General features: G+C 35.6%; 3 protein-coding genes across 3 annotated transcripts; all 3 read left to right on the top strand.

Annotated features, from left to right (window-relative positions):
* Positions 1-19,488: 19,488 nt before the first annotated feature.
* On the top strand, positions 19,489-71,278 carry Smp_106110 (hypothetical protein). The gene is made up of 7 exons (XM_018799189.1): positions 19,489-19,567; positions 41,609-41,733; positions 48,979-49,048; positions 55,612-55,682; positions 58,845-59,057; positions 63,804-63,866; positions 71,024-71,278. The coding sequence occupies exons 1-7, from the start codon at positions 19,555-19,557 to the stop codon at positions 71,069-71,071; spliced, it is 603 nt and encodes a 200-aa protein (XP_018651002.1). The 5' UTR covers positions 19,489-19,554; the 3' UTR covers positions 71,072-71,278.
* A 16,514-nt stretch (positions 71,279-87,792) lies between these two features.
* Smp_181460 (hypothetical protein) lies at positions 87,793-97,313 on the top strand (the record flags this gene model as incomplete). The annotated part of the gene is made up of 7 exons (XM_018799190.1): positions 87,793-87,889; positions 87,923-88,060; positions 88,170-88,377; positions 89,685-89,953; positions 94,354-94,681; positions 96,548-96,716; positions 97,155-97,313. The coding sequence occupies 7 exons, from the start codon at positions 87,793-87,795 to the stop codon at positions 97,311-97,313; spliced, it is 1,368 nt and encodes a 455-aa protein (XP_018651003.1).
* A 3,744-nt stretch (positions 97,314-101,057) lies between these two features.
* Positions 101,058-101,234, top strand: Smp_202060 (uncharacterized protein; the record flags this gene model as incomplete). Its single annotated transcript, XM_018799191.1, has 1 exon — positions 101,058-101,234. The coding sequence occupies one exon, from the start codon at positions 101,058-101,060 to the stop codon at positions 101,232-101,234; it is 177 nt and encodes a 58-aa protein (XP_018651004.1).
* Between the last annotated feature and the right edge of the window lie 22,411 nt (positions 101,235-123,645).

Consider the following 123,645-nt stretch of genomic DNA (forward strand, 5'->3'; position numbering starts at 1 on the left):
TCACTATCAAGTTAATGAAAACAAAAAATCCTTCATTTATTCTACTTTTCGTTTATCGTTTTTTATTTAGGCGATGTGAATTCCAGTCATATGACTATCATATGATATTGTTGTATTCATTTTTATTAGAATTATATTTATGTACTGGCTAATTCAAATCACATTTGGCGCCTACCATTAAACTAGTGAAATTAACAATTTACAAATAAAATTAAGACTTACATTACTTGTTTTTGTTGAAATTTTAATGCAGATGTTAAATGAACGATGAAAGAGACAGTTAGGGTCAAAGAATAAGACGTACTCCTGAATTCGCATATATATCCTACATTGAAGTCATTGGTAAGCATATTATTTAGAAAAGTACCGTGCACTGATTTTCAAGACTTAGAATTGATTATCAGAGTAGAACAAATTCAGTGGACAAAATATTTACAACCTAGGTAAAGTTGTACACCAGTTTCCTTTCTATGTACATTCGACAGTCGTAAAGAAAATGTTCTCAACCGAGTATATTTGATTAATGTCGTAGTTTCTCAGACTGTTAGCTATAAAATCAACTACCAGAATGATTGTAAGATGGTAGCTGTAATCATAATACTATTATCAGTTTTGAGGTTTTTTAGTCAAGAACTATAATATTATCTGATGTACTGGTGGAAAAATATATTGGCATACCAGTTAACTTACGTTTCAAACGTGTTGGTATTCACAACGTTTGATTAGTGGCATAAGCTGCAGAAAACTCGTACTCGCTAATGAAAATCGTGGAGCTCTTTCAACGCAATTATGAAGACGAGTATGATAGATTGGAATCTATTGTACATCGAAAACAAATCAAAACTATCTAAATACAATGATTTATGTGTGTTTTGTCACACAACTTGATAGTCAGATTCGCATAAATGAAACTGGGTATTACTTGACATGATAAGTTACCAATAACTTAGTATGTGAACTTAGGTTTACGATATCATAAACGGTTATAATGAACAAATAGGAATTATTTACTCCTTCGTAAAATGTGATTACATATTATATCAAATGGGAGAAAATAAATGTTCTATATCACACTCCAATTAAATAAGACCTTGTTTATTATATTATTTAACCAGGATGTTCATAGAATAAATACTCTCCATAAAGTCTGAAAACATGGTTAATCACTATGATAAAGAAAAGTGAGTTGGACCACTGACAAAACCTGATATTTTTAAAAATAAAAAAACATCGTTTTTTGAACATTGTTAACAACAGTTAACTTTACACGAACAATACTTTCTTTTTAGTTTTATATGTGTAACACTGGATCACAATCCCGGAGCTATCAATATCATAGATTTCATCTTCGATCAGGAGAGAGAATTAAACTTAGTAGAATAAATTCTCACACAAATACTGACCAACTTTGAAATGTTTTTGTTTAAACTATTACAAGAACCGTCGAAAAGTGAGAATATCCGTTGGGATTAGGAGAACATAACGATGAATTATGTTGGTAGGAAATCGATAACTTGATAAAAATTAGAATAGGTCTTTTGTATGAAAAATAATCGTTTTGTGAATACCTATCCTTCTAGAATTCAAAAACGTAGTAGATATTAATAATACTAATAATTGGTACATTAATAAACAAGTAAAAAGGTAAGTTCAAATATATTGTTATTTAGACAGTGTCAATCTGCGGTTGTTGATTTAATGGATCGAAACTAAGGGCTTTATATACATTCGGTCCCTGAGTGATAAAGTTGAATAAGACAAAGATAATTAGATTTATGAAACGAAATGAATTCTTTTCATTTCACAGTCTTCATTAACTGACTACGATATAAAAATATAAAGTGATTAGGGTAGCTATAAACAAAAATTTTAAATTGAGTTAAATGGTTAAATTGAATCAAAAATTATAAAATGAGTAAGAAGACACAAAGTGTGATATGTAAGCACTATGATTCGGATTATGGTTGTGTAAATTCTTGTTTTAATTGTAATAAACTTTTATTTAACAGAATAGATAAATTATATCAACGTTTCAATGTTTTTATTAGTTGGATAGTAGGTTTAGCACCTATCTTTGGGTTAAGTATACGACTTGAATCAGGATCAAGTCTAGATAAATCCAGGGCACTCTTTAACTATTCATTCAAAAACAGTTAAGATAAAATTGTCAGTAAAAGTGAAATCAGCTGAAGAACCATTGGAGAAAAGAAGGAATAAAGAAAACATCCCATAATGGTTTTAAATTACTGACGGATAAGTACAAACAACAGTACGCTTAATCGAACCTACGAGCTTCATATTTTATCAAGCATTCTATTTCAATAAGTTATTAAGTTGGAATTCGACGTTTTGCCTTTTCAGCGTTCGTCAACTTATGATGTAATAACTTCCAGCTGGAAACCATGACTTGTGAAATCAATCGTGTTGGGAATAAGATAAAAGAAATAATCATTAATATTGGAAGACAATTGTAATGTATTACAAACTGGAAGCAGTCCAAAATAACATAAAAGCTTGGTTTTGTCGTGTTATCTGTAAAACGTTAAGGTCTGGTAATGACAAAAGTTACTTTCAAGATATACAGTTCTCTGCAAAACATTTCAGTAGTTTTGTTTTATGTTCGATACATTAATTGCTAATGCTTTACGGAGCGACCGATTTATCAATGATCTGAGAGTTAATATGTTCGACAGGACAAAATTCAGAAGTCAAAATCTAAAAGTTAAAACTCTTAGTTACTTCATAATGTAACCCAATAGTAAAATCATCTAGTTCTTCATGATTTACATTTGTCGAGGAGGATTTTATTGAATATCAATGTCATTTTAAGTTACTATCAGTAATATGATGTAATTTGTAAGCACATAAAAAACTACCCATATCGAATACGGATAAGTTAGTAATGGTTAATTTAACTGCAACGATAACCAACTATCTCTCGATATCAAGCAAACCTTATAAAAGTTCGTTTATTCAAAAAACCAGTGTAACATCGGTTGCTTTTTCGGATAGTATAGTATGTAGATCAAAGCTAATCCACATAAAATTATCGGTCTCTCAATGAGTGGAATGAAATGTTGAATGTATTTGTCAAGAATATTTGGACCTGGTTCTTCTAATTGATCAAAACTACTTAAAAAAAACAGTAAGTCCTATATTTAGATTTCGTGTGTTGACCACGCAGATAAATTATGTGTTATACTTGCGTATATGATACCAGTTTTAATTACATCCAAATCATTTAATCAAGATCTCGCCAATAGAATATGTTTTTTAACCTGTAGAATGATTAAAAACTTGACACATAAAGTTGAAATTAATCTTTCTCATAATTAGAATTCAATATCTATATATACCATGTCTCAAATATTACGTTTCTTTAAATCAGGGTTGAAAGACTCAATTGTGTCCAAGCAAGTTTGCACATGGACGAGCTATTTAAATGTTTTAATATAAGAAAGTTTCAATTTTCATTAAATCGATTTGTAAAGTATAATAACCATTGAGTCCTGGTCAGCAATATAATATAGATAATCCTATCAAAATTATTAAAATTGATCACACTATTAAATCGATATTATTTAGAATGTTATTTCTAATCATTATGAATAGGTTTAGATTGACATTATGAATGGATCAATGTTGGACCACTATTAAAAACCTGAAGGCATTGGACAGCCGTTCCGTCCTAGTATGGGACTTCTCAGCAGTGGGCATTCACGATCCCACTCACGGGGCCCGAACCCCGGACTTTCGGTCTCACGCGCGAACGCTTAACCTCTAGACCACTGATCTGGCCGGCATTCAATTGTGTTAATGTTTAACTTCAACCATTCTACGAAATTGCGCCACTGTCCACCATTGTCTTCAGTGCGTAACTGCCTCACAACAGATCCTGCCTGCTGGATCGTGGATGACCACTGTTTAGGAGTTCCGTACTAGAACGAAATGTCCTTCCAGTACTTTCAGGTTTTCAATGGTGGTCTAGCTTAAATCGACTCATGAATTCAACCATTAAAATCATTACGATCTCCTTAAACCCCCATTCTGATAATCCTTAACTAATATCAAATGAGGTAATAAAGAAAATTAAAGGGATAAGAGTGTAAGCAATGAGTGAATGCAGGTGAAGTAAGATGAAAAAAACTGGGTTAATGTTATTAATATCCTTTAATTCCCTATAAAACAAAATGTGATTTAATCTCTATTGTTAAAATTTATAATCGATTATATAAATTAAGATATGGAAATTACCATTAAGGACATTACTTATCTATTCTAGATTTATTTTGCTTGTGAAGTGACTTTTTTTAATTAATTACAAATTTTGCATAGAAATAGTGTACAGTTTGTAATATTGAACAAAATCTTTCAAAGAACACATTATGTTTTTCTCCATAGACATTATATATCTATATTAGCATTATTCACTACATATTTCCATAGGGGTCTAGCTTCAATTGACTCATGATTTCAACTATATAAAACACTAATTACCCAAATATTTATACCCACCACATAAAACGTTTTTTCATATTTCAAAGAGGGTAAAAATAAGTGTGATATTTTGCTGGATTATCACTTACCACTTTTTGTTTTGTCAATACTAAAAATAAAGATTTTTGATTGACTTTCTCCAAGTTTCTATTCACACTATAATAGGAGTAATGAACCGTCCATATAATTAAAACACTTAGATGACCTAATATATACCATTACACTAACAGTAAACATAAACCATCCCTATAAAATAAAATGATTTTGAACTTTATAGAAAATTCATAGTACTGTAGTGTGGTCTACTTATATCCATATAAGTAGTATGTGGTGATGGTCAGACATAGAATGTATTTTGGTAGAAGACCGATAAGGAAAGAACTGAAATGAAGCATAATTGGTAGGAAAATGCATGAACAATGGAATTAGAGAAGATGAACTGATATTTACAGAAGGAACAGTGAAAATTGAGACGATTGGTTGTTATTTTGCAAATTAACTATCTGCTGTATGGTTATCAGAATTTAGTGAGATAGTCTGTAATTTGTGTCTAAATACATTCGAATGTACCCACTCCTGTTCTCATGCACTACAGTACAATATCGAAATTTTTTATTTTTAAAATAAACTTAAAACCATAATAAATAATGCATTTTAGTAGAAATATTAAAGTTATAAAGTTACTTACTAACGCCTGTTACCACTCGTGGAGGAGCACATGCCGCACACCAGTATTCTCCATCCAACCCTGTTCTGGGCAATCCTTTTCAGCCCTTTCCAGTTGTTATTCAACCTTTTCATATCTGCTTCTATTTCCCGACGTAATGTGTTCTTTGATCTTCCTCTTTTCCCCTTCCCTTGCAGATTCCAAGTTAGGGCTTGCCTCGTGATGCAGTTTAAAAGTCAGAAATTTAAGAAACAATAATTGTAATTACATTTAAACAAGAAATTTACTTCAGTGAATCTACATAACAGTTAACAACTATTCATATTACTCATGATAATTATGTAATCATGTTGTTCAGTTCTTATAATAAAAGTGAATAATTCGCCTATAAATATAATTATATATATTTTCAATAACTAGAAGTTCAAACGTGCATTCATTGTTCGCATCTCATGCTTTCTTTGTTTACTTAGTAACAATTATCCGAATGAGTATCATATCATTTACTAGTAAATATGAAATCTAGATACCTATAAACATGACAATACCTTACAATTTATTGATCACCGACTAGTGACAAATGTCATGTTTGTCTTGTCTTTTAGTGCTGATTGGTTTTTACTTAACAAGTTGCAATGTCATCACTTATCTGAGTGATTCTACATCACTTACATTATGTTGAAATGTCAGGTGGTAGGAGGTGGTTATTGGGATACCCTGGATACTAGTTTAGTATTAGTTAGAACTTGTTAACGAGATGCACCTGTAATCCTGGGGGGGGACTGATCTTTTTCGTGGGATTCGAACCAGTCGCTTAGCTTCACAGTGTGAGGAGTTCCCACTGAGTGGGCTTGAATAGCACTATGATCATCAGTTTCCATAAAACTATAGGTACGGCTTGATGACGAGTGCTACATAGCATGTAACTAAGGTACCAGGTTTCCAGTCAACTACCTTCAACCGCCTAATAACACAACGAAACTTTATACTATTCAGAGGTTTATAAAATGTGAATAATATTATATTTAATTGAACAAGAGTATTTTTCTATAGCAGACAGCGAATTCCTAATAACGCACAAAATTGGAAAACCCCTCCTTATGGTAATTTATAAAAAAATAGGGATAATATTAAATGAAATTAGTTTTTATTGCATACTGACTAATCGTCTTTTGCTTAACACTAAAACAATGAGCGCTTATTTGAAATGTGTTTTGTTTAAAGTACTTTTGGGTTTCTGATTTGTTTGATAAAATATGCCGCAGACCGTTATGTATATATTGCTATGGTATTCAGGTTCTGGGAAATATAGTTCAGTTGCTACTAGTAATAGATAATATTCACTATTATGTTAGATTTATGTACAATGATAATAAAACTATGGTGAGAAATTAATTTCACACAATGTACAACACGTTTCCATACCAATATAATCTATAATGGAATAAAGAAACCCATTGATCTCAAATTCTACTAATACCATAATAATACCATATTAAAACACCAAAAAAGAACAGGTGAATCCTAAATTGGAAATAAAATTCCTTTAATGAATGAAATATTCAGACTCATTTTGAGTCAATTAAACACTTATAGTTTCATAAAACACAACAATTAAACTATAGTAATTTTTTGTTTGTAATAGTTTATTTATTAAACTATGATTTCATAATAATCTCTTTTTATTGAAAAACCGAGTTGCCCTAGTTACTTAATATAAGCCTATTTATTCGATAGTTACATAAACTTCAAAGATTTGATTGGATTAATAATTTACCCATGAAACTAAATAGATTTTAAAATGATATAATCAATATTATATAGTTGAAATCATGAGTCAATTGAAGATAGAACACCATGGAAAACCAGGAAGCACTGGACGACCGTTTCGTCCTATTGTGGGACTCCTCAGCAGTGCGCAGTCACGATCCCGCCTCGCGAGATTCCAACCCAGGACCTATCAGTCTGGCGCACGAGCTCTTAACCACTAGACCACTGAGCCGGCATCCGACGATGTTAATGTCTAACTTCAACCAATCCACGAAATGGAGCAACCATTCACCAATGTCTTCAGTGAGTTGATATCTCCCAACAGACCTGGTTGACCTGCACTGGTCACTGCTTCTCACTAGAACTTCAGGTTTTCCATGGTGGTCTAGCTTCAATTGACTAATAATTTCAACCATATAAAATTACTAAAATCTCCACAAAATCCCCTTCTGATATAATCAATAATTAAACGTTTAATTATATAAAGTTGTATATAATTAAGAAAATAATGCCAAATAATTTCTAAACAAAATATTCATACAGAATTATACAAATTGTATTTAATTATTAGATAACAAGCAACTGAACAACAATAATCTAAATGTAGATCCTAAATTTACATCTTGCATTCGTAATACTTATCGTTTTAATTTAAAGCATTTTTCTAAAGATGGCTCGTTGGTAAAATCAAGGAAGCCTCAAGAAGCCCAGAAACAGCCGAAGACATTCCATCCAATCACCACAAGAGGAACATTTTAGAATATCGACGTGCCTCTTCTCTATTGGATGAATAAGAAGGACCCCCTATGTGCCTATTGGCTGTCCCAAATGATGATTTACTTTCAACCAAAAACTATAAATACATGAAATTTTAGTACTATATTTGAAATTGTTTGGAATAACATTCCTACCTACTAGTCTTCTGTCTTCTCATTTGCGACTTGGGAGGGTCCTACCGTTCCAGTGCTCAAGTTATACGCGACATACTAAGAGTCTAAGTTCAAGATATAACAATTTTTAACTCATTTACAAAATTATAAAAATGTGTACTACCAGAAACAATTCTAAAACAAACATTTCTTCAACAACAAGAAAAGAAAAAAACTCTATTGTTTGCAGAACTACCTTGGATATTCTTATTTACATTCACTAATAATTAAAATTTCATTTTAAACCCATTTTAAATTTTTATCCTATTTGTTTAAATTTGAATACTTGTCTTTTCCAACTTTCTTATCCACGTATTTTATTATTATTGCTGTTGTTGTTGTTGTTTTGTTCGTGTTTATTAGTTTTTTGTAAAATTATATATTCTCATTGTGGAGACACTTTGGGATTGAAAAATGTTATTTTTGTAAAAACAAACAAACAAACAACCAAACGATTAGGATACTTATTGGTAAGATTACAGATTAAGTATTTTGTTTCCTAGATGAATAATATTAAAGATATTAAAGATCCGAAAAAACAAACAACAAACAGATGAAAGATGAAAAAACTTATTTGTATACATCGTTCTGATTGGCTAGACTGAAATTGTTGATGATACAATCAATAAATCTGGTAAAGATGCTTATTTATTTAAATGACAAGAGATAAATGGATTTGTATTATTACTTCCATATTAACCGGGAGTTACTGAGATATCATAAATATAAGTTTCATAGATATTAGATAATCATTACGAATTTCGATAAACTGATTGTATGTTGCCTAAAATAGGTTGGGTAGAGTTCTCTGTGATGTATAGTATGATGATCAGAACTGTAGTCCATAAATCTTTGAATTACATCTACAGAATATGAAAATCAAAATGCATACCACATTCATCTTATGATCTTTCCTCTCAAAATCTATTAGTTCCATTACTAGTCAATTCATTGTTACCTCTAACAAGTAGATCGTCTGAATGACATCACAATTGTAATGATAAAACACTCAATGCTTTATAATCCATATTATCGATTAAATTTACTTACTTGAAACTATTTATGCTAATTAAAAAGTAGGGGTTTCGCAACAGATCATATTTATTCAGATTGTGAGCAGTTTTTCTTTTGATTGGTAGCCTCTGAATAATTCAATTTAAAATAGCTAAATGATAAAAATCTATACAGTCTCATACTAGGATGAAACGGCCGTCCAGTGCTTTCAAATTTTCAATGATAGTCTAACTTAGATCAACTGGTGATTTTAACAATGAAAATACTACAATCTCCACAAATTCCCATACTGATAAAAATCTAGTTAACATTTGTTTAAGATTTTTGAACATGGATTATTTGTGGCTTTACGCATTAGTAAAAAACATGAACATGAATAGTTGACCTTTCAATTACTTACTTACTTACGCCTGTTACCCCTCGTGGAGGAGAATAGGTCGCACACCAGCATTCTCCATTCAATCCTGTTCTGGGCAATCCTTTCCAGTTCTTTCCAGTTGCTACTCATCCTTTTCATATCTGCTTCAATCTCCCGGCGTAATGTGTTCTGTGGCCTTCCTCTTTTCCCCTTCCCTTCAGGATTCCAAGTTAGGGATTGCTTCGTGATGCAGTTTGGTGATTTCATTAATGTATGTCCGATCCACTTCCAACTTCTTTTCCTAATTTCCTCTTCAGTTGGAAGTTGGTTTGTCTTCTCCCATTAAACGCTGTTGCTGATAGTATCCGGTCAGTGGGTGTTGAGTATTTTGCGTAAACAATTGTTTATAAATGCTTGTGCCTTTCTTACGATGGATGTAGTAGTTCTCCACGTTTCAGATCCGTACAGTAGGACTGTCTTGACGTTCGTATTGAAGATTCTCACTTTGAAGTTAGTTGACAGCTGTTTTGAGTTTCATATGTTCTTCAGTTGTAGGAATGCCGCCCTTGCTTTGCCAATCCTCGCCTTTACTTCTGCATCCGATCCTCCTTGTCCATCAATGATGCTTCCCAGGTACATGAATGTTTCCACCTCTTCCAGAGTTTCGCCATCAAGTGTGATTGGGTTGGTGTTCTCTGTGTTATATTTGAGAATCTTGCTTTTTGCTTTGTGTATGTTGAGGCCTGTTGATTCAGAGGCTGCTACTACATTTGTTGTCTTTGTTTATATTTGTTCGTGTGTGTGAGATAGGAGGGCCAAGTCATCTGCGAAGTCCAAATCATCGAATTGATTCTGAGATATCCATTGTATTCCGTGCTTCCCCTCAGATATCAAGGTCTTCATAATCCAGCCAATCGCCAGAAGAAAGAGGAAGAGGGAGGGTAGACGGCCTTGTCTGCCTCCTGTCCTTACTGGAAATGAATTTGTCAGCTGTCCTCCATGCACCACTTTGCACTGTAGTCCATCGTATGAGTTCCGTATAATGTTGAAAATCTTCTGAGGAACTCCATAGTGTCGAAGAAGTTTCCATAATGTTCTCCCGTCCACACTGTCAAACGCCTTCTCATAGTCAACGAAGTTGATGTATAGTGATTGATTGTTCCATGATGATCCGTAGTGTCGCAATTTGGAATCCAGTCTGTTGATCTCGAAGCTGGGCGTCTACTGCGTCTTTCATCCGATTCAGCAGCACTCTGTTAAAAACTTTTCCTGGTACTGATAACAAACTGATGCCTCTGTAGTTCTCACATTTGCTCAGATCTCCTTTCTTTGGTATCTTGATGAGATATCCTTCTTTCCAGTCCGTTGGCTTTTGTTCCTCTTCCCAAATCTTCTTGAATAGAAGGTGAAGCATGTTTGCAGTTACTTCAATGTCTGACTTCAGGGCTTCTGCTGGTATATTGTCAGGTCCTGCCGCCTTCCCACTTTTGATTTGTCTGATGGCCATCTTGACTTCTTCGATCGTTGGTGGAGTGACATCTATAGGAAGGTCAGTGTGTGCTGCTTCGATGTCCGGTGGATTCAATGGGGCTGGTCTATTCGGAAGTTCCTCGAAGTATTCTGTCCATCTTCTTCTCTGTTCTTGAATCTCCGTGATTGTCTTTTCTTCTTTGTCCTTGACTGGTCTCTCCGGTTTACTATATCTCCCTGCTAGTTTCTTCGTTGTATCATATAGTTGTCTCATATTCCCTTCTCTTGCAGCTTTTTCCGCCGCCGTTGCTAGTTCTCCCATGTATTTCTGTTTGTCAGCTTTAATCCTTTTCTTTACTTGCTTGTTTCTTCTGCGTACTCTACTTGCGCCTTGACTTTCTCTGCTCGTGTTCGGCTGTTGTTGATTGCTGTCTTCTTGTTCTTCCTTTCTTCAATCTTGCCCAGGGTCCCCATAGAGATCCATTCCTTACTGTGATGCTTCTTGCGACCCAGAATCTCCTGACACGTTGAAGCTAATGCTTCCTTGATCCCTTTCCAGTTGTCCTCCATCGTAGTTTCTTCTTCTTTCAGTAGATCCTGTAGAGCTTGGAACCTGTTGTTGAGAGTTATCTTGAATTCGTTGAGTTTGTCTGTATCTCGAAGGAAGGCTGTATTGAACCTTTGCAGGGCTGTTTGTCCAGTTGTCCAGTGTTTCTTTAGCTTCAGTCTCATCTTGGCCACAACCAGGTGGTGATCTGAAGCTATGTCAGCTCCTCTCCGGGTTCTCACATCTCCCATTGATCTTCGGAATTTTTTGTTGATACAGATGTGATCTATCTGGTTCTCTGTGGTGTGGTCCGGTGAGATCCATGTAGCTTTGTGTATGCGCTTGTGTGGGAATAATGTGCTGCCTATAACCAATTTGTTGAATGTACATAGGTTTGCAAGTCTCTCACCATTTTCATTTCCTTCTCCTAGTCCATGTCATCCAATTATATCTTCATATCCTGAGTTGTCCACTCCGACTTTAGCATTTAGATCTCCCATCAGGATGGTGAGGTCCTTCCGTGAACACTTAGCTATGATTGATTGCAGCCTCGAGTAAAACAGATCTTTATCATCGTCGTTGCTATCATTGGTGAGTGCATAATATTGGATAACATTCATTGTGATCCCCTTCTTATTTGTTTTGAATGATGCTTTGATAATTCTGGATCCATGAGATTCCTATCCTACAAGTGCATTTTCGTGCTTCTCTGGATAGTATTAGAGCAACTCCCTGAGTATGTGGAGCAATTTCCTCTTCGCGACCGGAGTACAGAAGCATCTCTCCCGTACCTAGCCTTTGTTGTCCAGCTTGTGTCCAATGGGTTTCGCTGATTCCGAGTACTGCCAATTTGTATCTCCTCAATTCCATTGCTATTTGACTGGTCTTTCCTGTCTCCCACATTGTCCGGACTTTCCATATACCTATAAAGTGTTGCTGTGGTTGTTAGAAGGGGCATCGGCCTCGTGACTTCTGAAGAATCTCGGCCTTCATCATGAGACGTCATAATTATTCCTTCAACTTCCAGGGCAGAATTTAAATGGTTTGAAATATTTTTTCTGGTTAACGTTTTTTTAGCGAGTTAGTTTTTCTACGGGATGAGTCGCTAACCTGGTGCCCAACTCTCCTCCTTTACCCGGACTTGGGATCGGCAGTAACTCCAGAAGAGCCACAGGCGGAGTTCGATCTGTCAATGGTTTTATAAATTCAGTGGCACTAATAAGAAATCATTTTGAGCGAATTTATAATAATTTCTTAAATCACTGCTTTTCACAATGATTATATTTTTGCATAGGTTTCTTGACAAGTCCAAATACATAACACTTTGGACAAGATAAAAATTTGTTTTATTGAGATTATTTTTACTAAACTTAATACATAGTGCCAATGTGAAGTCTTTGCTTCTTCATACCCAGACTTGTTCAGTTAATGAGTACCAATGGAAGGTTACATTACTTATATGTTCTCAGTAGTTTAAAGTAGAATTGGTAAATAAATGTTGAATTAACTCCGCATGACATGCATCTAGACACTCGTAGCGGTTGTAAAATTATAAATAACTTGCCTGGGAATATTTTTCACGTTGTTTCAGGTCGTTTATACATCACATTCTCACTTCATTACAGTTTCAAAGTGAGTAAGTTATAGTGAAAAAGAAAGGTGTTTTTCTAACTGATCATATGATGCAAAATCATAGAAAGTTACATTGAGGACTAACTGAACATCGATGTTAAATAGAGAAAAGATACTAGGGAAAATTTAGATCGAAATTTTAATTGATTGTAAGAAAAACGTCTTTTCCATATTTATAAAGTGTACTCTATAAGATGTAAAGAAGAGGATAGAATACGAGACCTATTTTCTATTCATTACTATTATAATAACAATATGAAATGGACTATAATCTACATAAAGAGTTGACCTATAACTATTGAGATAAACCAGAAATAACTATTTTTTCAAGCAGTAAAAAGTATCCAATTACTATTTATTTCAAAGTATTTAATGTATTTTCTTCTTTAAATTCTAAACTAGCAAGTTATGTAGTTTTCTAATTTTTTATACATTTAATATGTATGGCTTTTTTTCAGTATTAAGTTCCTGAATTGTTTTTATTTGTCCTGTCTTTTAGAGGAGTATGAATGACTTTCCAATGTGTTTTTTTGGAAGGTCAAATATCAGTTAGTGAGATACCGTTATCACTTTTGTCAATGTAAGTTTCATAGCCAACATAATTATTGTGAGCAAAGGTGGATAGTGGCTAGCAGTGGAATCCAGGACGCGCGTTTCGTCCTATTTGGGACTCGTCAGCTGGATGTATCTGCATCTCAGCATAATTATTGTTCTTTATAAGTTAAACAAACCAAATCAAAATCCTTAAAAAGCTGCCTATTAGCTGATACAAGTCAGAAACAGATAAGATGAATAAGATACTCTAATATTTATAAATTATGTACTATTGAAAATGTGATTCAGTACCATGAAGAAATGTTGACATGAAGTAAGCTATATTACTGCCAACATCAAGGTATATAAATTCTCATCACAAAATTGGAAATAAAAAAAGAAATATAGGGTTTTTTAGGGGGGGGGTAACAATTAAGTGTGTACTATATTCTGAACTTGATGCTTATTAATTTTGAAACCAACATATTATGACAAAAGAAATGAATAGTGAATAGTTACAAATAAAAGAAACACAAAACAAACAAGCAAACAATGGAAATTGTTATCCATTCAAATATCTTCAAGTTTACATAAATTCTGTTTGATAAATACTTGTGATTGACTTCACTTTGTTTTTTAACTACCTTTTCAAGACGTTGTTTTGTTCAGTAAAAATAGTAGCAAACATCTTGATTAATAGATAAATGGCTTTGCGAATAAGATACTTTTTATGTTTATCCATATTTTATATAGTTGAGATCATGAGTCAATTGAAGATAGAACACCATGGAAAACCAGGAAGCACTGGACGACCGTTTCATCCTATTGTGGGACTCCTCAGTAGTGCGCATTCACGATCCCACCTCGCGAGATTCGAACTCAGGTCCTATCAGTCTAGCGCGATAGCGCTTAACCATTAGACTAGTGAACTGGCATCCAACGGTGTTAATATCTAACTTCAGCCAATCCATGAAATTGAGCAACCATTCACCAATGTCTTCAGTGAGTTGATATTTTCCTACAGACCTGGTTGAACTCCTCTGGTTACTGCTTCTCACTAGAACTCCAGGAAATACCTCATGGAGCCAGTCACTAGTGAGCATATGATCATTATCAGAAGGGGGTTTTGTGGAGATTTTAGTAATTTTATATAGTCGGGATCATGATTCAATGGAAGCTAGATTGGTAAGTCAAATATGTTATAGTTACTTTTGAATATTTCGTATGAACCATTTATTGACTTATTGAACTTATGAAATCAAATATTCATACAATTTTTCTGTAAATTATCATAAAAAACACATGTTGAAAATAAATTTATTCTTTTCTGATTTATACCGTTATAGCGCCTCACGTACAATTGAGTTTGTTCATATCTAATTTGGTTAAGCCCTTTTATTAACTTGTTTGATAGACAGTCATTCGTACAATAACAACTTATCTATACCATTTATACCTTTTTTATTGTTGTGTTTGTATGAACACGTATGCTTGAGCATTGCTTACCCCCAACTCACATATTCATTCTGCTAACATTAGTGTTAGTCGCTTAATTGATTCGACGATTAATTCATTTTCCTAGGTATATATGTATGTATATTTTAATTCTAACGATTCGACTCACTCGCTTTCTCTTCGGCGCTCGCATATCATTTTTGCTTCGTATGCCTATGGTTTCTGTGATTTGTGTATGTCGCGATAATAAATGTAATCAACGCTTCGTATTCGTCTTTTGATACACCGTTGGGGGCGTTATCTAGTAACGGTTATCAAGACGAGTAGTATACGAAGTTTAAGAATTATATCGAATATTGACCACCACACTATTATCAAAAATATATCATTCACATTTATACAATCTAAATACCTGTCAATAAATGTTGTTTCAAAATTTTCATAATGCGATAATGTTAGGATAAGATTTGAACATGAGATCATGGATTCAAGGTTGTCTAGTTGAAACCTTTTGATCTTACAAGTGTATTTATTTAGGTTTCAGATGTTGGTACAATTGACCAGTCACTGATTTACTTAAAACAAAAGAAGGAGAATTCAAAATCTGATCAGGGAATTTCCAATAATATTGTATTATTTTTATGTCAGTCAGACTATTCTGTAATTAATATATTTATAAATGTTTAGTACACTAAAGTCTATATTAAGCTATTTATATCCTATTCGAAAGGAATTTGTAATGTAACGCCTAATGTCATACTATAACGTATATCAAACCATGCAGTTAAATCAACTCGTTTGAAATAGGATTAATTTCCTCCCTAATTTCTGTCAACTTTCTCGTAACTGGACGGATGAAGGTTAGTGAATATTAACAATGGCGAATACGTGTTCACCAATTAGACTTAAGCGTATATGAGACGTCTCTACTCTTTACTATTATATACGTAAATTGAAGTCTTCCAAATATTACAGTTTGTCCTTGTGAATATATTAAACAATCCTGCCATTTGACTTGATTGATAAAGATACATATTTGTTGTATTACTACTTATATAGATGCTAACAGGCATAATCAGAAATATTTGATTAAGATAGACATTATGTGAAATCAAAATCCTATTCAGCGTTTACAAATACAAATATCTATGAAAGACTAGCTGTTTGAAAATGATATAACTTAGTATGACCGATAAGCTTATTTAAAAATAATATTTATGTTCTGATATATGAATGGATATTGAGTAATTTAAGAATAAGTTTAATAAGCGAGATATTTATAGCTTTGTGAGGAAAAAATTTTTCGGACCGTTTTGTTATATCCCATGGAGATTTATAAATGGTAACTTTGAGAACAATTTATGGAGCAATATGATATGTATATTTCCTACTGTATATTTATTAAATAACTAAACTATTCATATCTATATCCCTCTTATTATAAGCTTTGTTTTGACCTATAAACTATTATTATACGATTTACCATTCTTGAGTTATCCTCAGTCTATTAATTACTGCCCCTACATTAACAGCCACATTTGGCTGAATCGTGTACAAATGTTTTTTCTATTTTATGGTACGATGTGGTCTGTTTGGTTTGTATATAGACCAAGCGTGTTTGATGCAGATGCTGTCATTGGTGTTCTGAACTTAACTGGCTGGGCTAGGCAGAAAGCAGGACTGATATGTACTCAAGACTGCTCATACGGATTTTGTGTATCATTGGGTGATTAATAAACTCACTCCTCTCTCATTGGCGGGAATCAGCACGTTTATATATATATATCAACTGGGCAAGAACGCACTCAATCGATATAACACGTTTTTATCCATATATCAGCTAGAGATCTGTCGAGATTAGCAGTCAGGTGTTTTAATGTCCGTCGTTAGAGTGTCGAGATATAAACTTGAAGGTTTACTACAAAAATTTGTCTGCACCTAAGATTCCGGTTTAAATTCATCTATCATCCCCATAATTCTTAAAGTTTTATCCGTTACATGTTATGTTTAATATGATTTTGCTTGTTCAACTCGCTTCAATTAAGTAGTGACTAGCTAGTGGTGTATTATTCATGAAAAATTGAATGAAAATCATTTCATTCATGTTCATTCCTTGTCCTAATCATCTCATCTAATTCATTAAAATAATAAACACATTTTGTGATATCCCAATGAGTAAGAATTCTGTATTTCTGAAGTTTCATAACTTAACGTAAGTCATTTCTTCAGAGTATATAAATAAGTGACCAAAATAAAAATTAACACAAGTATACTCTGAAGACATGACTTACATAAAGTCACGAAACATCAGAAATACAAAGTTCTACTCATTAAGATATCATCAGTCAGTCAGTCAGCTACAACGTAGGACCAAGCACATATATGCATCGGTCCAAGTTGCCATATCTCGTCAGCACAACAAGATGAACACCGGATTCATAGAAATAGTTAATTTAGTGGTGGTAGTATATAAAAGATAGGTTGTATGTAAGAATATAGTATAGGAAGGAAGACAGATATGAAGCAATTTTAATCTTAAGGATTAAGGGAAGGTAAAGAGTGTATAGATTCATGAATTAAAGCTAATTAATATACTTTTTTTAATCATACTCAATTTTTGAATAATGAACTTTGATTATTGATGCAGAATTTGGCATAATTCCCAAATGAATTTAAATTATTAAATAATTTACTGATTAACTGGAATAAGAATAAAAAATAATTTACATTTTTAAGTTCACATATCACTCCCAGGGCAGAGTTTAAATGGTTTGAATAATTTTTTTATGGTTGGCGTTTTTTTAGCGAGTTGGTTTTCTACGGGATGCGGTCGCTAACCCCATGCCCAACCCTCCTCCTTTACCCGGGCTTGGGACCGTCAGTAGCCCCCGGAGGAGCTACGGACGGAGTTACATATGACATAAAGTATTAGATAATTCAAAGCAAATTAACATAAAGCGAAATAAACTTTTCCAATAATTTTCATAGTTGAGATCATGAGTTGATTGAAGCTAGAACACCATGAAAAACCTGGAAGTACTGGACGGCCAACTCGTCCTGTTGTAAGACTCCTAAACAGTGCGTGTCCACGATCCCGCCTCACGAGATTCCAACCCAGGACCCACCAGTCTCGCGACAGAGCACTTTCTAATAATGATTATATGGTTAAGAAACTTTACTACTGCTTTAATCAAATCATTATTCTAATGGTATGTTTCATCAGATAATTTTGACGTTGATATATCAGAGTTTGGTTATTTTGACTCAAGGATTGCCTTCTAGGAACTTCATTGATATAGAAGGTAGTTCATATTTATTAACCAGTTATCTTTAAGTAATGTCTGCATGAAATGTATAGTTGATAAATAAGTAATTAAATTATCAACTAATATTTTAAAGGCGGTTATTTAAATCTTTTTTTCTAATGACAAAGTATCAATTTATCAGTAGCAAATAGATATTATTTATTTATTTAAACACATAAATATTGGCACAAAAGGGTACCAGATATATATGCGCAACACAAATCTCATTTGATTTGTATGATTGCTGTGATACTGTCCAGGTGCCCAAACTGAAGCAGGTGGTTTTCTTAAGGGGCCACACCCCGAGCCTTTGACCTGAAGATCTGATCCATATGGCAGCGGAGCATCGTGAGAAGATGAAGTTCCATGGTAGCCGGTGATCAACGGTTGGTTCATACGCCATTTTACCCTCAGGATACTGGAGCCCATGTGCACCATTGGTTTGAAATGAGGGTTTTCCAACTCCCCTAGGTGGACTCGTAGTGTCCACCAACCCGGTTAAAGCGCCTTACATTCGCTTTTCGTCCTCTCAATTTCGTAAACTACACCCCGCCACGAGAAGGCAGTGAGTAGGACTTCTCCGACAGAGGCTATATACGCGTGGCCGTATGAGAGCATTTTGAGAGGGAGAGCGAACTCTCCCCATTCTCTGCCGTAACTGGGCATTTGGGGGCTATATCTTATTAATTCCATTTTAAATTTCCTGTAGGAATTCTTTTCAAAATATATTAACTAGACAGAAGCAATCTACATTATATCTGGATATGATGACCAGTTGAATTAATATTTCGTAAAAAATCAATCAATATGGCTTATACTTATATTTCCTTATTTTCTATTAAGTTACCTAAAATTTCCCACTTTTCCAACTATTATTTTTCACTTTTGTCCACCCACTGTCAACAGGGCAGTCTACTTTTCTACTGAAATAAAAATTTCAATCATATGAAGTTTTCATATGACATCGAATACTATTGTGAATTTCTTTACCGTGGGAACATATTTATCATTATTATTAAAATTTCTTTTTGTTATTGAGATATAATCACTAAAAAACACTGGTTATAAACCATTATTTGATCGGACGAAGGTCTGTCCCCAATTATTGTAAACTAGTCGAATCAAATTATCAAGGTTAAATCACACATGGCCTTGAGATCTACCAATCAAAATACGGAGCCCAATTTTTCTCACCCTTTTACTGTAATATTTGCCTATCAGGTCAAACAGAGAACGTGACAAAATCTCTTTCCGAGAGTGGAGGGAAATAGATTTTTAAAATACTATCGGTGTAAATATCTACGACGTGTTTTTATGATCGAACGATTCAAGATTTTATACAAATTTCAAATACTGGGAATTAAATAAAAAAAATTATGAAAACAATGGGTAAGTCACATTTTGCAAATATTCAGTTTTTATTAAAAGTTCAATTTAAATAGTACTCTCAGAATTTATTAGTAGTAAATACTACTGAAACTGAGATCATTTATAAAAATTTTTGATAATCGTAGAACTTCAATACATGGATATCTGGGTAATCACTGTTGTTCGATAGGTGTATGTGTACAGTGGTTTCTTAGATGTGTTGTTTTCTATGAGCTTTATGAGTTATTGATAATACTACATTGTCTCATAGTTGATAATAATAATAATAATACTTATCAATAACACTAGCTACATCACAATATTAGGTTCTATTTAACTGTATTCGCAAATTTTTAGTACGATTTTGCTTCTAATCTAGAATAAATACAGATGAACTAATAAGTAATCAACGTGCCAGTTTAATCAAACTCACTATAAACAATAATCCAAGTATTTTTCTGACTGATATTATGATATATTTCTGTCAGTAAATATATATGGTTGAGAGTTTTTTGTCCTTTACTTTATTGAACACTTGAAGAAGATAATCAAATGTCTTATTAATAATTATATAATGATTAATAGAAATTTATTTACTTTGAAGAAATAACTTACATTAAATCGCATAACATCGAAAATACAATTTTCTACTCACTAGGTTATCTCAAAAATATACTGATAGATAAAACCAATGATAAGTAAATGTTAGATCATGAATTATATATAGTTGAAATCATGAGTCAATTGAAGCTAGACCACCATAGAAAACCTGAAAGTACTGGATGACCGTTTCATCCTATTGTGGGACTCCTTGGCAGTGCGCATCTACGACCCCGCCTCACGAGATTCGAATCCAGGACCTATCAGTCTCGCGCGCGAGCACACTGCTGAGGAGTTCCACAATAGGATGAAATGGCCATCCAGTGCTTCCAGGTTTTCCATGGTGGTCTAGCTTCAAATGACTCATGATTTAAAATATATAAAATTACTAAAATCTACACAAACCCCTTTCTGATAAGATCATCAATTAATCAAAAAGATCATTCATGAACATTCTTTTCTTTTTTATATGAATAAAATAAATTAGTTATTTGATAATATCTAACAAAGTTATAAATATCTGGTCAAATCATTTACGATTACAATTAGCTGTGGTTCGAATAACATAGTACTAACATTACATAGTTTACTAAGTTTCATTCAACCTACATGTGTTTAGTGTTAAATCCTAATTTACAAAGGATATATGTTTATAGTTAATTAAAACCATATTGAATACATAAGGGTATAGATCAAATGTATTTTTACCTTGTTAATAAGTATTGTTTTTTTACTATTCGTAGTTTTTTAGTTTGTGAATGAAATACTCGTGTTTTGTATAATATACCACAAGTACAAGGTTCTATGTTATTGTTTTTTATTAAGGAAAAAGGAAATTTTTGTCATTTTTATAGTTATTTTGTTCATATAATTAAGTGTATTATGTACAGGAAGCTAATACGTGATTCGTATCAATTAAACTGTGTATAATTTGAATGTAGTTGTTTACTTACTTACTTACTTACGCCTGTTACCCCCAATGAAGCATAGACTGCCTACCAGCATTCTCCAATCCACTCTGTCCTGGGCCTTCCTTTCTAGTTCTAACCAACTTTTGCTCATTCTTCTCATATCTGTCTCTATTTCTCGGCGTAATATGTTCTTTGATCTTCCTCTTCTCCTTTGACCTTCAGGATTCCATGTGAGGGTTTGCCTTGTGACACAGTTGGGTGATTTCTTCACAGCAAATAAATATAAGTAGGATCAAATATACACTATTTTAATTGATTGCTAATATACTATCAGTAATTTGTGAAAACATTTTCTTAAAATATGCCAATATTTGTTCTTCCTGTTTAAAAAAAAGTTAAATTCTATAGAAGAATAAAAGAAAAATCAATATTGATATTGACATTATTATTATTATTATTATTATCATTAATTATCACATTTCTATCGTCAAGGTCATATGGAGGGGGACACAAATTTTTCCTTCTTTATATTAACGTACGCAAATAAAAATACTTTTCCACAATGTATATAACATCTGAAAATTTCTAATCACTATGAGAAATATAACCAAATCCTAGAAATAGATGGTAATGACGTTTAAAAATCTAAGTGTATATTTTCACATTTAGATTGAATCAAATGAATTGTCAAGCTAATCATAATAATAATCTAGAAATTATATTACGTTTAACATAATGTTTTATCAGATATTGTACAAATATGTTCATGAGAGGATAAAGTTAGAAATTAAATCATTCCAGTTGAATAAGTACAAAGTTCAAAAGAATGAGAACATAGTGATATGATCATTCAAGGAGAAATAGCAGTTCGGATATTATTTTTGCAATAGTAATAATGCATAAAACATTCTGGTTTTGTAAACAATGACTGAAGTTTTATTTGGTGAAAAAGAAAGTGGTTTTCATTCTAAAGCATTCCTGCCTTACTTGGAAGTCATTTCTAATTAATTATAAACATTTATATAACTCATCGACATAATAAACTTATTATATAGTCTCTGATAGACGTTGAACCGAAACACTTTTAACAATGAACCAGTCTAATGGTGGGTTATTTTATAGACGTCACTTTGATCCGTGAGTTGAACAATCAGTAAACTTCAGGAATCATACTTAAAAAGTTCATTTACCTGTCAATTGTCTATAATAACAGATTACCATATTTAAAATTCAGAAAGTTACAAAATGAAAAAAGGTTATTACGATCTGAATCCTATTTCTGTCTCATAAGTATGTAACTAAAAAAATATAATTGTCACTTCATTCTTTTCGTATAGCCACGAATAGTTGCATGTACTTTAGTCACTAAACTGGTTGAAACTATATGGCGTTCAATAGTTAAACACAGCTGGGTGATACATAAAAAATGTTACATGTAAAGATTTTGAAACAAAACACAACAAATTAACGAACAACTTATTTAACTATCATTTAAACTCAACGTCTCCACTTTTTCCACATCGTATGACTCATATTTTCTTAATACACAAAGATGAACATCTGAGCATGAATAGAAAAGCTTTTAATATGAATGTGCTTATGAGGCGTTGTATGCTATTTGATAATATTAACCAACGTATGCTTACTAGTGACTGGCTTCAAGAAGTATTTCCTGGAGCTCTAGTGAGAAGCAGTAACCAGTGCAATTCAACCAAGTCTGTTGGAAGATATCAACTCAGTGAAGACATTGGTGAATGGTTGCTCAATTTCATGGATTGGTTGAAGTTAAACATTGGATGCCGGCCAGTTCAGTAGTCTAGTGGTTAAGCGCTCGCGCGCGAGACTGATAGATCCTGGGCTCGAATCTGGCGAGGCGGGATTAAGGATGTGCATTGCTGAGGAGTTCCACAATAGGATTAAACGGCCGTCAAGCAGTACTTCCAGGTTTTCCATGGTGTTCTAACTTCAATTGACTCATGATCTGAACTATCGAAATTTTAATTTTGATTGAGATCATGAACGGATTAATGTTAGGCCACCACTGAAAACGTGGAAGCACTAGACAGCCGTTTCATTATAGCATGGGACTTTGATGACTACCAAACATTTAATTTTCACGTATTGTACTTTCATACTTGTAAGAAGTACAAATTCTACTTTCATAGTCTATGATATTAAGTGATGACATATCACTTATCGATTTGACCTTTATTTACTATTACAATTTACTTTCATACAATATCAATAACATGATATCTTCTTGTAATTGATTTTTAATGCAATGACATTTCCTCTCCATATGATACAACACACTTTAGTTTCAGTGTAGGCCTTGAAAGAAGGTACACATCGAAAATAGATTATTCCCAACCATAATTTATTTCACATATTTCTATCAGAATTGAATATAATTACAATCATCAAATTACTTTTCCTTGTTGTTGTTGTTCTTGTCTTATTATATCTATAATAGAATGATATGAATTTAATTTATTAGTGTTGTAAGATATCTCGATGCATTGTGATAAGATTTTTTCTAATTAAAATTGATGAATGGCATAGAAACACAGATACATAGTGAAATTGCCCAGTGATTTTTTATAAGACTAAATTATATTGTCGACAATTTATGGCCAACGTATGTACACAAGCACATAAACCCAACCACTCAAGTATTAGCTCCTGACTTTAAGCATAGAAATCAGTTTAAGAATAAATAAAAAAACTTTAATAAGCAACCTAAATATGTTTAAATTTTCTACAAAATAGAATCGGACATTGCTTTATTTTTTCGGTCAATCATCAATAATCATTCATGTTTGATACTTTAAATTATTTTGTTCCAAAAATTTGCCATTTGTTTCTATGCTTCAAGTTAACTCATAATGATTTGCTTTAATTTTGATTAACTTCCGTTTTTTTGTTCCCTTATTTTCCTACTTCTGTCTTACGTACGTATGTTCTTGAAACTAATCTGAATAGAACTAGAAAATTATTATTATTTCCTTTTTTCTTGGATAAAGTTTTTCATATTTCCAAGGTAATAAATTGAATTAGAATAATTTTACTTACACAGAACTGTTTATTAGGAAATTGGTTAAAAATGGTAAAAAAATTATTTTCTATATCAGAAGGGGTTTTTGTGGAGATTTAGTAGATAGGTCTTGGGTTCGAATCTCGTGAGGCGAGGTCTTGGATGCGCACTGTTGATGAGTCCCACAATAGGACGAAACGGCCGTCCAGTGCTTCCAGGTTTTCCATGTTGGTCTAGCTTCAATGGGTTCACGCTTTCAACTATTTTCTATATCTTTTCTACTTACATTAATACAAGTTTCATTCATAGTTGATCAAATATAGTTTTTTGTTTTAATATAAACTAAGTCATATTCGATAAGATTTATCGATTTCAATGTTTTCAAAGAAAAAAAAAACTTTTTCTCAAGACTTCCGATTAAGAAACGTAATAGTAACAAAGATTTTATTGCTTCCTTCTGTGAAGTTAAAAGAACATGCTTTTAACATTATTATTTGAAATTTTTTAAAAATCAGAAAAAAAATCATTAACGAAACAATCTTTTTAGATTCAAGTTAATATCTCATACAGAGTAATTAAATCAAGCATAGTGTAGACAAGATTAGATTACCTTGAGATAAACGGTAATAATGTAATGAGGAAGTTCATTGCCTAAAATTAACTTTAATCAGGATCTATAGCTTTGAAATTACTTGTAATTTGCTAACAAAGTAGATTGGACAGTATCATATTAAAGTTAATGAATGTAAGTATAAGAAGTTTGTCAATATAGTTTGATTTGTAATTGGTTTAAAAAAAACTGAATTTACCCACGCAATCATGTTCTTATAAGTTCCTATGTTTGAAAGCAATTTCCAAAATCCAAATGAGACTTTTTGATCGTTAAACTTCAATCATATAGAGGGTTAGACGGATATCACTAACGGCCATGGATTATGGTCTGACCATTTCACCAAATGACTCAAGTAGGGAATCAGACTCTTTAGTAAGAAAGCAACAAGGTAGATGAGATTCGTAAAAGTTTTGTGCTCGGTCCGTGGAACGATTATAAGTGCGTACTGTATATTACTGGGATGAATCATCTATTCAGTTTTTCTGATTTTTAATTGTTGCTTAGCGAAAGTCAGTTTGAAGAACTTCCACGTTCACCATCGGCTTACCGGCATAACTCAGCTTTACTCCATTTCACTGCTTTGCGGATTTCTTTGCGATTATTCCTTATGACAGTGAACTAGACAACTATCATTACCATAATTCATAACGACTAATAATTTACAGGACGCGAAACGAAGTGATCAGAACACTTTCTTTCAACAAGCAAGAAAGCACAAAGAAAGAGATGAATGGATGAGTGTACATTAACAAGCAAGTGTGCATATATATCCGAATGATTAATTAGGGGATTACGCAACTAATATTTAAACCGATAAGAGACATAAATATGTAGGTTGATACATTCATTCTATCATGCATACTCTTTATAGAAGCATGAAAAAATGCACCAAAACATAGGTGACTTATTACAGAATAAAATAACAATATCTATCAAATAACTGAATTCAAGGGCTTAATTGACTTGAACATATATAAGCTTTTGTGAGGGTAAGGCTACTGTAACTCTTAACATTACAATTTATAACAAAAAACCATGACGGAAATTTCAGGATTCTTATCGACTCCATAACCGTACTACATCAAACATGTATTTGTAGACACCCGAATTTTCTACCGAAAATTGCTGTACTTTTATACATAAGGCGAAAACAACTAAACATAATCATTTTCTCATTCCTTTAAAAAGATACTTACCTAACCAAGGTAAACGTTTTACATGATTACAATTCCCCTTATATTACATAAGTCAAAAATCTAGTGACAGCACGATTGCACAATATGTAATTTACCATGAAATAAATAGATATCCATAAAGTTTTTGGTGAAGCTCCATGTGTAACATTAACGAAAAAATAATTCTTATCATACTAAAAATCAATATACTTACACTAATCAATAATAAAACGACCATTATTTATATTGATCCCCAATACCAAGATAATAATTATCATTGATATTGATAGGTTTTTTTGTTAAAGAAACAAAATTACTTATAATAGTTGCCTATTTTTCGATATCCATATCCATATTTGTTTGCTAGGATTTTTAGAAAACAATAATTATTATGTCTTATTTCTAGGATCATTTTTTTCTTCTCTATTTAAGGACATAAAATGACATATCTTATTAAAATAAACATGAAATTATGGTGGGGCTTTAAGTGCATCATAAATGGTTACTTTTTCACTATAGCTGTTAAGTTTCACATGAGAAACAGCTTAGTTGACACGGACAATAACAAATTGCCTCAAGTATAATATAATCAATTTTAAAATAGGCAGAATGAATACAATCCTGTTTGAGTTGTTTACCAGCATTTGGATGTTGCCTTGAATAATAGTTAACAACTGATGAAACCCAAAAGAGATTAAAACAAGGGTCTTACACTTCATCGCTAGTTACTGTTCTAATCATAGTCAAGGTAAAACCATGGAATAAAGAGCTATATACAAATAAATTTACCCTTATGAAACGAGAAGAGACGATAGCATTTAAAATGAAGACACTATTTATCCAGTGGGATCTATGATTATCATGTGAAACATTTTCTATGGATTGTTTATCATACTTCTTAGACTCCTTTTTGTTGGGAAGACCCAGAATACTCTTCAAAGCAAGCCCAGAGAGGCCCTGAAAACTCTGGGAAACATTTTGTCTAATCAGTATTGAACAGAAGTTTCTCAGAACCATCTAGAAAGCGAGTAGTCATATGTCACACTTCTGATTAGATGGTCATCTATCCTGCTACTATGTTTAACAGAGTTCCACAACCTTCCAGGAGCCCGAGGTCTCCTGAAATGTTATAAATACCCTCAATTTTCTGTACATAAACTAACCTTAGAGTAAAGCGTGCTTTGCACGTTTCCCGCCTTTTCTCTCTTGTTCAGGTTGTCGTGTAGATTTAGCCTGTGGTTATTAGATGAGCTCAGGGAACCGATTCAATCATTCAAACAGATTTATCACTTTTGATTGTTGATTCTTGTTCAATCTATAGTTTACATCAAGAACAATCCATAGTGAATAACAGTGGATAGAATCTTTGTTTTCACGGTACGAAAAAATCACAATTTGTGTTACTAAATGATGAAATTTAGTGGAACTGATTAGACACGCTGAATAATCTTTGTTCTTATTTGTTACCATGGTACTTGTCTAACTTAATTATACATCGCTTTTCCGGTTATGACGTCAACTAAGCATATAATTATACAAATGGCTAATTGCCCTGTATTTAAACGTCCATTACATTGAGCTATTTTTGATCTCTACTGACCATTATTTATACATATACTAATTCATAGAAATCCCCTTGATCTTATGATGAGTAGTTATTAGGTGTGTTGTGTATCTACTGAAATGTATTTGACGTTCAAATATCTGCTACTGGTTCATGATTATATCTAGGTCTTATCCATTGACTGATGCCTACATCATGTCATTCAGGTCTAAGTATTGTAGCCACGTTTAGGTTTAATTAATTATTGTAAAGTCACCAATTGGGGAATGTCCACCTGAATGAATATTGCATCTTCAAATAAGTGCTCTTTAACTCACTGTTTATATGGAAAATAAAAATCGATAAAAAGATTGGGATACTGAGGGTGAGTTTCATTTATTACATAAAATACATCCAAAACATACTACCGTATAAGATGGTGGCTGGAGGTGGTCACCAGGAAACCCTGGATCTGGGTTTCGTGCTACTTAGCACTCGTCAGCAAGGCGTACATGTAATCTTAAGGGAACTGGTGCTCCCGGACGGATTCGATCCCGTGTCACCCAGTTTCACAATCAAAGAGGTTACCACTGAGCTATGCGGGCCGCGATCGACAGCATTCGATCTACACTAAGAAGGACTTGACACACATGACATTGATCACCACCCAGTGATCAATCAATCGTGAATACTACCGTATCTTTGAGCTAAAACATCATCGAAATCGCGATATTCTAGAACATTGGTTATTATCTCTTATTATATTTCGTTTCTTATCATTAATCATATAAATAACCGAAAACCGACTTAATAAACCTTATTAAAAAGTTTAAGTCATTCACATTTGTTTAAAATTAAAATTTTATTCAATGAATTAAATAGTCTGATAAAAATTCATCAAGTTTAAATTTGTCAAAAATCAATATTGTATAGTTTTGTCTATCAGTCATCCAATTTGATCTCTAAAAAAAGCAAATGAATTGACCTTATACTTGTTGTGTGTCCCCTTACATATTGACTTAATAAATAGAAGAAAAAAAGAACGAAAATGGTTACAAAGGAGTTGTTAACTTGTTCAAGGAAAAGATTTTCAGATGAGAAACACTAATCGATTGAACCATGTAGCTAGAAATTAGTTTATTACATACGGTTCTCAACAGCTGGTCACAATCTTTTATACGTTAACGTTAAAATAAAAAACTATAACTCAGTAATGGAGAACTCCGCCTGTTATCCCACTAGGGGCTACTGCCGGTCCCAAGCCCAGATAAGGGGTGAGGGTTGGGCATGAGGTTAGCGACTTCATCCCATAGGAAACTAACTCGCTAAAAAACGCTAACCAGAAAAAATAATGGAAAACACAAAACAAACATTCGATATTCCATTATAATAAAAAGAATAAATATTTATAATGTTGCCAAAGGACAAGATAATTTATTAACTGAAATTCAACTCAACATAGCTGTTTCTTAGTGATGCGATTTAACGGATCATTGAATGAAACATCTACTTACAGTTAAACATTTATTTCTGAATAATATTTGATAAAATAGAGTCAAAACAATGAAAAGAATGAAACTGTTAACCATCACCTCTATAAATATACTCAATACTGGTTAATTAACTTTTCCTTAATCCTATATAGTTGGAATCATGAGTCAATTGAAGCTAGACCACCATGCAAAACCTGGAATCATTGCTTAACGGCCGTTTCGTCCTAATGTGGGACTCCTCAGCAGTGCGCATCCACAATCCTGCCTCACGAGATATCGAACCCTGGACCAATCAGTCTCGCGCGCGAGCGTTTAACCGATAGACCACCGAGCTGACCGGCATCCAACGGTGTTAATGTCTAACTTCAATCAATCCACGTATCCACCATTGTCTTCAGTGAGTTATTATCTCACAACAGACCTGGTTGAACTCTACTGGTTACTGCTTCGCACTAGAACTCCAGGGATTACCTCATGGAGCCAGCCTATCGGTTAAGTGCTCGCGCGCGAGACTAATAGGTCCTGGGTTCGAATCTCCTGAGGCGGGATCGTGGATGTGAACTGCTGAGGAGTCCCATAATAGGACGAAACGGCCGTCAAGCAGTGATTCCAGGTTTTGCATGGTGGTCTAGCTTCAATCGGCTCATGATTTCAGCTCTAAAATTACTAAGATCTCTACAAAACCTCCTTCTTTTCTCATAATACTTTACTAGTCTTTATCTTTTCTTAAAACAACAAACAATAAATTGAATATTAATTCATTACTTAAAAAAAGAAAGGAAATAACGAATAGCAAGAAAAAACAAAAGGATTAGAAACATTATTCACGATGAAACTAATATCGACAATAACAGTTTTAATAATATTTATCATTATGATACAAAGAGTACTTTGGATAAAATAATAAAAACATTAATCGTATTAGAACATAATAACTGACTTAAACAATTTATTAGTAATATAAGCAGTCAATTCAAAAAATGTGAAGATTAAAGTTTACGTTTCTACTCAGTTGATATCCATATAAAGATATTATATATGGTGATGAAGAGTTTGTCATTTTTACTGCCATTTCAAAAAGAAACATATTCATTATGTGGTAGAAGTAGACATTTTTGTACTAAATTGTTTTTTTCTGATTTCATATCTTCTTGTATGGAACTGTTGATTTCAGCAGAAATATTCTAAAGCGTTTGTTGTTCATGGCTAAAATTTAAACGTTTAATTAAATCAGTCATTAATATATCAGCAAAGTCATATTTGATCAGTTTTGTAGTATAATGAAGTATTTAAAATAGCTTCATACTAATGTTGAAGATATGCTATTGTTCTACAAGAAAGCTTAAAGATGAACTAAATGTTGACTTGGTGATGAGATATTGATTATGTTCATTCCAATTAACCTGATGTTATACAACAATTTGCTTTAATTAAGTTTGCTTTCTCTCCCTCTCACTCACTCACACATACACTCTCTATCTCTATTCATAAACTGTCAGTAATAAAAATAATACCTCTGTAATAATCTACGAATGTTCAATTTATTTGGAATTAATAATTCAAACTTAGGTAATAATAAATACAAACTCATAAACTGTGTTTGTTTAAAAGTATTATCATATATATATGGAATAATTTTCCTTTGGAAATTTTGATATAACTTAACAATACAAACATCTGACTTTTCAATGTGATATGTTGAAACAAATACAATAATTTCAAGTTGCCGCCTAAATTATAAATAGCCAATTTAACCGGCTAGTTGTCGTCAAATGGAAGAATATAGTGAGATGTTATTGTGTCAATAAATCCATATGATATGTGGCATATTCTTTCTAATAAAGTGAGTCTATCATATGCTTATGAATTATTTGACAGATTGTAGGTGACAGAAGTTTAGATTTTGAAGTTTTATGTATCCCCAAGCTTTATCATATCTAAAGATAGCAACGTTTGCAATTTCCGATTACTAAGTCGGTTAAATATCCACATTTCTCAACAAAAGTAATAAGAGTAGAAAAGGACAATAAAATAATTGAGATTTGAGATGTGTAAAGAAAGATATCAAGTATTGTATAAATATCCAGATTTCAGTCAAACGTTTACTGATAAAAAGAAATACACTCCATAATCACCTTAGTAGAATTCATAAAATGATTTTTTACAAATTCAACTTGAATATCTACCGTTACTCCTATTCCTTAAATAGTTAGTTTCTTCACATTAGATGACATACCTAACAAACTTATCAAAGTCATTACTATTTAGTTATGATTATTAACATTATGTGAGCGCGGAATGCTGATTACTCAATATACGTTACCTTGTAGTCCTCGTAATTTTTCTGCTGCTTGATATAGTGAAGATAATTTACGAGATTAGAAGTTAAAATGAATGCTATGACATTGCTCATAAGTATTCATAAGATAAAGAACTGCTTAACTGTGAATGTTTTTATTCTAATCTAGCTAATACCTTTTAATATTTAATAACTTGTATATTACTAATGTTATACTATTTGTGATTAATAGGCATATATATACATATATATATCAGCTTATTCAGTGAAAAGTTTAGATAATTAATTTAAGAATATCAGTACATTTCCTTGAAAGAGAGAAAGACATCATTAACACTATTTTTACAAACGTATCCTACTTTTAAACATTGAATACACTGTAATATCATTTCAGTCAGTATAGAATCAGTAGAATAATATCAATTTTCTTTCATTTCATTCAATGAAAACTGAATAACACTGGTTAATGTTCAGTTACAGAATTAATGAGTAGTTCTATAAAAATTCTAGTGAATAAACTCTAGATCATTGCATTTTGAAGTACTCATAAACTAGTATATTAATTCTTATATTTACTTCATTATTTTAAATGTACTTTGACTAAAGAATATATACTATAAAATCTAATTTATTTCGAAATTCTAAACTTGGTATCATTGTTACTATGTCAATTCATTAAGGAGGTTGTAGAACAACGTGTACGACTTTTAAATTTCTAAACATAAGAAGTAATAATTAATATATGTAATGTGCATGATGATATGATTACCATCAACGGTAGTTCACGTATTTCCTGAGTGTCTATGAGTTCAAGCCTATTGCAAAGATAGATTAATTAGGGGTTTCACTGAACAATGTTTATCAAGTGAATTTTAGTGTTGTAGTGAAAGTTTTTTTAACATTGTATGCCTAATGTTTGGTTGGCTGCTTATTTTTCTAGATCACTTATTCTTGGGCTATTCATCTATTGATAAGTGTCTCCTCTATCCTAGTTCCAATAAGCTTTAAGTAATCATAAATGTTATCTGCATTATTTATTAATGTATTTATTTATTTAAACACATAAATATTGGTACAATGGGGCACCAGATAAATATGCGCCTCACAAATCTCATTTGATTTGTATGAGGGCTGTGATACTGCCTAGGTGCCCAGACTGAAGTAGATGGTTTTCTCAGGGGGCCACACACCGAGCCTTTGACCCAAAGGTCTAATCCACAAGGCAGTGGAACATCGTAAGGAGATGCAGTTCCATGGTGGTCGGTGACCAACGATTGATTCGTACACCATTTGTTCCTTCAGGATACTGGAGTCCATGTACACCATTGGTTTGTAATCAGGGTTTCCTAACTCCCCTAGGTGAGCTCTCCGTGTCCACCAACCCGGTTAAAGCGCCTTACATTCGCTTTTCGTCCTCTCAATTTCGTAAACTACACCCCGCCAAGAGAAGGCAGTGAGTAGGAATTCCCTGGCAGAGGCTATATACGCGTGGCCATGTGAGAGCATTTCGAGAGGGAGGGTGGCCCTTACCAACTCTCAGCCATACCAAAGCATTTGGGGGCATTTATTAATGTGATTTTGATATGAGCTAAAACCCAAAATATTGAACAACTATATTAGAGAAATCGAAAACTTTCATGCATTATACGCCCTTGTTTATACGCTGGTAAAACAAGGCGTAAGTATGTTGAGCACTATACACTTTAACATATACAAATATTCTACAACAAATTAGTTAGTTACTATATATATATATATATATATATATCCTATAACAGTAAAATAGTCTGTAAAAACTAAAATCCATTCGTATATTTTGGTTTTGTTTTTTTCCTCTAAAAATTCACTACTGTAATAATAAATAAAGCGGTTAACATAAAAAAAATTTTTCATTCCTTTTTGTACAAAATTTAAAAATAAAGTAAAAAAAAGACGTATGTTATTCCCTTTAAAGAAAAACAAAACAAAATCAACCGATCATTTTTAAAAATAGCAACAGTTTCATTTTTATTTTCTAAATTTTCGCCATCTACAAACAAAAAAGAACAGAGATAAATGAACAAAAAGAAAAGGGGAGCAAAATTTAAAATACAGATTTCAATGATGTGCATACCTTTATTCTTTGTTGTTGATGTTTCTGTTTTGTTTCCTAGTTACTTTTTTTAAAGAATTTCTCTCAATTATTTATATATATACCGTCTATAAGATAAATTTGATTTCTTTTTAAATAAAAAGTTTTATCAAGAGTTCTCTGATGGAATAATTTTTCTTATAAGATTATACAAAATGACAGTTTGGATAGATTTTAAGAATGCTTTTAGAATCTATTGCTAAGTGGAATATTCTTTCTTAAAATTGGAAAATTTGAAGATCATTTTGTCTAACTAGAAAATGTAGCTAAATGATAGACTGGTTACTTTTAGACTGCTATTTTAGAATATTATGTTAATAATGGATTGCATTGTGGCTTAAACAAACTTTAATTTACTGTGTATGTAACATAAAACATTAATTTCCATTAAGTACTTTAAAAAAAATAACTCGAACGAAAACTTGATGACTTGTCTGTATGAAAAAGACTTCAGTATTTTATTGTGAAAAAGGAAATCATTAACAAAGTGAAATTTCATGTAGTTGAGATCATGAGTCAACTGAAGCTAGAACATCATGGAAAACCTGCATCACTGGACGGCCGCTTCGTCTTATGGTGGGAATCTTCAGCATTGCCTATGCACAATCCCGCCTCACAAGATTCGAACCCAGGACTAATCAGTCTCGCGCGCGAGCACTTAACCGATAGACCACTGAGCCGGCTGTCATCCATCGTGTTAGTGTCTAACTTCAACAAATCCACGAAATTGAGCAACCATTCACCAATATCATCAGTGAGTTACTATCTCCCAACAGATCTGGTTGAACTGCACTGGTTACTGCTTCTCACTAGAACTCCAGGAAATACCTCTTGAAGCCAGTCACTAGTAAGCATATGATCATTATCAGAATGGGGTTTTGTGGAGATTTTAGTAATTTTATGTAGTTGGGATCATGAGTCAACTGAAGGAAAACCTGGAAGCACTGGACGGCAGTTTCGTTCTATTTTGGGACTCCTCAGCAAAACTTCTAATCTTGTCTTAGTTATAAATAAAGTATTGTAATTTTTATCTTTCATTCCGTCTTCTGAAAATTTTACTATCGAGCACAGGACAATTATCATTGAGGGTTGTGAAGATTGTTGGATTTCATGGAAATCATGAACCGACTGAAGTTAAATCGTCTTTCGAAAACTAGTGACCAGCTTCGAGAGCAAGTTTCCGGAGTTCTAGTGAAGAGCGTGATCAGTAGAGCTAAGTCGTGTCGGATATGAGGCAGCTACCCGCCGAAGACAGTAGAAGATGGTTGCTCAATGTTGTGGATTAGTTGAAAATATACATTAACACTGTTAGATACTGACTCAGTGTTTTAGGGTTTGAGCGCCCGCGCACGAGGCTTAGGGTTCTGAGTTCGATTCTTCCGTGCAAGGTAGTGGATGCAAACTTCTGAGTAGTGCTATACTAGGAAGAAACGGCTGCTCAGTGCTTTCAGGTTTCTTTTGCTGGTCTAATACTGATCGGTTGATGATTTCAATGAAATTCATCAATCCCCACAACCCGTTACTGACAACTGTTGCGATATGATTTACAGAAAACTTTGCAAATTTACCATTTGAATAATTTTTTCTGTCTAATAAAAAAACATTCAACCTGAATTTATACATCATCATTCATATATACCGAGTGTTGTATTCTATTTTTCACTCATCTTAGTAAATGCAACCAGGCAAAAGTTTAAAACATAACAAAATTAGATCAGCTTTTATATGCTTGAAAATATCAGGGCTGATTTCCTGGATTTTTCGATGACTGACTTTTTGACTGTAAAGCTTAATATATGTTGTTTGTGCTAATTTATTCAATATCATTTGAATATTTATTGGCTTATATCGTTTTGAAAACAATACACTATACTACATTTCTCAAGTTAAATTTTAGATCTGTTGAAAAATACCTTACAGTTTCTAGTTCATCTGGTCGTAGAAAAATCAAATAACTACTTCTATTTAGAGTACTGTTTTCATAAAATAGATGTTTAAAGGTGACTATGTGAATCTTTTTTAATTAGTTAACCTAAAGAAAAACGTTCATTGTCCCGATGAACAATCGTAACCAGTGAAATTCAGTTAGATTAGGTGTAGAAAAGCTAGCATTATTGGCAGTGATTGTTAGCTTTGTGCTAGCACAAACTAACTAACTCTGTACATGTAAATCATCTGACCTCAAATTAAAGGTTTGGGCTTTCAACGATCTTCTTGAAGCTTGAAGGCCTTGAGTTTGATCTATGATTTGGTTTTAGACATACATTGTTGAATCATATACTATGACAAAATAGTGGACCAGTTTTATCAGATTCTCGATAATACATGTTAGCTAAAGCGCCGCCAGTGAATAATCGTATTGTGACACAATTATCTACATTTTTCATTTGAGTCAACTGGCGATATAGTTCAACTATCAGTTATTTTCGCCTGTAATATCTGTCTCACTTCCTACTTCATTGACTCCGTGCGTCAGAATTCTTATTATATGTTCAGAAAATGTATTTTACAACTATTCAGTTCACAGATTAGTGATTAGTTATTCAATTTTATTTCGTATGGAATTGTAGACAGGTACTAATAACAACTAATGAAGATGAAACACCTTTTCAGTTATTTCTAGTTTAAAATGGAATTCAACTTCTGATTCCTAATATTTACTTGGTAAAGCAACAAAGCTATTTACTGAATAACTTTTCGAGTTTTATACTTAGTTTAATGTAGATATACTTTTTAGATAGTACTTTTATGATGTCACAATAATGTCAGAAACTTGATCACATATAAACACCTTTACAAAAATATGTGTTTTGATAATCAAGGTCTTTAACTTCTTTGAATAATGATAGATCAAATGTACAACTAAATAATACAACAACAATATCAGCAGCTTAACCTAAATCTCTACAATGTATCTAATTAAAGTCGGTTGTTTTTCTTTTTTTTTGTCATTATGCACGCAATTAAAAAGAGTATAAATGAAATTAACCCATTTATTGTATAGAAATAATAATTTACCTATAGTATCGATTTCCTTTCAACAACAAAAAGAAAATGGTATACCTGAAAATAAGAATAGGAAATTGTCTTTGACTTAATCTTATGTATTTTTAAGGTCAGATTATAAACATCTTTACTTTATTTCTTTCTTCCTGTTTAATAGAACAATGAATAAATAAATAAATAGAAACTCATCTCATTGAAAGAATCTAGAGCAAATATTAAACCGATATATGATTGTTATGTTTACTGTCATCTTTTATTGTTTATTTTTTCTTTTTCTTTTTTGTTTTTGTTTTTAATGATTGATTGATTATAAATGTTGATTAAGTAGGTCGATATGTTTGTTACAAGAAAAGTCATATAGATTGATTAGGGTTATTAATGTCCTTTCCTTATTTCAACAAAAAAGAAAAAAAAAATCTACCATACTTAGTTTATGATCTAATCCTGTTATAAAATATAGAAAAAAAAATTTCATGCAAAACCTATATTGACCAATCAGAATATAGTAAAATAAGGTCAATATAATCTAGTATGAGTTAATGGAACTATGAAACATAACCGATGATTATTGTTTTCTTAGTTGAAAGCATGAGTCGATTGAAGCTAGACCAACATGGAAAACCTGGTAACACTGGAAGACCAACTCGTTTTATTATGGCAGTGCGCACCCACGAACTTGCCTCGCCAGATTCGAACTTAGGTCCAATCAGTCTCGCGCCAGAGCACTTAACCGATAGATAACTGAGCCTTCATTTAGTGGTGTTAATGTCTAACTTCAACCAATCCACGAAGTTGAATAACCGTTCACAAATTGTCTTCAGTGAGTTCCTATCTCACAATAGACCTGATTGAACTCCACTGGTCACTGTTTCTCACTAAATCTCCAGGAATTATCTCTTGAAGTCAGTCACTAGTGAGCATATGATTATAATCAGAGGGGGTTTTGTGGAGATTTAGTATTTTCTTAGTTAAAAGCATGTGTCAATTGAATCTAGACCACGGTTGTTCAACTTCATGAATTGGTTGAAGTTAGACATTAACACCATCGGATGCCGGCTCAGTGATCTATCGGTTAAATGCTCGCGCGCGAGACTGGTAGGTCCTGGGTTCGAATCTGGCGAGGCGAGGTCGTGGGTGCACACTGCTGAGGGGTCCCACAATAGGACGAAATGGCCGTCCAGTGCTTTCAGGTTTTCCATGGTGATCTAGCTTCAATTGACTCATGCTTTCAACTATGAAAATACTAAATCTCCACAAAACCCCTTCTGATTAATGTTTTGTTATATTTCATTGAGAATTATAAAAAATGATTCAATTTAAAGAAAGATTATATCAAGCACTGATTTTGCATATAGAATAACTAAAAATCAAGAAACAGTAAACTTTCATTTGTTCTAGATTTAATTATTCAAAAAAGTATGATTATAACCTTACTAGGAATTGAACTCATGATCTTAACATCATGAATGAATGATAATGATCTTAGATGATATATTTTGTAAATGAAAATCCATATAATGTTTACCTTCGAAACTGATGGTTTCGACAAATTTCCTTTCTCATTCTGGACTTGGTTCAAGATGAATTTCTCAAGTTCATTCTAAAACTGATCTGTAAAGCTAGAGTATTCCCGAAGTAATATATAACGTAAAAGGTTCTGAATGTGCGTGTTTATCTAAGATTGTTTTCTTTTGTCTAGTACATTTATTTGTGCAATTTACAAAAGTTATTTTTAAAAAAGGGAATAGACTAATAAATTAACTCTCTAACCAACGGATATCTACTTTTTTTTCACTACCACTATAACATGAACGCGTTTAAAACATCCAATTCATACTAATAAATTATGTTTTGTGTATTGACATCATTGTTGACTTTATCTTGTTTGATTATTTGAAGTTTTTTTCAAATGGATTACAGTGTATCAACCAAAACTTAATCGATTAAAACAAAAAAGAAACGTCCGATTAAATATTAGTTTTATCAATTAATTTTTGCTGGTAAGAGATTCTAATCATGTGATGTTTTTTTTAAGGATAGTAAAAATCCCTATTCAAGATGAGATTGTTCAGCTTATACAATACATGGCTTACAATTCTTTGGTTCACATATAGTTAGTACATTTATGACGCCTAGTAAATGCTAATTTTGCATAAATTGGGGTACTTTGATTTTGATAAACAAACGGAAAAAAGAAAACATTTTCCATTACTATAAGTAGAATTATCAGGGGTATATGTCGGGTAACAGTTAACAATATTTTTACACTAAACGTTCATTGATTGCCTGGATCCTGGAGAGATTGAATAGTACATAATCTAAAAATGAGTAACTGACAAACATCAGAGAAGTTATCTTAGCTATTTTAAACTCTAGGCTTTCTCTATAAAATTACACATTGGCGATAATGAGATAAGCTAACTTAAGTTATATATTTTAATTCAATGAATAGTCATCGCCTTATTCTGTACCGGATGTCTGACTGTAGAAAAATATTCTAATCACAAAATATAGAATGGTGTAATAAATCTTCTTTATTTATCCACTTAACTGATGAATATTCATCAAAATATATTTAAAAATGTGTCTCGACGCCGATTAACTGAAATTTGTCTTGATGAACTAATGCTTTTGACTAGTTTTATTCGTGAGATATGTTTTTTATAACACAATTTGTGAGATGCATAGGTTCTTGTTATATCTCGGAGAGAATTATGAATGGTAACTTTTGAGAACTATTTATGGGCAAATATTATACATATATTCTTAATTTATAACTATTTAGTAGCTAGATTATGTACATCTATACTCCTCTTATTAAAAGCTTTATTTTGACCCATAAACTATTATTAAACGACTTACCGTTCTGAGTTATGCCAAGTTAATTAATTATGGTCTCACACATTCACGGCCACATTTGGCTAAACCTTGTACAAATGTTTTCTATTTTATGGTGTGATGTGGTCTGTTTAGTTTGTAAATAAACCCAGTATGTTTGAAATACATGATTTATATCGCAGAGGCTGAGATTTGTGTTCTAGACTTAACAGGCAAGGCTAGGCAGAAAGAAAGCCCGATAAGGACTCTAGACTGATAGTATGGGTTTACGCATCATTGGTCTGATCGATTAATCACTGTTCTCTAATTGGCAGTATCATACGTTATATAATAATAGGGTACAAGGCCACAAGTCATAACAGTTCCAATATGATTAATACACGTTTCTTCAATGTGTAAATGTAGATAAACATGTACTAACCACTGAAGTGGCTCGGTTCAGTGTTCAGGAACTATCTTTGCAGTAGGTTGTAAGCTTATCATAAAAGGGCTTTATTATATGTGGTTCACATGCCTAACTATTCAGTGAAAACATATAATATGAAGACGTTTCTAAATACTTGTAAAGTAAAATCTAGGCAACTCAAAAGTATAAGTACGTTATCGGTGTAAGGATAACTACGTATTTAGAATAGTAAGATGAATTTCAATAATGATAACCGAGAATGTATGGAATGTTCTACGCTTCACATAACCTGTCATTAAGTGAACTCAAGACTTCGGACCAACCTAACAGAAAACGTCACATAACTCGGATCCAAAATCATTTAAGTGCTTTATTCAACATTTGATCTAAAATACTCTAGTTTGTAGCTGCTATTATAATTTCAATCAGAATCATTAATTTTACCCATTTACTAAGTTTATCTAATAAACTTTCAGCAAGAGTATATGATTATGTCTTCTTTGATGTAAGAATTGTTTTTTCTTTTCTTCTTTTTTGAATCAAATTCATAGCTAAACATCTTCATCTATTCTTAACAACTGTCTTTAATTCTTTTGAATTCTAACTAAATGTTTCGGCCTATAAAACATGATATATATACATATATAAAGATCATAAAATGATAAACAATATTGATAATTATTGTTTCTTTGTAATTAAATAATGTACAAATTTATTGATTATATATAACTAATGAGAAAACAGTGATTTGATGATAATGATCAAAACAGATTTAATAAAAGAAATTTGTAAAACCTTATTTAAGAAAAAAACTAATTTCTGAAAATATTTTTTCTTATTTATTTGTGAGAAAATCAATTTTCGGAAAATATATACATAAATAATTATAGTTTATATATATATATATATATATATATATATATATATATATATTATAACAGTTTACCGCGAGAGCGCCTAACCACTAGACTACTGAACTGGCAGGCATCCAACTGTGTTAATGTCTAACTTCAACCAATCCACAAAATTGAGCAATCATTCACAAATGTCTTCAGTGAGTTACTATCTCACAACAGACGTGGTTTGAACTCCACTGGTCACTGCTTCTCACTAGAACTCCTGGATTTACCTCTCTAAGTCAGTCACTAGTGAGCATATGATTATTATAATCAGAAGGGTTATTTGAGGAGATTTAGTATTTTCAAAGCATTATTATCAGGAAAGTACTGGAGTTATTAAGTTAAAATGTCCTATGATATATAGATATTCAGAAAATATATAAGAAACATGTGTAAAGAATAAACCACCGAGATATCCCTTATTTTAAAGCACAGAGTTCACAGAAAATCATAAAAGTGATCACAACATCGACGGTTAAGCTGAAGTTTCTGGTGGAAGGAATAATTTCTGGCTGAGATTTCTCAGATATCCGCAATCCATAATTGGAGATGTTGGAAGATATTGCTCTTTCTGAGTGTTCTTTCGTAGAATCAGAGATACTACAAATATTTTACTATCTCACCGTTAGTCCTTTAATGTTGCTTGAATTATATCGGTCAAATTAGTTTGGTTAGTGGTCTGAGGAATGCATCACCTTGGGCATTATTTTGAGATGTTAGGCCGTTGAAGAAAGCTACCAGGAGACCCTAAACTTTAGTTTTCTGACAGTTGGCGCTATTCAGCAAAGAGTACCTGCAATCGTGAAGAAATTGACCCTCTCTGATGTGTTCAACTTCAGGTCACTCAACTTCACATTATAAGACGTTATCACTGAGCTATTTTTGGTCGGAACAATAACGTCTCAGCATCAATTTTACTAAGAATGCAAACACTCCTTGCTGATGCATGCCAACTGATTCGAAACTTAGGTCTAGGCAATCCTGATGACTCTTATTAACTACTTAACAAGTGATAATATTTTGCTGCATAATCTTTCACAATAAATCATATATTTTAACTTTTTCTCAATCTTCCCTGTTTTATACGCTATATTAATTTTTCTCCATTTCATAGAAACAGACTATGAGGAACCAGAAAGTCATATTGTTCGACATAAACCTGTTGGTATTAAAACATTGTTAAGGAAAACAAGATTTTCAAGAAAAGAATTACAAATTATGTATCAAGGATTTAAACAAGTAAAATTTCTTTTTATATTTAATATTTATTATCTGAGATCTTACAAAGTTTTCACTTATTAAACTATTATGTTAGTGAAATTTAAGACATAACTTGAATAACTAAATCCTAAAATTAATAATTTAGTAGGGATCTTTCACTGATTCCTTGAATTAATGTAGCCACCAATAAATACAAGCCCCGTACAACGTACAAATACTCCTGTCATTGTGTTCGTTACCTCAGGTTGGACAACTCACCCAGTATTAGCTACTGCTTCTCAAGGTACAGTCCACTCGTCTATTTGGATGCTATATGAACTTGAAAGAAATCTAGTTTTACAGATTGTATATGGAAGTTTAGTTATAAAAGCACTAAACAAACCTTATAATCAACAATAAGTTTTCTTACTAAATTGAATATGAAATCACTGTCAAAGAATCATTACTGGTCAACATATTTTACTTGTTCAAAGAATGAAACACTACATTCAATCTCAACTAAAAACATTGGTATATTCAATAATAAAAGCATTAACAGCTTTATATCAAAGTATTCACAATATTCCATTTAGTCTTTTTGGATAATATTCAAGTTAGGAAAGAATAGTAGAGAAACAATCAGTTCTTCCTAAACAAAATGATTTACAAAATTGGTTGAACTTAACACCAATCAGTGTTCATTGGTGACAATTTAGTTATTTATTAAATGACCAACTTTCTACGTCTTAGATACAATCTACATAATTTCATACCAGAACTCAACTAACTAAATTACTGAGAAAGCTGAAAAAAATATCGTTTCATGGCAAACAATAAGCAGTTTTTTCATAGTTGAAATCATGAGTCAATTGAAGCTAGACCACCATGGAAAACCTGGAAGCACTGGAAGGCCGTTTCGTCCTATTATGGGACTCCTCAGCAGTGAGCACCCACGATCCCGCACCCGCGAGATCTCAACTATGTAAATATAGAAATATCCACAAAAACTCCTTCTGATCAATAAGCCGTTTGACGACAGTATATATATATATATATATATATATATACAAAAATTAACATGACCAAGAAAAGACGCTTCCACGGATAAAATTGTTAATCTATTGACTTTTGATAAACCAGATTTTTTGTAACCCTTATTTCATTCTAAATATAACCAATATAGACTGGCAGACATAACAATAAATCATCTTTGAATTTTATGAAATAAACAGAGTAGAATGTAAGAGAATGAGAAACTGTTTCAGCTTATTTAGTTGATTTAATAAAACGAAATAAAAGAGAATTCTCTACTTCTTCATTCTTATGCAAGGTTTACTGAGTAATTCAAACAAATAATGATTATCAATTGTAAGCAAACATGGATAGTGGCTAGCAGTGGAATCCAGAACGCGCGTTTCGTCCTATTTGGGACTCGTCAGCTGGATGTACCTGCATCTCAGAGTTGATGTTCACTCTGGGACTCAAACCCAGTACCCTCGCTTCAAACGCCATCGCGTTATCCACTCGGCCACTGAGTCCTGTTAGCCACTTGCTTGTGAGATGGAGTGAAGTTTAAATTCATTTAGTATTGTTTGTTTGAATCTTCCCAATTAAGGCTATATCGAGGCAATACGCACAGTATGCACATATGCCAATTAGAGACTGACCAGTTGCAGTCCTAAACATCGATGGGAAGATTCAAACAAACAATACTAAATGAATGATTATCAATGTTATAAATTCTGTTAGATATAGCTAATATGTAGAATAATGTACACAGATTTTAAACGCACGTAACTCTTAATATGCTTTAAGAAGGATATCTTATGTTCCATCATGATGACTACTTTTGAGTAACGAAGAATAGTCTATAAAGAATTCTACTACATTTTAGTCTAGCTAACTGTGCATTTTGAAAATGTCCATAATTTAATATGTTATGGACTCATCAGATAAATAGCATAAACAAATACCCATAGTTAAAATTAATTTTTCTTGCCCGATTTTTTTAAAAAACAACTTGTGGGAGTTGGTTTATACACGTTTACACTGAAATCTTTTCTGAAACTGATGCTCATTTCATATCGTTCACTTAAAAACTGAAACACTTGAGTTGACTCTAACTATTTAATGAAAGTTTTCTGAACAGAGATCGCTTCGTATACCATCGTATATATGGTAATTAAATCTATTTATTACTCATATAGATTAGAAATAATCATTTAGTTTTCATCAAAAAAGTAAAACTTAATTATCTGCAGCAAATATTTAGACTTGCAACCCTGAGACATCTTTCACTGATATTTAAAATCATTTTAAATGTACACTCAGTAATTTGTAACAGTTTTAAAAGCTAACGAATAATAGAAATAAATTTAAAAATTTCAATCCTCAAACCACCAGATTGATCGAAACATTACAAGTGTAATTTCACAGTGTTTATTGAAACATCGAAGACAAGATATTCAGCGAAGGAATTTCTTCAGCGAATTTGTTATTTAACTGCACATCTCTATATATGTGTATTAGCTCTCTAATCCAACACTACTGGTCGAGTTAAATCTTAAGGTGAACTGTAGACGCAATTAACAACTTCAAGTTGTGTTCATCTTGGTTTTTCTATTTTCCCAATTTTATTTGGCTTTTTCATATATATATTAAGACACCGTTCTCATCGTCCCACTAGGAGATTCTCTTATTGAATTAGAATAATATAGCTCTGTTTGCTGGAGACGCTGATAAAATGTTAAGTCTTCTGACCGCCTTACTCAACAATCCAAGCATATCTGCGGTGTATTTTTCCCTTCTAAGTGTCAAGTTTTGCTTCAAGAATGGTCTGTAACAGCTTCTTAATCAATGATAGAGGATGAAGAATTTGAGTAGGTCCATCACTTCACTTGTGTTGGAAGTATAATCAACCCTTATGAGTTGTTGTCTCAAAAAATCTGTAAACGGATTCAGAAATCCCGTTTACCTTTTGTCAACTTGTGTCACTTGTGGCATAGGTGAGATATCCATCTACCAAATGAAAATCGAGTCGACTGCTCAGCGGTTAGTCCATTCTATTTTGTGGCCGTGAAATATGGCTTTTAAAATTAGCAGATACTCGTAGGTTACTATGATTCAGTCATGGGTGTCTTGGATTCTTCGCTCATATTTGTTGGGACCATCTAGTTAGCAATTTCAAGGTTGAAGGCAGAATACCAGGTATGTTTGGCAAATATACTGACGAGGTAGTGAATCTTTATCAAGCATGATGACTGGGAAACTTATTACTTTTCCACATCCGCCGACGACCTCGATGCGTTGTGATAGCTGATGTATTAGGAGGTTAGGAGAAAGTTAGGAGTGATACAACGAAGATTGATACCAGTCCATAAAGACACTGAATGTTGAACTCATTCATATTGGTAGGTGTATACTACCTGTTTGGGATCTGCGTGATTATCGTAACAAATGGTTAGAGACTTTGAGAGGCATGGCTCTAAATCGATCGAAATTGAACAGATGCATTCACTCTTAATCTTCTCTTAGGTCTCAAGTTTCTGAGTTCCTAATAAAAAAACTTATTTCACAAATTTCTATTTTCTCTCATCATACTTTCAATCTTTTCTACTACCACTAGTACTGCTAGTTTCTCTACAATTCTAGGGTTTGTTTTGAGAATTTCATCTCACTGTGTTAATAGAGTGTAACAAACTGAACTGATATACATATGTACCAGGTTCTATATAGAGTATGATTGACTGACTGATCAATAAAAACCTAGTTTACATATTACCTTACTTACTTACATACTTACGCCTGTTACTCCCAATGGAGCATAGGCCGCCGACCAGCTTTCTCCAACCCACTCTGTCCTGGGCCTTCTTTTCCAGTTCTTTCCAGTTCTTGTTCATTCTTCTCATGTCTGTCTCTATTTCTCGGCGTAATGTGTTCTTTGGTCTTCCTCTTCTCCTTCGACCTTCAGGATTCCATGTGAGGGCTTGTCTTGTGACACAATTGAGTGATTTCCTCAAAGTGTGCCCAATCCACTTCCAGCGCTTCTTCCTGATTTCTTCCTCCGCTGGAATCTGGTTTGTTGTCTCCCACAGTATGTTGTTGCTGATAGTGTCTGGCCATCGGATCCGAAGTATCTTGCGTAGACAGCTGTTAATAAACACTTGTATCTTCTGGATAATGGCTTTCGTAGTTCTCCACGTCTCTGCCCCATACAGAAGAACTGTCTTGACATTTGTATTGAAAATTCTAACCTTGGTGTTGGTTGACAATTGTTTTGAGCTCCAGATGTTTTTCAGCTGTAGGTATGCTGCTCTTGCTTTGCCGATCCGCGCCCTCACATCTGCATCTGATCCACCGTGTTCATCAATGATGTTGCCCAGATATGTAAAGATTTCCACATCCTCCAAAGCTTCTCCGTCAAGTGTAATTGGATTGGTGCATATTGTATTGTATCGGAGAGTCTTGCTTTTCCCTTTGTTTACATTGAGACCTACTGCTGCTGAGGCTGCTGCTACACTGGTCGTTTTCTCCTGCATTTGTTGTTGCGTTTGTGATAGAAGAGCCAGATCATCTGCGAAATCTAAATCGTCAAGCTGCATCCTGCCTGTCCACTGTATCCCGTGCATTCCTCCAGATGTTGACGTCTTCATAATCCAGTCGATCACCAGGAGAAAGAGAAAGGGTGAGAGTAGGCAACCTTGCCTAACACCGGTCTTTACCTCGAACGAGTCGGTGAGTTGTCCTCCGTGGACGATTTGGCAGTTTAGTCCATCATAGGAGTTCCGTATGATGTTGACTATCTTCTCAGGCACGCTGTAGTGTCGAAGAAGCTTCCATAGTGTCGTCCTGTCCACGCTATCAAATGCCTTCTCGTAGTCGATGAAGTTGATGTACAGTGATGAATTCCATTCGATTGATTGTTCCACAATGATACGTAGAGTTGCGATTTGATCTGTGCACGATCTATCCTTACGAAATCCAGCTTGTTGATCTCGAAGTTGAGCGTCCACGGAATCCTTCATCCTGTTTAACAATACTCTGTTGAAGACTTTTCCTGGTATTGAGAGGAGAGTGATGCCCCTGTAGTTGTCGCACTTGCTCAGATCGCCTTTCTTTGGTATCTTGATGAGAAGTCCTTCTTTCCAGTCTGTTGGTACATGTTCTTCGTCCCAAATCTTACTGAAGAGGATGTGGAGTATCTTGGCAGTTGCTGTTACATTTGCTTTCAGTGCCTCTGCCGGGATGTTGTCTGGTCCCGCTGCTTTGCCACTCTTGACTTGTCTAATGGCCATGCTGATCTCTTCAATTGTTGGTGGGCCAATATCGATTGGGAGGTCTGTGGGTGCTGCTTCGATGTTGGGTGGGTTCAGTGGAGCTGGTCGATTCAAGAGTTCCTTGAAGTGTTCTACCCACCTGTTTCGTTGTTCTTCAATATCGTTGATTACTTTGCCTTCCTTGTTTTTCACTGGTCTTTCTGGTTGACGGTAATTTCCAGCAAGTTTCTTTGTTGTATCATACAGTTGTCTCATGTTTCCCTCTCTTGCAGCCTTTTCCGCTGTCATCGCTAAATCTTCCACATATTTACGTTTGTCGGTCCTGATGCTCCTCTTCACTTGCTTGTTTGTCTCTGTGTATTCGGCTTGTGCCTTGGCTTTTTCTGCTCTTGTTCGGCTGATATTGATTGCTACCTTCTTGTTCCTCCTTGCTTCAATTTTATCCAGTGCACAAACAGTGATCCATTCCTTGTGATGGTGCTTCTTTTGGCCCAGAACCTCCTGACATGTTGAAACGATTGCCTCCTTGATACCTTTCCAGCTGCTCTCTATGGTGGTTCCCTCTCCATTGAGTAGGTCATGAAAGGCCTCGAACCTGTTGCTGAGGGCTATGTTAAATTCGTTGAGTTTGTCAGCATCTCGAAGAAAGGCCGTGTTAAACTTTTGTGATGTTGTCCGCGCCGTTGTCCAGTGCTTCTTGAGTTTTAGTTTCATCTTGGCGACCAGCAAATGGTGATCGGATGCCATATCAGCTCCTCTTCTGGTTCTCACATCCTCCATCGTCCTCCTGAACTTTTTGTTGATGCAGACATGGTCGATTTGATTTTGTGTAGTGTGATCCGGTGAAATCCAAGTGGCCTTGTGTATGTTTTTGTGTGGGAATATGGTGCCACCTATGACCAGTTTATTGAAGGCACATAGGTTTGCAAATCTCTCACCGTTTTCGTTCCTTCCTCCCAGTCCATGTTGTCCCATGACGTCTTCGTATCCAGTGTTGTCCTTTCCAACCTTGGCATTGAAATCTCCTATCAGAATGGTCAGGTCCTTGGTTGGGCACTTCTCGAAGATTGACTGCAGCCTATCGTAGAATTGGTTCTTAGCGTCTTCATCGTAGTCGTTGGTCGGCGCATAGGATTGGATGATGTTCATTGTAATGCCCTCTCTCTTTGTTTTGAAGGAGGCTTTGATGATCCTCGGTCCATGAGATTCCCATCCTATAAGTGCATTTTGTGCTTTTCTAGACAGCATCAGTGCCACTCCTTGTGTATGTGGGGCATTTTCTTCTTCATGACCGGAGTATAACAGAAGTTCCCCTGAAGACAGTCGTTGTTGTCCAACCTGCGTCCAATGTGTTTCACTGATTCCAAGCACTTCCAGGTTGTATTTCCTCATTTCCGCAGAAATTTGGAAGACTCTGCCGGTCTCCCACATTGTCCGGACATTCCATGTACCTATAAAAATTGTCGCTGTGGTTGTAAGAAGGTGCATCGGCCTCATGACTTCCGAAGGAACTCGGCTTTCATCATGAGACGTCATTTTTCCTTCTACTCCCAGGGCAGAGTTTGAATGGTTTGAATGATTTTTTCTGATTAGCGTTTTTTTAGCGAGTTGATTTTCTACGGGATGGGGTCGCTAACCCCATGCCCAACCCTCCTCCTTTACCCGGGCTTGGGACCGGCAGTAGCCCCTGGGGGAGCTACAGGCGGAGTTTTACATATTACCTACCTTAGTGAAATTTCCATTGATAAAGTTAGTTATTAAACGTGACAAAGTTTTCTATTATGTCATTCATCTACAAAATGATAGAAATAATCATAATGAGAGACTGTATGCAATTGATTCAACGACTCACTTTAAACTAATAAAGAAGATTGATAGAATTGAAGTCATTGTATCTTATTTCCAGTCTCTCAAACAATGTTTTTAAAAGGAAAATTAAATATTTTCAATATTTTAAGCCATGTTTTTAAAAATTAGCTATTTCCTTCTCTCCTCTGTTGTTTTTTAGGAATGTCCAGCTGGTACACTTAACGAAGATTCATTTAAAGATATCTACTGTAAATTTTTCCCTCAAGGAGGTTAGTGATAGTTACGTGTTTTAAGGATGATAATGGTGTATAATTAAACAACGCTTTGATCATTTTTTTAAAATAATCCTAATAAAATCTAGCCAACAGATTTCAGCAACAGGATATGATTTTTAGATAAGCTATAGAGAAAAAGAATGGTTATATGTAACTTATTACCTTAATTTTAGCATCTAAACTCTGAAGTGCACTGTCCGTACATTCATTTGAAAATGTTATGAAGATGACAGTTTAATTTTCATGTACATATTTGTTTGCTTTACTTGATGAAATGAATCAAACTTGAATAATTCAAATAACTTATCGTGGAATAATTTAACGTGAAATTATTAAACAGTATGTAACATCTTATGGCCAAAACCCCGTATCAAACTGTTGTGTCTAGTACTATGTCAAGTCCATATATTTTATTCTAGCTGTCAGATAGATCGATTCACTCATTCCCCTTGACTCATATTTTGAGCTTAGCAATTATGTGCTTATTAACCGTGACTGCTTTTATATGTGCTTATGTGTTTGTTGCCTACCCTATTCATCACTTATATTCGGCTTATTTTTATCCGGATTTAAATATCGAGTCAAGTTTTATAGAATGAAGTTGGCGTGTTCGCCTTCCCCGACCTTCTTCTACGCTTGGTTTTCTCACTACTCATTCTTAATGTTTGTCTGAACAAATGAGTGCCTGAAATAAATTCATCAAATGTAACCTCTTATTTTGCTTCTTATTAAAGCTGTCACATAAACGGGGTTAGCCTATGTAATCTATCAAGTGAAATGGAAGATTTAGGTTCATAATTAATTCATTCGTTCTTTGAAAATGAAGTCAGATCAGTGGACCATCAAAAAAGTCTTCATTTGGATTGATAATCTGGAGTCAATAATCACAATGAAATAGAATACATCACCGAGCATAGTAGTTAAAAGTACAAGTTGATAGTAGGAAGACAGGTTTATATGTGTAGCTTTACACCTATCTGATATAAGAGAAATTTGGTTAGATGTCTCACTAGTAGAGAAAAAAAGATCTGTTCAGTAGATACTTTAAGTCAGGAGCTGGAATTTATCAATAACTCACTGACAGAGATCGGCTACCCTGGTGCGTTCATTAGGAAGTACAAGTATGGTACAAGAAAGAAGTCTGAGATTTCAACTGTTCGAAAGAAACCTTTATACATGAAACTGCGATTCAACGAGGATGCGACTAGCGATACTCTGAAAGATAGGTTATCGAAAGTAATTAGCAGGACATTCCATGCAGCCAATCTTGCGTTGACTTTCTCGAGTCGACTAGCGAAGTTTACTCAAACGAAGGAAAAGTTACCTGAGTTGTCCTCTTCTATGTGCATTTACAAGTTCAGCTGCTCGTGTGGAGATAGCTATATCGGGCGTACTACTAGGCGACTTAACCAACGAACGAATGAACAACTACTAGCATAGTTTTAGAAGGACCAGACAAAAACAATACACAATCTTGGCACATCTAATTGATAATGGTCATAATATAGATAAATCGAAATCATTTCGAGTGATCTATCGCATACCTCCATCATTTCCCAACGGAGTTCGTTCCCGTCTCCTTCGTATAGCTGAAGCCATAGGAATCCGTACATCTCACCCCAATTCATGTGTACGGAAGAAATTTGTAATCCCTCTATCCCTTCCGTGGCCGGACATAACAAATGACATTACTATTATTTTTTTTAAATTTTGTTGTCATTTGTTTGTAATTTTCCGCCTCTTTCCGTTTGTATTCTCCACTATCTAATTATTCACGTACTTCTTATTACGTAATGATTTTAATGTTTTGTGATGCCTATTCTGAGTCTATTTATCGACGTTTGACCTCCCATTTCCAATGATAAGACTTTTGTTATCGTAATTTAATATTCTCACTACTAACAATACGTCTGTTTTCCCACTATCAACTTGTACTTTTAACTACTATGCTCGATGACGTATTCTATTTCATTGTGATTATTGACTCAAATTGCCTTGATTTGTCTAATACTTTCGTATAAATATTCATATATATTAGAGTAAAGCCTGATGACGTTCTAGTTGAAAACAATCGTTCGCTTACATATACATGCAAGCGAACAATGTGTTGTTTTAATTTTCACAATGGAAATCTTTAATAGTTTAAAGTTCTAAAAGGTCAGTATCAGTTCAGCTGATGCATTGAACTGACTCGACATTATGCTGGCAGTTATGAAAAGCTTGTAAAATATTTGAATACAACCATTACTGCTCTACTCTTGCAAAACCTAGTTACCACAGATGGAAAATGTTTACGAATGATTCCTTGATATTTTTCGCTCCTGGTAGTGACACAGTGTGATCATTGTTGAGTCTTGTTATCATGCATTGTTATTCATTGTTATTCATGCATTCGGCATACGTGGTTAATTGGTTAGTAATCCTTTAATATATGACTTCACAGTGAATTCGATCTAGAGCACTGTCTCTGAAATAGAGCAGTGGAATAAAGGGTCTTTTTAATGTATTAGCATCCGTTGAATCATCATAAATAGTCTAGTGAAATTATTCATACATCTCAGAAATTTAAATTATTATCATACATAATAATAAATCAAAAGTCAGTGGGAACATGGCATTAATACGAAATTATTCACGATAACCATTCTACTTAGTGGCATTTTTAGAAATAAAGTTTCAAATATACACCTTATTTCTTTGTAATCTTTAGTTAAGTGCTACATTGAAATATCTGAAAGATGTATTCTAGATAATCATAATTAATATAAACACAACTATATAATTCAGTGCATATTCTGCAAATATTAACTTGTTGCTCAAACAGAACAGAGTTGATTGATTAGTTTACCAAACAACAAGATTATAGATACTGATTATTGATAAATAGTGACTCACTCTAAATCAACTACGAATAACCTAGTAACACTAAAACTATGTAGTACACTGTGAAAACAGCATTTTGATTCTGATCACACTCCACTTTCATATTTTGGGATTTCTTAACCTACAATTTGATATTTATTTGTAGTTTAACCAATTCAAGATGTATTATTAAAGTCTATGGAAACCGTTTATCATATGCGTCGTGATCTCTCAAATTATTCATATAATCGATATGAAATTACTCTCTTGATTGTTAAATACTCGAAAATGGTCATCAGATAGAAAACGAATTAAATTATAGTTGTTGAATATCAGACTTAATTACATAGCAAGAATCGTAGTTTAATTCTACTCTTTTATAGGACATATTATACATTCGTGTTACCAGTCTGTTGATAACGTTTTCTCTATTTTACCATACTACCATATTCAACATAAGCTTTCTTAGATGTAGATTGATTAGATCCTGAAATACATTTGCACAAGTTTTTTCAAAAGTATTTTATTTATTAAAATTAATCAAAACCAGATTCAATGTTTATTTCATAATTATAATTGATAAATACTTGGATAGTAAACACGTCTACCAATACTATTCATACTTGTTAATTAAAATAGTTTAATTCTACACAAGGAACTAGTGGTTTTGTGTTTGTATAAGCAAATGAACTGACTGTTATCCAGTGAAAGTTGAATCAACTGATTAAATTCATAGACGAAATGTATTTTAAAATGTTTTCATTCTTAAAAAACTTTCACATCTGTTTAATAAGATGTATGCTACACTGTCCTTTTTTAATTCAGTATTTCCGAAAACAACCAAGATGTTATGTAAGTATAACAGTATAATAGTTTTATCCAGCAGATCTAGCTGCTGTAAGATGGGTTAACAATAATGAGGACGAAGGAAAAAAAACTAAACAGATAAGTTGATACTTTTAAGTAAAGTTGGACGGTAGCTAACAGTGATATCCAGGATGCAAATATTCCAAAATAAGACTGATCAATTTCAGTCCTTACTATCAATGAAATGATTTAAACCATTACAAAAAATCATTCAATTGGATGCATTTAAATTTTTAAAGTCGTTTATCATTATATATATATGTATAACTAAAATTTACTGATCAGTATCCTTACTTGATCTAGTCTTTGATAAAATTAGTGATAGCTTAACTATCCGAAATGTTATTTATCTAAATACAATATCATACAACATTATCTTGATTATGAAACAAAACTTAATTTACATTATTTAGTTCAAATGATAATTATAAATAGGAGAAAACTACCGACTAAATATCTCCTGCTGATTACTCCCTACTGGTTAACACATGATATAAACAATCTGAGTAGCAGGAGATTAAAGTTATAAATTCTGATCATAAATTTACAGTAAATTCTGTGATTTTACAATGAAGAATGAATCGAAAAAGATCCTTTTTAAAATGTGAAAAACTATGTAATGAGAGGTGGGGTTTCATGATATTATCAACAAATTTTCCATTATTACAATGCAAATAAAGCAAGCTGATCGATAAATCTATGAAATGGCATGAAGTCGCTGAGTAATATTTGTTCACAATACCGTATAATTAATCGAAGCCGATGAGATTATGATTTACGAATGATCTTTAAGGGACGATGAAGTGACAACTCAACTAACTACTAGGGTCAAAAGAAGGTCAAAAATTAGTATAAGGAATTAGAATATTACGGTTTAGACTTAAAAGTTAGGGTTTGGAATTAGAATTAGCATTTTCGTCACAAAACTGACATCAACTACAATGCCGAAATGCTATTTTCCTATATCGATGAACGAGTTTCGCGCCGAAATACAAGACTTGCTAACCCTAATTTCACTGGTTCGTTCATAAATTATAGTCTCTCCATAGTTTTCTTATTTAATAAAATGACATGGACATATACAAAATATTTACATAAAATATACATAGTAACCTGTTATGTTGATTGAATGAAACCAGTATCTGGGTCACTCTCTAACCAATTAAGACCTGACTGTTAGGCCTAACTCCTGGGTATTGTATTGAATTATTTATCTTTTCGATTGCATGAACGTTAAATAAGTAATTTTAGCAGAACCTTCAAAGAATGAAGATGATTCAGTGGAGAAATTGTTTTCCCATCATATACAAATGTATTTGTAGATTGTTTTACAAAAGATAATTTATGATAAAATAGACGATTTAATTATTATACATGAAAATACCTACGAATACGATTGTACAACTTAAGAAAATGATATCAAATGTACATATACAGAAAACGATTAGTACCAGCTTTACAGAAAACACGTGACCTGCAATTTAGGTTCATTTTTAAGAACACTGAACTATTTTGTGTACGCTCAAGTAATAATGATATGTATGTATTGAAGATTTATGGTTAGAAATACTTGTACGGTTATTACAATTGATGTAAAATGATCATACCTTTGAAGAGAACTATAAACTTTATCTCAAGATGTCGATTGATGACGAAATTCAGTATATTTTGAATCCGTTCAAAGTTCTTAATTACTCATAAAACCAATGATTGCTAGAAAATTATATAAAATTAATAACTGGAGCTCAAGTTAATACTGTGGACTGAAATAATCATCTAACTATTATTTCATTGGTGGATGGTGCCGTTATGGTGGTGCAGTTATGTAATAACAACTTGTACTGCTAAGGATTACTTAGTAAACAAATTCGATTTAAAGTACCGATATTGATCCACAGTAAATAAATACATTACAAACAAAAACCCCTAATGAAACAATATTTATAAAGTAGTCGGTGGATACCTATCCAATATTTCATTACTATCGGTGGGAAAGGTGGTCAAGGTTTGATTCTGCTACTATGATTCACATTTCAGTGCTTATAAAGCAGCGTCATAACATTTACCACTAAAAATACAATTCTCATCGAATATAATAAATTTGTATTAATTTTTTTTGTTGATCAGAAAGGGTTTTGTGGAGATTTTAGTATTTTCATAGTTGAAATCACGAGTCAATTGAAGTAGGTCCTGGGTTCGAATCTCGCGAGCGCGGGATCGTGGATGAGCATCGCTGAGGAGCCCCATGATAGGACGAAACGGCCGTCCAGTGCTTCCAGGTTTTCCATGGTGGTCTACCTTCAATTGACTCATGATTTCAACTATTATTTTTTGTACTTCGTTTCAGTCAGTTATTTTATCAGAATCATCTGAAATCAAAGATGAGCATCTCTTGATATTCAGACTTTCTCATTTTAAAGAGAATAATTCCGACAAATTTTTAATTGACTTTGAAACTGATAACACTGAAGAAATGACGTAATTCACTAGACCATTATTTATTTATCGAAAGATTACACTTAATTGCTTACTCAATTTGGGTATTTGAGTTTTTTTTTTTTAAAAAAAAACAATACTTACATATTTACGTCAAGTATTCATACGGTTAATGGAAGATAATGATTGTATTCTAAATTAAATATAAGAAATTTCAATTCCCTTTTAAACATAGCAGTTACCGATATTCCTTTGATAATTGATGCAGACAGAAACCGAAATATCAGCTCTTTGTTGATATGGTAATATTCTAAATCTATATTTTATTAAAATATTACAGATTACATTTTGTTTCAACTGAATAATGATTTTTTGTTTGTTTTACATTTTAGATGCAACTGTATATGCTCAATTAGTATTCAGGTCATTTGATCAAGATCATAATGGAACTTTAACATTTGAAGTAAGTTGAATTCAATAAAACAGTTTGTCAATTAATTTATTGATCAGAACGGGTTTTGTGGAGATTTCAGTATTTTCATAGTTGAAATCATGAGTCAATTGAAGCTATACCACCATGGAAAACCTGGAAACACTGAACGAAACGGCCGTCAAGCAGTGCTTCCAGGTTTTCCATGGTGGTCTAGCTTCAATTGACTCATGATTTTAATTATGAAAAATAATTCATTGCCTCATTTAAATTTTGAAAATCATTAACGACTCATTAATAATTAGTAAATTCATTATTTTATTCCAAGATCGAGATTATTAATAATAGCAAAGGTATGTAATATCTCTTTGTTAACATGAAAGATTTCGATTTCTTAATCACTGATAACATTCGGGCATTTTGAATACATTACCTGACGTGTCTCAAATAAGACGAGATGTTCTCCTCGGATTCTACTGTTACCCATAATCTAAACATCATTAAACTCATTAACACAAGTAGATAGAAGCTCCGATAGCGTCGTTAAAAATGTTATCGCTTTCGCCCATTATTTGATACAATTACATAAGCGACTATTTCTGACACTCAAATATTTCTTCACATTAAAAAACTATCAATTTTAGAAACTTTGAAAATCCTTATTGTTCAAGTTAGACAGACACATAAGTGAACAGATATCGATTTCAGTTAAACCTTCATTATGCTTTCTTCTAAAAGTATTTAATACTGGTTTCCAAAAATGAAAATGACTAAGTTGTATAGGATAGTTTATGAGTGATTGACAACAACCAAATTGATTACGTAATGAAACTTCAAAACCTTAGCTACCATAAAAATATAAATGAGAAAACATGGAAAAGCTATTAATTAATCCAATCGAAGAGATAGGATTGTTAAGTATAAATGCATTAGAAACTCATTGTTATCGATTCCTCGTAAACTGCTTTATTTGATTTATTATTGACGTAAACTAGAGTAACTCCTAATAACAATTTCATTGTGATGTAGGATGTTCACTAAACTGTTTTGCTATAAATATCAAAAGCCAAGGTAGATTAACTGATCAGCTAACTAGTTGCAATTTTAACTAAAACGTATCTTAATTATTTATTTACGCCTGTTACTCCTCGTGGAGGAGCATAGACGGACCACCAACATTTTGCACCCAACTCTCTCCTGGGCAATCCTTTCCAGTTACTTCCAATTGTTATTCATCCTTCTCATGTCTGCTTCAAATTCTCGACGCAATGTGCTCTTTGGTCTTCCACTTTTCCGTTTCCCTTCAGGATTCCAAGTTAGGGCTTACCTTGTGAAGTAGTTTGATGATCTCCAAAATGTAGGTCTTACCCATCTCTATCATCTTTTCCTAATTTCCTATTGAGCTGGAAGCTGGTTTGTTCTCTTCGACAGTAGGCTTTTGTTGATACTATCCGATCAAAGGACATTGAGGATCATGTGTAGACAATTGTTTATAAATACTTGCACCTTTTTGGTGATGGTTGTGGAAGTTCTCCAAGTTTCAGCTCCATACAGTAGAACTGTCTTGACGTTCGTATTGAAGATTCTCACTTACATATGAGTTGACAGTTAGATTTCATACATTCTTCAACTGTAGGAATGCGATCCTTACTTGTCAATCCATACCTTCATGTCTGCATCGGATCGTCCCAGTTTATCGATGGTGAAAGTTTCCACATCTTCCAGAGTTTCTCAATCAAGTGGGATTGGGTTGGTGTTCTCTGTGTAGAAATTGAGGACCTTGCTTTTTCCCTCGTGTATGTTGAGGCCTACTTCTTTGGAGGCTGCTGCTACACTGCTTGTCTGGGACTGAATTTGCTGGTGTGTATAGGATAGAAAGGGCAGGTCGCTTGGGAAGTCCAACCTGTCCATTTTATTCTGTGCTTCCCCTTAGATGTGAAGGTCTTCATGATCCAGTCAACCACCAGAAAGGTAAACAGTAGGTAGAAATGTCTGACTCTTGTCCTCTCTTGGAAAACATCTGTGAGTTACCCTCCATGTACGACTTTGCAGTGTAGTCCATCGTATGAAGTCCGTATGATGTTGACGATTATTCGACCTTTACGAAGTCCAACCTGTTGATCTGGAAGCTGGACGTCTAGCGAGTCTTTCATTCCGTCCAATAATACTATGTTGAAAACGTTTCCTGCTACCGATAGTAGTGTGATGCCCCTGCAGTTCTCAAGCTTGCTGAGATCACTTGTCTTTTTCATCTTGATGTAGTATCCTTCTTTCCGGTCTGTTGAAACTTGTTCTTCTCCCCAACACTATCTGAATAGAATGTGGAGCATGTTCGCAGTTACTTTTATGTATGACTTCAGTGCTTCGGCTGGTATACCGTCTGGTCCAACTACTGCTTCCCCACTCTCGATTTGTCTGATGATCATCGTGATTTGTTCGATCGTTGGTGGAGCAGCATCTAAAGAAAGATTTGTGTGTGCTTCTTCGATAACTGGTTGGTTCAGTGAGTCTCATCAGTAGAAGATTTCTTCAAATTGTCCTATCTTCTTGTTCCTCTATTCCTGAATCTCAGTGATTGAGTTATCTTCTTTATTCTTGACTGGTCACTTTGGTTTGATAAATTTCCCTGCTAATTTTCTTGCTGGGTTATAAAATGTATCATCGGTTGAATAATAGCCTTCATGGAACTTTAATTTTCAGATTATTTTTGATATTTCATAAACTGGCAGTTAGACAAATCTTTAAATTGTGTGTTTTTTCATCATACTTTGAATGGACTATATATGGGTTTGAAACTACATACATCTGGTAACTTTAGACATTATTAACTCTGAAATTTAAAGAACGTGTCAGTTAGTGATTGCCCTTACTTAATAAATTTCTTTTCAAACTACTTTTCTAGTACGAATTAAAATCGTTTTTTTTAGAATCCTAATTATTTATTTTTATTAGTCATCATACGAATTTTCCAAAGAAATAATACCATACCTAAATTTTGTTTCAATCAAACTGAACAGGTATTGTCATTACAATAATTTTTGTACTCACATTGTAAACTACGGATTTAGAGTTCTGTATTTTATACAAGCTATTTTTAAAAAAAACTTTTGAAACTAAGATTTATTTACCAAGTATTTACTTAATCCTCATTATCCATCATATTGATCAATTTTCAATGTATACTTGTTTGTTTAGCAATATATCCAATGTTTATCGTGTTTAATGCATGGTACACAAAATGACAAATTACGCTGGGCATTTCGATTGTATGATATTAATGGTGATGGTTTTGTGACTAAAGGTGAAATGCTTAAAGTTGTCAATGCAATTTATGATTTATTGGGAAGAAATACAGAACCACCAATTAATGAGTCGACGACAGCTAATCATGTAGAAAGAGTATTTCAAGTGAGTTATGTTTTATGTTTTTTTTTATGGCTAAATTATTTTATAATTTTGTAAATGAATTATTTATTGTGTATTGAGCACTTGAAATGATAATGAAGCAGCTTTAATTTGTTTGGTTTTTCTAAGACTGGATGAATCTTCAGGACTGGCGTCTATACTCTTCAACTTAAGTATCTTAATAAAATTAGTCTTAATTGATCATTGATGGATATCTAGCTGTTTTGTAGCGAAGCAACAGTAATGACCTTACAAACACTATACTTCATTTCAAACTAATAGTCAGATAAAGTAAATGTCTATTTTTTAGATTTTATTCGTAGAATATCATTGGAATTGTTTAACATTATATGTGAATATGATTTCCTTTTCAAGATATAGGAGATTAATTTGTATGATGGATAGATATTCAGCTAGCCACTAAAATAAGTGGTCAAATATTTGTAAAAACACCCTTCAAAACAACAAATAAAAAAACAAACACTAACGAAAGTTCAGTAAATTCATCTAGGATCATTCACATACAAACCTAATAGTTAACTTAGCTCAGTAAGTCTGATAGAGATTATAGTCTTATTTCGCTAACGTATAAAAAATCTGAGTCCATGAAACAAATTAAAGTTTTATGATTTAACAGAATAATTTTCGACTGCTAAAATGACAGCAGAATGCTGATCACTAGATGATTGTCACTGATAGAGTAATGTATTTTAACAAGACTGAAGTATTGATTCATGATCCCGGATGATTTGAAATTAAGATAAGATCACTACCCAGAATAGGTTTTTCATGCAATAGAATCATATGCACACAAATAAAATTTTGAGATGAAAAAATAATCGAAAACTATGGAAAGTTGGAGAAAATCATCATGTAAGTCACTTACTCTCCAGTCAATTAAGGTCCGACTTTTAGACCCAATTCTTACCCATCGCATCACTGCTATTAATAAGTGAGTGTTGTTGAACCATCTATCATTATCACTATCGTTATTGGCTGAATAACAAGATAAATCAGTTTAATAAACAGCCATTAGGCAATAATAATTTGTCCACTTTAGGCTTCATGTGACAGATTTATTTTACGTGGTAGCAGTTATTCATAACTAACTAGGAACTAACATCACTGAAGTCTACATGACAAAACACATCAAGGTGATGCTAACCGATAAATGAGAAATTAAGTCGACAATTGTAAAAAGATTAAATAACGATTAAACAGATAAACAGATATTTACTGATCCAGCTTATATGTTCAAAAAACTTCAGTGATATGCATGAATTGTTTTATGACTACAGATAACACAACTTAACGAATTCCTGATTTTGAATCAGTACAAACTATGGAGGCAACTAAAATATCACTATGCTTTTCTCATAAAAACTAACCTAGCACAAAGTTAAAGATTCTCCTTTCGAAAAAGACTAACTAAGAATTACGTGTCTACTTCTGACCATTAAAACTCCAAGTTTTCTTTGAAAAATTATCACAACTTTTCATCATAAATCTTTTAGTGGTTAACTACCAGTGAAATTAAAACACGAAGTTCAGCGAAGGGATCTCTTTTCAACGAATTTATTATCAAGCTGTACAATCGTATATATATATATATATATATATATATATATATATATGAAAATGTTTTGTTTAAGTACTAATTCCAGTGAACTAAATTATAAGTTAAACATATTTTATGTCACTGATCAATGAGATATTTGTACACTAGAGAAATAATAAAAATCCAATTTTTTTAGAGAAAATTTTAAAGTTTACTTTTTATATAAGCAAAGATGGATGGTGACTAGCAGTGAAATCCAGAACGCACGTTTCGTACTAATGTGAGACTCTTCAGCTGGACATACCTTCATCTTAGAGTTGGGGTTCGCTCTGAGATTCAGGTACAACCAGCTGATGAGTCCCAAATAGGGCGAATAAATAAAAAATATTTTGATCTTAAAATGGACTATTAGTCTGATGAAAGCTTCAGTCTTACCAAACTATTCATTGTTCAAAGATTGTTAGCATCGAAATAAGAAATATACATATACAATAAAAGGATTTCATAAAAGCATTTTGTGAATAAATGATGTCACATGGTTTAACAACATAAAGTCAATAATTCAATTCAACTATGTTAACTGGTTCAGTGTTTAAATGTTTTTTTATGGAGAATTTTTAGATAACAGAACACTTAGTAGATTATCCATATAATTAGCTAGGCCAACATACCATTGTTATAAAGCCTGAACACCTATTCTATTTGGATAAAAATATAAAAACCGAAATATGAGATTTATTTCAAAGCACTGTAACGATAACAAGGAGGCCAAATTGACACTAAGAATTTACAAACTTGAAGTTATGAAATGTTCACGTGTCCGTTTGTTTACTTAGAGTATAATCAAGAGGTGAATCCATCCTTTCAATAAGTTGGTAATAATAGGAATAACAACAATTATCACTAGTTATCAGATAACATACAGAGATGTCAAACAACAACATCAGAAGATAGTGAAAATAAATTAAGCACCATGTTTCGAAAATCACTAAATCACTTAAAATAAAAAAAAACTTCCCAAAATTAGAATACATGAAGAAACTAAAAGTTGGAAGGAAAAGAGAGATACCATGATAGTTGAAATAACGAGCTAAGTATTGAAACCCTAGTATCACAAAAATGAGTGATTCGTTACAGGATTGAAACATTACCGGTCACGAAACAAAAAATGATAGCTCAATGCATCTCGCAATACTGTTTGTTTAAATAGTATTGTGGTAATCGATATTTGATATTATCCTTACACTTTGTATATTGTTCGTCCTGATAACCATTACTAGATAACGCCCCAAGGGTGTATACATCAGAAAGCGATTACGAAGTGTTGGTTACGTTTATTATTGAACCACGCACATATTGCCAAAATTACAGGCACGTTGAGCAAGCATGAAAGAGAGGTGCCGAAAAGCAAGCGAGTGAGTGATCGGGTTAATGAACATGATTCAGATGTACATATATATACATGGTGAAATGAAGGAATCATCGAATTAATTAAGCGACTAACACTAAAGTTAGCAGAATGAATATGTGAGTTGGGGGTAAGCAATGCTCATGCTTACATATTCATACAAGTGCAACAATAATAAATGTACGATAGTATAGATAGGTTTGTTACTGTACGAATGAGTTTGTCCGTTAAATAAGTTAACAAAAGGGCTTAACCAAATTAAGCCTGAACAAACTCAATTGTACGTGAGTTGCTATAGTATATTGCAAAACGCAAAAATAGACAAACTTAGATTAAAATATAAAGTAAATATACTCAGCATCACATAGAAATGGTGAGAAGTTATTTCATAACATTTTGGTAAATATTTTAATTCACACACTTTTTCGATCACAAATGAGAATGTATATACTACTTAAAAAAATATAAATTTTCATGTAACCAGTTTCTGAAATGATTGACAGCAATATTTTCAAATGTACTGTAATCTGCGAATAATTGAATAGTGGAAAGAAACTTTTTTTTCAGGAATATTCTTTGTCATTGCATGTTTGATCATATTTACAGTAAACAAGTATGTAACTAAGTCAAAACACGGAAAAATACAATTATACGGTAAAAATTGAAATCAACTTCGTCACCTTTGCTGAATGTAACATACTATTTATAGATAGTTAAAGTGCAATATTCATTGTAGACAAACTGATGCCTACAAATAGAGTTTAAAACGATTATCAGAAAGCATTGATCTTTACTGTTTTATCTGAGTCTGGAATTAAATTCTCACTGTTCAACTGGAAAATCCTTCCGTTGTTATAAACTACAATGTTCAAAAATCATTAGATAGGTCTAAACAACTGAATAAGTTAAGTGAAGTATATGTAAAATGAACTCACTGTTTGAATGTGATTTATCTTGTAATCATTATTACTAAGAACTAAATACGATAAGAATAACATGTACCATAATAATGTTAGAAAATAACGACCAAATTAAGGTATTTAGTTTTATAACACCTAAAAACTCCTATAGTAGTTAAATTTTGCTTACGTATGTGATCGGTACACAAAATGACACTGAAAGATCATCTTCAAACATGTTTCAATGAAGTTTGTTGAACGACTTCAGATATTAAACATTTCACATAGTTGTGAATTATACACTAGAGGTCTCTTGGATCATAATGAGTAGTGTTATTTTGCTTTAGACAATATTTGACAAATTCTATCTGTTGACATATGTAACTTGTCTAGGTAGTCCTGATTCAGCACATGTTGTAAAGATTTGAGAAACAATCGGTTATAGATTTTTAATTCAAATTACTTGTTGGATAGAAGTACTTATATTTTGTTCGAGGTAATTATTAGCTCCTAAGAGAAGTGTAGAGATTCAATGTTAATTCATACGTTTTAACCCTAGAATTTCATTTCTTCATTTTTCAAACTAGATTCTCTGTAGTTAGTTTAACGATCATTAAGGTTATTATTTTGCCTCCTTAACTATCCATTTTGTAAATTTTCTTTTCACTTTGTTAACAAATTGTGTATCCAATTGAATCAGTTCATATTTTTACAAAGGACTACGTTATTCATTTATCAACTGTCTTCATTTATTGTTCTTAAATAGTTTAATGTTTAAAATATATCTCTTAGTTTACATATGAAATAAGATCCCCTTCAACTGAAAGAAATAGTCACGGAAACAAACAAAAAAATAATTTTTCTTTTGTTTCATCTTTGAATAGCGATTAGATTTGAATCAAGATGGTGTGATAAGTTATGAAGAATTTTTACAAGCATGTACTTATGTAAGTTTGTATTCATTTTTTTTATTAACTTACATTTAATGGAATAGAATATTAGAAAAATGATTGATAATTTTAATTTTAAAAAAAATAAATGAATTATGTTTTTTTATCATTTTAATATTAGAAATTGATGAATATTATTTATTATCAGAATAGGGGGTTTTGTGAAGATTTTAATAGTTTTATATAGTTGAAATCATGAGACAATTGAAGCTAGACCACCATGGATGCGCACTGCTGAGGAGTCCTACAATAAGACGAAACGGCCGTCAAGCAGTGCTTCCAGGTTTTCCATGGTGGTCTAGCTTCAATTTACTCGTGACCTCAACTATATAGAATATTATTTATACTAGAAAGATAAATTAAACAAAATTGGTTACAAGTTGTCACAGCAACAATGAATTATATTCTGTTAAAAATTTCTTGTCAATATTCATAATTGTGTCTAGTTCTTTACAATAAACTAGAAAGTTTGTTTCGTTTTTTTAAATTAGATACAAGATAATAATTTTAACAGTAATAATTAGACTTAGAATATGCTTATGAAAATAATTCTATATCACTACAATATCATCATTATATAAGAACTTTCGTCAAAATTAGAGCGAACACTTTCAAAGTATTTGGGCGCCGAATTGATGTAAGACATTAAATAGGAAAAAGCTTGGACCAGATTTCCAGGCGAAACGTTGGATTTACTTCAAATTCATTCGCTGAGATTTTACAAATATGTTCTTTCTATTTAATATCATCATTAATTTATTCTAATTAATGATATATACACATTTAAATATGAAAGTTGAACGATTTTACTTGGTTTACCATTTAGCTAAAATAGCTATTTCATCTAAGATGAAATGGTCATCTTGAATTACACTGCTAGACACTCCCTATACAACTTGAATAAAAAAAGTTAATGGATAAATGGTAATATCTGCTAAGGATACTCATATCGCAATAGTGACTAAGTGATTAAAGTTCTGATCATAAACAACATGAAGTTTCAAACCCTCACAAATATTACTAAGATCTGTTATATAAACATTTTACAGCAGTAGGACTAAAAGAAAGACTTTCGTCTGTTACTGACAAATTTAATACTTAATTATAATATAAATGATATAGTGTAAGTATTTTTTAATCATTGTCATCTTTGTAATATTTCCGAACAATTTTCTGCCTATTTTATCGCTGAACTTTAAAATAATGCTTTACTTACTTATACTTCTAAGTTGTGCAATGTTACAGTTTATCTAAAATAACACTTCTAGGGCTACTACCTTTCCCAAACCTGAAAAAAAATAATTCAGCAGGAGGTTAGCAACCTCATCCCGTAGAACACACTTACTTACTTACTTACGCCTGTTACCCCTAATGGAGCATAGGCCGCCGACCACCATTCTCCAATCCACTCTGTCCTAAGCCTTCCTTTCTAGTTCTATCCAGTTGTTGTTCATTCTTCTCATGTCTGTCTCCATTTCTCGGTGTAATGTGTTCTTCGGTCTTCCTCTTCCCTTTTGGCCTTCAGGATTCCAAGTAAGGGCTTGTCTTGTGACGCAGTTGGGTGCTTTCTTCAATGCGTGTCCTATTCACTTCCAGCTCTTCATTCTGATTTCCTCCTCCGCTGAAATCTGGTTTGTTCTCTCCCACAGTAGGATGTTGCTGATAGTGTCTAGCCAACGGATCGGAAGTATTTTGCGTAGACAACTGTTAATAAACACTTGTTTCTTCTGGATGATGGCTTTCGTAGTTCCCCAAGTTTTCTCTTCATACAGTAGAACTATTTTGACATTTGTATTGAAAATTCTGATCTTCGTGTTGGTTGACAATTGTTTTGAGTTCCAGATGTTCTTCAATCGTAGATATGCAACTTTTGCTTTACCGATTCGCGTCTTCACATCTGCATCACATCCACCGTGTTCATCAATGATGCTGTCCAGATATGTAAAGGTTTTCACATCCTACGAAGCTTCTCCATCAAGTGTGATTAGATTGGTGCATGTTGTGTTGTATCGGAGAGTTTTGCTTTTCCCTTTCTTTATATTGACATCTAATGCTGCTGAGGCTGCTGCCACACTGTCCATCTTCTCCTGCATTTCTTGTTATGTGTGTGAGAGAAGAACCAGATCATCTGCGAAGTCTAAATCGTCCAGCTACATCCTACCTGTTCATTTTATCCCGTGCTTCCCTCCAGATTCTGACATCTTCATAATCCAGTCGATCACCAGGAGAAAGAGAAAGGGTGAGAGTTGGAAACCTTGCCTGACACCGGTCTTTACCTCAAACGAGTCTGTTAACTGTCCTCCATGCACGATTTTGCAGTTTAATCCATCATAGGAATTCCGTATGTTATTCACTATCTTCTCAGGCACGCCGTAGTGTTGAAGAAGCCTCCATAGTGTTGTCCTGTCCACGCTATCACTTGCTTTCTCGTAGTCAATGAAGTTGATGTAGAGTGATGAATTCCATCCAATGGATTGTTCCGCAATGATCCATGGAGTTGCGATTTGGTCTGTACACGATCGATCCTTACGGAATCCAGCCTGTTGATCTCGAATTTGGGCGTCTACGGAGTCCTTCATTCTGTTTAACAATACCCTGTTGAGGATTTTTTCTGGTATTGAGAGAAGAGTGATTCCTCTGTAGTTATCACACTTGCTAAGATTGCCCTTCTTTGGTATTTTGATCAGAAGTCCTTCTTTCCAGTCTGTTGGTACTTGTTCTTCATCCCAAATTCTACTGAAAAGAATGTGGAGTATCTTGGCAGTTGCTGCTACATCTGCTTTCAGTGCCTCTGATGGAATGTTGTCTTGTCCTGCTGCTTTGCCGCTCTTGATTTTTCTGATGGACATAGTGATCTCTTTAATTGTTGGTGGGCCAACAATAATCGGTAGGTCCGTGTTTGCTGCTTCGATGTTGGGTGTGTTCAGTGGAGCTGGTCGATTCAAGTGTACTTAAAGTGCTCTACCGACCTGCTCCGTTGTTCTTCAATGTTAGCTATTATTTCGACTTTCATAGTTTTCACTGGTCTTTCTGACTTACGGTAATTTCCAGCGAGCTTCTTTGTTGTATCATACAATTGTCTTATGTTTCCTTCTCTTACAGCTTTTTCCGCTGTCATTGCTTGATCTCCCACATATTTACGTTTGTCGGTTCTGATGCTCCTCTTCACTTACTTGTTTACTTCTGAGTATTCAGCTTGTGCCTTGACTTTCTTTGCTCTTGTTCGGCTGATATTGATTGCTGCTTTCTTGTATCTTATCCAATGTGCCGACAGTGATCCATTCCTCTGATGATCCTGGGTCCATGAGATTCCCATCCTACAAGTGCATTTTGCGCTTGTTTGGACAGCTTCATGGCAACTCCTTATGTATGTGGAGCATTTTCTTCTTCATGGCCAGAGTATAACAGTAGCTCTCCTGAAGCTAGTCTTTGTTGTCTAACCTGCGTCCAATGTGTTTCACTGATTCCAAGTACCTTCCGGTTGTATCTTTTCATTACTGCAGTAATTTGGATGGCTCTCCAGATCTCTCACATTGTACGAACATTCCATGTGCCTAAATAATGGTTTCTCTGGTTGTCAAAAGGGGCATCAACCTCGGCTTTCATCATGAGGCGTCAAAACTCTTTTAAATGAAGACCTTCTATCTCCCAGGGAAGAGTTTAAAAAGTTTGAATTATTTTTTCTGGTTAGCCTAACTTTTTAGAGAGTTAGTTTTCTACGAGATGAGGTCGCCCACAGATCACAAACTTGCTAAAAATCCCTCACCACAGAAAACAATGTAAACCATTTGAACTCTCTCCTGGAAGTTGGATGGTCTTTATTTAGGAGAGTTATGGCACCTCATGGCTAAGGGCAAGATTGTTAGGATGTCTTGAGGCCGAAGTCTCTTCAACAACCAAAACAATAGTTAACATAGATACATGGAATATCCGGAAAATGTAGGAAACTGTGAGGGTCAATAAAATAGCTACGGAAATGATGAGACGCAAGTCTACGGTTCTAAAAATAAGTGCAACCCTTTAAACCGAAGCTGGACAGAAAAGAAATAGATTCGGGATAGATACTGCTCTATTCTGGTCACGAAGAAGAAAGTTCTTCTCACACACAAGGAGTTGCACTATTGCTACCCAAAGAAGCACGGAATGCACTTATAAGATGGGAATCTCATGAAGAAGGAAAGGATCACGATGAAGGTTTTCCAGTGTTACGCGCCTACCGATGATATCAACGACGACGATGCAGATCAATTGTATGAGAGGCTGCAGTTGATCGTAGACAAGTGTTCAGAAAAGGACCTGACCATCCTAATGGGAGACCTAAACACCGAAATCGGAATGGACAACACCGGATATGAAAATATCATGTGACGACATGGACTGACAGAGAGAAAGGAACGAGAACGGAGAAAGATTCTCACATTCATATGTCTCCAACAAAATGGTTATAGGTGAAACTATGTTCCTCCACAAACGCGTAAGTGAATCGACCAGTCATCCAAGAAGCACACACAGATCTTTCTGTAGATGCTGCCCCAACAATGATCGAACAAATCACGATGATCATCTAACAAATCGAGAGTGGGGAAGCAGTAGTTGGACCAGACAATATACCAGCCGAAGCACTGAAGTCATACATAGAAGTGACTGCAAACATGTTCCACACTCTATTCAGAACGTATTGCAGAGAAGAACAAGTGCAAACAGACCGGAAAGAAGGATACTACATCAAGATGAAAAAGACAAGTGATCTCAGCAAGCTTGAGAACTACAGGGGCATCACACAACTATCGGTAGCAGGAAATATTTTCGACATAGTATTGTTGAAGACTTTGTAGACGCCCAGCTTCCAGATCAACAGGTTGAATTCCGTAAAGATTGGTTGCGCACAGACCAAATCGAGGGAATTTATTTAGTGGAGCCCATCACCGTACGTAAACTTCCCTGGCTATGAGTAAGCAACTGATAATATAAATAGAGGGACCTCATGAAATCTCATTCGACACTTCGGTATATCGGAGAGGACTATCGTTATCATACGGGATTCTTGCGGCGGACTACACTACGAAGTCGTTCATGAAGGTCGGCTGACAGTTGCATTGCAAGTGAAGACCGATGCCAGACATTGTTGCTTACTGTTCCCCTTTATCTTACTTTTGGTGGTTGACTAGTTTATGAAGATCGTAGCATCTCAAGGTAAACACGGAATACAATGGACAGCTTGGATGAAGATGATATTGCCCTTCTACCCCTACTATGGCAGTGAACAAACCAGCTTCCAGCTGAAGAGGAAATTGGGAAAAAATGCTGGGGACGAGTAGGATATACATTCCGTAAATCACCAGCCCTAACCTGGAATTCGAATGGCGAAAGGAAATGAGGATGACCAAGGAACACATTGCGTCGTGAATTGGAGACAGATATATATATATATATATATATATATATATATATTGGATAGGAGAGCCCAAGGCAGAGCTGGTTTCAGGATCCTGGTGTACGGTCAATACTTCTCCATGAGAGCCAAAGGCGTAATTAAGTAATTAGATGCTTATGGAATTAAAATACTCCTTTTTTGAGATTGAATGGTTCGCTTTTGTTAGGAGACTGCAACTTGAGAAGGTCCCGTGGCTCATTACTTCTGTACTTGACCCCAGAAATTTAAAATGAACTCAGACCGCTTAATTTTTTAAACTGCGTCAGTATTTCTATGCTTCATAACTTAAGTATAGTTTAGAACCTGATACATACACTTGTAAATAGCTTCTAAGTGACCGGGCAATGTTTCTTTGATGAAAGATAAAGATTTTCTGGAAGTTCTTTGACTGATCAGTGTAATCATGTTTTAGGGATCAACTGATTGTTTTCTTATAATCTAAATGTTTAGTTCGGCAAGATGAACATCCGAAGACTCGTAATGAGTCAGAAATTAATGTATAATCTTTTAGATCTGTGAAGATCCCCTTCCATGGTTTTCATATGGACATCATTTTAGGTTTATTCATACATTTTGACTGGTTAGTCACAAGTCGAGTAACTTAAAGAACCAAAATTTCACATTCATGGCTTTAAAATTTGCCATTTTTGTAAAAATCGATCTGTTAGTAATACAGTATCAAATTTAAAAAATCTAAATGTTTACTACCACGAGTAATAAAAATCCATCAAGAAGGATTTACTATGAAGCATTTAGGCTGTGTTAAACTCAGTAAATTTATTTCTGTTATTCTCTAATCTTTATGGGTGTATGAGCTGATAAGCTCCACATAAAGACATAAACCAACAACTGATGTCCAGTGAACAGATGAGTGAAGATAGTAGCTGCTACTTATGGTTAATAGTTAGCTTTTACTAGATTTTCATCACTACACTAAGTAGTGCTGTAGTGTGGTCTACTTATATCCACATAAGTAGTATATGGTGATGGTCAGACATAGAATGTATTTTGGCAAAAGACCGATAAGGAAAGAACTGAAATGAAGCGCAATTGGTGGGAAAATGCATGAACAATGGAATTAGGGAAGATGAACTGATATTTACAGAAGGAACAGTGAAGATTGAGACAATTGATTGGTAATTTGCAAATTAACTGTTCATTGTATGATTATCAAAATTCAGTGAGATAGTCTGTAATTTCTGCTTATTTACATTCGATTGTCACCCACCCGTGTTCTGTTCACTACAGTACTACGTACTACCGTCGGTCCTGAACTGAATCTCGAATAATCCCTCTTGTGAGTTGTAAATAAGAGTAAAATCTAATTTTCTGTATCAACAATAGAATTAATGAATGGTCTATTCTATGGTCCCATTAAAACATTTGAAAGATAGCATAATCTAAACGTGAAGTTTTACGTGTTCATTGTTGTTTTAAAATTATACCATGAATAATTTATTCTTTTGGCTGCTTAAAGAGTTATTGTGATGGTAAGGGTAAAACTACATAATTATGAAACTTTTAATTATTTTTAATAATTTAATTATAGTTTTTTGAGTTGTGATAGTTTTCATAGAAAACTTTTTAGCCCATTATTGTTTTCATAAGGATTTTAATTACTAACTGTACTATTCAAAACACCATGTCGTACTTTATTTTTAACTATGGATTCATGATGAGGAAATATCTCTAATGCCTTTTACTGTTCTTTATATTTTAGGATCAGACTGTTTGTGATGCCCTTGATAAACTTACAACTATTTTATAATTATTGTGCGTTTTTAATTACTTTCAAATCATAAAGATTTATATGAACATATATATCGGTCACTTGATTAATTAACTTGTCTATAACTATTTACCCTCCTTTTTATTGAGGGTGTTGGAAGGTTATTTACTAATTGTATTTTCCAAAAGCACTTCATATTGATCATCTTTACTTATTGGTGAAAAAATAAAGATGTGAGATTAATAGATTTTCTTTAAGTTCTGTTTTATATACTTTGGTATGGACAATAGGAGGAGGATTCTGAGTACTTGATTGGTGGTACTTGTTATCAACTTAAATCGTTTATGAATGAGTTTTGCTTCTAAATGTTATTTAGCTCAGTACTAACGTAAATAGTTGAACAGAATTAACATAGTAATGTAAGCTTAGTTGTCATTATTATTTCCATTCACAAAACAGAGGATATTTATAACTGCAAATCACTTGAAACCTCAGCAACAAAAAAAATATGCTTGAGCTACCATTTAATTTGAGTGAAAAGCAACGATGAACAATTAATTTTCCAACAGTAAACGATCTTTATGACGCTTCAGGGCGATCTCCAATTTTTAAAGTTATTCTTGAAAGTTCACAATATATACCTCAAATTCCCTGTTAATCAAAAGATTTGTTGACATTCATTTATTACTGCGATGATTCTGATACTTGGTGTATTTTATCTATTGTGAATCAGGTCAAGTCATATTTTAGTATCATAAAGTTGTGCTTACTAATCGTATAATCCAGAAACGATTGATAGTAATTAACCACGTTGAAAAATAACAACTTGGTTAAGGTCCATACAAATAGTATTCTAATTACTTTACGATATATATATATATATATATATATTCTTAATGGAACTGAACTCCACCTGTAGCTCCTCCAGGGGCTACTGCTAGTCCAAAGCCCACAAAAAGGAGGAGGGTTGGGCATGGAGTTAGCGACACGGTCCCGTAGAAAACCAACTCGGTAAAAAAACGCTAACAAGAAAAAATTATTCAAACCATTTAAACTCTGCCCTGGGAGTTGAAGGAATAATTATGACGTCTCATGTTGAAAGCCGAGTTCCTTCAGAAGTCATGAGGCCGATGCACCTTCTAACAGCCAGAGCAACAATTTTTATAGGTACATGAAAAGTCCTGACAATGTGAGAGATCGAAAGAGTCTTTCAAATTGCTGCAGAAATGAGAAAATACAACCGGAAGGTGCTTGGAATCAGTGAAACACATTGGACGCAGGTTGGACAACAAGACTAGCTTCAGGGGAACTTCTGTTATACTCTGGCCATGAAGAAGAAAATGCTCCACATACATAAGGAGTTGCCATGAAGCTGTCCAAACAAGCGCAAAATGCACTTGTAGGATGGGAATCTCATGGATCAAGGATCATCAAAGCCTCCTTCAAAACAAAGAACGTCATCTAATGTTATGCGCCTACCGACGACTACGATGAAGATGCTAAAGACCAATTCTACGATAGACTGCAGTCGATCTTCGAGAAGTGCCCAACAAAGGACCTGACCATTCTGATGGGAGATTTCAAGGCCAAGGTTGGAATGGACAACACTGGATACGAAGACGTCATGGGACGACATGGACTGGGAGAAAGGAACGAAAATGATGGGAGATTTGCAAACCTATGTGCCTTCAATAAACTGGTCATAGGTGGCACTATATTCCCACACATAAACATACACAAATCCGCTTGGATCTCACCGGATCACACTACACAGAATCAGATCGACCATATCTGCATCAACAAAAGGTTCAGGAGGACGATGGAGGATGTGAGAACCAGGAGAGGAGCTGATATGGCATCCGATCATCATTTGCTGGTCGCCAAGATGAAACTAAAACTCAAGAAGCACTGGACAATGGCGCGGACAACATCACAAAAGTTTAACACGGCCTTTCTTCGAGATGCTGACAAACTCAGCAAATTCGAGATAGTTCTCAACAATAAGTTCCAGGCCTTTCGTGATCTAATCAATGGAGAGGAAACTACCATGGAGAACAACTGGAAAGGGATCAAGGAGATAATCACTTCAACATCTCAGGAGGCTCAGACTCACAAGAAGCACCATCACAAGGAATGGATCTCTGTCGATACACTGGATAAGATTGAAGAAAGGAGGAACAAGAAGGCAGCAATCAATATCAGCCGGATAAGTACAGAGAAAGTCAAGGCACAATCCCAATACACAGATGTAAACAGGCAGATGAAGAGGAGCATCATAACCGACAAACGTAAATATGTGGAAGATCTAGCAATGATGGCGGAAAAGGCTGCAAGAGAAGTAAACATAAGACAATTGTATGACACAACAAAGAAATTACCGTAAGCCAGAAAGACCAGTGAAAATTATGGAAGTCGAAATGATAGCTAACATTGAAGAACAAAGGAACAGGTGAGTAGAACACTTTAAGGAACGCTTGAATCGACCAGCTCCACTGAACACACCCAACATCGAAGCAGCACCCACGGACCACTCAATCATTGTTGGTCCATCAACAATTGAAGAGATCAGTATGGCCATCAGACAAATTACAACCTTGTACCCCGGAAGCCGATATTAGTCATCTAGTAATACGTAAACCTAGTATTTTTTTACAAACATAATTTTTCACAGCTGTTCAAGTGAAAGCCATGAGATAAGCCTTTTGTATTTCTTTCAACAAAAGACTTCAAAAATAGTTTTTATAGGATGGGAAATCCTCTTCATGATTTTCAGTGGAAAGAATCACAGGCCTTATAGTAATTTACTCCTTTTATTAGTCGTACACTATTGTTATTCAGTACTAGATTCTATCTAGTAATATGAAGCAATATGATTTTTCACAACGTTTCCGGTTCGTTTTGAGATTAGGTTATACACTAATTAGATTTAATCTTCGATACATAATGTCTGAAAATTTATTTTTCACAAGAATAATAGCCTCAACCAAAACGGGTATCCCAATAAGAATTTAAAGTCAGCACAAAGTTAGGACTCAGACGTATTTATTTGTTCGTCAATTATGATTAAATAATAAGTAAACAAGTGTGTGGCAATCAATTAGGAAATCCAGTTTTATATGAAGGCAAAAATGATGTAACGTTTCCTGAAAGCTAAGAATTCAATTCGTTTGGGTCAACCCTCCGAAGGCGATGACATTTTACGTAAGAAAATGACTGGTGTAAATCTTGAAAAAATCAAGAGAAATTTAGATGAATTAGATGAATTTAAATGATGAGGGATGGAAAATCAAACAAAGTCTGGTGTCCGTGAATCTGAGTATATTGCATAGTATTCTCATGGTTCAGGGACAAGCGATAAACGCCCTTTTCTCGAGATATCCAGCTAAGATAAAATCGCTTATATGTCATACTTTAAAAAACAAAAGTGTGTGTACCTGAAATTGTGGTTCTTGACATCATTTCTATCATGAATATCATAGCAGATCTCCCTAATTTTTTAATACCAGAAACTAAGTAGCAAGCTCTCCCAATCTACTCACTTATTAGGATTTAAGGTTCCGTTTCGAAATTACAACCTCTAGTTAAGAAGCTACGAATTTTTTAATCCACGAAACTTTTTTCTGTGTTTACATGAAATAATACTCTTCTAATAATAAGGGGATCACAGAAATATGTGGTGTGGTGTGTGCTACTGATGTCGACATAAGTAGTATATGACGCTAGTCAGGAATGGAATTTCTAGCAGCAGAAGATTGAGAAGGTCGATGAGGGAAGAACGTGATCGGAAAGCTGTTGGTATGGAAATGAAGGAACAATGAAGTCTGAGGGAATTAATGAACATTTTGCAAATGAAGTATTGGAGTATGCTTTTTCTATTTTAACAAGTAACTCTGTAATTTTGTGCTGGATATAATCGGTTGTTCTCATCTGTGTTATCCTTCACTACATTTGGTGTCGCTGCTTCCACTAAGGATGAAAATTCCATAGCCAAAGGAATTTGGGGACGGAGATGTACTGAGCTTCATGAAGGAGTTTGAGGCCGTGGCGGAGCTGGTGGGAGTGAAGAAGCCTAAGAAGAAGATGGTGGTGCTGGGTACGATGCTAGGAGGCAGAATGAAGGCTGTATATGACAGCTTGGACAGTGCTGGAAGGAAGACGACTTGGGAGACAGTCACAGAGCGGTTGATTGCGGAGTTCGACAGCCCAGTGAACAGGGAGAAAGCACTGTAAAAGTTCCAGCTGGCGAAGTTGTCGATCAATCGTGACCCACGGGTTCTGGCTGTGGAGCTTACCAGGTTATTGCGCCGCGCAGTATATCTCGTCGCAGTATATCGAGAGCGTGAATGCCACCGTTTCCTATCAGCTGAAAATAGTAAACGCCGCGCAACCTATGGATATCAGTGAACTGATGAGGGTGACCCGACAGTTGATGACCCGAACAGTAGCTTCAGTCGAGTGCAGAAGTCAGGAGATAAATAGCGTCGAGTGAAACATAAAAGGGACGATAAGCGTTACGCTTGTGGAGGTACAGGACGTTGGAAGATAAACTGTCCGACAAGACGAAGATGCAGATATTTTAGACGCTATGACTCATGTTCTTTCTGGCGTGAGTATATGGAGATTGTTGCACTAGTAGAGGGGCAGCAGCATCGTTAATAGGCAAAGAGCAATGTAAGACTCAAGCCATGTACATTAGCAATTCACAATGGGACGGCACATGTTAGAGGTGTTGGGTGTGTCTAACAGTATTGTAAAAGTGGGTGACGCCGAGATAACTTCCCTCTTTGTAGTAACCACATGCCTATCGAGACCGATATTAGGAACGGATTTCCTGAGAGAAGTAAAAGCAATAGTTGACTTAAGAAGCGGTTAAGAGGTCACAAACCACAGTTCATTTCCAATACATGAAATTAGCGAAGTGGCTGTGATAAGAGAGGCAACAGTTGTTTCGATGATGAAACCAAACATTAACGAGTTGTGCACGAAGTATACGAAACTGTTCACTGGAGACGGAGAGACGTACGGATTTTGTGACGAAATAAAGCACGAAGTCTCTGTAATGAACAATTGAGTAAATGTTTGCAACAAGTCGTGTGCTTGTGCATTTAGACGCTAAGGTAAATCGACAGGCACAGATGTTGGGGGCGGGTATTATTGAGGAGGCGGATAGCCCGTACAGCTCGCCGGTAATCTCGGTAAAGAAACTGAACGGAAAGTATGGATTTTGTGTCAATTTTAGTGTTCTGAATAATATAAGAGAACAGTACCAACAGTTAGCTAAACATTAGATCGGCCGCAGAATGCTACGGTGTTTACAGTGCTAGATTTGCAGTCAGATTATTGGTAGCTGTCTATAGAAGTGAGCGATCGAAAGAAGACATCATCAACTGTACGTGATAAATAGTATCAACTTAGACGAACGCCGTTTGGGAGGGCGGGTGTACCGTTTACATCCAGGAGATTAATGACGCCAATGCTCAAGGATCTAGATAATGTCAAAATGTATGGCGACGATGTAGTTATGTACAGCCAGATAGATCACGTCAAGCATGTTGAAGCGGTCTTAAAGCGAATTGAAGGATTGAGACTTCGAATTAATGAAGACGATTCGCAGGTAGCAAAACATAGCGTCATTTTGTTGGGGTATGAAGTGGGAAATGGAGAAACAAACCAATGCCGGAGAAAATTCTAACCATAAAAAAGGTTGCAATACCTAATTTGAGAAGGAAATTGAGACAGTTCCTGGGAAGGGTGGTGTTCTACAATCTGTTCGCCAGGAACTTCAATGTAATACCTTTTTAGATCGTGTTTAGAACGCTGGATTGGTTTCACTTCCTACCGAGTAATCCTATTACAAGCAAACTAGACAATTCAGTAAGTCAGTCAGTCACAACGTAGAACTTCGTACGTACGTACATCAGTTCGAGTTGCCATACCTCATTAGCACAGAGATACAGTTGTCGATTCAAATCCCATAGCGGTAGAAGCAGTAAAAGTATAAGCAGTATTCGGAAAGATTAGGGTTTGAAGATGTTATTCAAGGAGTATAATACGGTGAAATAAATTTGGAAAGAGAAAAAGGATACGGACATGAAGAATTCAGAAGATTAGAATTCGGGAGAACACAAAGAGTGGATGCACTTGCGCCATTAAAAACGATTTTGAGTCATGTCATTCAAGGTCTCTAACCATCGGTTGCTATCATCTCGCGGATCCCAACCAGGTAGTCTATACCTACCAACATGGCTCAGTCCAATTGTCAGTGACTTCATGGATTTGTGCCACGTTTTGGTCTGGCTACCCCTAGCTTTCTTCCAACCTACTCCTACACCATAAAGCATTGCACGCCGGGGCAGTCGGTGGTTGGAAATACGTAACACGTGTCCCAGCCATCTCAACTGATGAAGTTTCACTACTTCATCAATCTATTTGCTATCCTTACCTAGTACCCGTTTCCTAACGACTGCATTAGTTACTCGGTGGTCCCAGGATATACGTGCAATGCTTCGAAGACACCTATGGTCGAATATCAGCAGCCTACGAATATCCTCTACTCTTACCGCCCATGTTTCGCTGTCACAAAGTAGGACGGAAAGAACTGCTGCGCAAGTTGACGAAAGCTAGACCATCCTTCTGTATCTGTGCTGAGATTTCGTCACTCACCAGACCACAAGGGCTGATGAGACTCCCAAGTGAAGCGGTCAACACATGCAACTACTTCACTCCCTGTCGTTAGTTCAGGTGACGATACAACCCAACCCTGAAGTAACATTCTGCATTTTGAGGGGGAGAATTGAATCCCAAACATGCCTACATTGCTGCTTATAGTGGACAATTAGGCGAAACTATAATTGATGGACGAGCCAATCAGAAGCGGTTGAGGGATTTTCAGGTCACAGCGCCAATTTCATTAGCTGATGCTCATGTACAATCGGTTCACAGAGGATTTTAGAGACGTTACAATTAAGCGGCTACAGTAAATGGGACTGCTGAGGAATTCCTTTGTTTGTGATTGCGGTAATAAATGACTTGTAGACCTTATGCAGACTACCATGATGTTGTCCTTCTATGTAACATATTTTGGAGGAAGACGTTTGCTGGAATAGGAACCTTTTCTCGCGATCCAGATTGAGACTAGGGCATATTACGACAATTGCCGCGAACTGTATGATAAAGTCACCACTAACATTGGCTGCAATAATTGCAGATGTATATGAAGCTTCGGCTGTTCAGTGGTTTGAGTATTGTAGGGATACATTCATGATAAAAATGACAAACTTACACAACCGGATTACACATAAAATATATTGAAGCTATGTGATCGAGGCTGAGATGGTTTTGCGACCTTATCATGCCTCCAGAGACCGATTATGGGGCCATATGGATGAGTCCCCCTACCTTATGCACTACGGCTTTAGGACCTTTGAAACTCTTTCTAACCTTGACAAGTTTTTGGACCATCCACTTCAATTCTTTGGTTTTGCATAATATATTTTTCATTCTATGCTGACTGTTTACTGATTAATATTTCTCAAGGTCATTTGAGATTCGTCCAAATATCGTCCATAATACTGTTTACAGCACTATATTTTATAACTACACATGATCCCATACTTTCAGATTCTGTCTGAACCACCTTAATTTATGCAATCCCTTATCCAGTCATACCTTGTTTACACTTATTTCCTTTAACATATTAGAATGCTCTTGCTTAATAAATACCTTAACAACAGAGATATAGAACAAGCAGTTATACCTTAACTATTCCTCCATGAACATTGCTCTTCCTCTCGTCCTTTCTTTTTCTCACACTCTTTATCAACCCCCTTGATATACACCACCGAAAACAGATATGGGACGGTTGACTTCGTCCTGCACCATTATTAAAGCCTCAGATATTCCAGAGAGATGTAGGGTTGCGGTTTCTAGAAGCCCCCAACTTCACATGGATCTATTCTCGAACATCAGTTGTATGTCACAACGCAACCTTCGTAAAGCGCGCCAAATGATCCAAATGGTTGAGGACAGAATAAAAGAGGCTTTCGCTTAACGGGCTTCCGTGTCTAGTGAAAGTGGATCACCAATACCTCCAGGCAGGAACCTAGGTATATTAAAAATAATAGGAAAAAAATTGGTAAATCATAATAATATGTTATCCTTAGTCCCTAGGAATAGGTCAAGTTTCCTGTTGAAGGATCCCTGGAAAGTCGCTTGGACTAGTTCAGTCGGCAGCAAATTCCAGCATTTGACAACTCTTACGGAGTAGAGGTTATGTCTACAGTCCGTTCCGCTATGCCGGTTCTCCAATTTCAGAGACAGTACTTTTTAGGTAGACGATTCCACGTCGAGACTGCACATAAGCACCTGCAGTGGCTGAAAACAGCAAGAGACCCCCTTGGGAAGTAGGTGCAATGAATGAAGTATGACTTCAGTATCTTCCATGTTCCAGGGAAGAGACCAGACATGGAAGCCGAGCTTCCATCAACAGCACACGCCGTGAATAGCATAGAGTGAGACCCACTAAAACTGGTCCGGCAGCAGAAAGCTGACCTCAAACTTCGAGGGTTAATCAGTGATAAAAGAGGGAGAAGACGTTGACAAACGAGTGATGGACAAGGAGGTAATACTGTGGCTTCGGCAAGAGGAAAGACTGAGAGTGAACGCATATGGAGCTCTGGTTCGGCAGGACGATGACCAAAATTCAGTGGCTGTGGCTCATAAAGACTGGCGGCGTAAGATGATCCATAAATATCACCAGGTAGCACATACAGGTATCGCAAGAACAACGGATTTATTACGACAAAGTGCACACTGGCTAGGCATGAGAGCCGATGTGCTACAATACGTGTTAAATTACCATCATTGCCAACCAATGAAAAGCGATCGATACACACAACCGCCATCACAGTCAGTCCCAGTAACCACAGTCTGTGAACTATGGTCGGTGAATGTTATGGGACCATTCCCGCAGACGACAAGTCGTAACCAGTACCTGCTTGTGATGGCGGAACATGCTGCACGGTGGGTAGACGCCGTACCTACTGCAGACCAGCGGGCAAAGACAGTGACCGAAGTAGTAATCCAGCATATTGTAGAGTGTCACGAAATACCGAAGATGATGTTAACCGATCGGGGTCCCTGTTTTGAAGGTGATGGACTTAAAGCCCGTCTAAAGCAGTTCGGTATCAAGAGGAAACGAACTACATGGTATCACCCTCAGGTGAACGGGCTTACAGAAAGAAACAATAGGACGTTAAAGGAATGGTTAGCACCTAAAGGTGGAGATTAAGAGCAATAGTTACCACTGATTTCGCTGGTGCGTTGTGCCTCCATACAAAATACAACCAAGAAAACAGCTTCCCTGCTTATGTATGGGGAACAGCCACAACTTCCAGTGTATGGTAAGAACTGACCACAACAACAGAAGTGGACGGCAAAAGGGCTAAGAAAAGAGAGGAGGGAAGCAATAAGGAACGTGGAAAAGAAACAAATATCAGACACAAAGGAGATGAGACAGCAGAAGAGAACATGGAAGCCTTTTGCAGTGGGGCACCTGGTAAAGTGTGGAGAACAGAAAGACAACATAGCAAGAGTACCAGGGTCAGGAAAGCTGTCATGAAGTGGGAAGGACCGTAGATTGTCACGGAGAGACGTGGCTCGGTTTACACAATCCGGAGAGATAACAAGCAGAAGCGCGTAAATGCCAGCCAACCGCAGAGATGGGTTCAAGAGCATCATGAGTACACCAAAGAGAACAGCGGTAAGGCAATTGGAAAGACTGCAAGAACAGCTTATTAAAAGAGGGATGAGTGTAGCGTGTGCTACTTATGTCGACATAAGTAGTATATGACGCTAGTCAGGAATGGAATTTCTAGCAGCAGAAGATTGAGAAGGTCGATGAGGGAAGAATGTGATCGGAAAGCTGTTGGTATGGAAATGAAGGAACAATGAAGTCTGAGGGAATTAATGAACATTTTGCAAATGAAGTATTGGAGTATGCTTTTTCTATTTTAACAAGTAACTCTGTAATTTTGTGCTGGATATAATCGGTTGTTCTCATCTGTGTTATCCTTCACTACAGTGGTAACGAAATGTCGGTAAACATCTGAATGTTAGATCATATGCCCACATCTTTCTAAGTTTGGACATTAAAGTAACTGTTTCATTAATAATAGCATAAAAAGGCGTATTATTGCTAACAAAAGCTTTTTTCATAATTAGGCATTATGAAGAAATCATTTCCCATCTAATCATAGATAAAATCACAGGTAAAATTATCGGTGATATTTATGTGAAATTTAGTTACGATTTGTTGAACAGGTTCTAAAGTGAACGTGAATATTCACAACGAAAAATATTTACTTACATATATATATCATGATGACAAGAATTCAAAAATCAAATATCAATCGGTATTGATGAATGTCAGACGTCATGTGTCACTTGGGGATTCCCAATTAACATAGAATAACCAACCACTGGAACAACTCACATGACAAATTTTATTTAAAGTTCAGGCACACGTTTTGATGAATGAACATGAACTTTGGAAGATTACAAACCGCAAGGACTGCCATTAGATAACTGGCTTACCTTACTTAATAGTGAAGCGTCTTCTAGCGAACATGCTATATTGTGACGCAGTCAAGTATTCCTAAATAACGACTAAAAGATAATGGTTCAAATGGTTGTGGACGGAATGGAAGAAGCTTTCGCTTAACGGGCTTCCGTGTCAAACAGCAGTGGATCATCAATACCTCCAGGCAGAAACCTAGGTATATTAACGATATTAGGAAAAAAAGTGTACTACATTACGAAAAGCTGAAAACACCCAATCATCTCTCCAGATTAATAATAAATTTTGAATTTGTCAAACTAAATATTGAATTAAATTCACTTGGCTTTGTTTACTTGTACCTTACCGTTGTTATTTAGAACTGCAATTAACCAGTATCTTGTCGGCATATGTGCATCCTATCAGGTTTGCCTCTATATTGCTTCAAGTCCTGTATCTTGGATGCAGGTGAATCCAACTGATGGGTCCCGAATAGGACGAAACGCGCATCCTGGACCTCACTACCAGCTACTAACCGTCTTTGCTTATGAATATTGAGTTTGCTCAAAAGCCGGAACATTCAAGGGCGACGTTACTTTCAAATAAAGTATGGTTTGTGTAGTGGGTTAAACTGTCCGTCAGTGTTTCGATTCCAAGATCCTCTTAGTCTGAAGCTTGTATCATAGCTGAATTTCGTGTTTTTTTCGTACTAGATGTAGGTTTTTGTTGTATGCGCTTGCTGGGTGGTCCACTTACGTTTTCTCTTTTCCACTCCTCCCCGCTCACACTATTCTGCATACTCCGCCGGTAGACAAAATACCTCCTGACTAGACGTGAACTGTCACGCATTCCGTAGGCATCCTTGTGCGTAGTATACTGAATAAGGCCTTGTTGATGAAGCTGGTGGCGAAAAGTAATATAAGCATCTAATAAACACTGACGTGTTTATCAGAAATACTGCGCAACTGGTATTCTCCAAGTTACATGTTTGTTTAGAAAAGTCTTGAGCTAATCTGGACTATTAGGACAACCCAGTGGTAAACGCACAAATCTCAAATTCATGGCATGTCTGTCAGAAACAAATGTAATGTAGCGATGACCCTAAAACCTAAACAATGCGTTCTGATCCCAATCTTGAGTCATTAACTGTACATCTCAAACCGAAGTACCAAGCCTAAATCTTAATAATATGATGAACCCCTCATTCGTATCTGTCGCTTCCTGACCGGCTGAGTGATTCAGGATCATTCACGGGTTCTCTCAAGTTCATTCTCATAATCTATGTTTATTGAGGTTTAACATTCCAAAGCACTCCAACTTTTTCACCCCACCTCAGTGTTCAGAAGTCTCTTATCTCGCATTGTAAATTTTTAGTAAACCATCAAATATTGACAAATAATCCTCATAGCTCACTTTTATTTATTTTTATTTATTTAATCACATATATATTGGCACAAAGGGCACCGAATACATATGCGCCACACAAAATAATGAAAATGGGAGGAGAAGGAAGATGTGTATATATAAAAGAAGGAAAAAAAGAAAGAGAGAAGAATAATTATGGGGGGAACTGAAATGTACAACCAGAAGAGCTCTCTCAGTTAGGAAAGTTATAGCCACTCTTTATGAAGAAAGTAAAAGAAGGTTACAGCAGGTTCGCCACTGGCTTCTATTCTGAGCTATATCTGATAACGTCTCTAGCCACTGTGTTGCACCATCTCTCGGACCCCAGCCAGGGAGTCGTGAAGGACCAACAGAAGCTAGCCCTTTGCAGCTTTCTTTCATACCACGACACCATGTCATACACTGACCTCCTCCCCGCTTTTTCCAACCATTCCCACAGTCGGCAAATAATGCACGACGTGGAAGTCTCTGAGACGACATTCGTAAAACATGTCCAATCCACCGAAGTCGGTGTTTCAAGATGGTGACACCAATTGAATTATCGTCTCTGCGCCTGAACACACGATGCCGAACCTCTGCATTACTAACATGGTGTTGCCACTGAATGTCAGCAATCCTTCGGAGACAACGATGATCGAACACAGAGAGACGTCTAACATCCTCAACTCGGAGAGGCCAGGTTTCACAAGCATAGAGCAAAACTGCTCTCACCGACGCGTTTTAGATCCGACCTTTTACAGCCAGACTAACATCACGAAGGCGCCAAAGATGGCCCAGATTGGCATGAGCCGCTCTGGCTTTCATTATACGTGCATCGATCTCATCACGCCACCACCAGCACTTATGTAGCTACCTAGATACATGAACTTCTCAACTACTTCAATCTGCTCACCAACTAGGGTGAGTACAGGATGAGAATCCTGCCAGTCTTGTAGGAGTACTTTGCACTTGGAGGGTGCGAAGCACATGCCGTACCTGCGGACACTGATTGCCAACTGATTAAGTGCGGATTGCATGCCTTGGGTATTATCGTACAGTAAGACAATATCATCCGCATACTCAAGGTCAAGAAGTCGTTCTCCAGGCAGCAGATCCACACCGCCATTACTTACATCCATCAGAGCTGTTTCCAGGATGTCGTCGATGGCAAAGTTGAAGAGGAATGGTGAGATTGGGCAACCCTGCCTAAGCCCACTGCTCGAATGGAACAAGGGAGAAAGGTGGTTGTATGCCCTCACTCTGCCTGAGGTGTTCGTATACAGGGCCTTTAAGATGTTAATGAACTTCTCAGACGCACCCTTCTTCAATAGACAATCCCAGAGAACAGTCCTGTCCAACGAATCGAAGGCAACCCTGATATCAAGAAACACTACGATTGTTGGCCTGCGATAAGTATGACGGTGTTCTAACATTTGGCGGAGGGTGAAGATGTGATCAATGCATCCTCGACCAGAACGAAAACCAGCCTGCTCCTCGCGAGTCAATCGTTCTCGGGTTTTAAACAACCTACGAAGAATGATAGAAGCCAATAGTTTGGACGCAATCAGAAGTAGACTTATCCCCCGATAGTTATTACAGGAACAACGTGAACCCTTTTTAAAGATAGGGACGACTATCGACTCATTCCATGATGTTGGAACACTTTCTTGCTCCCAAACCTTTGCAAACAACACAGTCAATTCCTTAGTCAGAAAGTCACCACCATCTTTAAAAAGAGCCGGAGGTAAGTCATCTGGGCCGGGTGATTTGTAACGTTTCAGGAGTTGGAGTTCCTTGCGGACTTCCGCCTCGTTTGGTGGATCAGTCGTCACCGGCCATGGGGGGCAGGAAAAACTGTTTGACGTTGCCGGAGCAGCAGGCCAGTTGAACTGCCCTTCGAAAAATTCCGCCCATCGTCCAAGACGTCGAGAGATGTTAGTGATTGGCATCCCGTCATCCTCATAGATTGTTTCACTCACACCAGACTTCTTGCTGCCAGTGGCTCGGATGAATTGGAATCGTAGCTCACTTAGGCGAGACGAACCAATCAGGCAAAAGTAACAGGTTTTACATTTGGCGTGAAATTCATTCATCCATTTGGCAAAATTCCGTTTTGGCATTTTATCTGGTGTCAGTTCGTGATGCAAACTCTAAGTGTAATTCATAACTCTAACTCAACTGTAAATCATAACTCTAATTCCTCACACAGGTTTATGATCTTTATTTAGTCCTAGTTATTAGATGGACACTCAAGGCCAGTTTAGGGTCACCTAAAGGTCGTCCGTAAATTATAGTCTCACCCCTCCTGTGCGGGTCGCCTCAATACTATGATTAAGTCAAGTATTTTAAGTAGAGTTGGATGTTAATACACCAAGAACCTTATTTTGTTGTCATTGGTGGAGCCATATAGTGCGTAAATTTTGAGATCAGCTGTATGAAAACTTCGAGGCTATACTACGTTCTCATTTGTATTTAGCTGCACTGTATGACCATCGTTTGAGGGACAATTCGTTGTCTGAATACAGTACAACTACGGTATTGTCGACTACCGTCCCTTCTTCCTATCTAAAATTGGTCACCTAGGACACCTTTTGAAGTCCGGAAAAATGATTAAGCACTTGTGTCTGGAAGTTTGTTTTGAAAAATCCGTAAACTGGTAAAATTTATCCAGGACAACGTCAGCATCGGTCGGTTGCTATGTTAAATACCAATACGGATTAATATGAGTTGTGTGGCTTCCGTTTCTTACTGCATGTAGCTCATTATTTATTTATTTAAACACATAAATATTGGTACAAGGAAGCACCAGATACATATGCGCCTCACAAATCTCATGCGATTTGTGTGAGGGCTGTGATACTGCCCAGGTGCCCAAACTGAAGCAGGTGGTTTCCTTAGGGGCCCACACCCGAGCCTTTGACCTAAAGATCTGATCCACAAGGCAGTGGAGCATCGTAAGGAAATGCAGTCCCATAGTAGCCGGTGATCAACGATTGATTCATACACCATTTGTTCCTTCAGGATACTGGAGCCCATGTGCACCATTGGTTTGGAATCAGGGTTTTCCAACTTCCCCCTAGGTGGACTCGCTCTGTCCACCAACCCGGTTAAAGCGCTGAACATTCGCTTTTCGTCCTCTCACTTTTGTGAACAACACCCCCGCCACGAGAAGACAGTGAGTAGGACTTCCCTGGCAGAGGCTATATATTCGCTGACCATGTGAGAGCATTTCGAAAGGGAGAGCGGACTCTCCCCACTCTCAGCCGTACCAGGGCATTTGGGGGCTAAGATTCGACGTGTCCATCTAAGGTACCATTCGCTGTGTACACAAATGTGTTTTGACTCAAAAGTTTTAAATACAGAAGGAGCATAGATCAATAGTTTTCATTATAAAAATCGAAGGTCGTACTTCATCTACAATACACATTTTAAAGAGAGCAAGAAAGAAGTTAAATCAAATAAAAATAGAAGATCTGTCGCTTGGCTTTAAATTTCATATCCCCAAAATACATGCCGACTCCTCACCAATCTTCGTTCTTGCGCTCTTTAAGATAAAGGGAAATATGTGTATGAAATTTCTCAAAATACACACTTTATTTGTTTAAAAACAAACATTGGTACAAGGAAGCACCGAACATAAGGTGTTAGAAAGGTCACAGACTTGTGTTTTAGAAAATAAAGTGCAGTGTTGCTTTATCAGAACGATAACAGAATAGTCCTTCATCGATAATCAGAAATTACGGGAATGTGTTTCTCAAACAAACTCCGCCTATGGCTCTTCTAGGGCTACTGCCGAAGATGACGGTACTCCAGCTGGATTTAAATCGACAAGGACTTTAAGGCTTCTCTGAGTGTTTTATATCATTGCTCTCAATCACTTTATTGTTGCATAAACTGAAACATGCTTCTTTGATGTACTGATTTTTATTTTTGATTGATTTTGACTTCACTTCCTGTGAGTACTGCGCGATATCTGTCCGATTGATAGTGTATTGATAAATTTTAACCGTGATTAGATGAACAAATATTTCAATTAATTATCAAACATAATCGATATTTTAACAATCTATCCCATCTCTATCACCACTGTTATAAACTACCCGTCTATAATTTGATCAACAAATGTTTAGGGTTTGTTCAGTTAGTGAATACAATTCTTCGATCGATTGATAATATGTATTGATACCATATAACCGAATAGTGACTGTTCTCAAGAAATTAGTATTAAAAAACAAAATAGCTGCCCAATAGAGTAGGCTTTATTTATTCAAACAAATGGAGTACTTATATATACAATATTAACATAAGAGTAAACATGATTATGTTGTAAAGCAATGACCAATATCAGTCTTATAATTCTCTCGCTCTCCAGAGAATTAAGACCTGACTGTTAGGCTTAGTTCCTGCCCCGATTATTGACTTTTACCTCCTAAAACGTGATTAAAAATAGATATCATGTGTGTGCTAATCGTTAAGTTACCTTATATCTAAACTCTTTTTGGTGTTTTGCAATGAGGTTGGATTGCTAGCTTTGTTTGAGAACCGATTTTCTGTTACTTAATCCCACTGACTGTGAGATACTCTCAGCTGTTCGACTTCTGGGTATTTTCTTGTCTTGATTGCATATGGTAATAAAATTGTTTTTATTCGATATTCCAAATTTGTGACAGCAACATCTTCCTCAAAAATATCCTCTATTTGATCTGAAGTTAGCTTTCAAATTGAACAGTTTCCACGAATCTGTCATTTTCTTTCATTCAGTTCCCAGTACTTTGTGGGATATGCGAATAGTTGTTTTACAGTAACAATTAAAAAACTATTGATGACTGAGAGCTGTATAGCCCGGGTACGTGAATTCAATCGTGTTATTTGGGGGGGATCTGATGTGAAAACAGATTTGTTCAAACGTTGGTGTCAAGGTGAATAGCTTTCGTTACTGTAACTTTGCCTAGGATTTTCATTTAGCCCTGTTGAGTTTAGTGCTTTGGTACAATCAACAGGTGGTCCATGTGCTATTATAGCTACTACTCAAGCCACAATTATGTACGAGGTTTTGTTCATTCGCAAGCAGAATCTAGCTGATATTACAGGTACATTTTTGTTATGAAATGGGCACTAAAAATTAGATGTCGACAATATGGAAATTCTACTTAGCGCACTGTTAAGAATAATTCTATTGGTTTCGAGTGATCGCCAAAGTCAGTTTTGCTGGGTTTACTGGTGCGAAGATGAAGAACCAGCGAGTTCTGAGTCCTCCATTCAAAGTTTGTAATAAGAGTGATTTCGGGAATTTTATTTTAGATGAAAAATGTGCTACCAGTGATTTCAGTGCTGCCAATAAGTCATTGGGTTCTAATATAAACCAGCTTGGAGAATGCGGTTTCCAGAAGTTTATTAATGGTTTAAGGTAAGATGCACTTGTTTTCTAAAATGTGGATTTCTCCATTTTACTTTCTACTCAAAGTTATTGTTATCGAATTGGAATAAGAAAGCAGCTCTAGGAAGCTAAGATGGTGAAAAACCTTATTAGAACAACATATTTAAGAGAATAATATTGTTTTTAAATAGATCATCATGCTTTACTCTGATGCACAGTAATATATGGATTTATAGAAATTGTTAAACTATTCAATCCAAGTTATGGACCAATTACAACAATAAAAATGGATTACATAGCTAATCATAATGAACAAAAGTACGAAGTAATCGTAAGGTGATAGGTAAAGTAGTTGAAAATGTGCGTATTGATCAAGAATCGTCAATAAGCCTCGTAGCACTGTTCAGTGAACTTTGTTCTCATTCTAGTTTTCGTTGCATTGTAAAGTCTGGTGTATGATAAAAGGTCTGAAAGTGATTTCCTATTTGTCGAACTACTGACTATTATGCTCCATCTTTTTTAATACTTTATCCGTAGTAAGAAGCATTTGTCAATGCAAACTTATAGGTTAGTATGATTTCCGAGCGTACTTCCATGAAAATGTATTAATACATTTTGTGCGTCTGCACATAGCCAATTCTTCAGAGCGACTGCTATCTGTTATTCGGACCCTCTAAATTTGTCATTTTCTCTTATGCAGTAGTCACTGTTATCATAGTGTTCTTAATCTTCACTTAAACGTTGATGTAGTCACCAGGCAGTTTGTGTCGGCATATTTCGGCAGTCTTCGGTGGGTTTCATTATTTAATTTTATTGGCGCGATCCTAAAGTTTATCCAAACTCATGTCTTACTGGATTGTTATGTTCTTTTTCAACAGTTTATGATAAAAAGATGGTACTATCATATCGTACTATCATATCGTTTGTCCTTTTAGTGAACCATCAGTTTGATATTTTAGGGGTTATTGTAAACAAAAGAAAACAACATGAAATAAGAAAAAACACAAAGTATGGATGTAGAATACTTTTCACTCAGTTGTCGTCATCTTTTACAATTATAAATCCAAATTGACTTGGATATTTTTGTAAGAAAAACACTGAAAGTGAATTTGTGTTATTTGTTGTGGTTAGTATTGATTTGCGCTACAGTAGTCGACTCAAAAGCTTATCTGCTTAAGGTGCGTTTGTAACTCCGTTTTATATTGGCTTTAGTCGAATAGCTATCACATCGATATTCTTATAACCTCAAGTCCAGGTATATCTTATTAAGCAACTTTTTTTGGCTGATGTATTTTAATCTATGCTTGTAATTACAAGTAAAGTGTTTTTTCAACCAGATGTTTCGAAGCCGAAACTGTCGAAGAACTCCGTGCAGTTGCTTTCTCGTTACTTCCTCAAATAAAATCAAAGTATGGAGTATTATGCTTCCTTTATTCTGTTTTGTTCACACATGGACTTCAGTCACTTATAAATGAAATGAATGGTGAGATGGATGCATTGATTGATCCGATCCATGGACATGCTAGTCAGTGTCTGATTAATTTATTAATTACCGGGGAGAGTACGCCATATTTATTTGATGGTGAAAGAGATCTCGGAGGATTTAGTAAGTGTATTTATGTTTGACTGTTAAACTGGTATTAAAAGACATCAATTAATATTTTATCTAATTAAGTGCAATTATTAATTGGAGCATATTCAGGTAGACAGATATCATCAACTCGACACAAATGCACGTTGGCCCACTTTCCCATACTAGATTAGAGTGACGAGATATAAACATCAGAAAGATCGAAATAATGTAGTAGGAATGATAAAAAGAAAGACTAAACCTTGGCAATATGATTGGAAAAGATGAAGTTGAAAGTTATGTATGATGGAATAGTGAAATTCAAGGTCAAGTGGAAGATGAATGTTGGATTCATGTGCACCGTTGTGAGTGATTCTGAGGTATGTCACCCAAAGTCTCCAGCCGCTAATCTTAATTATCACACACCCCAACCAAGTCACCTGCGTCTATCAATATGGGCGCCTATAGCTTTCTTCCAAACTACTGCTGTACTAACGAACATCACTTGTCGAGATAGGTAGATAGTTAGAGATGCATAACACATACCCTGGTCATATCAGTCGATTAATTTTTTTATTTTTATTTAAACAAATACATATTGGTACAAAAGGGCACCAGATACATATGCGCCACACTATTTATTTGTGTGTGGGCTGTGATACTGCCCGGGTGCCCAGACCGAAGCAGGTGGTTTTCTTAGGGGGCCACACCCGGAGCCTTTGACCTAAAGGTCTGGTCCACAAGGCAGTGGAGCATCGTGAGGAGATGCAGTCCCATGGTAGCCGGTGATCAACGATTGATTCATACACCATTTGTTCCTTCAGGATACTGAAGCCCATGTGCACCATTGGTTTAGAATCAGGGTTTCTCAACTCCACTGGGTGGACCCTCCGTGTCCACCATCAGTCGATGGAGATTTACAACCTCATCAACCGATTTGGCACCTATGTATACCTCAAAGTTGCTCATCTGGTCGTTCCACGAAACGCGAGGAATGCCTTGTAGACACCTATGATCAATAATCTTCAGTCTACGTATGTCTTCTACTTTCATATACCATGTTTTTCGGTCATAAAGTAGAACGGAGCCTACTTCTGTGCCCTAATTTACTTAGGATCTATATTAAATGGAATATACATAGTTACCTTTCATACTACAGGAGTGTGTCGTAAACCAACCACCTTCAATAAAATGAAATACTGTTTCTCAAACCTTTTCAAACGATCTAATCAGTTCCCTTGAAGTGAGCAGAGTGTAGGTCACCTGAGGATATTAACTCGTGATGCTTCAGAAGTTGTGATTGCTTGTCGACCTCCCTTTGTTAAGTGGATTGGGAGCCACAGGCCAGGGGAGCCTGGCTTACGTTGTTGGTGGGTAACACTAATTATACTGTCCCTCAAAGTACCTTGCCCAAGGTTTAAGACACCTTTGAGGATTACTGATTCTTATGGGATCGACTTCACAAATTTTATTAATACAGTAATTCTTGGTACCATGAGTTGTAGCAAATCCCAGTAGGTACCAAATATAGCTACTGCTACAAACTCGTTAACAAGCCTTGATCACCAGGTTTCTGTTATATCCCGATGAGAATACTAAATGATAACTGTTGGAATGTTATTCTGGACATATATTTTTATTGTATAGTTGCTAAGTAGCTAAACTATGCATATTCATGTTCCTCTTATTACAAGCTTTACTATTATTATACGATTTACCATTTTTGAGCTGTGCCTAGTCTATTAATTACTATCTCCCACATTCACAGCCACATTTGACTAAATCTTGTACAAATGTTATTTCCTATTTTATGGTACGATGTGGCCTGTTTGGTTTGTATGTAAACCAGGTGTGTTTGAAATACATGATTCATATCGCAGAGGCTGAGATTGGTGTTCTGGACTTAACGGGCAGAGCTAGGCAGGTAACAGAACCGTTAAAGACTCTAGACTGCTCGTACGGGTTTCATGCGTCATTGATCCGGTCGATAATTAACTGGCGGTTTCATTACATCATATATTGTTAGGGGCACAAGGCCACAAGCTTTGTGAAGACCTGAGTTGAGAATCTGCGTATAATATCACACTTGCGATTAACGAGAGTAGACCAGCCTATCTCGACACATTTTTTAAGGGAGTTGGAGAGGTCCGATGTTTAAAAGTGTGACATTTCGCGGGATGGCAGTCAACTTCCTTACCATTGTTAATCTACACTTCAATGGACTCCTCATGCTGGTATGAGTTGTTCCTTTAATTCACCTGTTTAAAACCTCTTCCCAAAATTTCTACTGCAATTGATTAGTCAGATATAGAAAGGGAATATAGTAGTTTCTACTGTGGTGTAAAACCACTCAGTAGCTGAGTCATGTTGCTAAATGTACTTGAGTACCATGTTTTAAAAATTTCTATCCATGTAAATCTGGTGATCTCTTAAGTTTAACATCAAATATATCATGTACTTCATATAAAGACTAGATGATTCATAGGTAAACCAGGGCTATTCATTTTTAGAAGACGTATATTTTCATACCTTAATATACTATAGTATATCAAGGAAACCTGTTTTAGCACGTTCGAATCAACTTCAGAGAGGTCTGTCATTAATTTTCATCGTTTTTAATATTCACTAGTTTATATTCAAGCTTTATACACCACCTGTACTTCCTATAACGTTACTGGACGCTTGATGCAAGCGAGTTTTGTTTTACTCATTACAGTCAAGAGCATCTTGACCAACTCAATTATATGCATCATAGATTTTCGCCTAAAGTAATAATATCGGTGAGTGTATTTCCCCTTGAATTAAGTGATGCAATGAGCATTTACTTAGGTGAGAATTTGCGAAAGATAATTCATTTTAAGCACCTGGATTGTTCAAACCACCCAAATTTATCACTTACCAAAATTGATTAATATGAACATACCTAAAATGAAGACATTTTCCACTTAACAATTGAGCTGGGTTTCGAACATATCCTAGTTACTTGGATTGAGAAGCTTAGTACACAGAATTATATGTGGCTACTGGACTAAAAGTCTACAAATTACCTGGCATAATTTTTTACAGTCGTACAATGTGAGTGAATAAGTCTGGTTGACACTATGTGTAATGCAAATTTACATCAATCTACCTTATTCAAAGTGTATTTTTATATAGTTGAATCCATGAGTCAATTGAAATGAAATGAAAGTGTGGCGCATATATATCTGGTGCCCTCTTGTACCAATATTTATGTGTTTAAATAAATAAAATTCAAAGTGTATGAATGGTTCATAGGCTTTATGAAAGCCCACACTCAGAAGGTGCAGCATAACAAATGTACCCAGATTTCTTACAAAATATTCGATTATTCTTGATAACGTTATGACTTGCTAGTATGATTCTGTTGTGCTAATCCATCAAATGTCCATATAATCAGCTATTAGATTGTCTCACGTGCTTAGTGGCTTATCTCTGAAATTTATGTAGTCAATGTGAGTATATAGGTATCATTACCAAAGTTAAACCTAATAATTTCAAATAAATTGTGCACTGGGTAGACTGCTAATAATAAAAATAGTGACATATATTCGTAATGTCTCAAGGAGTAGAGAATCAAATTTCCTAATCTTTCGTAACTCAATGTAGTTCGCTTCTTCAGAGGATAAATAGACAAATTAAACTGACCCAAGTTTAAATAGTACAAAAGGATGGGGAGAAAATACTTACCAAAAAAGTTTGTTCTCACCTCAAACCTACCCTGGTAATATCAGCTTACTATTCAGAGTGATGGGGTTTCAAGTTGTTTTCACATTATTTTCTGTATTATCCTTGTCTCCTCTTACCCTCCATTTCTAGTCTAGTTGACATTTTATTTTTATATATAAATGTTCTTAACAAGTATATGCGTGATCAGATTGTTCGAAATGTATTGCGCTAATATATCACATAGTTCTGATAATCTTCGTCTTCTTATTACATTATCGAAATTTATCAGAGACTAATTGCTTCAAATTACCAATCAATCAAAAAACAGATTTGATCAAGTCAATGTCTTATCACTCTGTTCATGGTAATTTTTTGTGAGACGTGCTCGTATCTTTGTATGTTAATGGTTGTGAACAAAGTGATATTCGTAATGTCCGAAATTCAAGCTGGATTTGTTTGAAAAAATAATGTACGTTGTATATAGGTTCAGATGTGTTGGCTTGAATAAATGGTCTAAATTAAATAAATTGTGTGTCAATTATCAGTTTAATGTAGAAATGTTGTGTTGCGTGTAAAATATCTACGCACACTTCCCATTTCTTAAATTTCTTGATCAACGAACATCAGTTGTACTTTTACATAATCAACATCAATAACTTTCAGGCATCAAATTTGTGTACATACAATATAGTCTCTAAAGCATATTCATGAAATATTTCATTATTTGTTTCGTTTGCTTCTCCGTAAAGCATTGAAAGGTATATCCAGGCAACCGAAAACCGGTTTCTTGACTTTTGTTGAAGCAATGAGATATTGTGAAGTGGGATGGTTCTTGAAAAATCCATATTACCCAGTTTGGATTTTGGGATCTGAGACACACTTGACCGTTTTAGCGTCGCCAGATATGTCGTTGGTGTCAAAAAATGTAAAATCAGAAACTAACTCCATATCAGGTATACGTCAAGCTGAAATTGAGTTTAATTATCTGAGCCCAGATCAAGATACTGGTGGTTTCATCAGTTCGTCAGATTTCGAAAAATTACTGACTAAATTACGTCTGTCTACAGGATCCCAACAGTAAGTAAATTCTCTAAAGCCATTGTCGAATTGTTTTTCCACCAACCTTTACCAATCATAGTTATTTCGCTATTATAAATTTTCTATTTTCCAGTCTTTGAAAAAACAAAAAAAATTGTCTTTACTGACGTTTCGCTGTTGTAACCAAATGTTTATTTATTTATTTATTTGAACACATAAATATTGGCACAAGGAAGCACCAGACATATATGCGCTGCACAAATCTCACTTGATTTGTGTAAGGGTGGTGATACTGCCCGGGTACCCAGACCGAAGCAGGTGGTTTTCTTAGGGGGCCACACTCGGAGCCTTTGACCTAAAGATCTGATCCACAAGGCAGTGGAGCATCATAAGGAGATGCAGTCCTATGGTAGCCGGTGATCAACGATTGATTCATACACCATTTGTTCCTTCAGGATACTGGAGCCCATGTGCACCATTGGTTTAGAATCAGGGTTTCTCAACTCCCCTAGGTAGACTCACTGTGTCCACCGACCTAGTTAAAGTGCTGGACATTCGCTTTTCGTCCTCTCAATTTCGTAAACAACACCCCTCCACGAGAAGGACTTAACTGACATAGGCTGTGTACATGTGGCCATGTGAGAACATTTCGAGAGAGAGGGCGGGCCCTCCCCATTTTCGGCCGTACCAGGGCATTCGGGGAAATTGTAACTGAATAGCATAACGTCAGTAACGATTTTTTTCACTGATTGTAAAGCACAAATTCCTGATAGTAATGAATATCAATGACACGATGCATAATTATTTCACCCATAAATGTAAGTACAACTCGGATAGCAATAGACGAACCACACATATCTGTATGCAAAATGACAATAACTGAAAGGCCATCAAAAGTAGATAAACACAAACATATGTGATTAAGAGGACTTCCATTATCTTTTTATGTGGAAGTTCCCAGGTGGTACTTCAGGAAAGAAACCAATATCTACTTCAGATGAATGTAAGCTCATCTTTCAACACATTTTTAGTACAATACTTTGTCAGCTTTCAATGCATTTTCACTATAATTAGTGTTTAATGACAATTACCTCAGTTCATAAATCATATTTATTGTGATCGACATATAATTGACTAACTGAAATGAATTTTTAAATTCTACTGAGGTCATTATCAAAGTAGGTTTCATCATGAATTTTGACTTCTTACTCTAGTTAGTGAACTAGGAAAGAAGAGGATAGCAGTAGTCTCACTCTCCGTATTGAAGTTACAAAGTAGCAGCTTAGCACACCAACATACCATATTCTCAACTCATAACTACGAAATTTAATTGGTGTGGGTAGCATAAATGGCAAAGCTCTACCTTACCTTTGATGACTGCATCGCCAAGCGGCAATATATTGTAGTGTATTATATTCAAGCTTTTCATACAAAAGCTAATATCCATATCACCGAATGGCATTCAAATCTACACAAATATTCAACCTCATGAGAATTATGTTAGTCTTAATTCTCATGAATGTACTAACTTGTGTTGAGAGTTCGTAACAACCTCGATAAGATTCATAGATTACGGTTAAAAAGTTACTTCTCTCGAATCCAGAGTAAATAAATAGCCTAATATCGGATATCATATCAAGCCCCTGCTGGGCTTTATTATATATTAGTAAATAACTAATTTTATAAAGCTTGGAAATGTTTAGTAGAAAATCTTCACATACTTAAGGTGAACACGTGTGTTATTATGATTAACTTTCAGGCTTTTTCCTGATGGTTTCCAATCACACGAAGGTAAGATATGGTAGAAATAAGTATCGGTTAAAATTACTGTACTCTCACTCAAACTTCATGACAGGATTATTATTCGTATCATGTTCAACGGGTCCTTATCATTTTTTCTTACAGAGTAAATGATTTAGTTACAAAGCTAGATCCTGAAGGTTTAGGAATAATTTTGAAGAAAGACTTCCTACAGTTCTTTTTTCCCGAAGAAATGGCAAAGCATACCGCTGAAGTTATTAGCTTTCAGTTAATCCATTATAATGGTCTGGAACACTCTAATACTGATGGTCGGGTGAGTTATTTCAATTATTCCTTACGAAATCTTTTGAGCAATCGATATAAGGCTTACAAACATTTGAAAAATAAACAAGCAATCAAACTCGCTAACCAAGTACAGTTATGTGTTGCATTTTTTATACGAGTGTTGTTAATTTCACTCACATATCCAGGTCCTAAACGATGAAGTTGGTTTGGACCTGAAACTTAATGTGTCCCAGTAACTCAGTAAAAAATATGATTTCTGATTGTGTTCAGTTGAAAAATAAGTCCCAGAAATTTCTATAGCGTGAAATGCTTATGTCGATTCCTTACATTCCTACTGTTCAAATTTTTATGAACCCATCGCTCATCGTAAAAGTTACTACATAACATTTAGTTACAACGATCGTTTATTTCATATTATTGGAAGCAACTATCGCTGAAGTGCTTATTACGCTTTTTGTGTAAACAGGTTCGATACAGTATTGGTGAGGCCTGCTTAATAGATCCTACAGAAGAGCTTGTCGAGACCCAGCCTATTGATCAAAGTCCTATACAGCAGTGCTTGGCAACAAAATGGCCTACAATACGAATCAAATGGAACGTAAACAGAAGTCCGTCACTTAACTAATGTATTTGTAATGTATTACAGTAGCAACTCATCATTATTACCCAAACGCTTTCAAATCTAAATTTGTACAGTTTATCACTTTTTAATCAAAATGGGGTGTTTTTATGTACGTTACCATGTTTTCGTATGTTTAATCGCCTTGTTATATTATTTAAAAGCTCCATGCATAAGCTTGAAGTTTCTGTTTCTGGGCTAGGAACAATTACTGCTTCACTGTCGCTAGCACGAACTGAATGTATATCGATAAGTGTACGAGTTAGAATGGGGAAATTTGCTATTCCAGTCAGCCTTCTACCTCAGAACTTCCCACTTATCGCTCTTCTGAATAATGATTTATGGTACCCAAATGATGGATATACTTTCTGACTCATATATTCTATGATGTCGCATATACTTGCTTACTCCTGTTACCCCTCATGGAGGAGCATAGGCCGCTCACCAGCATTCTCCATCGAACTCTTCCTGGGCAAATCTTTCCAGTTGCTAGTTATCCTTTTCATGTCTGATTTCAATTATCGGTGCAGGGTGTTCCGGGGTTTTACTCTTTTCCGTTTCCCTTCAGGGTTATAAATTAGCACTTCGTGATGACTTCCTTAATGCATGTTCTATCCACTTCCAACATCTATTCCTAATCTCCTCTTCAGCTAGAAGCTAGTTTGTTCTCTCTCACAGTAGGTTGTTGCTGATCGTACCTGCCTGACCGATGTTGAGAATATTACGTAGACAGTTGTTGATAAATACCTGTACCTTCTTGATGATGGTTATAGTTCTCTAAGTTTCAGCTCCGTACACGTTGAAGACACTGGTTCTCGTCCGATCCCACATACAAAAAAGAATTCCACCTTAAACGTACGCCAAGTAGGTATTTATTCACTCACATATGCACAATTTAAAGCTATTCCGTCGTGAAAATTCACTTGTTGTTTGCTTGTATCTTCTCATTGTTATTTAGGACTGCAATTGACGAGTATCTTGTCGGCATATGTGCATCCTACGCGGATTGCCTCGATATTGCCCAAAGTCACAAGCTTTATAAGCAAAGATGGATGGTGGCTAGCAATGGAATCCATGACGCGCTTTTCGTCCTATTCGGGACTCATCATCTGGATGTACCTGCATCTCAGAGTTGATGTTTACTCAGGGACTGTCGTATGTCCCAAAAAGTATCAGTTAATTTAAATTTTATTTTAACTATAACCCAGGAAAGCTCCGTCCTATACAGAATAGTGAAACAACTGCAAGTAGACAAGACTATACGTTCACGGTTTCTCTACATGATTCTAACGGCTTTATGAGTTGCCGATTAAAGTTTCAGAAATATTACTGGTTGCGTAAATGGACACTTACTTATGCTTACCGTGTTTTCGTTGATAACTCTAACGAAGTTATACCTTATTGATCAATGTAATCAACCATGGCATTTAAATGAGGCTTAAAAGAAACTTTATATGGTCTTGGGCTCCCAAATGCCCTGGTACGACCGAGAGTTAGGAGGGCCCGCCCTCTCTCTCGAAATGTTCTCACATGGCCACATGTACACAGCCTATGTCAGTTAAGTCCTTCTCGTGGAGGGGTGTTGTTTACGAAATTGAGAGGACGAAAAGCGAATGTCCAGCACTTTAACTAGGTCGGTGGACACAGTGAGTCTACCTAGGGGAGTTGAGAAACCCTGATTCTAAACCAATGGTGCACATGGGCTCCAGTATCCTGAAGGAACAAATGGTGTATGAATCAATCGTTGATCACCGGCTACCATAGGACTGCATCTCCTTACGATGCTCCACTGCCTTGTGGATCAGATCTTTAGGTCAAAGGCTCCGAGTGTGGCCCCCTAAGAAAACCACCTGCTTCGGTCTGGGTACCCGGGCAGTATCACCACCCCTACACAAATCAAGTGAGATTTGTGCAGCGCATATATGTCTGGTGCTTCCTTGTGCCAATATTTATGTGTTCAAATAAATAAATAAAATATAGTTATGGTGTTTTTCTTCATGAAAAATATGCATTTAAAAGACAGGAAACTGCCTACAAATGCTCCGATCCACTTATACAACACGTTTTTTCTAACGAATACAGCCTGTGGACCATAATCAACGCAATCTCGGCATAGAGTCTACTTGGCAAAGCGTTTGTTGTGTGGCTATTATTACTAGTAGACCACGCCAGGATACTGCTGAGTCGCCACCTATCACGATCCACAGGGTCACTCATCTAATATTGTAGTTGGTTCGGATTATGATGCGTTTTATCTTATCGAGTTTGGGAGGTAATCCATCAAGTTTGAAGAATTACGTGTGGGAGGTCCATTTACGTTAGTATTTTCCAATCCGACACAGTCACTGTCTAAGCGTTGTTTCCAAGCTGCAGACCACTAATGCAGATGATCTAAACGGAAGGTCAGTCAACTCGGGTTGAACTGAAATCGTATTACCTCTTAGCCTACCTTCAAGTTACACTAGGGGATTTGTACTTAGTCTGGGCTATCCTATCATGACAACCAGGCAAATCGGCTTCTTTGTAGACTGACTGATTAGAATACATGATCTTATTGTCAAGTCACATGTATTTATCAGAACAGATTAAGGGAGTACAAAGTAGAACCACCATTCCATGGTGTGCGAATGACTAGTCAGCGTCGTTATTCTCGATGTTGAGTATGTCTAGCAAACCGTTCAACCTGGAACCTACCGACATACTGGGAAGGAATCCTTCAAATTATCCGCTCATCAGTGTGGATTTCAGTCGTAAATATCTTGAAAAGAACAAGGGAGAAACGATTGAAAGTTTTCTCAAAATAGAACGCTTATTAAATAATATACGGAACTGTCTAATCAATCGTTTTTAGTGTGAGAAATGGCTCTATATAATTTTTATGAAATCAGATTTCTTGCTAGGCGAATCAGCTGATAGAATCAATCCTGGGGCACTAGCCTGCATAGGCTAAAGAGTTTATCATTGTTCTCAGACGAAGGATAATATCTAATGGCTAAGTCTCTTTTTAGAAATATGTAATTAGTGGGGTACTGCAGCATTCATTAGCAGGTCCATCATTGTTTAAAGCAATTAGTCCTTTTGATAAATTTCGATAATGTAATAAGAAGACAAAGATTATCAGAACTATGTGATATATTAGCGCAATACATTTCGAACAATCTGATCACGCATATACTTGTTAAGAACATTTATATATAAAAATAAAATGTCAACTAGACTGGAAATAAGGGTAAGAATAGACAAGGATAATAATGATAAAATAATGTGAAAACAATTTGACACCTAATCTTTCATGCGAAGAGGAGAAGAATGACCAACTCCCCTTTCCTAGATGTACTTCTAAGCAGACAAGAAGATGGCTCAATAAAACGATCCATTTTTCGAAAACCGACGTCGACGGGTCAATATCTTAGTTACTATAGTTATTGCCCTGTGCAATACAAACGTGGTTTGGTAAAGTGCCTTTTTAACAGGCTTCGTCGTATTTGCACAAACGACGCTGTTGATGACGATGTTTAGTTGTTAACCAAGACATTAATCGGGAATGGTTATTCACCTAAATTTATCAATAGATGGAAAGTTCAGGGCACAGCGAGACCTACTGTAGCCTTGGTAGAGAAAAAACCTGTTTACATCGCCTTACCATTTAGAGGTGATTCAAATAGCCTTTCATTGAAACAAAGGCTTAAATCTGTCATCAACAAAACGTATTGTGCAGCAAAGGTCATAATCAAAGAAAGAACGAGGTCCATGCTTCATCCAAAACCTAGACGACACGAAAACGATTATGTCACATCCCACTGCGTTTACCATCATTGTTTGTTTTGTAAGTTGAAGACATATGCGTCGTTGCAGGATCAGACATTACTGGTTCCTAGCGATAGCCTCATAGAGAAACGAGAAGGTGGTCGTGGATTGGTGAAATAGTACGCTTTTCATTGTATAATGAGGTGAGATTCATATGTTATGACGTTCTTTAACAAAGTTATTTAAAAATACGGTCACTATACTTTGCATATCCCTAGTGTCATTCAGATCAGGCGGTTGTGTAGAAACTCTAAAATTGAACTTAAGGGATAACCCAGAACTTTTAGGACAACACGAGAGATAATTATCCCTGGGTCGTTTAATGACATGATGCTTGAAATATCAGACTTTTTATACCACCAGGACACTTCTGTAGACAAAGTTGGTGAATTAGACGCAAATAGAATTATCTTAGTGAATAGTTTTGTCCTTCAAATAACCAACTTACTGCTGATGTACTGCATGTGCCTCAAGTCATTTTATTGAGACTAGACAAACATAAAGCTTGCTAAAAAAGATTGAGACAGCTTTCTTACCTCAACGCACAAAGTCGAGTATATTTTGACCGATTGCTGTATTTGTGTGTTTTAAACGTTCTAATGTGCAAACGATCACGTTTTCCTCAAAATCTCGAATTCTAAATTAATCACTTCGAATCCGCTTAATTCGCACTGTTTCTTTGATAAATTTTTTACCTAGCCGTTTATTTCTACAATTATATTCATTATTTTCCGTTTTCTTCATACGTTTTGCCAAATTACTCATTGTGTCTCACACTTTCATTATTATTAGTGCCAACTACAATCATGACTTTCTCTGAGTTCTGTATGCTTCGCATGTAACCCTTTATTTTTATTGTGTTTGAAAATAATAGTGGACTTTTGCTCTTGAAAACCGATATAACCTCCTGAATTATACAGAACCTTATTTATATGATGAAGCCCAAAGTAGTTATTTTACAGTGCTTTTATATATGTCGCTTTTGTTAGTAATATTAAAATCCACCAAATATCACCTATATATCTGGTTAAAGTTTACCGAGTTACTGTTGTAATTGTCTCAGTAGCTTAGTTGGGGTAAAAGTATTTCTAGGAACTCATGTTTTTAGATTATTCATTGCCCCTACAAAACAGAGTTAACTTTCTCCGTCAGAAAAAGTATACATATTGAAGGTGAGTACGGTATAATAAACTGCTTCATGAATACTTCTTTACGGAAGGTTTGTAGAATATTGATAACTAATTTTGTAACCGCGAAAACTAATGACACTCGTCTCTGAAGAAAACAACGAGCACTGTGAATCGACCTATGTGAATATTTGATACAGTATGCAGTGGTGTGAATGTTTGCGTAAATTTGGCATAAGATGCATGAGAATGGTTAAAGTGTGTTTTGCAAATCAAAAGCATACAGGAGAAATTGTACACAGAGTGCTGCTTGTTACGAGATTGCAATTTAGGTTTGAAAATACTAGATTATTTGCATTTAGATGCACCAACTGGTGAAAGACAGCACGCGCACATTTGAAAAGAGAGCAACGATTTGTCGTAAATTAGCTTTGCTTTGGTGTATTTGTTGTAACGAAAGTATGATTGATCGACTTCAACTTGAATCATTTCGGTTAGTACTTAGAATTTTGTGATATTTAGGAGTATTTGAATTATAGTATGAACTAGAAATCTCAGAAACAGCGCAATTTATTCAAGAAGTATTAGATAAGCACGAACGAATGTATGATATTTAGAATTCAAAATCAAATTAGTTATCAATACAAATAAGTCACTGGTTCATATAAACACCACAAATTTCCTCCGAATCCATTTTGTGTTCCCCTTTTTAGTTGTTTATCTTACGTATTTTGTCTAATTTTCTCCTTTAAATTCCTTTTAAAATGGTCAGCTCTACTCACAAGTGTAGACAGCCAGTTTCTTTACTTTCCTGCGGAGGGAGGAACGCAGTGCGATGAATACAAAAATTGGTCCTACAAGATGTGTACTTTTCTTAAATCCCACCACAGACAAAAGATCCTCGTAGGTTAGCTTCTCTTGACTTTGTATGTTTTGCTAATGGAATAGGAAATTACCAATCAGAAAGACAATCAACCTTCTGGCCTACTCCAGCAAGGACGTTGCTGAGGGTTGGACTGGCAACATAAGTATTGACAGAGAGTTGTATGTCAGTGTAGAAAGTGCTTTTAAGAAACGAGCGAAACACACAAAAGGGGAATCTCTTTTGAAATAAATAAACAGTAAAATACTATTGAATATTAAGAATCACGATTGGACAATAATACCTTAAAACCCAGATAAAACAGTCACTATCCTGAGTAACCCTGATGTGGCTGTCCCAAATGACGGGAAATGGAGGTTGGCGGAGAAACAAAGAATAGAAAGAAAAGTAGTCACAAACAGAGCCCGTTTAAGTGACAAGACCTTAGTGGGCTCACAATGAGTCACAAAATACTCCACCGAAGTTCCAAAGTAAGACTAAACTTCACCCCAGAATGCTTTGGTTCCAGCGAATGTCGTTCTGAGTCATTTGTTTGATTCGAACAACGCTGATCCAAAAACAACCAGGGTAAAGCTCTTAGTTATTAACAGGTGGGTAGTGACAACGTGATCGAAAGCCGTGAAGTGGATTTACAAAGAAGTCAAATTCGTTCCAAGTTTAATTATTTGAAATCTAGAAGGACCAAAAGAAAATGACCCTGCTAAAATGCATGCACACGATTTAGAGTCATTGGGATCTGCCATCAGAAAGGTATCTACAGAAGAGATTTCAGGAGTGCATATTACTAAATTAATAAGACTCGGCCAATGGGTCGGAGGGAAAACCCAGCCGAAAAGGATTTTGAAGTTAGTATTTGGGAGTTACGAGGAAAAGGAGGTTCTACTAAATAACGCATGCACTACTCGTAATTTGGACATTCTCATTCGATCGAGTACGGAGATTGAGGCCAAATGGAACATTAAGTGAACGGAAATCAGTCAAAAATAGTGTGTTTTGAGGCGCCACCTTAGGTCTCCTGGTTTTTCTCTTCAACGTCAAAGAATTACCGAGATCACTTAGGTCGTCGACATGATTTTCTAGTGATGATGTCGAAATCTAGAGAACAATAGGTTGGGAGGTTGGTCATTTCGATCTCCACGCTGACCTGGACGAATGCATTATATGGTATGGAAGTTAGGGCTTAGAATTTAATCCTAGAAAGTGTGCTGATGCACACCGGACAAGGTACATAACTTCCATAAATGCAGGAACACAAAGACTTGGGGGTTACAGTAAATCACGACTTGAAAACAACTGCTCACTGGAATGTAGCAGTTGCAGGATGTTTTCGAGCGTTATGGTCATTTTACAGAGTATTAAAATGCTTCGACGAAATGTTCTGAGTTTCAAATCACACTTAGAGTACATCCAAGCATCCAGTCTGTCTTGCTAACGATACTAACAGACTCGAGCTTGTTCGGTATATGTGGAAACAAATTAGTCATGAGTCTTTCCAAACTGCCTTACTATGAGTGCTTAGGACGTCTCAACATTTCCTCTTATCCTGACGTAGCACTCGAGGTGACCTTACATTAACATTCCGTATCCCTAATAAAGATTTGGATGTTAATATGTCAAATCGTTTTGCTCCCTCTGGAACTAATCATCTCTGTGACCATTGCTCCCAAACGGCCTGATACAGCCAAGGGTGAGGAGAATCCATTCTCCCTTCCCAAATGTTCTTACATGACTTCGTGTATACAACAACTGTCGGGGAAGTTCTTCTCACTGTGTTCCAGTGGCCGGAGTGTTGTTTGCAAAAGTGAGAGGACGAAAAGCGAATAGTCAGTACTTTACCCTGGTTGGTGGACATGAAGGGTTCACCCAAAGGAGTTGGAAAGCCCTGGGGCACATAGGCTCCAGGACCCTGGAGGAAGAAATGCAGTATGGACCTATTGTTGGTCACTGGCTACCATGGGACTGCATCTCTTAACGTTGCTCCATTGCTCTGTGGATTAGACCTCTAGGTCGAACGCTCCGGGTGTGGCCTCCTAAGAAAACGAACTGCTTCGGTTTGTCCACGCGGCTAGTAACACATAAATCAATGATAGTTGTTGCTGGAATACTTACTATTGCTTCAACTCGCATCCAAACAAGTCATATCCACATTCATTTGACCACATTCGTTCTTGTTTCTTTTATACCACGTCGCTCATGTATTTTACTTTATTCTCATTTTGCGTATTTTATTTTTAAACTTTGTATATCCTTACTTTTCAAATTATACAGTAGCTTCCCTATGGTGGAAACTCGGTTTTATCTAAACGATCACAAGTCACTGACTGGTTAAAAGTTGAATGCTACCACCGACTATGAATACAGAAACAGTCTTTCTGAAACCATAAATGCCATTCAAACCGGCTTCATTCAACGTTCTCACGCCAATACAGATCGGGCAACAGATAGGTTGGTTATGTCCTTAGAAAGTCCCAACATCGCCGTTTGTTGTTTATTGGAGACCCATATTCAAGACTCTAGTGAAGTACTACAAATTCGCTCTCCATCTGTCGCCCCTAAAAGCTTGTTTTACATGCGTCTATTCGGGGATCCTGTGGCATCTTCGTCCAGTTCTGATGGCGTTGGTGTCGTACTAAGCGCTCGAGCTGATGCAGCACCGACCGACTAGATCCCCATTATCAGTCGATTATGTGCTATTAGACTAGAAAGTTTTGTCTAATTGAGAAGAAATCTTTGTGAGAAACAATGTCTTCCCGTCATCCCCACATAAACTCCAAGAGATTGCAACCCAGGTGAAGTCAATGATGAGTTTTACTATCAATTAACTCTTCTTCTGCAGAAGTCGCGTCTGACAGATATTTTGGTACTATCTGGAGACTTGATTGATCGAAAGGGAGTCGTTTAGGTGGTTGATGGGGACTTTTTGATCGCAGGTCAGATAACGGCGACCGTCTACTGCAACTGTGTGCAGACCACAACCTGGTTCTGGACAGCACTAACTCCGGCACAGATATCGCTGGTGTACCACGTATCATCCTACTTCTGCATCTCAAGCTTGAACTCAGATTAATCACAACAGCAACCAACAGACTCATTGTCCTGAACGGATTGATTCGCAGGGATAAGGCGGGCTTTTTTCTGGTCAAGCATGTATTGAACACATTTTCACCCTCCGCCAAACGTTAGAACACCATCATAATTACTACTGGCTAACAATCGTTGTGTTTCTTGACAGTCGCTTCACTGAGTGAGATAGTTCTATAAGATTTTCTGCTGAAAAAGAGTGTGCCTAAGAATTTTACTAACACAGAGAAAGTCCGATGTACAAATATTTAAACGATGTGAGTACATAAAATTTCCTCTCCCACTGCTCCGTTCGATAAGTGTGGTTACGCAAGACTGTCCAACTTCACCATTCCTCTTCAACTTTTCTATGGATGATGTTCTGGAAAAATTGCCATGCTTTGCATCTATTATAGTTTACTTCACCAATATCAGGTACCAATTTTTTATTCAGATTGATAGTGAACAGTAAAATAATAGAAAGTAACAATGGAGGGTTGCTGGGAATGTCATTCAGTTTTTAAACAATACATCAGTGTCTACGCAAATGCAGCTAAATTTACCTAATTAGGAAGCCACAACGCATTTCAATTAAAAGAAGAGATAAGGCTTTGCAAACTTATTTTATTTGAATACATAAATGTTGCTACAAACAGGGACTAAAACAAATATGCGCCGCACATATAAGTGAGTGAAATCGTGAAAGATGAGGGAGAGTAAATATAATAAAAAATTAATTGTTAAATAGGTAAAAAATGAGTGGGCAAGAGCAGCAAATAATGCAAGAAACAATTATGATACTTAAATAATTTCATCTCACCCGGTACATTATAAACTAACCATCTTACCGTTACGTTATAAAATCGACGAGGAACTGTGAGCATGCATATCCAGGCTAAAATTAAAAAATAATTCCAACTAATTGATTGTCCGAAGTGACAATGAGAAATAAGAGGCAGAAATGATACTAGTTCATCAACCACGTGTAAGATATTGTACTGTTTCATGATGACCGACGTGTAGTTGGAACTAGTATTAGTTATATATGCATTAAAAAAATATTTCCTCCGCTAAAATTTGTTGATAATTCAGTGATCTCTTAGATAGCATTCTCAACAACCACAGTATTTCCTTGAACACATCACTTATCACGATTGTGCCGATAAGCTAAAATTAAGTTAGTATTCTCATACTAAACACACTATATGCAGTCGTAAGCAAGCAAAAGTGATGATTGTGAACATACATAGAGACACATTCCAAACTTCCTATTTCCCCAGAACCAATCAAATATCTCGAGTATTCAATGGACCATCTCAAGGTCATTAATATCCATTCAGCAACATCTTAAGCTGATTCCTAATTAGTTGGTTGTCTTGGTGATTTAAACGCTACACTTTAAACCAGTGGCTAACGCATGAGAGTCCTGTTACATCAACTGGATTTCGGTTGATCGGTAGTTTTCGTATAACCTAGAGCACGAAAAATGTTTGTTTAGCTACATACTTCTTTGTCGTAATCATTCCCACTAAATATAAGAAAATGAATGTGCATTACTTACAGACTTACATACAATCCACTGATAATGTAAATATACCTTAAATAGATGAGTAGAAACTCAGTAAAACCGAACAGTGGATCTATTACAGCTAAAAGAAGTACATACCATGGTGGACTCAATTGAGGTAATTTTATTTTACTAAGTCAAAATACACATTATGGGAAAAAATCCTTCGCAGTCATAAGTACACTTGGTAATCCACCAGAGAAAATAACACACTTAGGCCCACTACGTGTGGATATGGTCGGTTGATCAAGTATGTGACCTAGCCACCAGGATGACGATGATTCTTGTGCGCGTAGAAGCAGTAAATCTGTACACAAATCTCGCACTCATATACAAACTTTTCTGATTCTAAGTTACTCATACACGGGAAAAGTTTGAAAAATACTTTTGGTCAGAACAGGCGAAGAATTCCCGAACCCGGTTAGCTTCTGTGGTTTGTTTCAGCTATTTGCCATTTTTGTGCTGAATCAAATATAAGAGTTAATACAACTGCAGTGACCTACTGATTCCTAACAAACTATTTTAGGTTGTTTTACACGAACATATAATCAAGCCTGGATGCCCTGGAGATTGGAGTGTGGTCTGTGGTATCCTCTAATCCTTTATTCTACATGTTATTGTGTCGATTAGCTTGAATGGCTTTTTCACTTAACAATAATGCCTACTGTCACTATAGGACGATTTAGTATATATGACCATGTAACTAAGACGTATTTTATTCATATTATTAGTACTATTACCAAACAGCTTATTGATGCATAAGTGTTGTTAAAAAAACCATTTTGCTTACTTCAGAAATGCAGCAATACACAGATCTCTATAATGTTAACGTGATATTTGACATATTTAAACAGGTTGTGTGGAATCGAGAATAATATTGTAGTGACTTTAAAGAAGGGAAATGAAAAATGAAAGAAAATCTGAGTGATTTAAATGTGAAAAAAGGAACTTATTTAATAGACCTGTTCGTGAAAACAGACTAAGAAAAGACTGTGATGTACGTATTGGCAAATGAACAAAAAGGGAAAGAAAATGGAAAGGAAAGGAAAACATAAATGATGGAAAACACCATTATTGCTGTAACATTTGGTAGTAGATCATGAATTTCAGCAGTAATAGTTCAAAATGATGTTTTAAAAGTCCCAGTTATTTGGAAGGGATAATCAGATATCAGTTTGTAAGTTCATTTATACACATTGAAGATAAAATGAATTCAAGAAGTTAACTTATTTAAGTGTAACACGATATGATGTGTTTTCAGTTATAAATTTAGGATGTTTGGGCATAAAATATATTTAGAAGTAAAAGAGAGTCCGAAGAAAAAAAGGGACGAAAAGATTATCTAATGTGTGAGCAGATCAATCATAATAGTAATAATAATAAATATGAACATTAGCAGACTCCGGATGTTCAGATGAAAAGGAAGGAAAAGAAAGAAAATGAATCAGCAATGTTTGAAAAGTCCTAATTTGCCTTACTATCGGTTGGATAGATTCGGGATCTCGTTTGTATAAATCACTGGCAATCACACTGATGTTTATTAGGTGACACGAAGCACTTTCGGAAAGGAAGCCATCAATGAGACTTCTGAACCAGAATATGGTTTCACAGAAACGGATTTTTACTGGGAGTCGGTTTCACATGTTTGAACAGCGAATAACGAAAAAAATTAGGCATCGATTTTTGCAGATTCTCGTGGTCGCTAGAATATTTTCCTTATTGAGTAAGTTGTGTGGTGATATCATACAGCACGAAGGAGTAAATATCGAGGAGTAGGAAATACGATTTACAGGCCGGCAGACAAAGATGAGGATAGAATTATTGCATCAGATCCAGAGAGAATCTAACCTCAGTTGTTGACATTTTGGTGATAATGCTTGTTGTCGAAATAACACAAAATTTCTTTTATGAATCTCTTTTGAAGAGCTTGAGTTGTTGATATCACTGGTGAACATTATTTGAATACCTCCTGTTCCCACAGATTCAAAGTGCCTGTAATTACTGTAGATTGAAATACCACGTTTAAAGATAAGTACGATAGACAATTTGTGTAATAAAAATCTAGATTAGATGTTGTTAAAACTTATCATTATTAGTGTAGTTTCAAAGCTGGGTTTGGAGTGAAGAGTAACTGTCCAGATTAGCTCAGACACGCACTGTTGCCCTTTGAAACCGAAACAAGGTAATTGGGCAAATGATGATTCCGAACAAATATCATCATCCATTTATTCAGCCAACAGTTGTTCAATCAACAGTCAAACCAAGTGCAATAAATAAATGCTCTTCTTACTGGATAGTTCGCGTACAGATTGCTTCCAATTCCGTAAGGGTGCTTCAATTCACAATCGAAAATTCACACTCCTAGTTAATGCAAGTAACACAGTCAAAAGTGGAAGAGAATCAATACGGCTGCCGCCATGAGTAAGTATCAACCAAAACAGCATAAATGTAGTTAAACAAACATAGAAATTCAGTGAAGGGGTACGAAGAACGAAAACTAAAATAAAATACAAATGGTTCAATCTCAAACAGAATCAAAAGAGCAATAGAATGTACATATAAGGCAGGGATAAAAAATGTAGTAAACTTTCAGCGAATATGGCAGTGCAACAATGCATTTGAAGGATAACTTTACCGAAAATCTATTTCTTCACAGTAAAGTTGACTTTTAAAATTTTCAGCGTCACAGGATTGTTTAGGTTTCAAATCAATTAGATCATATAACCTAATGATAACAGTTTGATGATCTATTCATTAAGTTCGCTAAAAGGAATATTAAATTCAGGTGAAAGGGCCTTTAATTCACATATTTATTGCGAAAAATGTGTGATGGCGAACAGCTCTATATAACAACATTGGGAAGAGCGGTTGAAGCGCTACCCTTCCCCCCCCCCAAAAAAAAACGAGAAAGATAAAAAATAAATAGACAGAAGAATCCAATCAATCTCGAGATAAATATTGAATGTTTCTGAATACACATGAACTCTACATTCACGTTTGTATATATAAAAAAGTAGCCCTAAGAATTACGTACCAAAAATAAAACTTGCCCCAGATCTCCAATAACTTTTACATCTCTGATCATATGAGGGTCACATCTGTATGGAAGAATAATCTGTGTTCCAGTTTTGGCTAGTTGTGCCATTAAATTCCGACCTAAGTATCCAGTACCACCAAACACGGTCACGGTTATGCCATTAAATGAAGCTCTCCCACCAGTTCCTCGTTTCAACTTGCTTAGAACAATGGGCTCCTCCACTAAGCATCCAGAAGTGGTCGTAAAGAAACGAATACCTAAACCATCTAAAAGGGAAGATTATATATCCATAAATTACCTTACAATGGCATAAGACAAGGATACAAACTAATGATTAGTGGGCTGACTAAGTCACACTAAACAGCAACAAGAAAACAGACACTCGAAGGGCTTAGTTTTTCCGGTGCTACTACGTACAACATTAAACGAAGTTGAAAACAACCACTACCCTTACTTAAGACTGGCATTTTAAATCTCACACGGAGTCCGAGGATGCACAAGTTCACTTCATATAAGAGTGGATATACTTCACTACATGGTTTTACGCTAGCGAAACAATTATCCATATGCTTTTTACATAAGAAAATATTCTAATATTTCTGTGAAGAGCTAAGTACACATTTACCATGGACTAATGATTTATACGATGTGAGAAAGTTCTTTCACAAAAGTAAGACGACAATAGTAGATGTCGGGGGCTTATGAAAAACAGGTACGTTAGTCCGTCCACAATGAGAATACAAATGATTACACAGGTTTTTAAGGGTTGAAGCAATTCGAATGAGACTCAATGAGGGAAAAATATACTGTATCCACCGACTACTATTAAGTATGCAGGGTCTAAAACGGCCCCACTTATTTCCAGACTAGTTTTAAATTGAAAGCTTGGCAACCTAAGAAAATCATATAGTTTTATCTCACCACTCGATTAGAAGCATAGATGTTATGAGGCATACGACAAAGACAAGGGAGCGAAATATAGAAAATACTTACTCTAAAGTGGTTGGCACTATTACAACGTGCGCTAATTATTGCATTACGTTGACCTCGTTAATTCTAAGCTGTGGTCAGACAGAGCATTCGATCTAGAAATTATGAGACGATGAACTCGTAAAACCGTCAACATTCGAAGCTACAAGTAGATTTAGCAAGTACATTTCTTTACTACTATGGACAGTCTATAGACCTTGGCAAGGGAAGATGACATGACCTTGTTTGATAGAGATGACAACAAAATTCAAAGATTTTCCGAACACTGGCAGAAAAACCGATGTGAGGGATGCTTTACTCAACTACAAGTGCATAGTGATGGTTTAGAACGAGGCGACCTAAGTTAGTATGACAACCAGGAATATTAAAGTTTGACGCACTGATCCTACTAATTTTGTAGATGAAATCACACAGCGGATAGAAGTTTAATTTTGGTGTCCCACATTAGAGGACCCGTGGAACAGACAGTATTTCTTTTCTCGCTATCGAACGCAGAATGTACTACAAAGCAAGCTATTCAGCTCCCAGGACACAGTCATTGAGGTAGACCCTCAACTCCTATTTAACGAATTTGTAACATTCTGCGTCTTCTGAATTGTACTAAATAATGCATACTATTGACACGTACACCGTGGAAACACGCCACTGAAGCTATTCTTTAATAATTATGAACCAAGTGAACTTGCATGAGTTAAAACCCGTCTTCTTAAAGAACCCAGAGACTTTGCTCATAACTGTAGCGCAAGAGTCGATTCAGAATCAGAGGTCAAATGGTTCAAATAATATGTTATCCTTAGTCCTTAAGAATAAATCAAGTTTCCTCCTAAAGGACTCCAGGGAAGTCGCTTGGACTAGCTCAGTCCTCAGTGAATTCCAGAATTTGACAACTCTTACGGAGTAGATGTGTCTGCAGTCTGTTCTGCTATTTTGGGTCTCCAGTTTCTAGGTGTTACCTCTTAGGTTAGTGTTGTGACTAGACTTAAGAAGATGTTTAAGGGGATGACCAGAAGTATTAAGGATACTGTAAGTCATAAGAAGGTCACCTCTAAGACACCTGTACTCTAACGGGTAAAGGCTAAGTGATTGGAGGCCCTCTTCGTAAGGTTTGAATTTGAGTCCCCGAACTGATTTCGTGGCTCGACGTTCGATACGTTCCAGAGTGTCCTTATCCTTTTGGGGGGAGGGAGGGAATACTATGTTTCCGTACTCTAAACGGGGACGAATAAAACTGTTGAAGATTATGTGGAAAGTTCTACCGTTAAACTGGCTGAAAATGCGCTTCAATGTTACCAGTGCAAGGTTTGCTTGAAATACGTTTTTGTCGTAGTTAGCTCACGACTTCAAGTCTTACGGTACCAACATTCCTAAATCTTTTTCGACTTGTGATACTTCTAGAGAGGAGTTTCCTAAGTTTTGACTATAGTCTGTAACATGTCTCAGATGGACTACTTTGCACTTTGAAGTGTTGAAGGTTAGTCCGTTGTCGTCTGCCCAACTTTGAAGTCGAGTTCGGTCCTCCTAAAGTGTCACTATATCCTCTTGGTTGCGCATGTCTCTCCAAAGTTTCATATCATCAGCAAAAAGCAATAAGTTAGACGATACTTGTTGTGGAAAATTGTTTATATAAATCAAGACGAGTAGAGGTCCTAGTAATGAGCCTAGGGGACCCCACTGAGATATTCCATAGCCTGAGAGAAAGTGAAGTTAGCCCTGACCTTAAAATGTCGATTTTTTAGACATGAAGTCAATTAGAGGTGGTTTCATACCCAATCGTTTAAGCTTTGTGATAAGACATATGGTTGAGTCTATCAAAAGCTTTTGAGAAATCAAGGTAAATGATGTCGACCTTCCCCTTGTGATCAAGGGGAATCACTACAATTCATATAGTCTTGTGTCCGTTTGTCACCATACTGTTCGATTTTTCTCTCTCATTCACACAAATTTACTTGCTTAAACGTCTACTTAACAAGAGGGAACAATTTTAGTTAATCTTGCCTTAATGTCCCGATTGCAGGTGATTTAACTCCGGTAGTCATAAAGTTTGTGCGCTCCACGGCTTGTCCTTCGCCATCTCTTTTTTCTCAGTCCCACCAAATGCAGATACACGGAAAATATGACCCACTCCTACGCTTGACTTGATACCATTCATATATCAAAAAGATCCACAGTTCTTCCTACTAGACACCTGCTATATTTGTTAACTGACGAATCCTAACAAGGAACATTGAGAAATTCGGTAAAATTTATGCTCCGAACTGAATGATCATTCATTCACTGCAATATTTTTTGTTGTAGACAACTGTAGATCTGATCTGCGTTACTTCTCGATAATGAGTTGTTTGTCGCATAGCGCCAACTTTTATATTGCTTACAGAAATGGCGCTTATCTAGATATTGACTCAAATACATTGATGGTTGTAAAAGTATAGGGCTATATTTTAAAAATTACGTTCATTAACGTAAGTCCATGTTTACTCTGTCTTGTTTAGATCTGTTAACAACTTTATCTTGCTTACCACAGATTTAATGTGTTAATAATATAGTCAGTATTTTTGTAAAGATGTATAAGAAACAACAGTAATATATATATATAACAAAAATGAACGAAAAAATCATTAACGCTGTAAAATTTGATGGTGGAATAAGCGTTTATACAGAATAGTTTACAATGGTGCTATTAAAGTCCGGATTGATTTCAGAGAACAATCGTCAAATATTAATTTGCACGGGTCACATTTACGTTCTGGAAATATAATGAAAATGAAGAGTCAATTTATTTTAGTGTGATACAAGACATTGTGTTTTTAAGTGCAACCTTTGAATGGTTAGGAATAAATCTCATGTATAAGTAAGGGGGGAAAAGACAAGGAGAAGAACATCTTATTTGTCAGGGAGACCCACCAGGAAAACATAAATAATGAATAGAAACAAAAGCGGACTTGGAATATTTACATGTAAAAAATAAACACGGTTTCAGAAGTTCTGTTTTGACTCACAGTCAATTAAGCAGATGCCAGACCTTGTTTAAGTAAATAGTTCGTAATCGCATCGGTATTTATTGGGTGACACAAACCGATTTTTAAGACGAATTCAACGATCAGCTTTGTGTTGTGGGTTATAGTTCAACGTAAAAGTTTCTACACATAGCTGAGCAATCAATAACGAAGACATTCTGATGTAGGTTTGTGCAGGTTTCCGGAATCGATGAAACTTTTCATTTATTGAGCCGGTTAAATGATAGAGAAATAAGGGGATGATGCCGAACAGTAAAAAGCAACATTTATAAGCCGGTAGATGAAGACTAGATTCGACCTAATGAGCCCGATCGAGAGAGGTTCTAACTTGATTTGTTTGTATAATGAGTGAACATTATTTGTATAGCTCCTCTTCCCACAGATTCAAAGTGCCTGAAATTACTGTAGATTGAAATACCACATTTAAATATAAGTATGATAGACATTTTGTGTAATAAAAATCTAGATTAGATTTTGTTAAAACTTATCATTATTAGTCTCCGTGATTCCTGTACAGGTCAAACGGTTTTAGACAAAATAATGGAGATCCACTACCCAACTTACGTTAAGAATGATGTAGGAACGTAATCACATCCACCGTTATAGAAAGTTTTCCAAGCAGTCACAACCTGGCTGTTGTTGGTGGAAATGTACTCGGGGGGATGACTCACGGTGAAATCAATGATGCTCTTACAAGCTCCGAAAGAGCCGAAGACATTCCATCCAGTTGTCTTTTAGAAGAGCATTCCAGAATGTAGACATGAAGCTTTCCAATTGAGTAATTGTTAAAATCAGTGCATGCGGATTGGATTATTGTAATGACGACTTCGTTTTTGCTAAAAACTATAAATACTTGAGTGTTCTGTAATATATCTGACACTGGTTGTAATAAGATTCCTTTCTACTTGTCTTCCGTCTTCTGACTTGTGAAGTTGAGGGTTCAAGCGTTCCAGTGCTCAGATTGTACGCTACACAGCAAAATTTCAAGCCCTAGATACACCAGTACTGATAGAGGTTTCGGTTTTTGTACTGTGGCAGCACGAGAAATGTTGGTTGAATTGTTCACGAAGGGTATCAGTGGAGTCTACAGTGTTTCCGTTAATTCTAAATAATTTGGTTGTATTCGGAGAATTATACCTCATGCGTGGTTTGGAAAGCAGAAGTATCGACTGGTCTTGGATTTTCCACCTAAAGGCTTGTTTTCCACAGTCAGAAGATACCTGAGTCGAGGTAAATCATTTCTGTTAACCAAGTCAAGTATGCCCTAGGGTGAGTACAAAGTATAGTGCTTGTGATAGCAGTGTTTCAATTTTCTCAGCTTTCTCTTTAAATTTTCAGAATTATTTTAGCTCCTTTTAGCGTTATAAATGACGTGGTCGACAATTGGCGCAATGCAATCAAGGCAACACACCGAATTGTGGCATAAGTCAGAAAATGCAGTGTCAATATTATTTGTGGTGAAATAAGATTCCCATGGTAAGCATCGAATAAGAGTTTCAGTGCGCTTCCAGGTTTGCTGATCAAACCGACTACTCTAGCGTTTTGTTGCAGCTTTAGACGTTGATAGTATAGTGCTTAGAGAATGAAGAAAACTTAATAGGACCCTATGGTATCTCATAAAAATTTCATGACTGACGTGCACTGAGATAGAGTCGATGTAGATTATAAGTAATAAATCAAGGTTAATATTCATCCTAGTTGGCTTGTTTAAGACTAGTACTCTGATATTCTGTTGGAGGTTTAAGTTTTGATAGGACGCTTTTTCGAGGATGAAACAAAATTTATACTCATGATATATGTTTATATATAATGCATATTTTTAACATATATCACTGTCAAAGCAAACACATTCCTGTAGACATATATTTTCCATATAACTATATATAAGATTGTACAGCTTAAGTAAATGATTTCGTCAAAAAGAAAATTTCCTTTGCTGAGTTCTCTTTTTTTTATTCAAACACATCCCATTTTTACTAGAATGATCAGTAATTATGAACTCTGATCTACAGATGAGGTACTTTTCTTGTAGGGTTGATAGAGAACTAAAATCGGTGAAATCAAATTAGGACATATTCGCACAGACAGACCAGAAAGCTAATGATCATGTTTATGCAAGTGTACAATGCCATGCTCAAAAATAACATTACGTAGTCTGTGACCTTGAATAACGAACTTTGGGTCCGTACTTATCATTAGGGTGTTAGAATTATGGTGTTGATATGTAGCTATGCGATGCAACTGTTCAATAAGTTTGTTTTTCCCATAAAGCAAATGACATCACACTCTTGTCATGCGTTGTGACCTCGGAAAGAACTCACGTTAGATTTATTTCAGGTATGTATCAGGCGTATGTGGAAGCCACATAGCCGCCCCTTTGCGAACGCGGTGCTGAAAGAAGAGAGAAACAAAGGAGCATTCAGATATACATTTTCAGAACTACTCAATGAGTTGCAATTAAAGGGACAAAGATGTGTTAAATAAGTAGATAAAACTATGTAAGCTGTCATCACTAAAATGAACTATGGTTAGTAAATCTTCCGATAAGAGAATATAGTTATAAAGTGCAATGCGTTGGGATGTGTGGCAAGTTGTAATGAGTTTTTCGTGCCACAAGGTAACACACGTAATGATAGAAGAAACCAGACTATCAGTGAATAGGTCTTCATTTAGATCGTGAAACAGTCACAGTGGAGAGTCAGGTTACCTGTTCAAATAAACAAAGCGTTTCAGCATTCAATACAGGATAATAGGAAATATAATGCCCATACGAACTAAGGAAGTGAATGCATACTTGGGCTCAGTTGTTTTGACATATACTTAGTTGTTTGAGGCCAACCCAACTAATCAACCTAAGCTGATACAGTCTTTTCAGAATCAACCGTAATTCTATGATCTCCAGGACTCCGGCATATTAAGCATATTAAGCACATTGACGATATTGATCTATCATTTGCCTTTCTCGTCTATAGTCAAAGTGGTACTCTACCTGATAGAGTCTTTACATCCCCGAAAATACGTTTTCGTCTGATCGTCTTCAAGATATCCAGAAACTCACCTGCGTTGACAGATGTGTTGAATTTGAACAATATCGGTGGATGTATATAAGGGTGAATTTCCCATTATTTTGGACACATGTGATACATGTGTCAAACTGGCAACCTTCCGCAGCTTGGTCTCGTCATTTCCTCCGGTCTGTGTTTTCAGTTTGCGGACTACGATTGTGTTTCCGGATTGTTTTATTCTTTCAGGCACCTCTTAAGCAACCCCATACAGAAAACTACATGTGACATTCATATGATCTGGAATTGCAGAAAATTTAATGTTGATATGAAACGTAAGAAAACTAAGAACAAGCACATTGACTTGCAACTTTCTCATGTCATCTGTAGATACATAAAGATAAATCTTCTGTCTCCACTAAATTTTCACAAGACTTTATTGTTTCCACCATAATAGTTCACATAACGGTAACGTCTTACATAAAAAACACACGTTCAAGTAGGCCGTAAAGGAAATATATCATGTCGAAAGTGTTCAGCATCCTAAACGATAAACACTCCTTTCTTGTTTATCTTAAAACTAAATGATAGAAAAAGAAACAAGCGGAAGGGTGTAAAGTGCTCACCAGGCAATTAACATCCCTAAACCTGTGTTGTCTGTTAGAAGAACGCATGAAAAAATCCATAATATGTCTTTTATTCCACACAATATTATCGAAAACTTTATAATGACCAAAACTCATTTGTTACCTACCAAGCTAATGGTTATTCTACACTGAGAAAATACCTACTTCCTCAGATATCAATATTAACTCTATTTATCAGGATGATTTCAGCAGCACTAACTTTAACCTCAGCTAATGACAACGTCCCATCAGTCATCTGTGTGAATTCAGGATCGGAAGTGACAACACGATAACTCAAAGCATTCATTCTATTTGAAGAAGCAGGAACATATCCTGGAAAGTAGATATGATATTCCTTGAAAGAAAAAAGGTCGAAAAGCTGTATCAAGAATTACAAACTGATCGATGTCAATCCAGTTATCTCGCGCATTAAGGGGATGACGAAATGTAGAACATATGATTGAAGGTGTGATGACTGGATTCAAAGGATGATAGTAGTGCTGGTGATGCAAACTTTGACCATTGTTCATAGTTCTAGCGATTTAGCGCCTTCAGCCTCACTTACAATAATCTACATTTAGATGGACTTGCTACATCTTTACACTGTCATGTGCATGCCAAAGTAACATTGTCTGCCGTTTAGTAGCCTTGCGTGGATCATATTGAGCAGAGGAGTTTGAGTGATATACAGATTTCATAGAAGTTTAGTGACTGAAGATACTCTTTTAATAGTAGGTATGGTTTTTTCGGCGTTGATAGTTCATAAAATGGAGCCCATAGAAAATTAATTACGTTTCAATCGAATATACAGCAGTTCTTGCTGTTTATATGCAACAGTACTATGAAACGATGGTTTGGGTGATTTGGTTTATGGACCATAATTAAAAATGGTATGTTTCTTTGTTTCCTTACTGGGTTGTGTGCTCTTCCAAGCGTAATTACGCCTCTACTTAAAACACCAATAAAGTCAACATAGTGAATTAGAATTCAAATCGAGACAATCTTATGCCCCTTAATAGTGAGCCGAAAATTCTTCGTGATAACGTGTTAGTCGCTAGAGCGATAAATATTGGAGGATTCAGACACCCATAATCTGGTCTTGTGACTCACCATGGTAAAACTAAACGCTCTGGAAATAAGGAACATGGCGCTGACTACATTGACAGTAATTATCGACTTTATTCAGTTAAATTATCTAGGTGTATGGTTAGGACTTTTTACGGTTTTATACTATCAAAGTCCAAGTTGAAAAGTGTTATGATAGAGATCAACAACAATGTAAATGATTTTGGATTGAGATGGATTTCGTGTTTTACCTTTCTACAGGAATTACAGTGTAAGTGGCTCACACTGAAGACCGACCAACGCAGTACACCAGATATATTGAGTTGTTGCTTAATATCCAGCTAATGCCCAATCCAGTCCACAGATTTGAACTTATCTTAATTCTCTTTACACTTTATGTAAATGACTACGTGTTATAAATAGTTTGTCAGAATGTCAGTTATTCTACCGATAATTGCTCACCGAATTCCAGCAATCAGTTCTAAATCATATCAGTAGTATCACTGATATAATTGAAAATATTTAAAAATCCCGTCAATTATTTAGCTTCTAGTTGTCAATAAATAAAGTATTACTTTCTCGTAGATTATTTCAGCTTACCTATCTGTCTATTTCTCTATCTATCTATCTACCACATTGTTCTTTAAAAAACTTTCAACATTATTAGTCTAATTGAAAGTCCGGAAGCACAAAAGTCTATGCCAATCATACATCTAAACAGCTATGAATACAGCATTGTACTGTACGTGTGTTGAACTGTTTACTATCCTTTGGTGCTATGAATTCTAGCGTGTCTGTAAAAATATAGTTTACACGGTCAGTCATAGGTGTAACTGCAACATAGAATACTTTCTAGATAGCCTGTGTGTCACTTCATATTTTACACCCGATCACAGTGAATAAATGCTCTCCCAGACCAGTTATTACCTTACTTACCTACTTACTTACGCCTGCTACTCTCAATGGAGCATATGCCGCCGAACAGCATTCTCGAACCCACACCGTCCTGACTGTCCTTTCTGGTTCCACCCGTATCTGTTTCTGTTTCTCGGCGTAATGTGTTCTTTGATCTTCCTCTTCCCCTTTGGCATTGAGGATTCCAAGTGGGGGCTTGTCTTGTGATGCAGTTGGGTGCTTTCTTCGGTGTGTGTCCTATCCACTTCCAGCTCTTCACCCTGATTTCTTCCTCCACTGGAATCTAGTAGCGTTTTTCCCACAAAAGGTTGTTGCTGATTTTTCTGGCTAAAGGATCCGAAGTATCGTACATAGACAACTGTTAATAAACACCTGTACCTCCTAGATGATGTCTTTGGCAGTTCTCCAAGTTTCTGCTTCATACATTAGGACTGTGTTGACATTTGTATTGAAAATTTTAATCTTGGTGTTAGTTGACAAATGTTTTGAGTTCCAGATGTTCTTCAATTGTAGATATGCTGCTCTGGATTTGCCGATTCGCGTCTTCACATCTGCATCACATCCACCGTGTTCATCAGTGATGCTGCCCAGATATGTAAAGGTTTTCACATACTCCAGAGCTTCTCCGTCAAGTGCGATTCGATTGGTGCATGCTGTATTGTATAGGAGAGACTTGATTTTCCCTTTGTTTATACTGAAACGTACTGCTGCTGAGGCTGATGCCACACTGATCATCTTCTCCTTCATTTGTTGTTGCGTGTGTGATAGAAGAGCCAGATCATCTGCGAAGTCTAAATCGTCCAGCTGCATCCTAGCTGTCCACTGTACCCCGTGCTCATCCCTATCCCAGATAATGACGTCTTCATGATCCAGTCAATCACCAGGAGAGACAGAAAGGGTGAGAGTAAGCAACCTTGCCTGATACCGGTCTTTACCTCACACGAGTCTGTCAACTGTCCTCCATGCACGATTTCGCGGTTTAATCCATCATAAGAATTTCGTATGATATTGTATATCTTCTCAGGCACGCCTTAGTGTCGAAGAAGCCTCCATAGTGTTGTCCTGTCCATGTTATCAAATGCTTTCTCGTAGTCAATGAAGTTGATGTAGAGTGATGAATTCGATTCAGTTGATTTCTCCACAATGATTCGAAGAGTTGCGATTTGATCTGTGCACGATCTATCCTTACGAAACCTAGCTTGTTGATCTCAAAGTTGGGCGTCCACGGAATCCTTCATCCTGTTTAACAATACCCTGATGAAAACTTTTCCTGGTATTGAGAGAAGACTGATGCCTCTGTAATCCTGACATTTGCTGAGATCGCCTTTCTTTGGTATCTTGATCAGAAGTCTTTTTTTCCAGTCTATTGGTACTTGTTCTTCGTCCCAGATCTTACTGAAGAGGATGTGGAGTATCTTTGCAGTCGCTGCTACATCTGCTTTCAGTGCCTCCGCCGGAATGCAGTCTGGTCCCACTGCTTTGCCACTCTTGATTTGTCTAATGGCCATGCTGATCTCTTCAACTGTTGGTGGGCCAACAGCGATTGGGAGGTCCGTGGGTGCTGCTTCGATGTTGGGTGGGTTCAGTGGAGCTGGTCGATTCAAGAGTTCTTTGAAGTGTTCTACCCACCTGTTTCGTTGTTCTTCAATGTTGGTGATTACTTTACCGTCCTCGATTTTCACTGGTCTTTCTGGCTTACGGTAATTTCCAGCAAGTTTCTTGGTTGTATCATACAGTTGTCTCATGTTTCCCTCTCTTGCAGCCTTTTCCGCCGTCATTGCTAAATCTTCCACATATTTACGTTTGTCGATTGTGATGCTCCTCTTCACTTGCTTGTTTACCTTTGTATATGCGGCTTGTGCCTTGGCTTTTTCTGCTCTTGTTCGGCTGATATTGATTGCTGCCTTCTTGTTCCTCCTTTCTTCAATCTTATCCAGTGTACCAACAATGATCCATTCGTTGTGGTGGTGCTTCATGTGATCCAGAACCTTATGACACGTTGAAATGATTGCCTCCCTGATAATTTTCCAGTTGCTCTCCATAGTAGTTCCCTCTCCATTCAATGGATTATAAAAGGCCTTTCTCCCAGTCCATGTCGTCCCATGACGTCTTCGTATCCAGTGTTGTCCATTCCAACCATGGCCTTGAAATCTCCCATCAGAATGATCAGGTCTTTTGTTGGGCACTTCTCGAAGATTGACTGCAGTCTATAGTAGAATTGGTCTTTAGCGTCTTCATCATACTCGTCGATAGGCGCATAACATTGGATGACGTTCTTTATTTTGAAGGAGGTTTTGATGATCCATGGTCTATGAGATTCCCATCCTATAAGTGCATTTTGTGCTTGTTTCGATAACATGAGTGGAGCGCCTTGTGTATGTGGAGCATTTTCTTCTTCATGGTCGGAGTATAGCAGTAGCTCTCCTGAAGCTAGTCTTTGTTGTCCAACCTGCGTCCAATGTGTTTCACTGATTCCAAGCACCTTCAGGTTGTATCTATTCATCGCTGCAGCAATTTGGATGGCTCTCGCGATTTCCCACATCGTACGAAAATTCCATGTACCTAAATTACTAGTTGCTCTGGTTTTCATTTCTATTCCTTTATTTCTCCCTTTCCTTCTTCAAAATCGACTCGATATTGTTCTCAATTACAGAGAACCTGATCTATCATTACTGTATTATCACTATTTTTTACTTTTTCCTTTCATTTTATTTAAATATGGTAAACGATATGCTTACATTATTGAAACTTGTGTATTATTACATTTCCGAAGAAACCCGAAATAGTTCTTCACAACAATTACGTACCCATAAGGTTTTTGTGAATAAAAAAAGAAATAAATTAATGGTTGCTCTGGTTGTAAAAAGGGGGAATCGGCATCATGACTTGCGAAGGAACTCGGCTTTCACCATGGGACGTCATGACTCTTCTAAAAGAAGACCTGCTAAATCCCAGGGCAGACTTGAAAGACTTGAATTATTTCTTTCTGTTTGGCGTACTTTTTTAGCGAGTTAGTTTTCTACGGGACCGTGTCGCTAACCCCATGTCTAACCTTCCCCCTTTATCCAGGCTTGGAATCGGCAGCAACGCCAGAGGGGCTCCAGGCGGAGTTAGTCATTACCTACCAATCCTGTTTCGTTTTTCGGCTTTCGAGTTCCCGGAGGATCTTTAGTAATTTGGTGGTGAGCTCAGAAGTACGATGATACAATTTGATTCAGCTTCGATTCAAACTCAAAACTGGTTCC

The sequence above is a fragment of the Schistosoma mansoni genome, chromosome 3 (assembly GCF_000237925.1).
Source record: "Schistosoma mansoni strain Puerto Rico chromosome 3, complete genome".
Classification (NCBI taxonomy): domain Eukaryota; kingdom Metazoa; phylum Platyhelminthes; class Trematoda; order Strigeidida; family Schistosomatidae; genus Schistosoma; species Schistosoma mansoni.

Bases quoted from the DNA above. Each gene is read 5' to 3' on its own strand.
- Smp_106110 (XM_018799189.1), top strand. The intron at 49,049-55,611 runs GTTAGTGATAGT...TTTACATTTTAG, and splicing joins TAAATTTTTCCCTCAAGGAG to ATGCAACTGTATATGCTCAA. The intron at 59,058-63,803 runs GTGAGTTATGTT...ATCTTTGAATAG, and splicing joins ATGTAGAAAGAGTATTTCAA to CGATTAGATTTGAATCAAGA.